This window comes from Lepus europaeus, chromosome 6 (assembly GCF_033115175.1).
Source record: "Lepus europaeus isolate LE1 chromosome 6, mLepTim1.pri, whole genome shotgun sequence".
Taxonomy (NCBI): domain Eukaryota; kingdom Metazoa; phylum Chordata; class Mammalia; order Lagomorpha; family Leporidae; genus Lepus; species Lepus europaeus.
In genome coordinates, this window is record NC_084832.1 from 33,741,226 (window position 1) to 33,885,404 (window position 144,179).

Sequence of the window (144,179 nt, forward strand, 5' to 3'; positions counted from 1 at the left end):
TTTTATGTTTAGGATTTACATTTATCAAAAAAAAAAAAGTTAGTGAAAGGAGTTGGTTAGAACAGAAATAATAAAAAGGTAGAAAGAACAAAGGGGCCACTCGGGTAATGGGAAACATTTTCTTAACTTACCTGGGACACTGGTCTGAGCTAGAAAGCAAGCATGATCATGAAAGAGACATAAAGAGTTTGTTGATTAGTTGAGAGAAAAGTGGGCTCTGGCACCAAGGCCAAGCAGAAGGCCAGGTAGTCTGGCACCAAGGCCAAGTAGAAGGCCAGGTAGCTGGAGTTGTCTATGATCAGTCTGGAATAGGGTGAAAACAAACAGCGCCCCCAATGGACAGGCCCTAAGATAGGACCTTTTCTCTGCCCTGTAAGAGTCACAACAAAATGGCAGAAATGGGAGATAAGAAGGCAGAAAAAGCTCAGCACATACACACACACAAAACAACATTTTTTTAAAGGATCTTGTACAAATTTGTCAATAGGTATAAAAGCTTGATTACTTCCTATCTGTGGCTTTTTCCTAAGGAAGAAGGCCCTGCTTTCCTGGGAGCTTTCCTTCAACTCTTTCAATGCCTCTGCTCTTCAATAAAATCCCTTTGCTAAAAATTGCCTTCTTGGTTTGTCCATGTGCCTCATAATTCAACACTGGTACAGTAAGCTCCCAGGGTTCATATCAGCTGTAACATTAGAAGACAGGATAATTAGGAAAGCATAAGGTATGCTTTATAACAAATGTGTAGTCTCTCTATGAATAGAATTTATATCTATATAAATTTATATATTTATATAAATTTATTTATAATAAATATATTTTCTAAAATCTACAGTAATATGAGAAAGGAATATGAATAACCAATTCAAAGAAGATGAATTTCATGTGTCTGAGAAACAGGAATAAAGCAATTCAACTAAGTCATTTAAAAATACTAATTGAAATGAAAATAAAGCATTTGCACATATCTAAATAGCAAAAACATTTTAAAGTAGTATTATCATCACAAGAAATCAGGAAAATATACATTCTGGTTCCAAAATGACAGAATAGTGACAGGACAGTCTGACTCATGAGGGGCAAAATTAATATTAAAAAGGGTAGAAGTCCCCTCGCAAGATAAAGTCATGGAAAACCCCCAGCAGGAGACCCAGAGAAAACAATAGAGATGGTCCAGGCCAGCGCAAAAAAAGAGCAAATACCCCCCAAAAAACAGCAAAAGCCTGGACCTGGGAAGAAGGACACCAGGCAGAACAGGTGAGAGGGGACTCCATGGGTCCATGGCACTGCTGATAATAGTGGGAGGGAGAACTTGGTAAACTGCTTTTGAAGTTCCATGTGAACCCCCTGGGACACAGAGGTGAGAAGAGAAAAAACAAATAAATAAATGAGATGGCATGCCTCTCTCCACCTCAGCAGAGACCTGCAGCTAGCTGGGAGAAGGGTTATGCCACTTTTTGCGGGGAGGGGATGCAGGCATGTGGCTGTTGCCCAGAGCTCCCAGGCGCATGCCCAGTGATAGCAGGGGTCATTCCCAACCCAAACAGCAAGGGACACAATAATTCAGAAGGATCCCTTCTCCCTCCATGTAAGCTATATGTGCCTGTTGCCTGGCAATGGGAGGGGAGAGGAGGGGAAGCTCTGTCTATGGGACTCTCCTACCTGCCCAGTATCATCTAGAATTTGGGAGGGCTGCAGTGGGTGGGGGCTCTGTACCCCCATGATCCACAGACCTAACCAGAGGAAAAAACCCACCCATCCACCCCTGATGCTGATGCTGGTTGGGAGGACCACACAAAGACAGCAGCTATGGGAACACCTTAGTTTCATTATAGACAGGACTTAGTAACAGGGCAGAGTGGCCCCACTGACAATCTATAACCCAGAGTGCCCAGGGAGCTGAGTCTGAGAAAACCATGGCTGCACAAGAGGAGACAGAGTGTGGCTAGGCCCTGAGCAACTAAAAAGTGCTTCTCCATACCCCATGAGCTCCTTGGTTACCTCTGGAAGTTCATAAGAGAGGGAACTGTGTTCACAGGAAAGATTCCACAGATCAAATGTGCAGCTCACTATGCAGTGCAGATGAGTGCTGAGCACACCAGAGACTAGTAGCACTGGGGCATCCCGCAGCTGTGAGAAGGGCAGATCACATCAACAAAGGTGACCGTTCCTCTCTATCCAGTTAACCCTAGTAGAGCTACCAAGCCCAATGGGAGTCTTACCTTGGATACTTGCCCTGCCTTGGAATAAAGATCAGAGACCCTGGCCATACCCAGTACACAAATCTTGGTTTTGACTGAAAATATAGATGCCCCACTAGGCCACAAAGACACAGACCAAACAAAAAAAAATCATCAAACAATAAAAAAAAATTACATAAATGCTGAAAAACAAAGGAAAAAATTTAAGAAATAAGAATAAGAGAGATACTGTGACCCCCTCAAAAAGAACAGTACAACATTTCAATATTAGAAGGTGAAGGTGAAGAGACTGAGGAAATGTCAGAAACGGAATTCAGAAAACTAATCATCAGAATACTTAGAAGTAATCAGAAGCAAATTGAAGAACTAAAAAAAAATTATACATGAAACGAATGGAAAATTTTTCTCATGAAATTGAAAGACTAAAGAAAAATCAGAATGAAATACTAGAAATGAAGAATTCAATAGATCAAATAAAAATGCAGTGGAAAGTCATAACAACACAGCAGGTGAGGCAGAAGAAAAAATATCTGAACTAGAGGAAAAACCTCATAAATTTTACAGTCAGACCAAAAAAAAAAGAAGAAATTAGAAAACTAAAAAACACTGTTGGAGATCTACAAGATACTATCAAATGATCCATACAAGTCCTAGTAGTTCCTGAAGGCATGGAAAGAGAGAAAGGATTAGAAGGCCTTTTTACGGGAGAGCAGGAGAAGCACCTGGCTCCTGCCTTCGGATCAGCGCGTTGCACCGGCCGCAGCGGCCTTTGGCTGGTGAACCAACGGCAAAGGAAGACCTTTCTCTCTGTCTCTCTCTCTCTCTCTCTCTCTCTCACTGTCCACTCTGCCTGTCAAAAATAAAATTAAAAAAAAAATAGAAAAAAAGAAGGCCTTTTTAGTGAAATAATAACAGAAATATCCCCAATTTGGAAAAAAGAAAGGAACATCCAGATACAGGAAGCACAAAGAACTCCCTATGGACAGGACCAGAACAGATCTTCACCATGACACATTGTAGTAAAACTCTCCACAGTAAAACATAAAAAAAAAAGATTCTAAAATGGACATGAGAGAAATGCCAGATTATATTCAGACGATCTCCTATTAGATTCACAATGGACATCTCATCAGAAATCCTACCAGCTAGGAAAAGAATGGTGAGATACATTGCAAGTCTTAAGAGAAAAAAACTGTCAACCCAGAATACTGTTCCCTGAATAGCTCTCATTTATGAGTGAAGGTGAAATAAAGATATTCCATAACAAACAGAAATTGAAAGAATTTGTCACTACCTGCACAGCCCTACAAAAGATGCTCAAGGATATGCTACAAACAGAAACAGAGGACATCACAACGAAAGCAGGTGAAGGCAGAAAATCACCTAGTAAAAATACAAAGGAAATCCAAAGTAAAAGTAGGGCTATTAGTGGAAATATGGCAAGTCAAAGTTGTTACTTATCAATAGTCACCCTGAATGGAAATGGCTTCAACTACCCAGTTAAAATACAGACTGGCTGAATGCATTAGAAAACAAAACCATCTATCTGCAGCCTACAAGAAACACATCTCACAAATGATACTCACAGATAGAAAGTGAAAGGATGGAAAAAAGATAATCCATGCTAACAGAAACCAAAAAAAGATTTGAAGTAACCATCCTAATAACAAACAAAATAGACTTCAACACAAAACTGTTAAGAGACAAAGAAGGGAACTATGTAATGAATAAAAAGCAATTTAACAGGAAGAGGTGACTATTATAAACATATATGCACATAACTAAAATGTACCTAGCTATTTAAAGGAAATGTCAATGGATTTAAGAGGAGACATAGACTCAAATACAATAGTAATAGAGGACACAAATACCCCCAATTTCACCAATGGACAGATCAACCAGACAGAAAATCAACAAGGAAAAAACAGAGTTAATCAACACCATATACCAAATGGATGTAATGGATATCTACAGAGCTTTCCATTCCTGTAGCCACAGAATACACATTCTTCTCACCAGTATATGGAACATTCTCTAGTTTTGACCCCATGCTAGATCATAAAGCAGGTCTTAGCAAATTCAAAAAATTCAAAATCATATCAAGCATCTTCTCTGATCACAATGGAATGAAGTTCATAATCAACAACTCAGGAATCCCCAGAACATATACAAACACATGGAGACTGAAAAACATGCTCCTGAATGAACAGTGAGTCATTGAAGAAATCAAAAAGGAAATCAAAAAATTTCTGGAAGCAAATGAAGATGACAATAAAACATATCAAAACTTATGGGATACAGAAAAAGCAGTGTAAAGTGAAAAGTTTATAGCAATTTGTACCTACATCAAAAAATTGGAAAGGCACCAAATAAATGAGCTATCAATGCATCTCAAGGACCTAGAGAAACAATATCAAAACAAACTCAAAACTAGTAGGAGAAAATAAATAATTAAAATTAGAGAAGAAATCAACAAAATTAAAACCAATAAAACAATTTAAAAAAAAAGATCAGCAGAATGAAGAGCTGGTTTTTCAAAAACAAATGAAATTAAACACCATTGGCCCAACTAACCAAAAAAAGGAAGAAGACCCAAATTAATAAAATTAGAGATGAAAAATGAAAGGTAACAACAGACACTACAGAAATAAAAGGAATCATCAAAAATTACTACAAAGAGCTGTATGAAATCAAAACAGGAAACCTTGAAGAAATTGATAGATTTCTGGACACATATAACACACACAGAATGAGCCATGAAGACACAGAAAACTTAAGGAGACCAATAACTGAGACAGAACTTGAATCAGTAATAAAGAACCTTTCAACAAAGAAAATTTCAAGACCAGATGGCTTCACTGCTGAACTCTACCAAACATTTAAAGAAGAACTAACTCCAATTTTTCTCAAGCTATTCAAAACAATCAAAAGGGAAGGAATTCTTCCAAATTCTTTCTATGAATCCAGCATCACCTTCATTCCTAAATCTGAAAAAGATACAACAGAGAAAGAGAACTACAGACCAATTTCCCTGATGAACATAAATGCAAAACTCTTTAACAAAATACAAGCTAATCAAATCCAACAACACTTCAGAAAGATCATTCACCTGGACCAAGTGGGATTTATTCCTGGTATGCAGGGATGGTTCAACATTCACAAACCAATCAATGTGATACATTACATTAACAAACTAAAGAACAAAAACAATATGATTTTTTCAATAGACGCAGAAAAAGATTTGACAGATTACAACACCCTTTCATGATGCAAACTTTAAGCAAACTGTGTATAGAAGGAACATTTCTCAAAACAATCGAGGCAATTTTTGACAAACTCATAGCCAATGTACTATTAAATGGGCAATAGTTGGAAGTTTTCTGACAGAGATCCAGAACCAGACAAAGATGGCCACTCTCACTGTTACTTTTCACTGTAGTCTTGGAAGTTTTATTCAGAGCCATAAAGCAAGAAAAAGAAATCAAAAGGATACAAATTGGGAAGGAAGAAGTCAAACTATCCCTATTTGCAGATGGCATGATCCTTTATATAGGGGCTCCAAAAGGCTCCACTAAGAGACTATTGGAACTCATAGAAAAGTGTGGAAATGTAGCAGGATATAAAATCAATACACAAAAATCAACAGCCCTTGTATACACGGACAATGCCAAGGCTGAGAAAGAACTTCTAAGATCAAACCCATTCCCAACAACTACCAAAAAAGTCAAATACCTTGGAATAAACTAAGCCAAAGATGTCAAAGATATTTGCGATATAACTAAAATATTAAAGAACACAATAGAAGATACAGAAAAATCTTCCATGTTCATGGATTGGAAGAATCAATATCATCAAAATGTCAATTCTTCCAAAAGCAATTTACAGATTCAATGCAATCCCAATCAAAATACCAAAGACATTCTTCTCAAATATAGAAAAAGTGATGCTGAAATTCATATGGAAACACAGGAGACCTGGAATAGCTAAAGCAATCTTATACAACAAAAACAAAGTCAAAGGTATCATAATACCAAATATCAAGAGATTCTATAGAGTACTTACAATCAAAACAGACTGGTACTGGTACACAAACAGATGGATAGACCAATGGAACAAAACAGCAACACCATAAATCAATCAAGTCATCTACAACCAACTTATATTTGACCAAAGAGCCAAAATCAATCCCTGGAGCAAGGACAATCTCTTCAACAAATTGTGTTGGGAAAACTGGATGCAGAAGTATGAAGCAAGACCCCTAATTAATACCTTTCATTAAAATCCACTCGAAATGAATTAAAAACCTAAGTTTATGACCCAGTATTATCAAATTATTACAGAACATTGGGGAAACCTTGTAAGACATTGGCACAGGCAGAGTTCTTGGAAAAGACCCCCAAGGTATATGCAGTCAAAGCCAGAATTAACAAATGGGATTACATCAAATTGAGAAGCTTCTGTACTTCAAAAGAAACACTCAGGAAAGTTAAGAGGCAAATGACAGAATGGGAGAAATTATTTGCAAATTATGCAACTGAAAAAGGATTAATAAACAGAATATGCAAAGAGATCAAGAAATTCCACCACAACAAAACAAACAACCCAGTTAAGAGATGGCCAAAGGATGTAAACAGACATTTTTCAAAAGAGGAAATCCAAATGACCAAAAGACACATGAAAAATGTTCAGAATCACTAGCCATGAGGGAAATGTAAATCAAAACTTCAATGAGGTTTCACCTCACCCCAGTTAGAATGGCTTACATACAGAAATCAACAAATAACAAATGCTGGCAAGGATTTGGGGTAAAAGGTACCCTAATCCTTTATTAGTGGGAATGTAAATTGGTACAGCCACCATGGAAGATGTTATGGGGATACCTCAAAAATCTGAATATAGGCCTACCACATGATCCAGCCCTTCCACTCCTTGGATTTGCCAAAGGAAATGAAATCAGTTAATAAAAGAGTTATCAGCACCCCCATGTTTACTGCAGCTCAATTCACAATAGCAAAGATATGGAGTCAATCTAAATGCCTGTCAACCAAAGACTGGATAAAGAAATTATGGGATATGTACACTATGGAATACCACACAGCATTAAAAAATAATTAAATCTGGTCATTTGCAACAAAATGGATAAATCTGGAAAACATACTCAGTGAAATAAGCCAGTCCTAAAGAGACTAAATACCATATGTTCTCCCTGATCTGTGAGAACTAATAGAGCATCTGAAACAAAATCTGTAAAAGTGAAATTGACACTTAGAAAAGGATGAATTGAGCTGCCTTTGTCTTGACTGGCAAGGAACAGTCTCTTTTTTTGTTTTGTTTTTTCATTTCTTTTCTTTATGCTATTTGTTGAACACTGTTCTTAACATAGAGTTAATCATATGTGTGTAAAGTCAATTGAGGATGTATTTCAGTAAGAAATAAGAGTAGGAATAAGAGAGGGAGAAGGAAATTTGTAACTGTAAATCTGTATAGTTCTGTGTACATTCCTATGGGCTTATTTCCCTTTTTAAAACTATTATTTTTATTTATTCGAAAGAGTTACAGAGAGGTAGAGCCAGAGAGAGAGAGAGAGAGAGGTCTTCCATTCCACTCATTCACTCCCCAAATGACTGGCAATGGCCAGAGCTGAATTGATTCGAAGCCAGGAGCCAGAAGCTTCTTCCAGGTCTCCCATGTGGGTGCAGGGGCCCGAAGACTTGGGCCATCTTCTACTGCTTTCCCAGGACATAGCAGAGAGCCGGATTGGAAGAGGAGTCTCTGGGATTCGAACTGGTGCCCATATGGGATAAGGGGCTTTAACCCACTGTGCCACAGCGCCAGCCCCTGGACTTACTTCTAAGGGTACAGTTTAAAAACTTGCATAACAAGAGCCTCAGGTGACTACTGACTTCATAAAAGAGTGTCAATTGTTAAATCAACAATGGGAGTCACTGTGCACCTACTCCCCATGTAGGACCTCTGTCCTTTACATGTTGTACTAGGTGAATTAACAGTAAAACTACTACCCAAACAGTACTCTATACATTGTGTTTCTTTGTGGGTGCAGTCTGTTGAAATCTTTACTTAGTATATACTAAGTTGATCTTCTGTATATAAAGATAATTGAAAATGAATCATGATGAAGAATGGGATGGGAGAGGGAGTGGGAGATGGGATGGTTGTGGGTGGGAGGGAGGTTATGGGGGGAAAAGCCACTATAATTCAAAAGTTGACTTTGGAAATGTATATTTATTAAATAAAAGTTAAAAAAAAGAAAAAAGCTAAAAAAAACTACTGTGTTTATAAACCTTTTGTACATAAAGGATCTTTCAACCTTTGAAAATAAGGTCATTTTCAGAAATGACAGAAAGCTAACTGAGCAATAATAAAAGAATTGTTGCTTATTTAAAAAAAAAGTAAAAACTTGTCATGAGACTCCAAATCCCCTTAAACTGGGTGATAAAAATGCCATCTTAAGTGTTAAGATGATCATATTAAGTGTTAAAATGAAAATATACATAGGATTAAGTGTTAACATGATCATATAAATAGAATCAAATGCCTAGTAATAATGATAGATAGAATTAAAAAGGAAAGAATGTACCAACATGGGAAGCATTCAACACAGCAGGCTTATAGAATGATGATTGCTTTCAGTAGCATTTTGACCGCAGAATCAGCCCTTAAGGCATTCTGGTCTGACTGAAAAGCCCATGAGAGCATTTCAAGCATGGAAAGCAAGGACACTGTGGCAAAAACTGTTCTACATGAAAGATCTCTGTGAGTGAGACCCCAGCCAAAACAAGGGGCCATCAAAGTAGGATGTACTTTTCTCTAAAGGGAGGAGAGAACTCCCACTTTGCATATTGCTTTGTCTAAATACTGAGAGTGTTTATATTCAAAAGGCTTCTGTAGTCTAGGCAGCTCATGTCAAGAGCTTCTGGTGGTCACTGACATCATATATAAGAGTGTTAATCATTAAATTAACAACAGGAGTCACTGAGAACAAACTCCCCATGCAGGACCCCTGTCTTCAATGAGTTGTATTATGAGAGTTAACTGTAAAACTAGTTCTCAAACAGATTTTGTGTATGTGTGTGTGCATGTGTGTGCAAATTGTGGAAATCTTTATTTAATATAGAGTTGGTCTTATGTGTACAAAGTTAATTGAAAATGAATCTTAATGGAGAATGGGACTGGGAAGGGGAGGAGGAGGAGGAAGAGTGGGTGTGTGGGTGGGAGGGTTGATATGGTAGGAAGAATAACTATATTCCTGAAGTTGTATATATGAAATTTGTATTTCTTAAAACATAAATTAATTTTTAAAAATAAATAAATTAAAATACAAAAAAAGGTAATTTAAACTCATTTGCCCAGGAAATCTTCATAAATTTCATCAACTTTTCTTTGTGAACTTTGTCCTTCATGATACATTCAATCCTACCCCATAGAGTTATGTTCCTGGTAATGATAGGACTCCACCTTCATTTTCCAAGAACCTTAATGCAAGGTTCTTTCTAGTTAGTGGCCTGGCAAATAGGACATCAGGAAACACCTGTGCAGACATTTTGAAAAGTAAAATGATATTTCCTTCCTTTAGGGTACTCACAGTAGCAAACCTCTTTTTCTTATTATAACTGGAATGTCTGACAAAAATAGTTATCCTTCCTCAGCTTGAGGACACAGCTATCAACTGACACTTACAGAGGCAGAAGAGAATTACATCTCAATTATGAGTTGGTAAGTTAATCAAATTCTAGGTCATAAGACACGATAAGATGTATTCTGTGATATTTTTATAAAATTAGCATTCTTTAATAAATAATCATACAAAATTATGGTTTTAATGTTTCCTCTACAAAGACTATGATGTAATTATATATATATACATATATATATATATTTCTACAACTATCATTTTTATAATATTGATATTTGGGATTGAATGGCTGTATATGGCTAAAGAGGGTCCAAAAATGGAATTCTCACTAATTTAATTACTTTGAAGTGTATAGCTACCATTTGTTTGCAGTTTTGTTCTGAAAGTTTTACAAATTATTCTGTTCAGGCATTTTATTATCCTTTTAACTTTAGTTTGCATGCATTTTCTTGTGTAGATTTGAAAACTGCATACCAATTTTTTTGAATACTCTAAGATAAACTGCACTTTTTTAAGAAAAAAATTAAAGATGAAAAAATACATATTGTTGGCCGGAGCCGTAGCTCACTTGGCTAATCCTCCACCTGCGGTGCCGGCACCCTGGGTTCTAGTACTGATTGGGGCACCGGATTCTGTTGCAGTTGCTCCTCTTCCAGTACAGCTCTCTGCTGTGGCCAGGGAAGGCAGTGGAGGATGGCCCAAGTGCTTGGGCCCTGCACCCGCGTGGGAGAAGGGAGGAAGCACCTGGCTCCTGGCTTCGGATTGGCGCAGCGCACTGGCCACAGCGTGTTGGCCATGGCGGCTATTTGGGGGGGTGAACCAATGGAAAAGGAAGATCTTTCTCTCTGTCTCTCTCTCTCACTGTCTAACTGCCTGTCAAAAAAAAGAAAAAATATATATTGTAAAGAAGGTTACAAAGAAACTTAGATAAGACCTTGAAAACCATGGGTATATGTTATTAGCAAAATGCCCTTATGTTAGGAGGCTGTAATGTGTTCTCTATTGAATAAGGACATCATTGAGTATTTTTCACAGATGTGCAGATGATATCCTATTTATTTATAGATAATTTGGAATTGAGAAGTAGATACATGGAATATTATTATTAGAATAGTCATTTATGTTAACAGTATTTCTGTCCTTTTATATAGAGGCTGATATATACAGTGGTAAAATAAATGTAAATTGCTAAAACTATATAGTGAAAAATGTCACTACATCTGCCTATTTAACGGTTTTCTGTATATCAAGTATAGACTTCTAGATCAAATCTTTGAATTTTGAAAATCAAAGAATCTGCCTTCAATAAATTCTTGCAAGTTAATAAAAAATAAATAAAATAAAGTAAAATGTATATGAAAAGACAGGAATGCTAGAACAGCCAATTCATTCTGTTAATTCTGGATCAAATCTTTGAATTTTGAAAATCAAATAAACTGTCTTAATAAATAAATTCTTGCAAATTAATAATAAATAAGTAAAATAAAATTTTTATGAAAAGACAGGGGTGCTAGAATAACCAATTCATTCTGTTAAAATAAGAATAAAATGGAAGTAATCATTCAGTTTGATACCATTCTGGTGGTTTATAGCCACCAAAATCGAGAGTGGTATTGGTGAAGGGACAGACACATAGAGAAAATGGAACAGAATATAGAACTCAGAAACAAAATCACATATATATGCCCAACTGACTTTTAATAAATATGCAAAAGCAATTCAATGGAGGAAAGAAAGACTTTTCAATAAATGGTGTTAGAACAATCCACAGACCAAAAAAAAAAAAAAAAAGCTAAAAAAAAAAAAAAAAAAAAACCTTAAATGTAACAAAACCTCATGTCTTAGGCAAAAAATTAACTCTAAATGAATCACACTTAATTACAGAAGGTAAAACCATAAAACTTCACAACAAAACACAGGATAAAATATTTGGGAATCCAAGGCTAGGCAACTTGACACAAATAAGTCCCTTAAAAATTAAAAAATTAAGTCTCATTAAAATTCAAGATTTTTGCTGTAAAAGACTCCATTTAGAAGATGAAAACGCAAACTGAAAACTGGGTAAAAATATTTGCAAAACAGAAATCCTACAAAGAACTAGGATCTAGAATACATAAAAAGCCATCAAAACTCACAGTAAAAAATCTAATTACAAAATGGGTAAAGGACATGAACAAACATTTAATCAAAGAGGACACATAATGACAAAAAGACACATGGAAAGAAGTTTGACATCATTTACATTTTGTTTAGTCCGTTAGAGAAGTACAAATGAAAACTAGAGGCACTGGCATTGTGACTTAGTGGATAAAGTCACCACCTGTGATGCTGGCATCCCATATGAATGCTGGTTCAAGTCCCAGCTGCTCCACTTCTGATTGAGTTCCCTGCTAGTGACCTGGGAAAAGCAGTACAAGATGGCCCAAATACTTGGGCCTCTGCACCCATGAGGGAAACCCAGATGAAGCTCCTGGTTCCTGGCCTGGGCCTGGCCTACCCCTGCCTGTTGCGGCCATCTGAGGAGCACCTGAACCAACAGATGGAAGATCTCTCTGTCTCTCTCTCTCTCTCTCTCTGTGTCTGTAACTTTGATTTTCAAAATAAGTAAACAAAGCTTAAAAAAATGTACTAAAAACTGTAAGTCATGGTCTGGAATTGCAGCAACAATACTATGATCACATGGTATAAACAAGTCTAAGTTTTAATAAAAGTATTATCTAAAAACAACTAAAAGTTGCCAATGAAAAATATGAGCCTGATAGTATCAGTAATTTCAAGGGTAGAAGTGAAATCTATCCATCAGATATAATTAAAGTTTCAGGAAATGGAACATTCCAGTATATTATTATCAGCAGTAATTTTGCTTGATACTTTGCTTATTCACATATTTGGGAGGTAATCTTTCCCCTAAAACATGGCACAGGATCTTAATGACTTGCTTTGATTATTAAATAGCACTGAATCATGAATAGAATTTAGATTTCCTAGCTCTTGGTGTAGTGGCCTGGCTCCAGACCAAAGAAATATACCTTGTCTTGAAGAAATATGTCTTTGCATTCAAGACTGCTTTAAATTATTTCATATGCCACCATTAGCTAACAACAGCTTAAAGAGCATTTCCCATTGTACTTACATCAAGCTAGCATCCTTTCTAAACAACATATGCTTAATCCTTGTTGCTTATTTCTCATTTGACTCAAAGGAGATTATTTAGTATTGAATTTTAAAACTAACTTTATACTCTTAAAATCTGAGCCATGAATTCAAAAGGAATAAATCAGCATATTATTTTTCAAAGAAAAAACTCAGAAGCTTATGTTTTAATATGTAAAATACAATAAAGCCATTCTCATATCATAATATCAGTATTGATTTATGGATTAGTTGTTGTAGGTAATCAGCCAAACAGCTCAGAGACCCCCAAATCATTCTAGAGGAGGCGAACTGTCGGTTTCTTAAGAATCCATTCGTTCGTGCCCAGCAGGAGAGCATGCCCTAAATAGGGACAGAAAGTTTGCTTTAATAAACTCAATATTTCATATAAGCCAAAGATGAGATTATTTAATTTAATAGGAAACAAATATTACAAGAATACAGGAAAGTAGCACAGCCTTCGATATTGAAAGTACTGCTGCTCATATTATTAAACAAAATTTTGATCCCCTGTAAACAGTGACAGCCTGATGAGCAATGGCACAATTTTGTTACTGGTATATCATGGAAGATGTCACTGCATGGGAAGTCTTTTTTGTTTAAGATTTGTTTGTTTATTTGAAAGGCAGAGATACACAGAGAGAAGGGGGGGAGAGAGAGATCAAGCTTCCATCTGCTGTTTCACTCCCCAAATAGTCACAATGGCCAGGACTTGGCTGATCAGAAGCCACGAGCTTCTTCCAGATCTCCCATCTGAGTTCAGGGGCCCATGTACGTGGGCCATCTTCTGCTGCTTTCCCAGGCATATTAGTAAGGAGCAGGATCAGAAGTGGATCAGCCGGGACTCAACCAGGGCCCACATAGAATGCTGGCACTGCCGATGAAGGTTTATCCTACTATGCCACAGCACTAATCCTGCACAGGAAGTCTCATCTAGGTTCATTTCATCTGTGCCAGAGGACGCTTGTTTTTCTTTCTAGTCTGTAAACACAGTAACTATTAGGAACTCGCATCTGGAAGTTGACTTCCTAGCATTTGTGAGAAATCCAAATGATATCAACCAAGTATGTAAACTCATCAAAGTTGTTTATATGGGTAATTTAGAAAGAAATCAAGGGGCAATAATTATACCAGAGTATCACTAGTGTTAATCTGAGTTAATTCAATACAATCCCATTTTCCCTTAAGACTGAATAATCCAGGCTGGTGTTGTAGTGTAGTGGGTAAAGCCACTGCCTGTGACACTGGCCTCCCATATGGGTTCCAGTTCAAGTCCCAGGAGCTCCACTTCTGATCCAGCTCCCTACTAATAGACCTGGGAAAGCATTGGAGGCTGATCCAAGTGTGGCCTCCACACCTAAGTGGGAGACCTGGAAGAAACTCCTGGCTCCTGGCTTTGGCCTGGCCCAGCCTCAGCCATTGCAGCCATTTCGGGAATGAACCAGCAGATGAAAGACCTCTCTCTCTCTCTCTTTCCCTCCCTGCCTCCCTTCCCTCTCTTCCTCTCTCTCTCTCTAACTCTGCCTTTTAAATAAATAAAATAAAAACAAAATAAAAAAAGAGTGAATAACCTGTTTATCACTGATTTTCTGCTTTAAGTCTAGGTTCATCAACTTACTATTGTATTCCTCTTAGTATTTTTGTTGTTGGTGGTGTTGTTGTTGTTCTGTTTGTTCTACATAAGACCACTGGCTGAACTCTGTAATCAATGCACAATCATTCTTAGGCATTTAAAATTAACAGAAAAGTGATCTCTGTTAAACATAGGAGTGGGAATAAGAGAGGGAGGAGATATATAGGTTGGCACATGCTCACTCGGACTTACCTCCAATGGTGGAACTAGAAATGTGCCAGGGGATTTCAAATCAATCTTACCAAGGAGGCAGGTACCAATGCCAGCACACTTGGTAAAGTGATAAGTATAAATACACAACTGATCAAAAAGATAGGGTATGTGTCGAAGAGATTTCACAAATAAGACCAGTGTAAGCAAATAATGAAGGATAGAATTAAAAGGGAGAGAATGATCCTGCGGGGGAAGCAGGACACACAGCAGACTCATAGAATGGCAAACGCCCAAAACAGCACTCCTACCTCAGAATCAACCCTTGGGACATTCGGATCTGGCTAAAAGGTCCATGAGAGTCTCACAGGCATGGAAAGCCATGACACGGTGGCAAAAAACAATCTAAATGAAAGACCCTGGTGAACAAGACCCCAGCAGAAGGAACAGGCCATCACGGAGAGAGCCGCCTTTCTCTGAAGGGAGGAAGGAACCTCCACTGTGACACGGCCTTGACTAAACAAGTTCAGAGTCGGTGAACTCAAGGGACTTCCATAGCTTAGACAGCTCATAGCAAGAGTCTCGGGTGATTGCTGACGTCATAAATAAGAGTGCCAATTGTTAAATCAACAACAGGAGTCACTGGGTACATGCTCCCCACGTAGGATCTCTGTCATTAATATGTTTTACTATGAAACTTAAAAACAACACTACTAGTCGAACAATACCCTATACCTTGTGCAGTTGTGTGAGTGCAGCCTGTTGAAATCCTTGCTTAGTATATACTAAGTGGATCTTCAGTATATGAAGGTAATTGAAAATGAAATTCAATAAAGGGCAGGATGGGAGAGGGAAAGGGAGAGGGGAGGGCCACGGGAGGGAGGGAGGTTGGGGGGGGAGAGCCACAACAATACAAAAGTTGTACTTTGTAAATTCACATTTATGAAATTAAAAATTAAAAAATAAAATAAAAAGTCTAAGTTCATAATGTTGTCATATAAATTGCAAAATATGGAAAGTATAGCAACTTCCAGAAATAGAAACTGTTTTTAATTTCAGGGAAATGAAGTTTCCAGGTAGTGGAGGGTGATGGGTATCCACACAAATAAGGTACATACAATGCTCTCTCAAAAAAGTCCTTCTTGATTAATTCAGACTCAGGTTAGCTCGTTCAACAATCTCATTTATATTTATCTGCTGGTCTGTAAATCTGTGATCACGGTAAAATGTCTAAATGTCTTTTCTAATGGAAAAGACAAAGAGATACAGAGAGACCTGAGTCTGAATCCTGGTTTGATCTCTAATAAACTGTGTGATCTCAAAAAACAGATTTTTTTCTTTAAAATTCAGTTTTCCCACTTGTAAACAAGGATAATAATGTCTGCTTATTTAGCACAACATGAAAATAACCTGGGGCCGGCACTGTGGCAAAGCAAGGTAACGCCAAGACCTGAAACGCCGGCATCCCATATGGGTGCCGGTTCGAGACCCGGCTGCTCCACTTCAGATCCAGCTCTCTGCTATGGCCTGGGAAAGCAGTAGAAGATGGCCCAAGGCCTTGGGACTCTGAATCCACGTAGGAGACTAGGAGGAAGATCCTGGCTCCCAGGTTTGGATCAGCACAGCACTGGTGGTTGCAGCCGATTGGGGAGTGGGCCATCGGTTGGAGGACCCCTCTCTCTCTCTCTGCATCTCCTCTCTCTGTGTAACTCTGCCTTTCAAATAAATAAATAAATATTTTTTAAAAAAAGGAAAGAACCTCTTGTGGTACAGTATAGAGAATCTACAAATGGTGATTTCTTCAATTTCCCTTTCAGGCTTCAATTTCCCTTACAACTTAAAGAATTCTACAAACAACATTCACTCAATAATTCTGACTGTTTACATCAAAATATTTTTACAAAACTGTGAATATGAAGGTTTTAATCACTGCTCTCTCCAAGTAAACTGTATTTCTATAACATTATTACAACTATAGATCCACAAGAATTAATGATTAAGTTCAGCAGTAGTTAGATATGTATGACTTATATTTAAATAAATGTCACAATAACTCCAGAATAAATATCTTTGAATTCTTTATATAAAGGTCAAGGGCTCGCCTTCGTCTTTTACATCTAGGTTAAACTTGTATGTCCAAACAAACAAGCATACTGTAAACTAGTAATATAATTAAATATTGATTTATTTGTCCAAAATATAGAAGAAGCTAGTCTTAGAGAGTTTTATGATGTTAATAGTCTGCCTAATCACATCGTTTGGAATACAACAGTTTTTTCTGAAAATGAGCATTAAAAAATCAATAGTCTTTTCCTACTATCTGTATGCTACAACCACACAATGCACTCACAGTATTCTGTTACTTCAAATCAAAATAGCATCAAAGTGCCACCTATACTGGCTTCATTCAAACCTGCCATGAGATTATTATTGCGACACAAATTATATTTGTATACATTAAAATACAGCAGAGAAAGTGGCCACTATATATGATAAATAGTTGCTTTTCCTTGATTTAAATGTCTCAGGTGGCTCCCTTTTATTCCCCAAGCCACTAAGGCATTTTTCTACATTAAGAATTGACTGCATGCAAGCAATTATTTGCAAAAACCCTAATCAACAATACTTTTACTTGTCTGTGATATTGTCTCTATTTTTCTAAGTTGCAAGTCTGCCTTGAAGGCTGAATCTTTACAAGTTCATGCGTTCCTGCTGTTCCTCTCACACCTGAATTCAGCATCCCCTATTGCAAAGGGCAGGTGCTAATGATCCAAGTCACAAGTGAGTGTATACAAGAAAAAAAAAATGAAAAGGCTAAAGTCACATTAATGAAACAATAATGAAATGAAGAAGGGAGGCTTTAGGCAGGAGTTCACAAAGCTTTGAGTAGTCGCCATCAATACTACCTCTCCTACCACCTAATGTATGCCAGTCTCTTACCTTCAGCCTAATTGACCCAGGACCACAAATGCTGTAAATGCTGCTAGCATGAAATACCACCAAAATCCAGGTGTAGAAATTGTTATTCATTAAATATACAGTTCTATTTTAAATCATACCTCTGACTACAGGCTGGTGTTTGCCTGAAGGTAGGTCATTGAGAGTCAATGCAAATGAGGGCAGTTCCCAGCAGCAAAAACAAGAAAACAAAAATTAACTTGGAGAATTTGGTGGGCATAGGTCTTTCTCAAACAGCACCCCTGATACTTTGCAGGCCACAGCTCCATCATCCAGCCACTGAACCAGGGCTGCCTATCTGATCACAGAGAGTGGAGCCTGCCCCAGTAGACCACTCAGATAGTGCCTTCCACAACTCTAGACTGCCATCACTGTAAATGAAAATAACAAGGGTTACAATGAGAGACACAGGATACACTCTACAAAATGGTAATTATATTGCTAGTCACTCTTCTCCCTTGAGTAACATTATCTAGAAAGTGTCAAACACAAATCATATTAGAGGAGATACTACCCCCTAACTTACCCTATCAAACAAGCACTATAAGTTGTTGAGAATACAGAATGGAATGTCTGTGTCTCTGGGGAACTGGAGACTTAAGCTCCATTATGAACTTTCTCTAGTCTTGCTCCAAACTCTTGCTCACAAAGTCCAACTTAAAACTGGAGATTTTAAAAAAGGGGAATCCTCTTTGTTGGTTTGTTAGCTGGCTCTAATCATTGATTCTTAAACTGCCCTGCACATTTGGAATTCTTTGGAGAATTTGCAAAAACACTGAGGGGGTAGGCATTTGATCTGTGCTTACCTTGGAACACCCACATCCTGTGGTGGAATGCTTGGGTTTGAGTCCTAGCTCTACTTCTGATTCCAGCTTTCTGCTAATGTGAATGCTGAGAGGCAGCAGTAATGGTTCAAGCTATTGGATCTCTGCCACTTATGGGAGAGATCCTGACAGGATTCCAGACTACTAGCTTCAGCCTGAACCAGACCTGGCTTTTGCAGACATCTAGAGAGTGATGGTATTTATCCATTTTGTCAGAATGCCTTTCAAGTAAGACAGAAAACCCCTTTATCTGAAAGGAGGTTGGAAGACAGCCTGATCACTCCTCTATTCTACCCCTTACTCAGTAGCACAGGTTTTGTAATTTCCAGAATTCCAAGGAATGGTTCTTCTAGCAGAAGTGTTCCTTTTTGAGATAATCAAATAACTTACCTGACCATAGGATCTTGTGGGTTTTTTTTTTTTTTGGTAAGATTTATTTGTTTGAAAAACAGGGTGAGAGAGAGAGAGAGAGAGAGAGAGAGAGAGAGAGAGAATCTTCCATCTACTGGTTCACTCCCCAGATGGCCGCAACAGCCAGAGCTGGGCCAGGCCAAAGCCAGGAGCCAGAAGCTTCATCTGCGTCCCGCATGTTGTGGGATGCCAGCATCACAGGTGGCAATTTTACCTACTACACCACAACGCTGGCCCCAGCATTTCTATGTGATCCATATTGGCAGTCCCCAAGTAGACTGAATAAAGAGAAGAGAGGCCTTGGACACTGAGAAGCAGGATGCTGGGAACAAGTGCTCAGAGAGATTACTAATCCGAGGAAAGCAGAAGTGTTTGACTCTCGGGAGTGATGCTTTAGTGAAATGATGAAATTTCAACAGCTGAGTCTGAATTGATTTTGAGGTCTCAGTGTACTGCTAAAGAGTACAAAAATACCAAAGAGAAACTCCAGGGACAGGCACTGTGGCACAGCGTGTTAAAGCCCCGACCTGTAGTGCTGACATACCATATGGGCGCTTGTTAAAGCTGATTTCTTCCTGAGAGGATTCGTTCTGAAAGGAGGAGTGTGGTGGGGGCAAGAGGTGCGGAGTCACCACACAGACCCTGGGAGTCGAGTGAACGCAAGCCTGAGGCAAGCAGCATGCAGACTCGTTTATTTCAGGTGCTACAGCTGCTTATATAACCAAGGCAGCCAATCCGGTCAAGGGCAGTCTATGCCCTAACCAATCACAGCCTGTTGCCAGGCAGTTTCCAAAACCATCCAATCACAGCCTGTTGCCAGTCAGGCTCTTGTTGCCAAGCAGTTTCTGAAACCATCCAATCATGGCCTGCTGTCTGTCAGGCTCTGTTGTCATGTGGTTTCCGAAGCCATCCAATCACGGCCTGTTGCCAGGCAGTTTCTGTTGTCAGCGGCCATCTTGGCATGATCTTTTCACCTCAGCAGCCATCTTGGCATGACCTTTTCACCTCCTCATTCCACCACAGGCCCTGGTTAGAGTCCCAGCTGCTCTACATAGCTGATATGTGGCATATGGGGTAGCAGTGCTGGCATTCCCTATGGGCGCTGGTTCATATTCCAGCTGCTCCTCTTTCAATTCAGCTTTCTGCTAATGACCTGGGAAATCAGTGGAAGATGGCCCAAGTCCCTGGACCCCTGCATCCATGTGGGAGACCCAGAAGAAGCTCCTGGCTTCAGATTGGCTCAGCTCCAGCCATTACGGCCTTCTGGGGAATGAACCAGCACATGCAAGACCTCTCTCAGTCTCTTTCTCTCTCTCTCTCTCTCTCTCTCTCTCTCTGCCTCTGCATCTCTGTAACTCTACCTTTCAAATAAATGCATAAATATATCTTTAAAACAAAAAGAAATTAGACTCTTGATAATTATAGAGATATTTATTGTCATTTTTAACTATTTAGCTATTTTTAACCATGTTTTGGAAATTTTTACTAACACAAAAAAAGAGGAGTAAGAAATAAGATCTGTTGCAAAGGAAAAGAATAAGAGAAACAATTATCCTTACTTGAAGATAATAAGATCAAAAAAATTCTTTAAGACTCAATAGAAAAGCTATTGAAACTCTTACAAAATTTCAGTAAATTAATAGTTAGCCAGTTAAAGATGTTAAATAGGTGTATGCTGCTTCACATTATAAAATTAAATGACAAATTAGGGGGAAATACATGTACACTATGGAATTTAGGTGATAATGCAGTGTCAATATAAGTCATTGTAACAAATGTACCCTTGTAGTGTGAATTAAGTAGAAGCAGGAGGCCTATGAGAACTTTCTGTACTCTATGCTAAGTTTTGCTATGAACCTCCAGCTACTCTAAAAAATAAAGTTTACTTTTAAAATGACAAAAACTTGGGGCTGGCTCTGTGGCATAGTAGTAAAGACACTGTCTGCAGTGCCGACATCCCATATGGGCACCGGTTCTAGTCCCGGCTTCTCCACTTCCAATCCAGCTCTCTGCTATGGCCTGGGAAAGCAGATGGCCTAAGTCCTTGGGCCCCTGCACCACGTGGGAGACCTGGAAGAGGCTCCTGGCTCCTGGGTTCAGATCTGCACAGCTCCGGCCATTGTGGCCAACTGAGGAATGAACCAGTGAATGGAAGACTTCTCTCTTTCTCTCTCTCTCTCTCTCTCTCTCTCTCTCTCCTTCTCTCTCTGTGTAACTCTGACTTTCACATAAATAAATAAATAAATCTTTAAAAATAAATAAATAAAATGACAAAAACACATACTGCTACTCGAAAGTAATTTGGCATAAAGAATTCTGAAGATATTAATACTAAGACCCTGTGATTTTGCTTCTAGTAATTTTTAAGAATTTCTTAAAAGTCTAGCAAAAGTTTATGAATGAAGATGTTTGGTTCTACTTTGTAATGGCAAAAATCAAACAAAACAAAATGAAGCAAAACTTAATGTCAATTATCATTCCAGACTAACGAAATACAAAATTGCTGGAAAAAAAAGCATGCTTGGAATATTTAATAATTTAAAATGCTCAGGAAAAACATCATATAAACAAAAGGTAGATTTTATATATATGGTTTTAATGCCTACCCTAAATACATAAATGCTTCTTTAAAAACCATCTGGAAGTTCATCAACATATTCACAAGATTATTGTTTTATGTTGAGATGTTGGGTGATTTTTTTTCTTAGAGTTTTTTTTTTCTCTTTTCTGAATGAAAATGAGTGCATATTACATACAATGTTTAAACAAAGTAAACATTGTTTGAAAAATTATTACTCAAGTATGGCCAATATTTTGAAATCAATCAATGTAATTACCATTTTAACAGTCATTAAAAAATCACTTATTTATATCAATTCATGCAGAAAATGTATTAACAAAATTAAGTATCTTTTCATGATACTGTCACATGATAAAAGGCATTTATAAGAACATTACAGCCACCACAAACTTCATGATGAAAGATTGAATATTTCTCCCTGGAATTCAGGAAGAAGGAAATTTAAGACTTCCACCGTACTTGTGTACTATATCTCAGATACAGAGATTTTACTGCTCAAAGTGTGGTTCAGGAATCCACACCTAGAAGCATATTAGAATAACAGGACTTCAAGATATATTTCAGACACACTGAAGTGAGCTCTGCAACTTAACAAGGTGTCCAGGATTTCCATATGCACATACCAGTTAGGGAAGCTCCTCTGTAGAGGACCAGAACAAGCTATGGGATCAGGCAGCCCTGGGTTTCAATTCCATCTCCCTACTGTGTGGCTTTGGGCAATTTACCTAACCTTCATGGGTCTGGTTCTTCATATAAAGAATGGAGAAATATCTCTCTCTAAGTTTCCATAAGGATAAAGATAAGTTACATGGTGAAATGATGCTCCAAAAACTGCTAGTGCTATTTAAGGTGTTTTCCAAGAAGCCTAGAGAATGTTTTCTATCTCTTGTATAATAACCACAGCTTGCTACCAGATAATAAAGTGCAAATGTGAAAGTATGTAGAGAGAAATTTAACATTCCCCAAACCATTGTTACTGAAAAAAGCAAAGACAAGAACCCAGGTCTCCTGAGTGCCAGAGTATCACATACTGTTTGGCTTTGCTGGTCCCTTGTCATAATCTCATGCTCACCTCTAACCCCAAGCCATTTCCTGAATTGCTGAGTTACATATTCTTTGACACAACATCACATTCACAGGTGGATTACTATTAGCCCATGTATTTATAAACATAGTATTGCTGTCATTTCTAAAGGCAAAATGGAGGCCTAGTTAGGACATTTACCTCTCCAATATACTATATTTGTCTTCCCAAACTTTAAAATGGAAAGATCTTTATTTCAGTCTTATGGGTAGCTCTGAAAAAAAAATATTAAAAGTATCTTCTCAGACTGAAAATTACAAGGTGGCAAGTGAAAAAGACCTGTCCTAGACTCAGCTTCAGCTCTAAATAGCAATGAGAGAATCAGAAAAATTAATTCCATCATTCATATTGGTCAACAGCAAGGAATTAATGAAGCTAAGAAGTCAGAATGAAACTTGTTACCCTGGATTCCAATATTTCAGAAGCCGTACAGTCATCGTGTGCTCCTTAAATCTGATTTATTACCTTCCTGCTTCTATTTTAGCCAATGTCCCCTTTTTTTACTTAATGAGGATGTAGGACATTTGGTCACCAGTCATCTCTGCAAAAAGTTCTCATGTCCTTATTCAATCATCCCTCACCTTTCCCTCATTAACTTTGCTAAATTTTATCTTATGAACAAACCATTTTTCTTGTTGCCTTTCACTTCAACAAGATACCAGATTCACTCCTTTATTTTCCTTAAATCTCTTTCATGTCTTGTTGAGACTTCACTCTGGGATTCTGAAAAATGATATTTCTAGAAAGAGAAGTATTGTTCTCATCTATGTGCGAACTTGAGTCTCTCTTCATCACACTAGGGGATGGCCTCTTGAAGGGACTGATACAAGTTCCCAACAAATGCCAATAGACAAGAGGGTCCTCCACCACTAAATGTCCTTTCCTCATTTATTCTGCCTCTTGAATTATCCAAGGGCATCCCAATATGACCCCATATAACAAGCATTATGTTTCCAATGAACTGTTAGTGTAAAACTTCCTTCATGGCAGTTGTTTTTTGATATGTTGGCCTCATCATACCTGATTAAAACAAATTCCAAGCCGGCGCCGTGGCTCAACAGGCTAATCCTCCGCCTTGCGGCGCCGGCACCCTAGGTTCTAGTCCCGGTCAGGGCACTGATCCTGTCCCGGTTGCCCCTCTTCCAGGCCAGCTCTCTGCTGTGGCCAGGGAGTGCAGTGGAGGATGGCCCAAGTTCTTGGGTCCTGCACCCCATGGGAGACCAGGAGAAGCACCTGGCTCCTGCCATCGGAACAGCGCGATGCGTCGGCCACAGCGCGCCTACCGCGGTGGCCATTGGAGGGTGAACCAATGGCAAAAAGGAAGACCTTTCTCTCTGTCTCCCTCTACTGTCCACTCTGCCTGTCAAAAATTTAAAAAAAAAAAAATTCCAGCGCCCTTTAACCAGCAAATCACATCTATCTAATATTATATTTTCTGTCTGAATATTCCCTTAAATTTACATCAACCATAGATGTGACCACCAGAGTGTAAACGTATTATTAATGATAAAACCTCTCCACTTTCAATTCAAATCCACTTTGTACTAGATATAATTACAGGGCCGCAGCCGTGGCTCACTTGGTTAATCCTCTGCCTGAGGTGCTGGCATCTCCTATGAGCACCCGGTTCTAGTGCCAGTTGCTCCTTTTCCAGTCTACCTCTCTGCTGTGGCCTGGGAAGGCAGTGGAAGATGGCCCAAGTGCTTGGGCCCCTGCACCCACATGGGAGACCAGAAGGAAGCACCTGGCTCCTTGCCTCTGATCGGCGCAGCGCACCAGCCATAGCGGTCATTTGGGGAGTGAACCAATGGAAGGAAGACCTTTCTCTCTGTCTCTCTCTCACTGTCTAACTCTGTGTGTCAAAAAAAAAAAAAAAATGGCCCCGTTCTTTCCACTGGGATCTCACTCACAGAGATCTTTCATTTAGGTCTTTTTTTTTTTTTCCCATGATATCTTGGCTTTCCATGCCTACTATACTCTCATGGGCTCTTCAGCCAGATCCGAATGCCTTGAGGGTTGATTCTGAGGCCAGAGTGCTGCTTAGGACATCTGCCATTCTACAAGTCTGCTGTGTATCCCGCTTCCCATGTTGGATCTTTCTCTCCCTTTTTCATTCTATCAGTTAGTATTAGCAGACATTTGTCTTGTTTGTGTGATCCCTTTGACTCTTAGACCTATCAGAGCCATCAATTGTGAGCTGAAATTGATCACTTGGACTAGTGCGATGGCATTGGTACATGCCACCTTGATGGGATTGTGTTGGAATCCCCTGGCACATTTCTAACTCCACCATTTGCGGCAAGTCAGATTGAGCATCTTCCAAATTGTACATCTCCTCCCTCTCTTTTTCCACTCTTAAATTTAACAGGGATCACTTTTCCGGGGCCATCAAAGAAGGAGGTACCTTTCTCTGAAGGGAGGAGAGAACTTCCACTTTGACTATGACCCTATCGGAATAAGATTGAAGTCAGCGAACTCTAAAGGCTTCCATAGCCCTGGCAACTCATGACTAGAGCCTAGGGAGATTACTGACGCCATGAACAGGAGTGTCAAATTGTTAAGTCAGCAACAGGAGTCACTGTGTACTTACACCCCATGTGGGATCTGTCCTTAATGTGTTGTCTAATGTGAAGTGATGCTATAACTAGTACTGAAACAGTATTTTTATACTTTGTGTTTCTGTGTGGGTACAAACTGATGAGGTCTTCACTAATTATACACTGAATTGATCTTCTGTATATAAAGAGAATTGGAAATGAAAAAAAACAACCTGGTGTTAAATTGGAAATGGCATAGAAAATTAATTAATTTTTTTAAAAAAACTATTATGTAGTATCTCTGTCTTCAATGTGCTGTACATTGTTATTTAATGCTATAATTAGTACTCCAATGGTAGTTTTTTCACTTTGTGTTGCTATATGGGCAAACTGTTGAAATCTTTACCTAATATGTACTAAACTGATCTTCTGTATATAAAGAGAATTGAAAATGAATCTTTATGTGAATGGAAGGGGAAAGGGAGCGGGAGGGGGGAGGGTTGCGGGTAGGAGGGAAGTTATGGGAGGGGGGAAGCCATTGTAACCCATAAGCTGTACTTTGGAAATTTATATTCATTAAATAAAAGTTTAAAAAAAAAAAAAAAGACGTAACAGTAGTTTCCTCTTGTCTACAGGTGATGTTCCAAGACCCCCAGTGTTAGTCAAAATCTGCAGACAATACCAGATCCTATATATACTATATTTTTGTCCATATATACCAAGTTTAATTTATAAATTAGATATAGTAAGAGATTCTTGATAATAATTAATAAAAAAAAATATTAGAATATACTGGAAGAAAAGTTATGTGAAGATAGTCTCTCTCTCCCTGCCTCTCTCTCTCTCTCTCAGTGAGACAACTATTAATAGTTTTTAAACCATAGTTGACCATAGGCAACTGATATGGCAGAAAGTGAACCTGCATCCACAACAAATAAAGAATTAACTTGCTTCCCAAGGATAACTTCTAGGTTGAATGTCATCCTCATGGAAAGGTGGGCTATATTTAAGTATAGTGATACACTGAAGTATAGAGATAGGTGTTATCTTCAGAGGATTTTTGAAACTAGGCATCTTACAAGCATCTCTTCATTTTCTGAGTCAATGGCAATGCAAAACAAACAGAATACCAAGAATTCAGAACTGGCTCACTTTTATAAATACAACAAAGAAAAAAAAAACAGAGGAAAAAAACACTTGTTTTGCTCCTTTCCTGGGTGGAAATTCATGTATTAATTTTTTTCTATGTTTAGATGATAAAGATCCATTTCAGTTGTGATGCTAAATGATTATGTGACTACTAACATCACTTTATTTTCTCATCACTTTTGAAAGAGCTTGCAAAGATCCTATTAGGAATTAATCACTACTGAGTACAGACGAGACTGAGCAAATAATATGCACTTGTGGGGCTGGTGCTGTGGTATAATGGGTAAAGCCGTAGCCTGTAGTGCTGGCATCCCATATGGGCACCGGTTCAAGTCCTGGCTGCTCTACTTCCAATTCGGCTCTCTGCTACGGCCTTGGAAAGCAGCAGAAGACGGCCCAAATCCTTGAGACCCTGCAACCATGTGGGAGACCCAGAGGAAGCTCCTGGCTCCTAGTTTTGGATCGGCGCAGCTCCAGCTGTTGAAGCCAACTGGGGAGTGAACCAGTGGATGGAAGACCTCTCTCCCTCTCATTCTCTCTCTCTGTGTAACTCTGCCTTTGAAATAAATAATAAAATAAAATCTTTTAAAAAATATGCACTTGTTATATAGCAGAAATGACTTGTGAAATTCCAAAACTTAGAATTGTGTTACCTCCTATCTCACTGACTTCGCTTAGAAAAAGTCTTTTTGGCCAAAATAAGAGTTCCTTGTAATCAACTAAGAGATTGCTCCCCCTCCAGAAAGTCTGATTCCCTTACCTTCCATAGCCATAGGATGGTAAAATGGAGCACACAATTTTAGTGTTTCTGAATTCCTCATTTTCTGCAGCATTCCGGTCATTGGCCCAAGTAATCTGCTGGAAGACACCAATAAAAAGGTTGCCTTTAAGAACACTTTACTTTCTCTACATTTACGATTGAGGTTGAGCTTGTCCATAAAGCTTTCCAAAGGCCACTCACCACAATACCCTTAGACAAATATTTATATTTTTTCTCCTTTCCTATCAACTGCAAGGTTATTTTTGTTACCTAAATAAATGAATAGTAGTAGCAAATGATTGTAAATAAGCCTTAGTTTTTCTGTCCTTGTATGGTTGTAAAAGATGCCCACCTTAACATAAATATATCATGGGCAGTAAGAACCTGTCTCATTTTCTTCTCCTGCTATAGCTTGTGTGATGTGATCTAAAGGTATTCCTGAAATGAGATCCTGAATTCATACTCCTTCTTTCTTCACTCAATATGGTTATTCTATTGGGCCATTTTTTAATTTTTAAAATTTAAAAATTTAAATTTTAAAAAATATTTTGTAATAAATGAAATGAGGAATTACTGGACTTGGACCCAGTATTTTCCTTCTCCTAACTCTTAATGTCCACTTTTCTAATTTGGTTCATATGGTTGTGTTCACATTCATGAAAATGATCCTTTGTGTACATCTATTAAAAAATGTGAAGTAAAACATCAACACTAATAAGCTTATTCCTTATCTTCATCTTTCAGTCATAACCACCCACTGCATGCACAGTCACCAAATACAGAAAGTGTCTCTTTTTTCTTATTTGTAATGTTTACTTTATTTTATCTCAAACTTATGCAAATAAAGATTAATTGTACACGGACTATGTAGATCATTTTTTAATTAACATAGTTCACTGTGCTTAGAGAATACGATGATTAAATAGGACAGCAAAATGGCTAATCCATCATAAAATTTATAAGTTCCTCTCCCCCAAAAAATTTCAACTTAAGATGCTTTTATTCATTTGAACAATTCAGCCTTGCAAGAAAAAACAAGAAGGCAACTAGTGTGAACTAAAGCCCCATATTTGCATTAGCATCCGTCAAATAGAAAACAACAACATAACCTATTTTTAATTACATACAAGGTATTCATCCTATTAATCTGAAAATGAACCATGCAAAAATGAATTCCACTGGTGAAATACTGCTTTCTCGTGTGTTAGGAAAAGAAGTATTGCCACCCTGGATATAAAGCAATGTGCAATGAACCCTTCTTACAAACTTGCATTGTGGTTCCCCAGGAAACCAAAACTCTGCATTTGTGCAAACTGAAATGCAGATGTGGGTATTTCAAAGAACTAAATCCAGTTTTCATTCCTAAGAGGCCAGTTCATTTTCTGACTTTTATGCAGAATACCATGCCCCTTGAAATTAAAATCGAGATTTGTAAGCATCAGCATTGATAGTCTGAAGATTAACATTTATTCATTCAAATTTTATTTTTAAACCCGTATAATATACGATCTCCATGGACTGGCAACTTGTGAACCACCAGGTAAACTTGGTGTTTGGTGTCTCTCCAGGGGCCCTGCAGAATCATTGCCTTACAAGTTCTGTGCCAACTCTGGAACAAACACAAACATGTATTTCCTCTCCAAATGCCCAATTTCTGCCAGGAAACTAACAGATGCACCAACAAATGTTGCAAGTCTGCCTATTAAACATTGAGCTCATTGAATTTCTACTGCATTTCTCCAGCACAAGTGCATTTGGAGCAAAGAAAGAAATTAAAATGAAGTCAGGTGTCATTCAAGAAAATTACAGTCCCACAGAGGATAGTTTTGAGTTGCAGCTTTGAGTTGCCATGCTGTGCCTTTCACAGCTGCCTACAGTTTTCATCATTAATAATCAGTAAATAAGATCTGCAGGTGGGCCCGAAAGGCACCCTGAGCCAAGAAGACGGTAGTTAGGGCTTCTGTCTCTAAGATGGGTGGCCAGGCTCATTTGCACAACCCAGCTTATGTTTCTACACAAAAGTGCAACCCTACTTAGCATAGCTTCAGGGATGCTGCCACAATATAGGGAATGCTAATTACTGTAACCAACTGGCAACGAGGCATCCAAAATTAAATGGCCTGTGACTGAGCAGATGAACAATTTTTATGGCCCAAAGATCAGGGAACAGGGATAGTTTGTTAAATTAACTGACAACCTCATTCATGTAAGTAGGTGAGTTGAAGTCATTTGAAAGCTAGGTTTGTGTGCAGTTACAAACCAGTCTCTCCTGAGTAAGTACGGTTCCCCCTGCAGTTTTATGTGAGCATATGGCTACATTTAGTACATAAAATTCACAAAGTTCCCTGGTTCAGTTCATAAATGACCAGGAGAAGCTATTCCAAATCCCCGTGGGATTGATTTTTTTACATACAAATATTTGATCATCTTAAATTCACCTGAAGCTAATTCATAGCATCGTGTAGCGAGGTTTTTAGTAAACCTATAGAACCCTGCATGAACAAAAGCTTTTAACTTCTAATTTCCAGCATCGATCATACTTAGAAGCCAAGCTGTCTCACCAGCACATCAAAAGTTGCTACTATTACAAGTTCATATCCAACTGTTAATACATATCTAAAACTCTTCCTGAAAAACAAATGAAAGATGTGAGCAGAGCCTATAAAATTTTCAAGGCATTTCTTCTAGCAAAACAACACTTTTTCGTATCACAATTCAAGACAGCACTTTCAGCCTCAGCACTGTTGGTATTTTGGACTGCTTAATTATTCCTTCCAGGAAGGGTTGTCTGGTGTACGGCAAGAAGTTTACGAACATCTTTGATCTCTATCAACAAACACCAGCAGCAACCCCTATCCCTTCCCAGTTGTGACAACCAAAAATATCCCAGGAATTACCAAATGAACCCTAGTGGCCAAAATCACTCCCTGGTTGAGAACCACATTTATTGAACATCCATATTTTACCAGTCTCTGCAAGATGGGTGATGGATAAAGTTTAGCTTGAAAAAATGCTTTTAGACCATGACGCAATTCTGACATGGAGGAGCATGTAGTTTAATAAGGGAGACATATACATGTACAGAACATTCCAACACTGTATAAGGGCTAAAATAGAAATCTGTACAGAGTACTCTGGAAAAAGTGGAGTAGCAACAACCCCTAAAGGTTCCAATAAGATTTCCTAGAGGAGGTGACTCTGAGGTAGGCCTTGAAGCATGAGTAAAAGCTGGCCAAGAAAGATGGAAAGAGTATTCCAGAGAAAGAAAACTGCATGAGCAAAGACATAGCACTTTGAGACAGCAGGTTATAAACGAGATACTACAGCTTTTAAAAATGTATCAGAAAAAGGAAAGAATTGTATGAAGTAGGAATGAAGGATGTCAGGTTTTCTGATGTCACAAGAAAATTCTTCCTAATCCTTAAGTCAACAATTACTAATTTATTGTCAAGTAGGAACACAAAGATATACAAGACTCTTTGCCATTGTAATCAAGGATATAAGCCTCAACCATTCTAGCTCCTTGCCTGAAAATAGTTAAATTCAGAATTTACCTCTTAGTTCTGCACTTTTTTTTTTTTTTTGACAGGCGGAGTGGACAATGAGAGAGAGAGAGAGATAGAGAGAAAGGTCTTCCTTTTGCCATTGGTTCAACCTCCAATGGCCACCAAGGCCGGCACACCGCACCTATCCAAAGGCAGGAGCCAGGTGCTTATCCTGATCCCCCATGGGGTGCAGAGCCCAAGCACTTGGGCCATCCTCCACTGCATTCTCGGGCCATAGCAGAGAGCTGGCCTGGAAGACGGGCAACCAGGACAGAACCCGGTGTGCCGGCGCCGCAAGTCGGAGGATTAGCCTATTGAGCCAAGGTGCCAGCTAGTTCTGCACCTTTTCAAGAGACCAGTTCAGTCTCATGCCCTGTATTGTTCCCCACCCCACTCCCTGAATTCTTTTCCAGGTTTGAAAACCTGTATGGAGAAACTCACCTTCAACTACTCTCTTCCACCCCACTCCCGACCCTTAGCCTACCATTAGGTATATAAGGCCCAGAGCCCACTGAGAGACTGGGCTCTCTACCACGTGCTCAGTCTGTGAACACGTTGACTGTTCGCCACCTCTGTGAATAAACTCACTTTGGCGGTGAAAAAATAAAAAATAAAAGAGTGTTAGGAAAGAGGAAAGCACAGGAACAGAGGCAGAGAATCTAAAATAGTATACTCACGAGAGCTTGTTTTACAGAAGATGTTCCAATAAGGCTTGTACTCACAGAGAGCCAGACTACCACAAATGAGGAAAGTGGCAAGACACCAGTATCAGTATGATTCTCTAATGAAGTTATATGTTGCTTGAACAGGAAGGGTCTTTCTGTTCACCATTTTCTGTATCCCAGACACTCCCCTAAACTTCGATATAAAAGCCTTGGCAAACTATTTCTCAGAGAAGCAATTTATTTAGGAAACTATACCTTCTCACTGTCTCCTTTACTTGTCACAAGCAAATAAAGTTTTCTTTTGAGTAACTATTGCTTGAAGCTAATTATCTGATGACACCCCCAAGTGAATGCACCCCTTGTGTTCCTAACACCATCCAGATGCTCACCATCTAGAGAGGTGACAGAAGTACAAGTATGACTTGGATATTTTTCTAAGTTGAATATTAGAATATAACTCTTTATGTATTGCTCCAGCCTCCAGAATCTTCTCTTCATATGTTAAATTTTCCCAGGAAAATTGGCATTGTTATACTTCTATACAGTCTCATAGGGGAATATGAAGACAAACAGTCTAAAATAAACTCATAGTTTAGTTGGAAAGGTAAAATTCATTAAAAGATAAAAAATCACACAAATTTTATGAAAAATGCCGAAGAGTTATAAGTACTTAATGAGTAGCAGAAGCGACGGGAATAATGGTGGACTTCCATGGTCAGGCAAGAACTTGAGAAAGACATGGCCTTTGTTCTGATCTTAAAATATAGGTCATTTAAAAATAACAGAAAAGGAAATATATTTTAAATAATGGGAAACAGTGATCAATATAATGAAATAAAGGTTGGACTGTGCCTGGCATTTTAAGAACAGTGAGAAGACATACTGGGTAAAGTAATGAATTCCTGAAGAAAGAAAGAATTGAAAATAGACAGTTACAAGACACAGAAAATCTTCAAGCTAGAGGATGGGGATAGAGAATGGTGGTGTGGTTAGACAGGTCATGGTATTTAAGTTTGTCCTTATATGGAATGTTGCTGAATTATGAGAAAATACATGGAAAATGGTGAGGAGATGGGAAAAAATAGTATAGTTCCAGCATGACTAGAAAGTTCTATTGGTATTGCATGGTCTTACACAATAGATGAAAGCATGTTTTACTAGCCTGCAGACTTTTGTATTTAATGAAAAATACCATTTCTTTTTCAGCATTGCGTTAACATACCAGTTACCATAAACAATTACAGGGAGTTTTTAATTTTGTTAGAAAAAATTAAAAAGCCATTCTTTAACATGTATTATAACCCCAGAGCCAAATGCTAAACTAGGAAATCTAGAAAATGACTTCTGTCATTCTTTTCCACTTCTTCTGACTTCAATAAAATGACATTCACTTTTCTCAGCCTCACAGAACGTGCACTAAATAATGCCTGCCAACCACGGATGCACAGGCCTTAGGGACTCTGTTGCCTGCAGCCAATAGACTTGGGTGCATTCTGCCTAGAGCAGGTAATAATCTAATCCAGCTAGTTAGCATCTTGCAAGTTAACTCCTTCTTTCCCAGAGTCAGTGTGGGAATCTCTTCCTGCTTTCCTTTCATTTACTTTACAGATATATAATGTTGTTCATGAAAGGATAAAATTGAATATAAATTTTGCCTTTGTATGACCTTTTTAGGCCACAGCACAGAAACCATCATCTATATTACATAACTTAACAAATATACAAGAAAAGACACTTCTGCCCATAGTTCTCAAATTTGGATGTTCATAACAATCACATGGAAACTCACAACCTAGAAATTCTGATTCAGTAAGCATGGAGTTGAAAACAAGTACCAGAGCCAATACTGTGGTGTAGCAGGTAAAGCCACTACCTGCAGTGCCAGCATCCCATATGGGCACCGGTGCGAGACCTGGCTGCTCCACTTATGATCCAGCTCTCTGCTATGGCCTGGGAAAGCAGTAGAAGATAACCCAAGTCCTTGGGGCCCTGAACCCGCGTGGGAGACCCAGAGGAAGCTCCTGGATTTGGATCGGTGCAACTACAGCCATTTCAATCATCTGGGGAGTGAACAAGCAGATGCAAGACCTCTCTCTCTCTCTGCCTCTGATTCTCTGTAACTCTGCCTTTCAAATAAATAAATAAATCTTTTTAAAAAGGATGTATTTTTACTTAGAAAATTCTTATATAGGCAATAATTTTTATAAAAAAAATTTTAGATGTGTTTTTAAGTGACATGACATATTCCTAGAAATTTAAGACTTACCTGGAGTTTCTCTCCAAATACATAAATTAAATAATTACTCAAAAAACAAGCTGAAACTTTTGGGTGATAATGCAAATGGATCTGAAGTGTTCAGTACTTTAATCTCACTCAAAGAATTTTTAATGGGATCAACTACCATGAGTTACACAGCTCAGACTCATCTCCATGGGCTTCCTTCCTAATTCACATTTTGCAAGGGATGCAAGGGGACCCAAGAAGACACTTGCAAAAGAATCTCCTTCCACTGAGTAGATTGAATGCCAGACTTGAATGAACTGATGACCTGGAGATTCTATCAAACTCCATCTTTCCTGTGGTTCTTCATTCTATGCCTCAATTCTTTGCCACAGAAACCAAACAGCCACAAAAATGAATGAAAGAGGAATGCCTGGACTAAAGTAGGGAATAATTAGATGTGACTTTGTTCAAACAGCAGCCTAACTGGAGTTAAAGAATCTGCCTCATTTCTAGACTTCAAAGAATCAGAGAGGTGAAGGAAGGAGAAAGTAAAAACTTTCTCAGAAGTAAATTAAACACTTTTGCTCTTCAAAATAGACTAATAAGAAAATGAAAAGACAAGCCACAAACTAAGAGAAACTTTGCAAAGTATATTTCTTTATTTTTAAAGATTTAATTTCTTTTACTTGAAAGTCAGAGTTACACAGAGAGGAGAGGTAGAGAAAGAGGTCCTCCATCTACTGGTTCACTCTCCAGATGGCTACAACGGCAGGAGCTGCGCCGATCAGAAACCAGGATCCAGGAGCTTCCTCCGGGTCTCCCCATGGGTGCAGGGGCCCAAGGAGTTGGGCCGTCTTCCACTGCTTTCCCAGGCCATAGCAGAGAGCTGGATTAGAAGTGGAGCAGCCGGATCTTGAACCGGCACCCATATGGGATGCCAGTGCCTCAGGCCAGGGTGTTAACCCGCTGTGCCACAGCACCGGCCCCACAAAGTATATTTCTTACAAATACTTGTATCTGTGAAGTCGGCGAACCCTAAAGGCTTCCATAGCCTTGGCAACTCATGAATAGAGCCTAGGGAGATTACTGACGCCATAAACAAGAGTGTCAAATTGTTAAGTCAACAACAGGAGTCACTGTGTACTTTCGTCTCATGTGGGATCTGTCCTTAATGTGTTGTCCAATGTGAAGTGATGCTATAACTAGTACTAAAACAGTATTTTACACTTTGTGTTTCTGTGTGGGTGCAAACTGATGAAATCTTTACTTAGTATATACTGAATCGATCTTCGGTATATAAAGATAATTGAAAATGAAAAAAAAAACTTGGTTTTAAATTGGAAATTGCATAGAAAATTAATCAATTTTTTAAAAATATCATGTAGGATCTCTGTCCTTAATGTGCTGTACATTATGATTTAATGCTACAACTAGTACTCCAACAGTACTTTTCACTTTGTGTTACTATGTGGAGGCAAACTGTTGAAATCTTTACTTAATATATACTAAACTGATCTTCTGTATATAAAGAGAATTGAAAGTGAATCTTGATGTGAATGGAAGGGGAGAGGGAGTGGGAAAGGGGAGGGTTGCGAATGGGAGGGAAGTTATGGGGGGCGGGGGGAAAGCCATTGTAATCCATAAGCTATACTTTGGAAATTTATATTCATTAAATAAATTTTTTTTAAAAAAACCAAATACTTGTATCTGAAATATGTAAAACTTATAATAAAAAAAGAAAAACATCCGATTTAATAAATGAGTCAAATATTTGAGCAGACACTTCACCAGAGAAGATATATGGGTGGCTCATAAACACAAGAAAAGATTCTGTAGGCAAGGAATGTAAATCAATACTGTAATCAATATTACCACACACCAATTTGAATGGCTGAACTTTCAAAAACATGACTGTGCTGATTGTTGGTGAGGGTGTGGAACAACTAGAATTCCCATTCACTGCTGATAGGAATGTAAAATCATAAACAACTTTAGACAAACACACTTAATAAACATACACAGAAACAACTAAAGCCTGTGAAATGCAGGAGGATTGCTGCATATGTAGCAACAGACAGTAAGATATAAGAAACTCGAAAATGGAGCCTCCCAATTTCCCTTTGAAAGGCAGAAAGGCAATCAGCCAGTATCTTTCCCTTGCTGGGTGAGTGAATCACCATAAACCAAATCCAAAAAGAAGTCTGCCTTAGTATGTCTGTCTTAGGCCTAACTCACAAGGGCTGATGTTTCAGTGCTTCATCTTGCAGATTTTGTGTCACTTCTCTGGGTACTGAGCATGCCAGTCGCTAACAGCAGCCAGCCAGCAGGGGCTGTCAGTTGCAGCTGTGTTCCAGCTGTTTACAGCAGAACTACATTGCTTCAGGCAGAGCTTCTTCTTTGTCCAGCCACCTGGTCTGATTTCTTCCGTCTATCCTCTGTGAAACTGTGATGATTGTTTCAATCCTATTGACAGTATCACTGGGTCTGATATTCTTCTCATAGTTGAGAAACATGTTAACGATTCCAGAGTTTTCCAAGAGCTCCCCTAAGCAACTTTGACCATTCTCCTAAACCCAGACCAAGCCAGTTCTGATTCAGGAAACCTTTCAATATTCTGGCCTATGGAGATCCATGTTGTATGCATCTCTTCTTTAGATCAGTTTTTTGGATGTGTATACTCTGTTGCTCAGAAATTTTCATTGGCTCCCAAGAAATTACAAAGCAAAGTCTAAAGTCCCAGGGACCTCTACCCCTGGCCTCAGCCTTTCTCCCTGCTCTCTCTCAACTGCTATCTTTCACCAAGTTTATTCTCCAACTAGACTGATCCTTGGACCGGCTCTTAATGATTTTATATTTCCATAGCTTAGCTTATTATAACACCTCCATCAAAATACCCTTTCCCCTACTGTGAATGTCTATATGAGGCTACTTCAAAAAGTTTATGCAAAAATGGAATTAAAATAAGTTTATTCTGCTGCAAAAAAAATTGAGGTCCACACATAGTTTTTTCACAGTATGTATTTTCCTTGAACTTTTTGAAGTACTCTAATAGTATATGGCCATACCACCCTGAACGTGCCTGATCTCATCTGAAATACTCTCATAAATGACCAATTCAGATGGTGTTTTTTCACGAAATGTTCTTTTTCGTGCACATTTAAAACAACCTTTCCACCTCTATATTCCTATTGCTACATGTTTCTCTTAAGACTCTGACAATCCTATTTCTTTTTGATGTTTCTGCATGGGTATTCATCCTACTGCTGAACTACAAGTACCACAGAGTAGGTCCATATTCCATCTACCTTAGTCATATGTAGAGTGTCTTAAATACCAGGGAAGCTTAATAAACAATTCTTTTTAAGACAAGCTCAGACTTGTCCTCCAAACAGAGACAGATGGGGTAGAATTTTTGAGGAGAGGAATGTGACTCCTTCCCCTGATATTTTTTTAGTTCTGCATCCCAGGGCAAACCACTTAAGGCTCTATGTCCTCACATGTCAAACTGAAGTAATAGCATCTTCCAGTCTGCCTCCTTGGTCATTATGATGAGATAATCAGATTCTGTATTGAAAGTTCTTTGAAAATTACAAACTCTTACACAAGCTTATATTCCCCCAAGTCAATAATTGTCACATACTTTTGGAATATGTCCATTTTTATATATTGCTATTATAATGTTAGTTACAGGAAACCATTGCTAAGCTAAAGTAACTCAGCGACATCAGGGAAGCTTGGTAACTTGCCCCTAAATATTCAAGTCAGAATCACAATGCCTGCCTCTCCATCTTGGGCTATTTCCATTAAGCCATTTATAGTAGACACTAGAAATATTTGTTGAAACAAATAGATTCTATGATATTTTGGAAGTTCAAAGGGCATTAGATTGAGACTCCTTTTAGAACTTACCTAACTGGAACAAATACTAGTGGTTAAGGGCACAGAGCTTTGCCCTATCACACTATATTCATACTATCTGGGCAAAGTCTCCAAACCTCTCTCAGCTTCTATCAGAACATGAAGTTCTTCCTAAAGGCTGTGGACTTTGTCTATTTTGTTCATGGCTATGTACCTAGATCAGTACTTGATGCATCATACATGTTCTGCGTAAGGAAGAATACTTCAGAAAGTTCATTAAAAAGTGAAATTCAAAGATAAGCTAATTTTGATGCAAAAATATTTTCTTAGAAATCCATGCATACTTTTCTCATTAAACACATTTTCTATGAACGTTTTGGAGACCCCGTTAAACATCCAAGGAAAAATTTTTACATCAAAATAAACTTATCTTTTAATTCCACTTTGCACAAGCTTTTTGAGGTGGCCTTGTATTTGCTGAATGAATCTCCGTCTTTTTTGTTTTTTTTTTTTGTTTTTAAATTTTATTTGTTATACAAGTTTCAAGTATTTCATATATACAGATTTATGAACATAGTGATATGTCCCCGCTACCCTCCTTTCCACCCAAGCTCTAACACTTCTTCCTTCTCCCTCTCACATTCCCACTCTTAATTTTTACAAAGATCTATTATCAGGTTACTTAATTATCATATAGTTAACCCTACACTAAGTAAAAGAGTTCAACAAATAGTATAGAGAATAGCAACAATAACAACAACAATAAAACTGTTCTTCAATAGAAGAGACAGCAGCTGAAAATAATCATCTAAACTCAAAATGTCCATTTCACTCCTAAACATTACATTTTAGGTACTCTATTAGACCTCTGATATGGGAAAACATATTACATGTGTCTTTTGGGGACTGGTTTATTTCACTAAGTATAATGGTTTCTAATTGTGTCATCTTGTTGCCAAAGACAGGATTTCATTTTTTTTACAGCTGGATAGTACTCCATAGTGCATATATAACATAATTTCTTTATTCAGTCAATAGTTGATGGACATCTGGGTTGATTCCATATTGTAGCCATTGTGAATTGAGCTGTAATAAAAATGAAGGTACAGAGAACTCATATGCTAATTTCTTTTGGTTTGGGTAAATTCCCAGGAGTGGGATGGCTGGATCATACAGTAGGTCTATATTCAGATTTCTGAGGTATCTCCTCCATGCTGTCTTCTAGAGTGGAAGCATTAGTTTGCATTTCCACCAACAGTGGATTAGAGTACCTTTCCCCCCACATCCTCACGAGCATTTTTTGTTTGTTGATTTCTATTAAGAGTCATTCTTACTGGAGTGAGGTGAAACTTCATTGTGGTTTTGATTTCCATTTCCCTGATGGCTAGTGATCCTGAGCATTTTTTCAAGTGTCTGTTGATGATTTGAATCTCCTCTCTTGAAAAGCTTGTTCAAGTCCCCTGTCCATTTCTTAACTGGATTATTTGCTCCGTTCTTGTTGAGTTTCTTGAGCTCTTTATATTCCAGATGTTAACACTTTTTCAGTTGTGTAGCTTGCAAATATTTCTTCCCATTCTTTCACTTGCCTCTTCACTTTGCTGAGTGTTTCTTTTGCAATACAGAAGCTTTTCAGCTTCATGTAATCCCATTTGTTAATTTTGGCATTGATTGCCTGTGCTTCTGGAGTCTTTTCCAAAAAGTTTTTGGCTATGCCAATGTCTTGCAGAGTTTCTCCAATGTTCTCTAATGAATTGATGGTTGAGTCATAGATTTAGGTCTTTGATCCATTTTGTGTGGATTTTTGTGTAAGGTGTAAGGTAGGGATCTAGTTTCATACTTCTGCACATGGAGATCCAGTTTTCCCAGTATCATTTGTTGAGGAGATTGTCCTTGCTCCAAAGATTGATTTTAGCACCTTTGTCAAAGATAAGTTGGTTATAGATGCATGGACTGATTTTTGAGGTTTGTATTCTGCTCCATTGATCTAAACACTATTTTTGTGCCAATACCAGGCTGTTTTGATTATAAATGCCCTGTAGTATGTCTTGAAACCAGGTATTGTGGTATCTCCAGCTTTGTTGTATAAGATTGCTTTAGCTATTCGGGGTCTCTTGTGTTTCTATATGAATTTTAACATCTTTTTTTCTAGACCTGAGAAGAATGTCATTGGTATTTTGATTGATATTGTGTTGAATTTGGAAATTTCTTTTGGTAGTATGGACATTTTGATTATGCTTCTTCCAATCCATGAACATAGAAGATTTTTCCAGTTTTTAATGTTTTCTTCAATTTCTTTCTTTAGTGTTTTGTAATTTTCATCATAGAGATCTTTGACATCCATGGTTAAATTTATTCTGATGTGTTTGATTCCTTTTGGAGCTATTTTGAATGGGACTAATCTTAGAAGTTCTTTTTCAGCCATGGCATTGTCTGAGTATACAAAGGCTATTAGTTTTTCTGTGTTGATTTTATATCTTGCCACTTCACCAAACTCTTCCATGAGTTCCAATATTCTCTCCTTGCAGTCTTTTGTATTTGCTATAAAAAGAAACATATCATCTGCAAATAGGGATATTTTGACTTCCTCATTTACAATTTGATTTGATTACTGATGAAAGTGGGGTGTTGAAGTTCCCCCATTACTATTCCATTGGAGTCTATTTCTCAATTTAGATTCATTAACATTTCTTTTAAATAGCCAGGTGCCTGGTAATTGGGTGTATGTACATTCATTATAGTCACATCTTCTTGTTGAATTGATCCTTTAATCACTACATGGAGCCTTTATCTGTAGCTTTTAACAGTTTTTTTTATTTATTTATTTTGCCCAATGACTTTCAAAAAAGAACCCAGGTTTCATTCTGGATGCTTCTTGCACATATCCATGGAAGAAGACACAGATGGTCTCCAGGGCTCCTAGAAGCAGCAGCTGGCTTCAGCTAATCAGTATTAATGGCATATCTCAAGAACAAATGGGTCACCCAAAGAGGAAAGTAGTAAGACATGGAAGCCCACAGGCCTGTAAAAAATTAACATGTGAGCAACTCACTTCAGCAGACAGTCTCTGATCACAGAGGAGACATTTTTTTCAATGTTATTTCTCTAAGATTCTCCATGGCCCAGGAAGTACGTCTCCAAGACTCTCCACTTCCCTTTTCTCCAAAGTAATGGTCACCACGTCAATATGCAGTTCTCAAAAGAAGAAATACAAATGGCCAACAAATGTATTTTTAAAATGTTGAACTCCATTAGCCATCAGGGAAATGTAGATCAAAACTATAATTAGATATCACCTCACCCCTGTCAGGATGGATAAAATCCAGAATACAAAGAGAAACATGCTGGCAAGGATGTGGAGAAAGAGAAATATTTATATACTGTTGGCAGGAACATAAATTAGTGCAGCCACTGTGGAAAACAGTGTAGATATTTATTTTAAAAAAAACTAGAAACAGACTTGCCATATGATCAAAAGACCCCAGAGGCAGAGACAGTCAAAGCCAAAATTAATAAATGGGATTACATCAGATTGAGAAGTTTCTGCACTGCAAAAGAAAAAGTCAGGAAAGTGAAGAGGCAACCGAAAGAATGGGGAAAATATTTGCAAATTATGCAACCGATAAAGGATTAATAACCAGAATCTACAAAGAGATCAAGAAACTCCACAACGACAAAACAAACTACCCACTTAAGAGATGGGCCAAGAACCTAAATATACATTTTTCAAAAGAGGAAATCCAAATGTCCAACAGACACACAAAAAAATGTTTAGGGTCACTAGCCATCATGGAAATGCAAATCAAAACCACAATGAGGTTTCACCTAACCCCAGTGAAATCAACTAACAACAGATGCTGGCAAGGATGTTGGGGAAAAGGCACACTAATCCACTGTTGGTGGGAATGCAAACTGGTTAAGCCACTATGGAAGTCACTTTGGAGATTCCTCAGAAACCTGAATATAGACCTAACCTAGAACCCAGCCATCCCACTCCTTGGAATTTACCCAAAAGAAATTAAATTGGCAAATAAAAGAGCTCTCCACAACTCAATGTTTATTGCAGCTCAATTCACAATAGCTAAGACATGGAATCAACCTCAATGCCCATCAACAGAAGACTGGATAAAGAAATTATGGGATATGTACTCTATATAATACTATACAGCAGTAAAAAAAAATGAAATCCAGTCATTTGCAACAAAATGGAAGAATCTGGAAAACATCATGCTGAGTGAATTAAGCCAATCCCAAAGGGACAAATATCATATGTTCTCCCTGATCGTTGACAACTTACTGAGCACCTAAAAGGAAACCTGTAGAAGTGAAACTGACACTATGAGAAACAATGACTTGAACAGCCCTTGTCCTGACTGTCAAGGAACAACTTACTATTTTATTCCTTTTAGTATTTTTTGTTCTACTTAATACCATTGGATGAACTTTTTAATTAACACGCAATTATTCTTAGGTGTTTAAATTTAACTGAAAAGTGATCTCCATTAAATATAAGAGTGGGAATAAGGGAGGGAGGAAATGTACAGTTCAGCACATGCTCAATCAGACTTACCCCTAATGGTAGTTAGAAACATGCCAGGAGAGTTCAATTCAATCCGATCAAGGTGGCATGTACCAATGCCATCTCACTAGTCACAGTGATCAGTTTCAGTTCATAATTTATCGTAATGATAGGATTGAGTCAAAGGGATCACATAAATAAGACTAGTGTCTGCTAATAATAACTGACAGAATTAAATAGGAGAGAACAATCCAACATGGGAAGCAGGATACATAGCAGACTCATAGAATCGCAGATGTCCTAAACAGCACTGAAGGCATTTGGATCAGAATCAGCCCTGAAGGCATTTGGATCCCGCTAAAAAGCCCATGAGAGAATTTCAGGCTTGGAAAGCCAAGATCCTCTGGCAAAAAAATAAATAAATTAATTAATTAAATAAAATAAAAAAACAACAACAACCAACCTAAATGAAAGATCTCTGTGAGTGAGATCCCAGTGGAAAGAACGGGCCATCAAAGAAGGAGGTACCTTTCTCTGAAGGGAGGAGAGAACTTTCACTTTAACTATGGCCTTGTCTAAATAACATTGCAGTTTGTGAACTCAAGAGGCTTCCATAACCTTGGCAACTCATGACAAGGGCCTAGGGTGATTACTGACCCCATAAATAAGAATGTCAATTGTTAAATCAACAACAGGAGTCATTGTGCCACTATTCCCCATGTAGGATCTCTGTCCTTAATGTGTTGTACTATGCAAATTAACAGAACTAGTACTCAAACAGTACTTTAAACTGTGTATATCTGTGTGGGTGCAGTCTGTTGAAATCTTTACTTAGTATATACTAAATTGATCTTCTGTATATAAAGATAACTGAAAATGAATCTTGATGAAGAATGTGATGGGAGAGGGAGTGGGAGATGGGATGGTTGTGGGTGGGAGGGAGGTTATGGGGGGAAAAGTCACTATAATCCCGAAGTTGTACTTTGGAAATTTATATTTATTAAATATAAGTTAAAAATTTTAACTGAAAAGTGACCCCTGTTAAATATGAGAGTAGGAGTAAGAGAGAGAGGAGATGTACAGTTTGGCACATGCTCACTCTAACTTAGCCCTAATGGTAGAGCTAGAAACGTGCCAGGGGATTCCAAATCAATCCCATCAAGGTGGCATATACGAATGCCATCTTACTAGTCAGAGTGATCAGTTTCAGTTCATTATTGATCATAATGATAGGATAATGATAGGATTAAGTGTCAAAAAGATCATAAACAAGACTAGTGTCTGCTAATAATAACTGACAGAATTAAATAGGAGAGAACAATCCAACATGGAAAGCAGGATACACAGCAGACTCATAGAATCGCAGATGTCCTAAACAGCACTGAAGGCATTTGGATCAGAATCAGCCCTGAAGGCATTTGGATCCGGCTAAAAAACCCATGAGAGTATTTCAGGCTTGGAAAGCCAAGACCCTCTGGCGAAAAAAAAAAAAAAAAAAACTAAATGAAAGATATCTGTGAGTGAGATCCCAGTGGAAAGAACAGGCCATCAAAGAAGGAGGTACCTTTCTCTGAAGGGAGGAGAGAACTTTCATTTTAACTATGGCCTTGTCTAAATAACATTGGAGTTTGTGAACTCAAGAGGCTTCCATAACTTTGGCAGCTCATGACAAGAGCCTCAGGTGATTACTGATGCCATGAATAAGAGTGTCAATTGTTAAATCAACAACAGGAGTCATTGTGCCACTATTCCCCATGTAGGATCTCTGTCCTTAATGTGTTGTACTATGCAAATTAACTAGTACTCAAACAGCACTTTATACTTTGTGTATCTGTATAGGTGCAAACTGTTGAAATTTTTACTTACTATATGCTAAATTGATATTCTGTATATAAATATAATTGAAGATGAATCTTTATGAAGAATGGGATGGGAAAGGAAGTGAGAGATGGGATAATTGCAGATGAGAGGGAGGTAAAGGGGGGAAAAGCCATTATAATCCAAAAGTTGTACTTTGGAAATGTATATTTATTAAATAAAAGTTGAAAAGAAAAAGAAATAGACTTGCCATATGATCAAGCAATCCCACTATTGGATATATGCCCAAAAGGCTTGAACACAATTAATCAGAGAGGTACTTGCACCACCATACTTATACTAGCACTGTTCACAATACTCAAAATTTGGAGCCAACCAAGGTGTCCACCATCAGATGAATGTATCAAGAAAATGTGGTATATATACACAATGGAATATTGTTCAGGTACAAAAAGGAATGAAATTCTACCATCTGCAGGAAAATAGACACAACTGAAGGACATCATGTTACATGAAATAAGCTAGACTCAGAAAGACAAATACCACATGTTCTCCTTTATATGTGGGAGCTAAATTTTTTTTAAAAAAGAAAAGAAAGAAAAAAGAAATGTCTGTGTGTATCAGTATTGCTGCAAATATAGTTCTGTAAAACTTTGTTTTATATCTTTGTGAGACCAATAGACAAAAATGTTATACAACTATAGTATTAATGATCTGTGATTACTTTAAAATTTACTGTATATGTGTGAAATGGTCATTCTTCCATTCAGTTAATGTTTAAAACTGTTTTCTGTATCCCTACTAAACTACGGTCTTTTGCTTTTTACTTGGTAAACTTCTTATTCACTGAATTATTTTAATTTTACTGTAAATGTAAATTTAAAATATGTGATCTAAAAAAACTAAAAAAAAAACATGGAGAAGGAAGAAAAGTGAGGAGAGGGGAAGAGAGGGAAGATGGACTATCATTATGTTCTTAGAATTATATCTACTAATCACATTGAATCTGTTAAAAACTAATTTAAATTAAAATTTAAAAAACTGAAAAAGAAGAGGATCATAGATTTTTCTGATAATAGGCTATGAATTCCAGTTCACACAGTGAAAGAGTGTCAGGATTTGAAGAAGATAGGCGAACAGGAGAGATGGTTCAGGTTCATTTGTGTATAGAGGGACATATGGTAGAGACTTGTGAGTCAGGGAATTTTTTTGGTGACAACATAAGCAAGATCAAGGACACAGTGAGATTTGTTCCAGTGGTGAGAAGACTGTTACTGTTGGAATGGGAGAAGTGGGTTCCTGTGTGAGGACTTTCTTCACCCCTGATGAGGATATAATTTTCTGTAAAAAAAAAAATTACAAATTTTCTTTAAAAATCATGAAAAATGTTTTAAAATCATGAAAAATTTTAAAAATAACAAAGTAATGGTCACCAAATAAAAGATGGAAGACACTGGAAAGTGGTTTTCTTCTTTGTAAGTTGATGAATTTGAATTCTCCTTTTTGTATGGTGAGTTTTATTAAGGTTAATTTTGTAAGTGTTTACTGAACTGTTATATTCCAATTTCTGGATTTTTTAGGCCAAGAGCAAAATATGAAGCAAGCCAATGTCACCTGTTAAACGTTATGGCATTTTTTGCAACGCTCCTTTGGTGCTTCTATCCATTTCACAGATCTCTTGGGCATCCCATTGGTCCTTTGGAATTCCTCTGCCACTCATATCCTCTCTAGAACCAGGTGACGAATTTCTGTGTTTGATAGTTGTTCTCCTGTTATAACTAGATTTAGCAATTATATCCAAACTCTTTGACTCAAGACTAAAACGATGAAGTTTATTTTTCCCAGTCACACTGATTTGCAGCTGAGAAAACCAAGACCCACAGAGGGTGCAGTGACTAGCCCTCTCTCATGAAGGCAGGTAATGTACAATGCTGCAATTACCTTCTATCTGAACTCCCAGGATAATTGTCTCTGAGATTATTGAGAGTCAAATATGCAAGCAACTATTCACAGTATAATGCATTTAGGTCATTCCTGTGGGGACCAGAGAGAAAATGTATAAAGAAAGATAGGAAAGTTAAATGGAAATAGTGATAGGAGGGAAAAATCCAGGGTCACATATATCTGTTAGAATCTGGGACAAAGGCAGAGGAAAGAATTTCAGGTTGGAAACGCCTCTCAGTTCTCTCCCTTTCTCTCTCCTTACTTCTTAACTTCCTATCTCTCTCACTACTTTCTTCCTTCTTGTTTTTGTTTCTTAAGTCTGTTTCTTCATAGAATATTATAGGATGCCCATGAAGTCATAAATACACAGATAATTAAACATATATATGTAAACATGAGAACATGCATGCCCACATACATACAACCATATTTATATACCTCATATACCAAGTTCAAGATATGTTGTCACAGCTTGATCTCTGGGAAACAGAAAGAGTTGGGCATGTAAGAGGTTTGTGAGGAATTGTCCTTTGAGGAACACCTATGGAAGCAGAGTGGGGAGGAAGTAACATGAGATAAAGGAAGAAACCAAGGAGATTCAGGTTCATCAACACCTCACCAGATTCCTTAGCAAACTCTAGAGCTAAAATGGCCCATCTGAGTATTCTTGCCTGGTCCCCAAATAGCCAGGACTTTATATCTCTGCCTCAGTGTGTTATCAGATGTGAGCCACCCCTGACTGGCACAGAGACAGAGACAGTTCTCTGTAGTTGAAGCAAATCCTGAAGACACTGAGAGATCAAATATGTCAGCTAACAGTACACTCAAAGACTGGAACAAAACCCCCTTGAAAAAAACCTGAGTGGTTTATCTCTGTGTCCATCATACATTTATTTCAAACAAAGGGCTGGTCTGTACTATACAAAAAGACAAATGATGCACACACACACACAAAGTCTCATACCACATGAGCACTAAGAGGGCAGAGTGGTTGCTATCAGTGAAGATGGGCTAGAATTTGCATGTATCAGAGAAAACACTCCAAAACCTCACTGACTTATAATAATATAGGCTTATTTCCTGTTTATATTGCAAGACTCTTGCACATGGCCTGAGCCTCTGCTGTATGTGGTCTCCACTATAAGACCCAGACTTACAAAACAGCCTCTAGTGACATACCTTGCATGAAGAAACAAGCACACAGGGCTGGTGTTGTGGCATTACAGGTTAAGGTGCCACCTACAATGCTGGCATCCCACATTGGCACCAGTTCAAATCCCAGTTGCCCCTCTTCCAATCCAGCTCCCTGCTAATGTGCTTGGAAAAGCAGTTGAATATGACCAAAGTACTTGGGCTCCTGCACCCATGTCAGAGACCCAAATGAAGCTCCTGGCTCTTGGCTTTGGCCCAGCCCTGTCCTGGTTGTGTGGCCAAATCATTTGGGGACTTAACAAGCTGACAGAAGATCTCTCTCTCTCTCTCTAACTCTGCTTTTCAAACAAATATAAATTAAATCTTTAGAAAAAGAAAAAGAAGCAAGCATCTTCTCTTGACCATGGAATCTATGGTACTTCTACGGTACTTCTGCTCATATTTCACAAGCCAAACAAACTTGCCAGAACAAGCCCGACTTCAATATATAATTGTTTCCAAGGAAAGTGAGGAGAAGCAGATTTTCATGACCTGAAATACATTTTCACTGCTAAATCAATTTCAAGGAACACTCTAAGGAAACTAAAAACAATTCTGCAAGTCACCATTTAAGTTTACGAAGGGCAGAAATGGTTTATGTTATAACTGCAGAAAGAAGTTTAGGAGATTTTGTAAAGCCTGCTAAGTACAGCACCTATGAGAGCTTTGGGTGGGTACAGCAGATCTTCGTAGGAGAGAAGTGGAGTGAAAAGTTCCTTCACTGATCTTAATGGCTGACTGCCAACTCCTCTATAACAAAAAATAGGCCAGTTGGGGCCAGCATTGTGGTGTGGTGGGTAAAGCTTCCATCTGCAACACTGACATCCCTTATGGGCACTGGTTCAAGACCTGGCTGCTTCACTTCTGATCCAACCCCCTGTTAATACTCCTTGGAAAACAGCAGAAGATGGCCCAAGTATTTAGATCCTGCATCCACATGGGAGACCAGAGAAAGCTCCTGGTTTTGGCCTCTCCTAGCACTGAGCATTGTGGCCATTTGGGGAGTGAACCAGAAGATAAAAGAATACTCTCTCTGTCTCTCCCTCTCTCTCTGTAACTCTGCCTTTCAAAAATAAAAGTGAATCTTAAAAAAAGGCCAGCAAGGGAAAAGTCTAATAAATTCATTGGATCATAATTTTACCTGACATTAAATGCTTTAAGAGACTCATGACCCAGGGTGAGCATCCATTTAAAAAAAAAGATTTATTTATTTATTTGAATGAAGAAAACTAAAAAAAAGCTACAAAGAGGCAAAGGCAGAGAGAGAGAGAGAGAGAGAGAGAGAGAGAGAGAGAGAGAGAGACGTCCTCCAAGCGCTGGTTCATTCCCCAGATGGCCACAGTGGCCGGAGTTGCGCCGATCCAAAGCCAGGAGCTTATTCCGGTTCCCCGACATGGGTGCAGGGGCCCAAAGACTTGGGCTGTCTTCCACTGCTCTCCCAGGCCACAGCAGAGGCCTGGATTGGTAGTGGAGCAGCCAGGAGTTGAACTGGCGCCCATATGGGATGCTAGCACTGCAGGCAGCAGCTTTACCCACTATGCCACAGTGCCAGCCCCAAGCATCCATTTTTATGCCTGGGTTTCATGAAGCAGGGCAGCCATGTAGAAATATGATTGGACAAAAAAGTATGATCTGATAGTAATATACAGGGGACGAAATCCAGCACAGCTTTCCTGTTCAGATGCTTCTTGGCCTCTCTAAGTAGCATTTCCTCCTTTTGGGTATAGAGGGTATGGGGCAGGAATGTTTCTGGAACAAGAGTTTATGAACTACAAACAAAGAAGAACAGAGAATTTCTTTATGGCCTGCTGCTTCACAGAAAGATGATGGGAGAGGGGTTAGAATGATAGGAAGGTACTTTAAAAAGTTGATGAAAAATGGAATTAAAAGATGTTAAATTTAGGGGTTGGCATTGTGGCACAGTAGGTTAAAAGCTACCTTCGGTGATACCAGCATCCCATATCAGATTACTGGTTCGCACTCTGGCTGCTCTGCTTCTAATCTAGCTCTTTGCTAATGCACTTAGGAAAGCAGCAGATGATTGCCCAGGTGCCTGAGCTCCAGCATCTCAGATAGGAGACCCAGAGGTTTTGGCCTGGCCCAGACCTTGCTGTTGCAGCTATTTATGGAGTGAATCAGTGAATAAAAGAACTCTTTCTCTCTGTTTCTCCCTCTCTCTTTGTCATCTTGTCTTTCAGATAAATGAATGAAATAAATCTTTAAAAAAAAGATGAATGGGGGCTGGCACTGTGGCATAGCAGGTAAAGCTGCCGTCCACAGTGCTGGTATGCCATATGGGTGCTGGTTCAAGCCCCAGATGCTCCACTTCTGAGCCAGCTCCCTGCTAATGTGCCTAGGAAAACAGCTAAGTATGGTCCAAATACTTGGGCCCATGCACCCACGTGAGAGACTTGGAAGAAGCTCCTGGCTCCCGACTTCAGATGGGCTTAGCTCCGACCATTGAAGCCATTTGGGAAGTGAACCAGCGCATGGAAGATCTCTCTCTGCCTCTGCCTCTCTGTAACTCTGACTTTCAAATGAATAAATATGCCTTTAAAATGGTTATTTTCATGTAAAAATTTTTAAGAAACATTTTTCCCATTTTATTGTGTCTTCTATTTCTTTAATGTTTTCTAATTTCCACTTCACCAAACTCTTATGAGTTGCAATAGTCTTTTAATGGAGCCTTTGATTCCCCCTATATATAGAAATATGTTATCTGCAAATAGGGATAATTTGACTTCCTCCTTTCCAATTTGTATCCCTTTGATTTCTTTTTCTTGATTATTGGCTCTGACTAAAACTTTCAAGACCACATTACATAGCCATGGTGAGAGTGGGCATCTTTGCCTGGTTCTGTATGTCAGTGGAAATGATTCCAACTTTTTCCCATTCAATAGGATGCTGGCTGTGGGTTTGCCTTAAATTGCCTTGAATGTGTTGAGGAATATTCCTTCTATACCCAATTTGATTAAGATTTTCAACATGAAAAGATGTTCTATTTTATCAAATGCTTTCTCTACATCTATTGAGATAACCCTACAATCTTTGTTCTTCAGTTTGTTAATGTGATGTTAAATTTAGGGGTTTGCATTGTTATCTATTGACATAACCATACAAACTTTGTTCTTCAGTTTGTTAATGTGATGTATCACATGGATTGATTTGCGAATGTTGAACCATCCCTGCATACCAGCAATAAATCCCACTTGGTCCAGGTAAATGTTCTTTATGATGGGTTGTTGGATTTGACTAGCCAGTATTTTGTTTAGGATTTTTGCATCTGTGTTCATCAGGGATATTGGGTTATAGTTTTCTCTGTGTGTTGTATCTTTTTCAGTTTTAGGAATTAAGGAGATACTGGAATCATAAAAGGAGTTTAGGAGGATTCCTTCCCTTCAATTATTTTTTAAAAGCTTGAGAAGAATTGGAATTAGTTCCTTTTTAAAAGTCTGGTAGAAGGCCGGCGCCACAGCTCACTAGGCTAATCCTCCGCCTGCGGCACCAGCACCCCAGGTTCTAGTCCCAGTTGGGGCGCCAGATTCTGTCCCAGTTGCTCTTCTTCCCGTCTAGCTCTCTGCTGTGGCCCAGGAAAGCAGTGGAGGATGGCCCAAGTGCTTGGGCCCTGCACCCACATGGGAGACCAGGATCGGTACAGCGCGCCGGCCGTAGCAGCCATTTGGGGGGGGGGGGTGAACCTACGGAAAGAAGACCCTTCTCTCTGTCTCTCTCTCTCACTAACTCTGCCTGTCAAAAAAAAAAAGTCCGGTAGATTTCAGCAGTTAAGCCCATGCAGTCCTGGACTTTTCTTCTTTGAGAGGGTCTTTATTACTGATTCAATTTCCTTCTTGGTTATTGGTCTGTTTAGGTTTTCTGTGTCTTCCTGACTCAATTTTGGTAGATTGTATGTGTCCTAGAATCTATCCATTTCTTCTACATTTTCCAACTTGTTGACATACAGCTGTTAGGTAGTAATTCCTGATGATTATCTTTATTTCTGTGGTATCCATTGTTACTTCTCCTTTTTCATCTCTAATTTTATTGTTTATTATTAATTTTTATTTATTTATTTATTTTTGTTAGTTGATCCAATCCTATCTTCTGCAACAAAATGGATGCAACTGGAAACCATTATGATTACTGAAATAAGCCAGTCGCTAAAAGACAAATATCATATGTTTTTCCTGGTCTATAGTACCTAATAGAGTAACAAAAATGTAGTGTTTATGAGTGAAATTGACATTTTGAGATTCCATGATTGTTTATAGCCCATTTCTCTCTACTGCTGAGGAACAGATTTTTTTCCCTTACTATTTGTTGAACTCTTTACTTAGTTTATGGCTGATCTTATGAGTATAAAATGAACTGAAAGTAGATTATTGTAAAAGTTAATAGAGGGAATAGAGAAAAAAGGAGGATAAAGTGTAGGAGTGTGGGCAGGAGGGAGTATAGGTTGGGAAGTATCGCTGTGTTCTTATTTCTTTATATTTAAAATATAAGAATTTTATTTACCTTAAATAAAATAAAATAAAAACCTGTAAAGTAAAACAAGGTTTTTGAGGGCCAGACATCATGGCATAGCCAGTAAAGTCACCACTTGGGAAGCCTGAATCCCATATCAGAGTGCATTGATCTGATCTCAGTTACTCTACTTCCAATCCAGCTTCCGGCTATTGCACCTGGAAAGCAGACGTTGGCCCAAGTCCTGGGATTCCTGCCATTTATACAGGAGACCTGGATGGAATTTCTGACTCCTGGCTTTGGCCTGGCCCAGCCCTAGTTGTTGTGGACATTTAGTAAGTGAAGCAGCAGGTGGAAGATCTCTCTCTTTCTGTTTCTCCTCCTCTCTCTGTTACTCTGCTTTCAAACAAATAAATCTTTAAAAGATTTAACTTTAAAAACAATTTTTGAAACCCATGCATGGTTTTTCCATAATACACATTGTACATGGAACTTTTTGAAAACCTCTCATATTTGTAGTATTCATGGATGGCTTTAGGGATAGAAGGTTCTGGTTTCTATGACTTGCCATAAAAGAGAGGAATTCTAGTTTCTGTGGCTCATTTTGGAGGAGAAAGAGAGGCAGGAGACAGAAGGGCACTAGATAAGAGAGAAATTTTGCTCCTGAGACCTTAATCTTTGTTTTCTTAATCTTTAATTTTTGTTTTCTGAGACCCATACATAAATTGAATTTAGTTTTTCATACGGGTTAAATTCTAATTTAGCTCACTATAAAGATAATATTGGTAGCACACTCACTAAAATACATGATTGTGCTTTTAAAGTTGAGTTTTCAAATGTTAAAACTTATATAATGGACCAGCTTCATGCTGTAACAGGTAAAACTGCTGCCTGAAATGCCAGCATCCCACACAGTCACCAGCTCGCACCGCAACTGCTCCATTTCTGATCCATCTTCTCACTAATAGACTGGGAAAAGCAGCGGGATATGGCCCAAGTTTTTGGACCCCTGTCACCCACATGGCAGAGTCATATGAAGCTCCTGGTTCCTGGTTCCTAGCTTTGGCCTGGCCCACCCCTGGCCATTGTGGCCATCTAGGGAGTGAACCAGCAGACATAAGATCTCTCTCTCTCTTTTTCTCCATCTCTCTATAACTCTTTCAAATAAATACATAAATCCTTAAAAACAAACAAAGGAAACACTCAGCAAAGTAAAGAGACAACTGAATGGGAGAAAATATTTGCAAACTGTGCAATTGATAAAGGGATAACATCCAGAATACATAAAGAGCTCAAGAAATTTAACAACAACAAACAATCCAGTGAAGAAATGGGTAAAAGACTTAAATAGGCATTTTTCAAGAGAGGGAATTCAAATGGCCTACAGACACTTGCGAAAATGCTCGGGATCACTGGCCATCAGGGAAATGCAAATCAAAACCACAATGTTTCACCTCACTCCAGTTAGAATGGCTTGCATACAGAAATCATCAAATGACAAATGCTGGCGAGGATGTTGGGGAAAGGTACTCTAATCCACTGCTGGTGGGAATGTAAACTGATGTAACCACTGTGGAAGATAGTATGGAGATAACCTCAGAAATCTGAATATGGACCTACCATATGAACACTCTTGGGAATTTATCCAAGCCAAAAGAAATCATATATGTAAGAGTTATCTGTACCCCCATGTTCATTGCAGCACATGTCACAATAGTGAAAATATGAAAACAACCCAGATGTTCATCAACTGTTGAACAGATGAAAAAAATTATGATATATATACACTATGGAGTATTACTCAGCTGTAAAACAAAAATGAAATCCGGTCTTTTGCAACAAGATGGTCACAACTAGAATCCATTATACTTAGTAAAATAAGTCAACCCTAAAAAGAGAGATACTGCTGGCACCGCGGCTCACTAGGCTAATCCTCCACCTGCAGCCCCGGCACCCCGGGTTCTAATCCTGGATGGGGTCCCAGATTCTGTCCCGGTTGCTCTTCTTCCAGTCCAGCTCTCTGCTGTGGCCCAGGAAGGCAGTGGAGGATGGTCCAAGTGCTTGGGCCCTGCATCCACATGGGAGACCAGGAGGAAGCACTGGGCTCATGGCTTCGGATAGGCTCAGCATGCCAGCCGCCAGCCGTAGCAGCCATTTGGGGGGGTGAACCAACGGAAAGAAGACCCTTCTCTCTGTCTCTCTCTCACTGTCTAACTCTGCCTCTCAAAAAATAAAAATAAAAAAGAGAGATATCATATGTTTCCCCTGATCTGATACAACTAATAGAATACCTGAAATGTAATGTATTGGTCTGAAACATACATCTTGAGATTTGATGACTGTTTATAGCCTGTGTTTCTTCCATAGAGGAACAGTGTTTAGCTTTGTTCTGTTTTGTTTTCTTTTTCTTCATAATATTTGTGAGCTCAATTACCTAAATTAGGGTTAACTATATGATCATTAAGTATACTGAAAGTAGATTATGGTAAAGGTTAAGAGTGAGAATCCCAGAGGGAGGGAGAAAAGGGGGGGAACCCTACTATGTTCCTGAATCTGTATATGTGAAATATATGAAATTTGTGTAACTTAAATACAACTTTAAAAAACAAACAAAAATCCCAAACTTTTTGGTTATAAAAGTAATACTTTTTAAAACTTCAAACATCAGAAAACATAAGGTCAGCATTGTGGCACAGCAGGTAAGCTCCTGCTTGCAATGCTAGCATCACATATCAGAGCACTGGTTGAAGTACTGGCTGCTCTGCTTTCTATCCAGCTCTCTGCTAATACAATAAAAAATGGTTCAAGTGCTGGGCCCCTGCCACCCATGAGGGAGACAAAATGAAGTTCCTGACTCCTGCCTTTGGCCTGGCCCACTCCTGGCCATTGCAACCATTTTGGAGAGTGGACAAGTGGATGGAAGATCTCTTTCTTTCTCTGTCTCTTCCTCTCTCTCTGTTATTCTGCCTTTCAAATAGCTAAAGTAAATCTGTAAAAAGAAAAGTCATAAAAGCATAAAAAAGAATAAATAAATTAGTATGAGTAAGAAAAAATAAATCAATATAAATAAGAAAAAAAGTCTCTTAGCTCAGGCTGCCATGACAAAATACTGTAAACTGGGTGGCTTAAATAACAACTAATTTTCTCAGTTTCTGGAGGCTGGAATTCCAAAGTCAGAGTCCTGTTTGGTTGGTTTCTGATGAGGACTCTGTTTCTTATCTTGAAGAGAGTCACCTTCTTGCTATGCTCTCACATGGTATGTGTGTGTGTGTGTGTGTGTGTGTGAGAGAGAGAGAGAGAATGAGAGACTATGCTTTGGTCTTTGTTTTCCATTTTTAATATTTATTTGAAAGATGATGAAGTGACAGAGAGAGAGAGAGAGATCTTCCATCTGCTGGCTCACTTCCCAAAGAGCCAAAACAGTCAGGTGTGGGCCAAGCAGAAGCCAGTTGCCAGGAACTCCGTCCAGGTCTCCCACATGAGTGGCAGGGCCCAAGCACTTGAAAATAGAGACACATACTCTTGAGGATCAGTAGTTTTTCTACTTACTATTTGTTGAATTCTTTATTCAGTACAGGGTTAAGTTTGTTATTGTAAAGAAAATGAAAGTATGTCATTGTGAAAATTAAAAGAAAAATAAGAAAAGGAGGTGGGATGGTGGGAGTGAGGGGGGAAGGAGAGGAAGATGGGAAGTATCATTATGCTCTTAAAACTGTACATATGAAATACATGAAATTTGTTCCCTTTATATAAATAAAAGAAAAAATAAAAAATAGAGACAGAAAGAGTCAGAGACATAGCACTAGAGAGGAGAATCAGTTAGTCATTATTTGCAGAGACCCACTCTCTTCTCAGCACTGTGCACTGCATGAATAATTTTGGGTTCCCAATGCTCAAAGATCTTCAGGCTAGTTAGGGAGAGAGTTTTCAAAAATATAAACTGGGGCTGGCGCTGTGGCATAGCAGGTAAAGCCGCTTCCTGCAGTGCCCATCCCATATCAGTACTGGTTCAAGTCCCCGCTGCTCCACTTCCTATCCAGCTCTCTGCTATGGCCTAGGAAAGCAGTAAAAGATGGCCCAAGTCCTTGAGCCCCTGCACCCATGTGGGAGACCTGGAAGAATCTCCTGGCTCCTGGTTTCGGATCAGCGCAGCCCCGGCAGTTGCGGCCATCTGGGGAGTGAACCAGTTAATGGAAGACCTCTCTCTCTCTCTCTCTCTCTCTGTTTCTCCTTCTCTCTCTGTGTAACTCTGACTTTCAAGTAAAAATAATAAATATTTTAAATAAATATATATATATTTATATAAACCAACATAAGTGTATATGTCTCTGTGCATGGCTGATTAGGTGTGTGCTCTCTCTATTCCTGCACAAATTCATTTACTACATAATTTGCATCTGACTAATATATTTGCATTCCTGCATTTAGACTGTAACCTTCACCAGGTCAGGTCTATATCTACCTATCAATTTTTTAGCTTTAGCTTTTTTCATAGTGCTTTCCCATGGTAGATGTTAAATAAACTCACTTAGGAAAAATACATAAAGTACAAAATTGTTGGTTACAGATTATCAGTGATAAAGGATTTGAAAGATAAGGGGTGGGGCTGGCACTGTGGCGCAGCAGGTTAAAGCCCTGGCCTGAAACACCGGCATCCCACATGGGCGCCGGTTCTAGTCTCGACTGCTCCTCTTCCCATCCAGCTCTCTGTTACGGCCTGGGATAGCAGTAGAAGATGGCCCAAGTCCTTGGACCCCTGCACTTACGTGGGAGACCCAGAAGAAGCTCCTGGCTCCTGGCTTTGGATCGGAACAGCTCCAGCCATTGCAGCCACCTGCGGAGTGAACCAGAGAATGGAAGACCTCTCTGTGTGTCTCTACCTCTCTCTGTAACTCTTTCAAATAAATAAAATAAATCTTTAAAAAAAAGAAAAAAAAAAGAAAGAAAGACCAGGGGTTTATGAAGAGGCTGGGCAGAGAGGAAAAGCATCATGAAAAACATGAAATCAGAGATTTGGTCATCATGAATGGTGTGAAGGGGAAAGAAAATAAAACCATAGGTCAAAGAGTTGAGGACCAAGAAATAAAGCCAAACTTTTAATAACATTTGCAATAAATGATTCAGTTGCTAAAACAGTAACTGGAAACACTAAGTGTATAAAAGAGGTATTGAGCTCTCTTTCCAGGAAAAGCAACCTGGCGAGAGCCTAGCCAGTGGCTGGGGGTTTTCATGCCTCTGTGGGACAGTTGCCCTCAAACAGTTTATACTCATCTGCAAATCTGCAGCAAATAATAGGAAAACATTAGCTTTAATTAAAGGGGCCTGGCATTGGATTTCTATGGAGAGTGTCAACTTCAGCTCACATCTAAAATAAGGGCAAGAAGAAAATGAAATGTGGTCTGATAGGCAACTTAAAGAAAAAGCAATGGAAGCTATGTTCCCTAATCTGCTACTGTGGCAGTCCTAAAACTTTTCCACCTTGGAGAGTCTTGTTACAGTTTTCTCAGAAATATTTTTTTTAATTTATTATTTAGCATTCAACAAACATTTATGAAACGCCATGTAGCCTTAGGTGAGACTAAAATATTCTCTTAAAAGTGCCCTAATTTAAAACAATCACCCAATTTGCAACATTTTAAAATTATAACTTGCTGTATCTCAATTGCCAGGGGCTAACGAACCAATAAGGACATCCAGAAGAGAAATAACTAGTGAAATAGGCATTTTTATGAAAGGATAGAAGAGCTGGGCTCAGTTGTTCTGTTTACAGAGTGGCTCATTAATAGTACATTGGTTGGCACATCATTTGTAGTCAATAAAATATTTGTTGAATGAATAAATGAAAGCAGAGATCTTGTTAGATTCACAGCTGCTTATATAGCCCTTAGAACAGTGCCTGGCTTGCAAAAAAAAAAAAAAATTAACTATTGGTGGAATGAACAAATAGCTATTTATTTATTCTGTAGTCACTATATTGTGGTTACATATAAACTTGATGTGTGAATCAGTATTAAAACCTCAACTGCTGCTACTCAAAAGGCCAAGCTTAGTTTCAAGTTAGTGTGGCATAACTTCCTCACTAGAATGCAAGCTCTATAGACTGAACTTTGTCTGAGTTAGTTGTTCCTTAACGTTTAAAAGAAAATGCATTAAATGAATGAATGCTAACCTCTGTTTTGCAGTGAAAGAAGACAACATGCATTAAACTATTCTAAGGCCGGCGCCGCGGCTCACTAGGCTAATCCTCCGCCTTGCGGCGCCGGCACAGCAGGTTCTAGTCCCGGTCGGGGCACTGGATTCTGTCCCGGTTGCCCCTCTTCCAGGCCAGCTCTCTGCTGTGGCCAGGGAGTGCAGTGGAGGATGGCCCAAGTGCTTGGGCCCTGCACCCCATGGGAGACCAGGAGAAGCACCTGGCTCCTGCCATTGGAACAGCGCGGTGCGCCAGCCGCAGCGCGCTACCGCGGCGGCCATTGGAGGGTGAACCAACGGCAAAAGGAAGACCTTTCTCTCTGTCTCTCTCTCACTGTCCACTCTACCTGTCAAAAAAAAAAAAAAAACAAAACTATTCTAAAACAAAAACAAACAAAAAAAAAAAGAGTAAGAGGATCCCAAGCTTCTCTGCTGCATTTATAAGCATCTTTAATGCCATCTTCTTGAGACATCTTAGCTCAGAAGTCCCAGTCTCTGACAGGACGGTACCATGCCTGTCGCCTGTGCAATTGGGCCAACACCCTTGATTAATTTTTTAACACAATTTTTATGAATTTTCTCAGTTTTAACCACAATCTGGGTGTGGGTGAATGAATTTAAAACAAACAAAAAATTGTCTTTCAGGAATGAAAAATAAATGTAATCTGAAATCAATATTTATGAAGTTGTGATTAATTGACTGATGACCAAATGATTATAAAACGTCTGTCTGAAACATCTACTCAAATTTATTAGCTTTGAACAAAAAAATTAAAAAACAATCTGAACTGGGTCAATGAAAGAATAATGCATTCCTAATCAATTTTTAATAGCACTTAAGATTTTATATTTTTTTAAACTTGCTTTTAAATAATTTATCATAAAAATGAATCTGATTTAAACAAGGGGTAAAAGGTGTTCCATAGCTATTTGATGGTTTTCTTAGCAAAGAAATTCAATTATGACTGACTTTTTATTACTGAACTACTTTATTAATAATAATACAACTTGCACTTACATGAAGGCATTGGGCCAACAATCCGAGAGAGTCCATCAAGTATGAGCTGGGATTCAGCTTCAATTCTACTCTTATCTACTGGTTTACCTTATCCAGGAAATGCCTGTATAACAACTCCTTAGAGCCTTTCCACTTCAAAAAGTCTATAATTCCAAGGATTTAGGACACATTTATTAACCTATTCCAAGTGTCATATGTTATAGAACTTTTCAGATCCCCAATTAGCTAAGAATTTGAGACAGAAATTAAATAGTAAGTCAATGATCTGTGTAATCTATGTTTTTCTGGTAGAGTAATGACAGCATCATTTAACAATTTGTGACAAAGAATACCTCTTTACAACGTGAGCAGTCAAAAAAAAAAAAAGAACAAAGAAAATAAATGCCCTTTTTATAGAAGACAGAGGGGATAGTTTTTTTTTGGTTTTTTTTTTTTTTTTTTTTTTTTGACAGGCAGAGTTAGACAATGAGAGAGTGAGAGAGAGAGAGAAAGGTCTTCCTTTTTCCATTGGTTCACCCCTCAAGTGGCCACTGGCCGGCATGTTGCAGCTGGCACACTGCACTGATCCAAAGCCAGCATCCAGGTACTTCCTCCTGGTCTCCCATGCAGGTACAGGGCCATCCTCCACTGCACTCCCAGGCCACAGCAGAGAGCTGGACTGGAAGAGGAGCAACCGGGACAGAATCCAGCACCCCGACTGGGACTAGAACCCGGGTGCCAGTGTCTCAGGGGGAGGATTAGCCTAGTGAGCCGCGGCGCAGGCCCAAGGGATAGTTTTTGACCTTAGACCACTTGCATTGTTAAAAACAAAGTCTAGGAACTGGCCAAAATCAATTGGGACTCAGGGAGAATCCTAAGCCACCTGTATGGCTAATAATATTATTTGAATGTGTTCATGTGTGTCTCCACAAAGCATTAAGTGAAAAAAGTAAATATGATATGGTATGCCTTGATCCTACGTGTGTTTATGCATATAGTAATATACGAACTAAGCTGTCTGTAACTCTATGTTGTAGAATGTTAATAGAGAACAAAAGTATACACAGATTTTGCTTATCATTCTCTATTTTTAAGAGCTTCATTTTTTTAAAATGAACATTTACTATGTTTAAAATTCTCAAAAAACACAGTCTTCTATTTTGAGGTAAAATAAAAAAGCAAGTAAAGACATTGTTTAAAATGAAACAGCCTGATGGAAAGCCAAGACACTCTGTCAAAAAAAAAAGAAGACCTAAATGAAAGATCTCTGTGAGTGAGATCCCAGTGGAAAGAACGGGGCCATCAAAGAAGGAGGTACCTTTCTCTGAAGGGAGGAGAGAACTTCCACTTTGACTACGACCTTGTCTAAATATGATCAGAGTCAGTGAACTCAAAAGGCTTCCATAGCTTTGGCAACTCATGACAAGAGCCTAGAGTGATTACTGATGCCATAAACAACAGTGTCAAATTGTTAAGTCAACAACAGGAATCACTGTGCACTTACTCCTCATGTAGGATCTCTGTCCTTAATGTGCTGTACATTGTGATTTAATGCTATAACTAGTACTCAAACAGTATTTTTCACTTTGTGTTTCTATGTGAGTGCAAACTGTTGAAATCTTTACTTAATATATACTAAACTGATCTTCTATATATAAAGAGAATTGAAAATGAATCTTGATGTGAATGGAAGGGGAGAGGGAGCAGGAAAGGGGAGGGTTGCAGATGGGAGGGAAGTTATGGGGGGGAAAGCCACTGTAATCCATAAGCTGTACTTTGGAAATTTATAATATTAAATAAAAGTTAAAAAAAAAAAAAAGAAACGTAGTCTGTTGTGAGGGAAGACAAAAACAAGTATAATACAAAAGATCAGTTCAGAAATAGCAACAAATTGAACATTTCCAACCTCAAAATCTGAAATTCAAAATGCCCCGGGGCCAGCACTGTGGTGCAGCGGGTTAACGCCCTGGCCTGAAGCGCCGGCATCCCATATGGGCGCCAGTTCTAGTCCCAGCTGCTCTACTTCCTATCCAACTCTCTGCTATTGCTTGGGAAAGCAGTAGAAGATGGCCCAATTCCTTGGGCCCCTGCACCCATGTGGGAGACCCGGAAGAAAGTCCTGGCTTGGATCAGCTCAGCTCCAGCCGTTGCGGCCAACTGGGGAGTGAAGCATTGAATGGAAGACCTCTCTCTCTCTCTGCCTCCCCTCTCTCTGTGTAACTCTGACTTTCAAATAAAAATAAATAAATCTTTTTTAAAAAATGTGCCCAAATCCAAAATTCTCTGTAATCTGAACCTTTTCTAGTGCTGAAATGATGCTGAACGTGTTTTTGAGTTGTAGAGCATTTAGTACTTCTGATTTTCAAGTTGGGAATTCTCAGCCAGTAAAACCTATGCAAGTATTCTAAAAATATGAAAAAGTCTGGAATCTGAAACATTTTTGCTCCCAAGCATTTCAGAATGAGGATACTCAGCTTGTACAAGGACAGTGCACTTAAACAGCACTGAGATGCTACAACAATAATGTAAATATGGAAAGAGATACTGGAGGGAGACAACGCAATAGCATAGCGGGTAAAGCTGCGGCCTGCAGTGCTGGCATCTCATATGGGCACAAGTTCAAGACCTGGCTGTTCCACTTCCAATCCAGCTCTCTGCTATGGCCTGGGAAAGCAGTGGAAGATGGCCCAAGTCCTTGGGCCCCTGCACTGGCGTGGGAGACCCGGAATAAGCTCCTGGCTCCTGGCTTCGGATTGGCATAACTCCAGCTATCGCGGCAGACTGGGGAGTGAAGCAGAGGATGGAAGATCTCTCTCTCTCTCTGCCTCTCCTTCTCTTTGTGTGTAACTTTGACTTTCAAATAAATAAATTAATCTTAAAAAAAGAGATACTGGAAATTATATAGATTTTAGTATCCCCTTAACAAACAGATCATGACTTTTAAAATTTCTTTGTGACCAGGTACTAACCAATAATCAGGATGATTTGTGAAAAAGGAATCTCTCAGTAAGGGCTGGAAAAGTCTTTTTAGATAAGAAGTTGTGGGGCTTGCATTGTGAAACAATAGTTTAAGCAGCCACCTGCAACACTGGCAACCCATATCAGAGTCCCAGAGTTCTGGCTACTCTGCTTCCAATCCAGTTTCCTGTTAACCTGTCTTGGAAGTAGCGGAAGGTGGCCAAATCATGTGGCGAGACCTAAAGGGAGGGCTTAGAGGTGGCAGCTATTTCAGGGGTAAACCATTGGATGGATGATCTTTTTTCTCCGCATCTCCCTCTCCCTCTATATCTCTGCCTGGCAAATAAATAATTTTTAAAGTGCATTCAATGTGTCTTCCTATTTCAGTGTTTCCAGGGACGTATGTCAGAGGCAGTATATGCTCAGTCATACACCTCACTCATAGAGTGTAGAAGGCAGCCCTAAAATACCATGTAAGGTATCAGCCTGGGCAAGGAAGAGGATAGGGAAGAAAACAGTAGTATGGGGTAAAAGGCAACACCAGAATTACAGCGGGTGATGACTGGGAGCTTTGTCATCCTGACAAAGCTGGGGTTTATAGCTAGGAATGTGAAGGATTGCATTAGCAAAGTATGAGAATTCAGGAACTCAAATAAAAAATGACTTTGCTTTTAAAAAACTAAGAATAATCAAACCAGATGATTCTTAGTCAGGTATTCTGAAAAAAAGTGGTCATTAATTAAAGAATCAATATAATTATTTTGCCTGTTCTCCAATTCCTAGCATATGATGGTTTCCAATTCCTAGGAAATGAAGTTGCTGAGCTGTTTGGAAGAATTCTTACTGTCATCTGTGAGCCAATTTTGTACTGGATTTGGGTTTTTTTTTTTTTTAAGTGAACTATTACCTGCTCCAATCACATTACTGCCTGTTTTTTTTTTTTTTTTTTTTTTTTTTTTTTTTTTTTTTTGACAGGCAGAGTAGACAGAGAGAGACAGAAAGGTCTTCCTTTGCCGTTGGTTCACCCTCCAATGGCCGCCGCGGTTGGCGCGCTGCGGCCAGCGCACCGCACTGATCCGATGGCAGGAGCCAGGGGCTTCTCCTGGTCTCCCATGGGGTGCAGGGCCCAAGCACTTGTGCCATCCTCCACTGCACTCCCTGGCCACAGCAGGGAGCTGGCCTGGAAGAGGGGCAACCGGGACAGAATCCGGCACCCTGACTGGGACTAGAATCGGATGTGCCGGCGGCGCAAGGCAGAGGATTAGCCTATTGAGCCGTGGCGCCGGCCACTGCCTGTACTTTTAAAAAAAAATATTGATTTATTTATTTGAATGGCAGAGAAACACAGAGGGAGACAGACACACACACACACACACACATGCATGGGGTGGGGGTGGGGGTCTTTATCTACTAGTTCATTCCCCAAATTTCCACAACAGCCATATTTTGGCAAGGCCAAAGCCAGGAGCCAGGAGCCAGGAGTCAGGAACTCCAATCTATTCTCCCACATGGGTGGCAGGAGTCCAAATAGCTGGGCCATCTTCCCCTACCTCACAGGTTGTTATTAGCAAGAAGCTGTATCAGAACCAGAGAACTTGGACTGAAACCTGCACTCCCATAGGGGATGCCAGCCTCCCACGTGGTGACTTAACTGGGTATACCACAACACTGGTCCCTACCTATTCCTTCAGACTTGACAGTAAGCATATGTTAACCTCATGTGATACAAACACAAACAAACACACACACAATGAAGAAACTAGTACCGAGAAACGTTAGATAAGTTGCTTGAGGCCGTAGATCTAGGAAGCTGTTGAGGCAGGGCTTTGCTTTCCACAGCAGCAGTCCTGTTCCACTCTTGGCTTCTGGAGATCACACTGCTTCTTTTTCATAAAGATTGTGATAGTTGTTACATTGCTCTTGCTTCTATGTCTCCCAACTCACAGACTGTATTTGCATGTTATCACATCAGTTCTTCCTCACTTAAAGTGAGATACAGCTAAATCTCAAATCTCTTACATGAGATTCATTTAGATTTTTGCTTTTTCATGGTTAGGAAATGCTAATTTATAACTTCACGAATTCTCCTTTTGGAGTTCACCGACACAGCAGTACATTTCCTATCCAATCATGCACTTGAAACGAAGGCATTAAAAAGCACTGTGCAGACTGCCACACTTGACCTAGTGGTGAAGACACTCGGGATCTTACCACAGGGCCTGGGTTCAAGGGCTCCACCTCATGATTCCCGCTTCCTGCTAACACAGACCAGGGGAGGCAGCAGGTGATGATTCAAGTGGACTTGTCCCTGGCACCCACGTGGGAGGACTGGCTTGCCTTCCCTGCCCCTTTGCAGGCACTTGGGTAATAAACCAGTGAATAGGAGCTCACTTTGTCTTAAATAAGTAAGTAAATAAATAAATAATAATCGCATTTGTGATTGTGCAAGCTGCTAGCCAGCACTATTAGCAGAATTCTCAGAGCTGGAACACTATAATCCTTAAATCTTCTTGAAGTGGATTCCACAGAAAGGCCAAAAGTGAAAGAGAGTCCTCAAGGCAGGCTGCGATTAAACACAACTAGATTGCTCCCGTAATACGCTAAGATAAGGAGACAATCACCGCTTTTCCAGTGAATTGTCGGGTCCTCTGAAGCACACCCTGTGGTTTGAGGGAAAGCGAGCTGAGAAAGGTGGAAAGTTGTTTTGAGAAATCAAAATGTAAAGTTAAGTTTCTTCACGTCTTCACTGTATTGTGTGGTTGTTGTGTGGAGTTTTATCTTGAGGGAGAAAACTACCTCACATCCAACCTTCCGGGGAAAAAACACAGCGCTTCAAGTCGTCTTCCCGCGTCGTTCCCCCGTCCCGACACTATTACGCTTTTCCTTAAATTTTCAGGACTGCCGATGCCTGGAGCAAACCATCTTCCTGTCCATTTTCAGGAACCCTACAGCTTCCTGGTGAGAGAAAGCAGTTTAGTTTAGTTTTAGTTTAACTAACACGAAAAGCCCGAGTGACGGCGCATTTCCAGAGCGCGTTTTAGTTTCCTCTCCCTGGCGGACTATGGCCCGGCCCGGCCGCCGTAGCCGGCCTCTCGCGTCCCCAGCCGTGGCGAGGAGCCGCCGTCGGCGGGACTTCCGTGTTGGCGGGATTCTGAACGCTGCCATGGCTCAGACCGTGCAGAACGTTACATTGTCGCTCACTCTGCCCATCACATGCCACATATGCTTGGGGAAGGTAATGGGTGTTTCTAGGCACAGCTACGAACCGGGGTTGGGTATGAAGCTGCTCGCTAGAGCCGAGGGCGGACTCCATGCCGGGCTGGGAAGGGGCGTGAGGCGCCGAGACCGGAGAGGACGCGAACCCGCGTTCTCCTAGGCGAGGGGGTCCGCAACCTGGGCGACGGAGGGAGCGCGCCGTGATGAATGGGTTCATCTGGGCGCCTTTGGGAGGAGGATGACAGCGGCCCGGGTTCTACGGGGAGGCCTCACACGGGCCGACGCCGGCCGCGGAGGAGGCCCGGGGAGAAACGCATCGCAGTCACGTTTTAGCCCTGTGCAACCTCGTGCGCTGTGTGTCCCTGAAGCTCATTTTCTAGGTACCCCGCCTAAGGTTCCTTAGCCCTCTGTGCAACCAAAGTACCTGATTTCGGGCCTGCTGTGCTAATTGGGGACCCTTTTCTTATTCTGGCCTTGAGGATGGCCTCTGCTCTGGGTTCAGAATTTTGGAAGCAAATAGTACGTGTCCCTGGAAGGTATTTAGAAACGAGGGGTCAATCACGAGATAGAAACCCTCTCTTTGTGATGCGAAGGTGCCTAATGTGTGGAACAAGGAGAAGAAAGTAGTTCCGAATTAGAAAGGGAGTTGTGAGTGTTCTAATGCGTCCCTTAGGATTCCTCTCTTTCGTTTAAATTTGTGCCTCCCGTTCGGTTTTTTAAAGAGCGTTTCTTGACGGTATAGATCAAGAAGGGAGCAGATACTGTGCACAATCAGGTTTTTGCCAGCCAGAATTGTTTTTAAGTTTTTGGTGTATGTTCACCCCCAGGTGCAGACTGAGACTGCTGCTTCAGGCTTAGAATTGAGAAATGCATATTTAATAGAGCAAGCGTTTTGAGTCAGCCAGAATCATCATCTATCTGCCTTAGGTGGCTGAGGGTCTGTGGGAACTGGGAGGAAGTCAAAATGGGAAGCAACCGTTAACTCTTGATACCAGTCAGAAAGAAATGCTAACGAAATAGCCAATGTCTGCGAGAGCGGCTAGGCGTCAGCTTGATCCTTCTGACTGGAGAGATCAAGGATGGCCTCCTCAAGAGTGGTATTTGAGCTGGCATTTGCTACCATGCCTGCATGCATGGGTGGGAGCAGAAGTGATGTTTCTATTTGCTACAATCCTGCACAATTGGCTCCTGACGTAAGGATCCCAAAAGTATATGATAAATTCTGAATTTCCACAAACCCTGGCATTAAATTAAGCTGATAAAAATATTCTTATGAGATATCTTAGTTGTATATAGTATATATACTTTCCATTAGTTTATAGTCTTTTGCAATTATGTTGAAAATGTGTTCTGCCTGTTTTACTTATCAAGCCTGTGCTTTTTGTAGTTAACAAAAGTGCTGCCTAATAAAATACAGGTAGAGCATCAAAATCTGAAATCCAAGATGTCCCAAAGCCCAAAAGTCTGAGTCCTGACACAGCCACAAGTAGAAAATTCCACATCTGACCTCATCTGATGGGTCATAGTCAAAATACAGTTGGACTAAAAATATTGTATAAAATTACTTCAAGTTTTATGTGGATAAGATATATAAGAAACATAAATTAATTTTGTGCTTATGCTTGTATCCCATCCCCATGGTATATGCAGATACTCCAAAGTCTGGAAAAAAAAAAAATCCAAAATTTTAAGTATCTGCTCCCAGCATTTCAGATAAGATATAAATCTTTTTTAGTGCTTTACATATTACAAAATGCTTTTGTGTGTAGTTATGTTGTTTATTTCTCACACCAATGCTATGAGACAGTACCAGTTTTCTCATTTATGCAATAAAGCAACTACAGCTTAGAGATACTGGTGATCAAACTTCTGTTATTATCATTAATGTCTTCAGTAGAATACTTTCCGAAACACTCACCTGGGTTCATCCATGACAGTAGTCATGTTTAGTATCTTTTCCCTCTGTGCTTAGTTTTGTTTAGGTAGCTTTATTCTAAAATAAAATCAGATAAAATTGAAAAGATTGACAGTTTGTAAACAGACTCTTTCTGCCTGCTGTGGAAGTAGAATGGTGTGTTGGCCGAGTTGTACATTCAGACTACTTTGGGTTCCACTCTAGTTTCTACCACATACTAGTTATATGACCTTATGCAAGTTACTTAACCTCTCTGAACCTCAGTTTCCTTATCTGTAAAGTGGCAATAACAGTAGTATCAATTCTTGTGGCTGAATTTGGGGCAGGATTAAATGAAGCATATACAATGCTTAGCAATAAAGTCTGGCACATAATAATATCCAAAAACTGTTAGCTCTTACTGTGAGCACCGAAGCAGGCCCTTCGACTAGATTAAAAAAAAAAATCCTTTTCTAGTAACTGTTCTTGTACCCAGTTGCTTTGTGAGTCTAGTGCACTTCTAAATGAAGGTTCACATTCTCAACTAAGGATCTATTGGTTTTGGAAATTGTCATAGTATATCCATGGTTTTTAGCAAGTTCCATATTTCTTTTGCCTTTAGTATGGTTAAAGCAAATCCAATCTGCTGTGCTACTTGGTTTCCCACACATATCGTATTTGTCATGTACTAGAAATGGCCTATCCCTGATACGAATTCCATCTGTATGATATAAAGCATCTCTATCCATATCTGAGATCTTAAGGACTTTCCTGCTTAGCCATCTTCCACTGTAATGATTTTTGTGCCATCCTTGTAAATTGTCCCCAAATATCAGTTATCAGTGTCCTTTCTTCCTCATTCCACAATTAGGGGTCATTATCCCTGAACAGTCACTTAAAAAAAAAAAAAAAGTACATTGTCTTGAAGGAGATAGGAAGGAGCTTAAATTTGAAGATATTAAATGCCAGTGGTAGAGGGGAGAGAAGGAGAAAGAGCCTGAGTATCCACTGGTTGGTTCTTTTGTCTTTTGAATGTAAATGTACTTAAAATTGGAAAGTTTAGATATTTTTCATTTACTACCTCTGCCTCTACCTCAATCTTAAAAGGTAGATTTTTTTTTAAGATTTATTTGAGAGGCAGTTACAGACAGGTAGAAGCTGAGAGAAAAGTCTTTCATCTGCTGGTTCACTCCCAGATGGCCACTATGGCCAGAGATGGGCCAATCTGAAGCCTGGATCCAGGAGCTTCTAGGTTTCCTATGTGTGTGCGGGGGCCCAAGCACTCTGGCCATCTTAACACTGCTTTCCCAGGTCATAAGCAGAGAGTTGGATTGAAGAGAAGCAGCGAGCATATGAACCAGCGCCTGTATGGGATGCCGGCGCCACAGGTGGAGGCTTAACCTACTACACCACAGTTGCTGGCTCCAAAAGATGGATTCTCTTTGCCTAATGTTTAGCAACTTTGCCAATATTTTAAGTAAGATCTCTGCGTGGACTGAAGAAGTTAGATATCCATCCTATGGGGTGGTTTATGTGTAACATATTTTCTTGCCTAATTCTTCTTAATTTTTTCCATGCCTTGGACTACTAGGCCAGCAAGCAGAAATGTGGGAATGGGCTTGCTCAGAGTATCTGTTAATTAACATTTTCAGTACTGCCACCTGAATGATATAAACCAGTTTGTCTCTAGATAATCCCAGGGGTTTATTAGGATCAAACTTGTGAAACCAAATTGTTGTGGCATGTAGTACTTTTATTGGCTATGTTTGCATTTTGCCTTGAGTAACAGCCAGATGTGGTCCACGGTCGATCTTATGAATGATGGAGTTTCTCAAAAGAAGTACCAAACCACAAGACTGCTAATGCTCTTCAACATTAGTATATCATATTTAGTTATTCCTGATTTGAGTGTGAGTCACATTTGGGGTATCACACTTTTATATAAATAAACCAGAGTATTTTGAAAACAACTGAAATTGAGCTTTAGAACATGGGTAGTTTTAGAATGAATAGGCATGCTAGCAAACCTTTAAATAATTAAAGTATTTTTAATTTGAAAGGGAATCAAGCTTTGTGTAGCTCTACAGAATTAGGATCTCTGCTTAATATTAAAGGCAAACTTTCTGTCTAAAGTAACCTGAATTGAAATCAGCTTTCTTACAATGTAAGAGTGCCTGTCTCTTGAAGTGTCCACTAGGAATACTATTAAAAGGATCCCTTCTTTCAATGAGGACTGCCTGCTTTACTTTTCACCCATATTGTTGATTTAAAATGTTGAAAGGTAGGGCTAGTGACAGAGTCCTGTGCAATTTAACATCCTCAGTCTAGGTTGACGATAATCATTAATTAATGTTAGTGGGAGAGGGATGTCAATCTGTTTATTGAGCAGCAAGTCATCCACTTCAGTATATTGGGCCCACATTTGAGTCCTAACTGCATCACTGATCCAAAAAGTAGATTTAAGGATGAGACTTGTGCATAATTTTAACAAATAATTTTCTATGAAAAAACAATAAAGTACAAGCTCTGCATTTTTCTCTGTTTTCTAGATTCAAATAAATTTGAAGAATGGAATAACTATCAGAAAAGTATAAAATACTTTGTTTTCCATACTTACAGTATGACAAAAACAAAGTATAGATAAATTCAAATAATGATCAGGATTGCTATGTAATAGTTGACTTGTGTATTTCACAAATAAGGTTCTAGGCCCGCACCTCAGCTCACTAGGCTAATCCTCTGCCTGCGGCGCCAGCACACCGGGTTCTAGTCCCAGTCGGGGCACCAGATTCTGTCCCGGTCGCTCCTCTTCCAGTCCAGCTCTCTGCTGTGGCCCGAGAGTGCAGTGGAGGATGGCCCAAGTGCTTGGGCCCTGCACCCACATTGGAGACAAGGAGAAGCACCTGGCTCCTGGCTTCAGATCAGCGCGGTGCACCAGCTGCAGCGCGCCGGCAGCAGTGGCCATTGGAGGGTGAACCAACGGAAAAAGGAAGACCTTTCTCTCTGTCTCTCACTGTCCACTCTGCCTGTCTAAAAAAATAATAATAATAAGTTTCTAGTTTAATCTTAAAACATTCCTGGTAGGGATGTAGAAAGGGGAGGTATATTTTCTCTCTTCACCTATGTAGGAGTAGGGACCCAGATCAGTAGGCACTAATTGAATAATTTCTAACAGTTTTTACGTTCTAAGAACTAAATTCTGGCCTAGAGCCATATATTTCATAAAGTGTTGCAAGAACAACCTAGAACTTTGTCTTGAAAAGTTTCCAAATTTCCAAGATGGAAGCATTGGGGCCTCCTACTACAGTTTTTCTATACTGCAACCTAATTCTTTTTCGCAGTCTTTCTAGGTCTTCCCTAGGGAAACTCGGAAAGTTTTGATAAAATGCAAGAAAGAATAATTTTTCTTTCAAGGAAGAGAGTTGGCTTTTATTTATATCAAGGGTACCAAAAGGGCAGTGGAGTTTATTTTAAGTTTAATTATCAAGTTGTTGGCAAAGATAATCTATAGCTTCTTGCCAGTATCACCCCTGTTAGTGCTATATAATAACTTTGTTACTATAATGAAATACCTAAGGCACTATCTTTAAAAAAAAAAAAAGATTTATTTGTTTGAAAGAAAGAGAGAGTTACAGAGAGGCAGAGAGAGGGCTTCCATCCACTGGTTCACTCCCCAAATGGCTGCAATGGCCAGAGTTGCACTGATCTGAAGCCAGGAGCTTCTTCTGGGTCTCCCAACTGGGTGCAGGGGCCATCTTCTGCTGCTTTCCCAGGCCATAGCAGAGAGCCTGATCAGAAGTGGAGCCGCCAGGTCTTGAACAGTCATCTATGTGGGATGCCGGCATGGCTGGTGGCTGCTTTACAGCGTTAGCCCTAAGATACTTATAGAGAGAACTTATAGAGATATCTTATAGAGAGAAAAAATAGGTTTACTTAGCTCACAGTTCTAGAGACTCACAGTCCAAGATTGAGTGGCTCTCCCTTTGGTTCAGCACCTGGTGATAACATTCTGGTGGGTAGAGTCCAAAAATAACATAGAGCATCATGAGGCAAGAGACTGGGAGTTAGTATGTGTGACTACTTATTTTCGTGTTGTCTCTTATAAAGCTTCCAGGATTTAATCATGGAGCCTCCACGCTGGTGGCCCAGTCTGATCTAATCACTTCAAACACTGATTGAAATGATTTTCCAACCTCCTAATATCAGTAACATAAGACTTTGAAGACCAAACCCCTGAATTTGAGAGGGAAGATATTCAGTATCCTACTGCCCATTTATTTCAGGCATGTGTCCATATTTGTTCCTCATAGATTGTTTTTTTTATTAAATGCCCCAAGAAAAGAATTGTTTCCTAGTTGAAAGAGTACTGCAAGATTTAAAGCAGTGTTCCACCACATTGAATACAAATGCTGGCTCTACCACGTGTAACTGGTAGTATCATTTCCTGAATCCAAATTTCCGAAGTTGAAAATGGATTTGTTATTACCAACTTTATTAGCCTAGTAGAAAGATTAATGTGAATATCTGCCATAATTTGAATGCCTCCTCCAAAATTTCTATTGAAACTTAATCCCCAGTGCAACAGTGTTGAGAGGTGGGGCATACTGGGAAGTGGTCAAGTCATGAGGCCACATGAATGAATTAATGTTGTTATTGAAAGACAAGGTTAGTTATCATAAGAGGGGGTTGTTAGAAAGTGAGCTCAGCCCTCTGTGTATATTTCTTGTGCACATATTCACTTGGTCTCTACCTCTGCACAATGAGATTTCACAGCCCAAAGGCCCTCACCAGGTGCTGGCACCTTGGTATTAGATATCCCAGCCTCCAGAACTGTAATAAATACTTTTCATTTCTTTATAAATTACCCAGTATATGGCATTTTATTATAGTAGCAGAAATTGAATTAAACTATCCTAGACTGGTGGTTCTCAATAGGGTAGATGTGGATTTTGCCTCCCAGGGACTTTGGCAGTGACTGGAGGCATTTCTGATTGTCTGTAAAGAGGCAGGGAGGACTAGAGCTCATGGGTATAGCTTGATAAACATCCTGCAATATACAGGACAGACCTCTACAACAAAAAATTCTTTCTTGAATTTTACTATTAGTGAATCTGAAAAATCCTGCCCTAAACTGATATATAACTTCTAATTGGTAAGTCTATGATGATAAAAATACTAATGGACAACAGCATTAGGCATGATGCCTCCAAAGTGTATTTTCTTTTTAAGAAACTGGCTTCGGTAGTGGAGTTTTTCAAGACTGAAACATTTCCAGGTAAAAAATGAAATGACATAGTAGAATAACAGATTATAGGATTAATCTTTCTGCTCCAAGGACTTCCCTTTAGGCCTATTCTAGTAAGAAGAGCCTACTTTTTACACCTCTTTCCTCTTCCTTCTTCTCACCTGCCTCAGGGTACATTACCTTAGTATATCACTTTAACATCTGTAATTCAAGTGATTTTGATGATGTACATGTCACATACTCTTGATATTGTTTGCATTGTTTTTCATAGGAGTTACATTTTATTGCCACAGATATCCCTTGAGAGTAAATTGGATAGAAAGTTTAATAGCTTGGGCAAATTATTGTCATTTTTGTGCCTTGGGAGGCTGTTATTAAAGACAGTTATGTGCGTGTTTGGGGATAGTATATAGCAGGATCTGGATAGAGGAAGTTGGTACACAGGAACTGAAGGAGAGCAAGATTCTTTGTGTTTAGCTACTACAGGTAGTAAATAAATAACAAGTAGCTTAGTTTAATAGTTCTTCCTCCTTTGTAAGTTTCTATTCTAAGCTAGATTTATACAGTTGTCTGCAAATTACTCTCTGATAAATACCTGGTCCAAAGAAATGAACTAGTCAACTGTTTCAGAAACTTAATACAATAACAGTGATAATATCAGGTATTCAGCAGTGAAAATGATTCTCCGGTGGTTGACATTTTTAATGTCCCTTAGCAGACAGAGCCAAGTAATCTGCCTATGATTGTTCTGTATCATTTTGGTGTATTGATTGGAGAATTCAAACATTTGTGTTTTCACAGCTTAGAAATAGTGATTGTCCTCTTGCTTCTTCAGGCATTTTTGGGAGCATTATTTCAACCTTTTTAGAATTCACTTGTTTTAAATCTTGGAGTCTGCAAGGCATGGTACTGGGTGCTGTAGGTAGATACAAAGAAAGCAAAATACAGACCCTGCCTCTCAGGAGCCTGCAATCTAATAGGAAAGGCAGGATATAAATCATTTTCCAAGCACAGCACAGAAGTGACCATTGAGTAAATGAATTATGTCCTATCAAGCAAAGATATCATTAATGCTAATAAAGGATTAGTGAAGGCTTTATAGAAAGGTAGCATTTTATTTGTATTTTAAAAAGTCAGGAGAGATTTTATATAGATTAGGAAATATGGAGAGGCCAGTAGGACATAGCAACCTAAAAATTGAAAATTTCATAACTAGGAAGTCCCTGCAACCCATCATTCTTTTGGTGAACAACTAGTAGATATGTGTGGTTGAAGTATAGGTTGAAATGGCAAATCAAAGGAAATGACTGTTTTAAGAACTAGATTATGTTCTTTGAATGCTGTGTATAAAGTTATAAACAGGAGGAAAATACTGTTGTTGGTTTGTTTGTTTGTTTGTTTGTTTTCAAAAGAGTGGTTAAAGCTGCTGATCCAGATTTTGGGAAGGTAGTTTGGCATTATTATGAAAGGTGGACAAATGTGAACATTTGGAAACTTGGGGAGAACTCATTGCAATAAATCAGGTGTAAAAGAATGAGAGCCTACATCCGTTAGTGGGTGATGATGGAAAGGAAAGGATGGGTGACAGATAATAGAATCCTTGGAGATAGATTTGCCATACTTTGGCTATTCTGGGGTGTATATCTTTCTCATAATGTCTGTGAAATCTGATTGTACTTCACAAGTGAAGGCATCTTACAATTATAATTGACAGTGGTTTTCCATTCTTTTTTCTGAAGGGTATGTAAAATATTGGTGATTCTTAAAATCAGTAGCTTCTTTGGCTTGATATATAAAATACCAGGGTTTGATGACAGGTTGGATATTGAAGATAACTAAAAAGGATGAATCAAATACCTGGATGCCAGGAACCCATGTCCAGGTTGGGAGAATGTGGGTGGCACGTGAGCCATCACCACTACCTCACATTTCAAAATAACTGTTTTAATCTCTATGCCCTACTTTCCTTTGCATTTTCAGCTAATATGAGAGTACTTCAGAAAGTTTGTGGCAAATGGAAGTAAAAGGTAGGTTTATTTTTGGTGCAAAAAACCTTTGGAAATCCACAAATGATTTTTTTTATAATACATATTTTCTTGAACTCTTTGAAAACCCCTATTGTGTGGATTTCAAAACTTTTGGCACCAAAATAAACGTGTCTTTTCTAGTAATTTTTGAATTACCTTTGTAACCTCACCATATTTTTAATGACAAAATATAAGCAGTTGGGACATTTTGAACATGAATTCCTCGTATTTTCATTAACATGCAGTAATCCTTTGTGTTTTTTTATACTCTGCTGAGTCCAGCATGGCAGAGTATTAGGTTAACCTGAAAAAGCAACAGAGGAATGGTGTCACATAGATTGAGGAAGCAGACTCAGATTAAAGATTTTAATGTCGGGAAACCAGGGGATACTATCTACTGCCAAAGGTGGAGGCAGAAGCAGAGGCCCAGATGTCTGATTACTCCAACTATTTATTATCAACAGTGACATGATTGATTAATTATAAAAAATGTGCAGTTTCGTGGAAACAAGATTTCATGGTGAAGGAGTTTAAACAGTGCAACAGAAAACAGTGAGGAGTTTCAGTGTTTACAGGAAGGACTTGTTTGCTCGGAAGCTGGGAGTAGGAGAGCATTCACAATGTGGAGGGGTCTTGAGGGAGACTAATTATTAACGGGTGAACATCCCACTTGCTGTTTACGAGGGCCCACAGCATTTCCTTAGCTGCCTCAGCATCATGTCAAATGACCTTTGCCATTGACATAAGTTGACCCATCACCTTTGCAATCTGGCCAATCATGCCTCCAGCAGAACTCAAGCTATGTGACGGTCTCTGAAATATAGGCTTTTGATAGAATTCAGGCCATGTGGTAGTCCCTCACAATACTCCTCTTACAAAAGGAAGATTCTCTTGTGCACAAGTCAATCTCCCCTTGTGCTTTGGATCTCATTCCCCTGTTGACTTCTTAGGAACTTTGTCATCTATGGCTCTAATACCTCCTTCTGTCTTCTTCCATCACTAATATCCCTTTACTGTATCATTCCCATTGGCATTCCCAACCATGATCTTGTTTTTATGCTTTCTTCTGCACCAAAACATGAAGGAATTGTCTACATTCTCTGTCTTCAGTTTTTTCATTGTTTCTCAACCTCCAGTCAGGTTTCTGTCCACACTATTTACTGAAGCAGGGCTTGTCAGTAACAGATCACAGTGACTTCTGTGCAGTTAAATCCCATAATCTCATCTCAGTTCACATCAAACTAAATCTTTCTTCAATATTTTATGTACTTGGCCACTATTTCACTCTTGTAAAACTTTCTTCTCTTTACTTCTGTGATACCATATTCTCCTTTCCAATATCACACACCCCTCCCTTCTCAGTTTCTTTTGCTGGCTGTTCCTGCTCTTCCTCTGTCTGATGGAACGCCTTCTTTTCTCCAGCTGTTTTGCCCATGCAGATGATCACCTACAACCCTGTGGCTTTTAAATATCATTATCTTTTATGCCAGTAACTCTCAAAACCTGCTTTGCTAGACTTGTTGACTTAAAAGTGAGTTGACTGGGGGGAAGGTTATGGATGGGGGAGGAGGGTCAGCATTGTGGCACTGTGGATTAAGCCATCACTTGGAACTCCTCTCATATTGGAGTGTCAGTTTGAGTGGAATACCAGTTTGAGTCCTGGCTACTGTGTTTTTCATCCAGCTCCCTGAAACAAAATGCCCTGCCATCCATGTGGGAGACCAGGATGGAGTTGCAGAGTCCTGACTTCAGCCTGTCACAGCCCTAACCATTGCAGCCATTTGGGTAGTGAACCAGTGGATGAAAGCGTTCTCACGTACACACTCTCTCTCCCACACACACACACACACACTCCTTTTTTATTAAGATTTATTTATTTATTTGAAAGCCAGAGTTACACAGAGAAAGGAGAGGCAGAGAGAGAGAGGTCCTCCCTCCAATGGTTCACTCCCCAACTGGTTGCAGTGGCTGGAGCTGTGCCAGTCCGAAGCCAGGAGCCAGGAGCTTCTTCTGGGTCTCCCACGTGGGTGCAGGAACCCATGGAGTTGGGCCATCTTCCATGGCTTTCCCAGGCCATAGCAGAGAGCTGGATCGGAAGTGGAGCAGCCAGGTCTCAAACCGGAGCCCATATGGGATACCAGGGCTTCAGTCCAGGGTGTCAACCCACTGTGCCACAGCACCAGCCCCTATACACATACTCTTAAATAAATCAGTCAGTCAATCTGTTTGTCCTTTTGCAAAAAGTGGGCTTGGATCACAAACTTACCATGGCCACAATAGAACTGATTTTTGCCACATGTGAAACCTGCTCCTCCTGTCTTTGCCATTTTAGTAAATGATAGTGCCAGCCACTGAATTGCTCAAAATAGATTTTTAGATTGGGAACATAGTTAACCTTTTTATGGGAACAAATACATAGAAAACACAAATTACTTTAAATGTGTTTTTTAATGGCAAGAGTCTATGAGAGAGGGAGGAGCATCTTGGAGTCCCCTATGATGTGCACAAATTTATGTCTTGAGCACTGGCCTTCCTCTATTTCAGATGACTTCATGACATGTAAGAATAAATTGTCATTGGTATAAAAGTAAGAGCCATTTGAAAGATAGGTATTCCTTCTTTAGCTGATTTTTCTTTTTTTAATTTTTAATTTTTAATTCTTTTCTTAATTTGAGAACATAAGGTACTTCTAGTAATATTACAGGGGTGTGTGTGTGTGTGTGTATGTACCCAGACATGTGTTTGAGGGAATCTACAGAATATACATGTAAGTTTGAGACTTTTGTGGTGTAAAAGGATCTCGTGACGTAAAGCCGAAAATTTTTTTAAACATTTATTTGGTTTTTTATTATTATTTTTTATTTATTTATTTTTTATTTATTTTTATTTTTAATTTCATAAATGTGAATTTACAAAGTGCAACTTTTGTATTGTTGTGGCTTCCCCCCCCAACCTCCCTCCCTCTCGTGGCCCTCCCCTCTCCCTCTCCCATCCCACCCTTTATCGAGTTTCATTTTTAATTACCTTCATATACTGGAGATCAACTTAGTATATACTAAGCAAGGATTTCAACAGGCTGCACTCACACAACCGCACAAGGTATAGGGTATTGTTCGACTAGTAGTGTTGTTTTTAAGTTTCATAGTAAAACACATTAAGGACAGAGATCCTATGTAGAGAGCATGTACCCAGTGACTCCCGTTGTTGATTTAACAATTGGCACTCTTATTTATGACGTCAGCAATCACCCGAGACTCTTGCTATGAGCTGTCTAGGCTATGGAAGTCCCTTGAGTTCACCAACTCTGAACTTGTTTAGTCAAGGCCATGTCACAGTGGAGGTTCCTTCCTCCCTTCAGAGAAAGGCGGCTCTCTCCGCGATGGCCTGTTCCTTCTGCTGGGGTCTTGTTCACCAGGGTCTTTCATTTAGATTGTTTTTTGCCACCGTGTCATGGCTTTCCATGCCTGTGAGACTCTCATGGGCCTTTTAGCCAGATCCGAATGTCCCAAGGGTTGATTCTGAGGTAGGAGTGCTGTTTTGGGCATTTGCCATTCTATGAGTCTGCTGTGTGTCCTGCTTCCCCCGCAGGATCATTCTCTCCCTTTTAATTCTATCCTTCATTATTTGCTTACACTGGTCTTATTTGTGAAATCTCTTCGACACATACCCTATCTTTTTGATCGGTTGTGTATTTATACTTATCACTTTACCAAGTGTGCTGGCATTGGTACCTGCCTCCTTGGTAAGATTGATTTGAAATCCCCTGGCACATTTCTAGTTCCACCATTGGAGGTAAGTCCGAGTGAGCATGTGCCAACCTATATATCTCCTCCCTCTCTTATTCCCACTCCTATGATGTATAGTTCCAAACTGTTTAAAAAAAAAAAAAAGCTGTTTTTGTCTCTCTGCAACTCAAATAAGTAAAAATAAATAATCAAAATTTAAAAAATAAAGTCAAACCTGTTGAACTGAATGAATTAGAATTAGGTTCCTCCAAGAAGAAGTTTAAATTCATCTTTAGTTACGCTCTCTGTTCAGTTTTCTTAGGTGTGTTCATAAACACGGGAATACCAAAATATTTGGAAAAGCAGGTTGAGACCAGAGAACTCTTTACAATGTGTGGGACTCAAATGATTGTCTTTTTCATGAATAGCAATGCATCTGTGACTGCTTTTTTAAAATAAAGTTTTTTTATTTATTTGAAAGGCAGAGTTCCAGAAAGGGAGAGACAGAAAGAGAGAGATCGTCCATCTTGGTTCACTCTTGAAATGGCTGCAACGGCCAAGGCTGGGCCAGACTGAAGCCAGGAGACAGGAGCTGGATCTTCCATGAGGGTGCAAGGACCCAAGAACTTGGGCCATCTTCCTTTGCTTTCCCAAGCACATTATCAGGGAGCTGGATGGGAAACAGCAGTGGATCTCAAACCAGCATCTACATGGGATGTCAGCATCACAGGCAGTGGCTTTACTCGCCACGCCACAATGCTGGCCCCTATGACTTTAAGGATATGAACTGCTTTCACTCTTAATATCTATCTGAAGCAGGTATAGAGCAACACAAGCATTTTCTCTGCGGAAGGTGGTTTGTGTTGGTTCTGTCTCTTAATTTTCTCTCTGCTTATTGTACTTTCCCTTGATTTTTTTTTCATCCCAAGTGCAGAATGGCTCTACGTTGGTATTGTTCTATTATTAGATTGGAAAAAATATTGAAAATGACTTCAAAATGTTTTGAGTCTCATAAGGAAAATACTGTGTAAATCAAATGAAAGCCTAATCCTTTTTTTTTATTAAAAACTTTTATTTAATGAATATAAATTTACAAAGTACAGCTTATGAATTACATTGGCTTCCCCCCCTCCCATAACTTCCCTCCCACCCGCAACCCTCCCCTTTCCCACTCCCTCTTCCCTTCCATTCACATCAAGATTCATTTTCAATTCTCTTTATATACAGAAGTATATATTAAGTATATATTAAGTAAAGCCTAATCCTTTTTGTGCTGTTTTTGTTTCCATTGTTATATCATGTTATTTGAAAAATATTAAGTTATTATTCCCCCTGGCAAGTTCCTCCCATTCATTGAATGTTAAGTAGTATCTAATAGCAATTAATTAATTCAGCAGATCTTTGTTGAACACCTGTTAAGTAGTATGTTGCCTTCTAGGCACCAGGTATTTAGAAATGATACTATTAAAGAAAAATCTGAGATGAGTTAAATTTAACAAGGTTTATTTGAGTAAGAAAAAGATTCTAGAACCAGGCAGCATTCTGAACCAAAGTTGATTCAGAATGCCTACCCCACCATCTATGCAAGTTGTATGTGTAGCTAGATAAAAGGAAGTGACCTACAGAAACAGCCTGAATGGCTAGTGAGCATTTGCCTCATATGGTCTGATCACATTATACCCTGTGATTGACACTGCTGTCTGTTACAAGATTATGCTCTTAAGTAAGTTTGCAGTTTGTTTAAATACTAGGTTGCAGTTTACTACATATAGAGCTTGCTTGGGGCCAAATTTTGTCACCCAAGAACATAAACAGGCTTAGGCCAAACTTACCAGTGTAATAAAAAAGTGCTTGTTCTCTAATAAGGAAGATACACAGTAAATATGTAAACAAGCAAAGGTACAATACCAGATATTATAAATATCATGAACAAAGCAGCTTTTCTGTTTTTTGTTTCTTCCTGATATAACTACACACAGTTAAACACACAGGTGTGTTGTCCCAGTAAGTTACTAAATTTCTTCATGCACTGGTTTCCTTGTTTATAATATATATTTTACCTTGTTTACCTCACAGGGTTGTGTCATTTGAAAAGAAAGAGAGAAAGCATTTGAAAGTCTTTTGTAAAATACGACTGTATAAATGTAAGGTATTATTATTTATGCTTGTTTAAATGGAGTCAAACATTTGTGTATTCATATTTGGTGTATGTCAGTATTTCTGTCAACCTTGTTTGCTGTTTAGATTATAAACCACTTGAGTTTGGGATACATGCTATTTGGCTTGTTTTCATTTTCATCCCTCTAGTTTTTGAGAATTTATGTAAGATATTTAGTCCATTTTGTGTTGCTATAAGAAAATACTGGACAATGGATTAGAATATTTAAAGAAGTTTATTTGGCTTACAGTTCTGGTGGCTGAAAAGTCCAAAAGGCATAATGCCAGCAAGGGCCTCCTGGCTGCATTGCACGGTGGATGACATCACATAGCAGGAGTGCATGTGAGAGAGGTCATTTGGTGAGATGGGAAACGAGTCCAAGGAGGGGCCAAGCTCATTCTATCATAACAACCTCCTCTCACAGGGACTAATTCACCCTTGTGAAACCTAACCCATTCTGTGCCATCAGCATTAATCTGTTTTAAAAACCTAATCACCCCCTCTTAAAGCCCTCACTATTGCAATACATTGGGGAATTAAGGCTCAACATGAGTTTTGACAGAGACAAACCATGATCAAACTACAGCAGATGTCAATGCTTTGTTATTGTGATCAAGCATAAGATAGATGCTTGGGCTAAATGATCTTTGAAGAACTCTGTTGCTGCCATTTTATAATTTTAAAATTCAGTAGTTTGAGGTGTGTTGTCCCAGCCTTAGTGAAATAAATAGCATTTTCTTTTTAGTCCAGATGTGTGGTTAGGATACAGAATAAAACATTCCAATTGCTGCTTAGCCTTTTGGCTAAGATCAAGTGCAGAATAAAGCATTTTATAATATGTTAAAAGTTTCCATCTCTGTGATCAGCTATCAACTACCTAGCTAGTATCTCAATTATACATATATGAGTATACTTCAAAATATTTATGGAAAATGAGGGTAGGTGCTGTGCACAATGGTTAAAAGGCTATTTGGGATGCCTGCCATATCGGAGTATCTGATTCAGGTCTTGGCTCTGCTCCTGAATCCAGCTTCCTGATGATGCTCCGCTTTAGAGGCAGCAGATGATACTGGCTCAAGTCAAGTAGTTGGGTTCCTGCCACTCACTTGGGAGACTAAGATTGAGTTCCTAGCTCCTGCCTATGACCTAGTGCAGACTGGGTGTTGCTGACATTTGGAGAGTGAACCAATATATGGGAAATCAATCGATCTCTCTCTTTCTGTCTTTCAAGTAAATAAACAAAAAATTTTTGGAGCTCATGGAAAAGGAAATCAAAATTAAGTTTATTTTGGTACAAAAATTTTTAGTTTTTTTTTTAATTTATTTTTTAAAAGATTTAGTTATTTGAAAAGGGAGAGTTACTGAGAGAGAGGAAAAGAAACAGAGATCTTCCATGTGCTGGCCCCCTCCCCAAGTGGCTGCAATAGGCAGGGCTGGGCCAGGACAAAGCTAGGAGCCTGTAACCCCATCTAGGTCCTGAAGTGTGTGTCAGGGGCCCAATTATTTGGGACATCTTCCTCTGTTTTCCTAGGCTCATTAGCAGGAAACTATCAGAAGTGGAGTCTCTAGGACTCAACCAATACTCATATGGGATGCTTGTGTCACAGGTGGTGGCTTAACCCATTGCACCACAATGCTGGCCCCAGTAGAAAAAACTTTTGAAATCTATGCCTGTAAGAGGTCATCAGAAAATTCATAAAGGGGGCCAGTGTTGTGGCTCAGCAGGTTAAGCTGCTACCTGTAATGCTGGCATCCCATATGGGCTCTTGAGTCCTGGCCACTCCACTTCCAATCTAGCTCCCTTCCTATGTGCCTGGAAAAGCAGCAGAAGGTGGCCCAAGTGCTTGGATCCCTGCCACGACGCAAGATGGAGTTCTAGGCTCCTGGCTTTAGCCTGGCCCAGTCCTGTCTGTTGTAGCCATTTGAGGAGTGAAACAGCAGATGGAAGATCTGTCTCCCTGTCTTATTCTATAAGTCTACCTTTAAACATAATAAAATATAAATAATTTTTTAAAAAAATTTATTGAGGGGCTGACATATGTCGCATTGGTTTAAACCTGCCAACTACAATGCTGGCATCCCATATAGGCAGCATTTCAAGTTCTGGATAGCTCCATTTTAGATCTAGCTCCCTGCTAATGTGCCTAAGAAAGCAGTGGAAGATGGTCCAAATTCTTGGGTTCCTGCCACCCCTGTAGAAGGCCTGAAAGTAAAGCTCCTGGCTGCTGGCTTTGGTCTGATACCGCCCCAGATGTTGTGGCAATTTGAGGAATGAACCAGGGTATGGAAGTTGTCTCTCTTGCTCCCCCTCCCCCCCCTCCCCCTCCCTGCCTTTCAAATAAATGATTAAATAATTTAAAAAATGAATTTATTGTACAAAAAATGCATGGATTTCAAAATTTTTGTACAAAAATAAACTTACATTTTTTCTCCATTCTTCTTGAACTTTTTGAAACACCTTCATATAAGAAAAAATATGATCAACAAAAAGAGCATTTTTATGACTTCTGGATATTCCCTCTTAACCACTTGTTCTGCTATACTCTAGAGGACCAGTTTGTTTTAAACTAAAGTATATTGGGATTCTACTTGTGACTGTTGTCCTGTACTAAAAGTAATGTTTCTCTTTTTTTTTTTTTTTCAAAGGTACGCCAGCCTGTCATATGCATCAACAACCATGTATTTTGTTCAGTTTGTATTGATTTGTGGTTGAAGAATAATAGCCAGTGTCCAGCATGCAGAGTCCCCATCACTCCTGAAAATCCTTGCAAAGAAATTATTGGTAAGTGCCTATTTTATACATATGTAAGAACAGATTGAAACCAATCTCTAAATAATATATATTTGGGGGAATACTGAACTGCATAGTTTTCAGTGGTGTTATCTGATCAACAACATACTGAATGGGTTAGGAATTTTGTATAATATGTATGTGGAACAATCAAGAACAAGGCAGTTTGTAGAGATGCTTAGGGAAATAATCCTTTGAGCCTCACTAAATGTACATTCTAATATTTACTGTGTATATTAGCCAAAGCTTTAGTGGTTCAAAATAGCAGATACTAAGGGCAAAACAAAAAGAACATTGAAAAAAGCTTTATGAAGTAGGTGGCAGACATTTAAGAATCAGTAAAATTTCAACTTGTAAGATTAGAAAGCACTGTCAAGAATAGCAAGAACTGGAGCCAGCACTGTGGCATAGCGGACAAAGCTGCCATCTGCAGTGCCAGCATCCCCTATGGGTGCCAATTCGAGTCTTGGCTGCTCCGCTTCCCATCCAGCTCTCTGCTATAGCCTGGGAAAGCAAAAGATGGCCCAAGTCCTTGGGCCCTTGCACCTGCATGGGGGATCTGGAAGAAGCTCCCGGCTCCTGACTTTGGATCAGCACAGCTCTGACCATTGCTCCCCATTGGCCCTCTGGGGAGCAAACCAGCTGGTGGAAGACCTTCTCTGCCTCTGCCTCTACCTCTGCCTCTGCCTCTACCTCTCTGTAGCTCTGCCTTTCAAATAAATAAGTATTAAAAAAAAGAACAGTGTGAACTAAAGTTTAGATGTTAGGAAACACACAGCATGTTTTTCAAAGTTATTAATAGTCTGGTTTGGGTCTGACTACTGAAATAGAAATGAAAAGATAAGTTGAGGCATTAGCATTGAGAACGTTGAATGAGAGGCATTAGCACTGAGAACCTTGAGTGAGAACTAATTCAAGAATTTACCGTATATCACAGAAAAAAGAGTGAAGTGGGTGTGATAGTTTTGAGCAAAGCAGTAAAATGAGCCAGAATGTGCTTTGTAATATTACTTGGACTGTAGGGAACAGACAACATGTGAGTGGGTCATGGAGTGGGTTCTGGCTCAGGTAAGGGAGAATGTGAGTCCAGATTAATGGTTAAAAAAAAAAAATCAGTGCCACACTAATGCAGATGAGAGGGGGTGAAAACCTGAATTAGAGGATCCTTTTAAAAGAAAAGAGCCTTTTTAGTGTCTGGTTTTATTCTACTCATTTAAGTCACTTTGTTTAGATTATAAAACTTAAGAAGTCATTTTATTACTCCCAATTTAGGGAAAATTGACCTAAGATTTTTTACAGTGGAAAAGGAAGGTAACATGCTAGAAAACAAAAGAACTAGTGGGGATTTTAAAATAAGCAATCCAAAGGAGGAATTAGAGTTTACTCTGCGATTTCTCTCTCAAGTTCTTAGGGGAAATCTGATGGAGAACTAATTCTCTGCTGTGTTGCATGCTGTAGTGTTAATCTGTCTCTAGTTTCTTACCTAATGAATAAGAAACTCACCAGAGAGGTCTTTTCTTACAGAGTATAAGGTTTGATGATTGAGGTTTTCTTCACAACTTTCTCCTGCTTTTAGTCATTCATGTCTAAGTAATAGTTTATAAATTCTCTCAAGTAAAGTAGTTCATCTATGCTTGCATTTGTATTGAACCTCCTAAAAAAAGATCATCTGTAAAATAAATTTGCCATCATTATGCTAAAAAATACAAAGAAGGTAACCACAGAATAAGTGACTAGCTCTCCGGAAGAACTCAATTTTGGTGTATTTGTAACACGTCATGTCATGCAATTAATGCTGTGACTAACAGTCATTGTAACTGAGTTGTTGGAGTCCTTGAAGAGACACATTAATCTTTTAAATTGTGTTTCCAGTAACCAGGCATATTTGGATCCCTTCATTATAATTATTATATATTATCATGGTTTCTGATATATATCCTTTATATAAGCAGTTGGTTAACTATAATAATTGGTTTTATCATTATTTAACAGTTGTCTAATTTTCATAATTTGCAGTAATATAAATGTGATAACTGATTATATGTAACCATTTCTTCCACTGAGTTTGCCATAATGCCATATGTAAGTAAGTAAACACGACATGATATTTTACTGAGGATATTTCTTATGATGTTTAATATTGTTTTTTCTCACGATTAGGATAAAGGCCCAAGTGGCAGCCTAAAATGAGTATAGAACAGAAAACGTAGATATTAAGCAAAGGAGCTATATGAAACAATAAGAAAAAGGTTCATTTTTGTTCCATCCAGATCAGATTGAAAAATTAGGAATTTTTTTTCCCTATAGGAGGAACAAGTGAAAGTGAACCTATGCTAAGCCATACAGTCAGGAAGCACCTTCGGAAAACTAGACTTGAGTTACTCCACAAAGAATATGAGGTAAATAATAATTAACATTTAAAATGATGTCAGCATTGAATTCAAGGTAAAATTGAGCCTCCTTAGTTCCTGGACTTCTGTAAGCAAACATCCAATGAAACCTTTAAGTATTGGGTAAAAAATACTTTATTAGATACCTAATAAGTCCTTTTTCTTTTTTCCTTTCCTATTATACAAAAGGGATTTTTCCTTTTCTTTAAATACTCATATTGAAGAATGAATGAATAAGATTCCAGAGAAAAGGAACAGATGAAAGCATTTCCTTTTTCTTCTTTTTAATTTAAAATTTGTATTTGTGTCCACTTGTCATTTTTTATATGCTTCTTCAAAAAGTTAGGAGATAATGGAAAGAAACCCTCTTTGTGAAAGTCACTCTGACTCCCACAAAATCATCATTTGTTTCTACCACTAAGTTCACTGATTTTTAGAAGCCTGATCCATTCTGTTCAGTGATTATCCTTGTGAGCTACCAGCACAGGGAAAGGTGAATGAACAGGCTGATTTGACATGGGGATGTAGTTTTTCTGAGTAAATCCATGATAATGGAATATAGTAGTTCTCCTTTATCTGCATTGGTTATGTTCCAGGACCCCCTATGGATGCCTGAAACCACAGATAGTACTGAACCCTATGTATATGTTTTTTCCTATACATACTTATCTATCATATAGTTTAGTTTATAAACCAGACACAGTAAGAGACTAGCAATAATGATAGTAGAATAATTATTATACTATACTATAATAAAAGTTACTTAAAACTTATGAACTATTTCTGGTAAGGGTTCACGACTATATATATACTTGTTGAAAGGTAGACAGTAAACCCAGTTATTTTGTGTTGACTAAATAGGGGATTTTTTAAAATAATTTTTAGAATAGTTTTAAATTTACAAAACATATTATTGATCTCCTGTTTTGACACAAATATCTTTAAGTTAAACTATAAAAACAGCGCTGTGGCTCACTTGGTTAGTCCTCCTCCACTTGCAGCGCCAGCATCCCAAATGGGTGCTGGGTTCTATTTCCAGTTGCTCCTCTTCCAGTTCAGCTCTCTGCTGTGGCCCGGGAGGGCAGTGGAGGATGGCCCAAGTGTTTGGGCTCCTGTACCCGCATGGGAGACCAGGAAGAAGCAGCTGGCTCCTGGCTTCAGATCGGCATAGCACCAGCCATGGCGGCCATTTGGGGAGTGAACCAACGGAAGGAAGACCTTTCTCTCTGTCTCACTGTCTATGACTCTACCTGTCCAAAAAAAAAAAAAAAAACTATAAAAACTGCCTCAGCTGCCTTAAAAAATTTTTGAAATACAGTGCAGCATAAATGATTAAAAATGCTCATTCATATGTGTGTTTTCCAGAGATAAGATTATATAAACAAATATTTTGTATTTGTTCATTCATATATTAAAAGAATAATTTTCTTATGAATTTAACTTGAAATATAATTTAAGATAGTAAATAGTGCTGTCTATGTTAACTCTAAAATATGATATTATATACTTAAAGAATACCTAAAATACTTAGATACTAATCAGATTAATTTTGGGGAGATCTGTTTTCTGATACTATAATAATATTCCTGAGACTGAGTAATTTATAATGAACAGAAATCTGGCTCATGGTTCTGGAGGCTGGACAGTCCAGCTGTATGGCACTGGCATCTGGCTAGGCCTTCATGCTGTGTCATCTATGGTAGTAGGCTGAAGGGCAAACTAAGATGAGCTAGCAAGAGAGGGAAGGAGGCCTGAACTAATCCTTTTTATCAGGAACCCATTCCCTCTATAATAAACACACTCCCTCAATGGTAGCATTAACCTTTTTATGAGGGTGAAGCTCTTGCAGGCTGATCACTCATGAGGGTCCCACCTCTTAATACCATCACAATGTCAATTAAATTCCATCTTGAGTTTTGGAGAGGATTTTTTTTTAATTTTATTTATTTGAGAGGTAGAGTTACAGACAGTGAGAGGGAGAGACAGAGAGAAAGGTCTTCCATCACTGCTTCACTCCCCAAATGACCAAATGACTGCAACAGCCAGAGTTGCACTGATCTGAAGCCAGGAGCCAGGTGCTTCTTCCTGGTTTCCCATGTGGGTGCAAGGGCCCAAGGACTTGGGCCATCTTCCACTGCTTTTCCAGGCTATAGCAGAGAGCTGGAATAGAAGAGGAGCAGCCAGGACTAGAACTGCTGCCCATATGGGATGCTGGCGCAGCCGGCAGAGGATTAACCTACTGTGCCATGTCGCCAGCCCCTGGAGAGGATATTTAAACCATAGCACTGACATATTGAGTTTCTTGGAGTTTACTTTTTAGCCATATACTTTTTTTTAAGTTTTATTTTTTCACTTGAAAGGCAGAGGTGCAGATAGAGAGACAAAGTGAAAGATCTTCTGTCTGCTGATTCCCTACCCAAATGGCTGCAGCAGCTAGTGCTGGGTCAGGCTGAAACTAGGATCTGGAACTCCATCTGTGTCTGTCACATGGGTGGTGTGGGCCCAAGCACTTGGGCCATCTTTTGTTGCTTTCCCAAGCATATTAGCAGGGAACTGGATTGCATGTGGAACAGCTGGGACTCGGATTTAACCTGCTGGGCCACGACACCAGCCCCTAGCCATAAAATTTTTAACAACCTTGGTTTAAGATGCCTAATTTACGCATGAATAAATAACATCTCAGAAAAGACTTGCAACCCAAATGTTTAGTTATTGTATTAAAGATAATAAGCTGGGGTGGGCATTGTGGTTCTTTAGGTTAAACCACCACTTGGGAAGCCCACATCCCATGTAGGAGTAGCTGGGATAGATTCCCACCTCTGCATCTGGTTCACTTACCTGCTAATGTACTGTGAGGCAGCAGATAACAGTCATAGAGTGCTTGGGTTCCTGCTACCCATATGGGAGACCTAGACAAAGTTCTTGGCTCCTGACTTCAGCCTGGCCCAACCCTGGTTGTGAACTAGAGGATGGAAGATCTCTCTGTCACTCTTCTTTCAGATAGAGGGATCAGTTAATAGATAGATAGATAAATAGAAAGATAGATAGATAGATAGATCAGTCCTTATTTAAAAAAAAAATTAAGACAAGCAGTTCTAGAGTGGGAAAACTAATATATAGAATAGTTACTATAGTACTTGAAGAACCAGAATCCAATAAACATTAAAAAAAAGAGCTATAGATTTATTCTTAAATAGAGAGTAGAAGGAAGTGAGGTATGGTTTCACTCCTTTTCAAATACAGATGCCAAAATATAAACATCAAACAAGACCTTAATAAATCAGCCTGATTGGTACTGTACTTTTTTTCTTAATTTTTATTTTTTTATTTATTTTTTGACAGGCAGAGTGGATAGTGAGAGAGAGAGAGACAGAGAAAGGTCTTCCTTTTTCCATTGGTTCACCCCCCAATGGCTGCTGTGGCCGGCGCACCGCGCTGATCCGAAGCCAGGAGCCAGGTGCTTCTCCTGGTCTCCCATGTGGGTGCAGGGCCCGAGCACTTGGGCCATCCTCCACTGCATTCCTGGGCCACAGCAGACAGCTGGACTGGAAGAGGAGCAACCGGGACAGAATTTGGCACCCCGACCGGGACTAGAACCCGTTGTGCTGGCACCGCAGGCGGGGGATTAGCCTACTGAGCTATGGCGGCGCCAGTGGTGCTGTACTTTTTAATTCCCCTCAGTAAAGAAGTTAAACTTGCCTCAGAATTTTCTTCCAAAATAGAATCTACTTCCCAGTTAAAGTTCACTTGTCTTCTTGTTTCCTGGTTATCTTAAAGAGAATCAGGATTGTGACATTTTTCTTATTTTTAAACCATAGAATATAATTGAAAACAACATAAAGCCAGTTTTTATCAAAGTCAGAATACCTCTGGAGAATTTAAACTGAATGTGACTTTTTCCCTCCAAAATTATTCTGATATGTAAACATCTTTTTATGCACAGAATTCTGAGTATAATATTCAGAAACATGTTGGTCTCAGCTTAAAAAATGTATGTGTGTAGTGTCTGTCTACCTAGTGACTATGTAATGCTTTTTCAGGATGAAATAGATTGTTTACAGAAGGAAGTGGAAGAGCTTAAGAGTAAAAATTTGAGCTTGGAATCACAGATCAAGACTATACTGGATCCTTTAACCTTGATGCAGGGCAACCAAAATGAAGACAAACATCCAGTTGCAGATAATCCAAATACAGTTGACCCAGAAACTATAGCAGAGTGGAAAAAAAAACTCAGAACAGCTAATGAAATCTATGAAAAAGTAAAAGATGATGTGGATAAGTTAAAGGAGGTAAGTTGTAATGTCTTTAAGAAATCTATTATGGTTGTTTTAAAAATTCTGTATTTTAAGCACCTTTAAAATTATAAATAGGGGCACACATTTGTTATCATTATTAAGATACTGGCATCCCATATCAGAGTCTGGGTTCAATATCCTGTCCTGACTCTGGCTTCCTGCTAATGCAGATCCTGGAAGGCAGTGGTGATGGCTCAAATAGTTGGATTCCTCACCTGGATCTGTTGTGAGCATTTGGGGAGTAAACCAACAGATGAAGGTTGGCACACTCTCTTTCTGTCTCTCTCCTTCCTTTTCACTCTCTGCTGCTCAAAATTTAAAAAAAAAAAAAAAGAAAGAAAAAGAAAAAAAATCCTTTTGAATTCAAGAAGCATTTATTTACAACAGGAAAACTTTTTCTCATTAAATATCATTGGGAGACCAGCATTGTGGCATAATGGGTAAAGTTGCTGCCTGGGGGTCTTGGAACATCTCCTGTAGACAAGAGGAAACTACTGTAATTATATATATATATATATATATATATTTTTTTTTTTTTTTTGACAGGCAAAGTTAGACAGAGAGAGAGACAGAGAGAAAGGTCTTCCTTCCGTTGGTTCACCCCCCAAATGGCTGCTACGGCCAGCGTGCTGCACCGATCTAAAGCCAGGAGCCAGGTGCTTCCTCCTGGTATCCCATGAGGATGCAGGGGCCCAAGCACTTGGGCCATCCTCCACTGCCTTCCCGAGCCACAGCAGAGAGCTGGACTGGAAGAAGAGCGGCCAGGACTAGAACCGGCACCCATATGGGATGCTGGCGCCGCAGGCAGAGGATTAACCAAGTGAGCCACAGTGCCGGCCCTATTTTTATTTCAAGGGACAATCCATGGAATTTATTGGGAAATATTGACCCAATTTTGAGGATCCCAGAATTTGGGAGCAAGGGCTTTGGGAAAGCCTTTTCAAGAAAGATGCAAGTGGTTGAAGCATATTATTGCTGTTATCACTAGAAAAAATACTTTTAAACAACCAAAAAAAATCAATCTCATAACTCCAGGATTAACTCTTCAGCTTTAGTTTGCAAATAATTGCATGTGGTGTAATGCTTAGTGTGTTCAGTTATATGAAAAAAAAAAAACCTGCATTTACCACTAGTATGGTTCCTTAGTCACTTTCAGCTAACTCACATAGCTTCATTTATTTCCCTGGATAGATTTGCAAAGTGCTCAGGGAATATGCATTAAAAATGCTTAGTCATGTTCATAAATTTCACAAGTATTTCTCATTTTAAGTTTCTGACGACCGTGTTCTAATACTTAATTTTCTGATATTACACCTTTAAAAATATAGATGGCTCATTTCATACTTTTTACATGTACTTTTGTTTTATCTTGTGCTTAATTAAAACTTTTGTTTGTTTTAAGGCAAATAAAAAATTGAAATTGGAAAACGGTGGCCTGGTGAGGGAAAACTTACGACTGAAGGCTGAAGTTGATAACAGATCACCTCAGAAGTGCGTATTTTGCAAATTAAGGAATGTTTCATATTGTGTCAGAGTTGTAGACTAGGCTACTATGATAGTATATGGTTTTCATTTGGCTCTTCATTTAATCATGTAAGTTTAAATATAACGTCTTGCCTCTAAAAGTCAAGTATGTACTTTGTGTTATTGATAAAATCTTAGTCTCAGTTAAGGCTAACCTTTTTAAAAAACGGTTTCACTCTTATTCTTTCTCCTTATTTGATAATGATAAGATGGTTTTATTTGACCCAACAGGTGAGCACTAGGTCTTAAATTAAAGTAATGCCTTCTAAATATTTTCCAAGATGGTCTCAGTAATGGTTAATGTTCATATAGTTCTTTTTCTTTGCCATGAAGAACATGTCTTGTAATACAGTAATCATTCTCTTATTTCTACTGAGAACAAAGGCATAAAAATATTACTTTATCTTAATCTGCACATCTAATAAGTTGTTGAAATGGCATTTGAACTTAATCTAACCCCAGAGTCTGTTTTCTTAACCAATAAACTAAAATGCCTATGTGAAATAGAATTTATGGCATTGTTCTTTGAATTTTGGGTTGATTTAGAACAAAAAAATTAAACAAATGTTTTGTGATGAAATGTTCATTATTTTTCATAAAATATTAGATAACAAATGTTGACAATTTGTTTGGAATTATAAGAAAAAGTTAGGTGTTGAAGATGAAGAAAAGATTGCAGCGAATACTTGAGATTCTTTTTCAAGGAAAAAGAAATGACAAATGAGAGAACAATATGCCCTCCAAGGTTGGCAACCTTTCTAAGGGATGGCATATCAGAAGCACCCCTTTTAGTCCAAGAAATGTCTGGATTCCAATTGTTTTTGTTGCGAAAAGGTAAAACAGGAATGAGTAAACAATGGAAATTTATCCTACCAGAAATAGCTTTCTGCTTGTCATTTGTGAAGGAGGAGATACTGCTTTCACTAAAGCCAAATGTGGTTATCAGGAAATGGTAGACATACACCATAATTGCTTTGAGCAGAGATAACTAACCAATAGAGAAAAAAGCATAGCTTTTACTTTTAAATAGTTCCTTCCCCTGTGTTCTCCAACCCTAATTTTCTTTCACTTTAGATAATGTCCTACTTTGACAAATTAGTGAAGTAAACTTCGGAAGTGTTGCTGTTATGTGGTGGCTTGAATCTCTGCTCTTATCATTTATTGGCAGCTCGCCTTGCCAGTCATAATAATGTTTGTCCATTAGCCATTTCCCACAGCATACTGAATGGAACTAAAGCTATTTTGCTTATAGCTTTTATTTCTTGAAAAGTTGCCCACCAGATTTCAAATTTAATATCAGCACGAGATGTCTGTTTTTAAATATGGACGGGTCCAACTAGATAAATAACTGAAGAATCTCACCTGAAGAAACGTGGGCTTTGCTCAGAAACAATCAGCAACACATCTAAATCCAATGTAACTATAATTTTCCATCTTTAACTTCCATTCCTTCCCTTCAGGGGAAGGGAACAGTTTCACTTGAAAAGCGATTTCAGCTGACCCCTACTCTAGATCAATTTGCAATGCATTTGATTTATAGCCTTGTTTACTCTGCATCCCCAAATTCTAGTGGGATTCAGAGAAGCTGACCGCAGCTGAAAACATCAAGATATGGTTCACCTGAGGAGAGCTCTTACTAAAAGTAAATGCCAACATACAAATCACCCATTTTATTCCCTCAGTCTAGGCAGTGCCTTGACTAATTACTTTTCCCTTGTCTACTTGGCTAGGTGTCAAGGTATATCTTTTTAAACCTGTGGTCTCAATCTGTGATGTATCTGACAAGTCAGGCAAACATATTCTACAACTCATACAGGAGAGCTTCAAAATTTAAACACTTAAGAAGAAAGCACATTAGGAAAGCCTATTAGCTCAGGCTGTCACAACAGAATACTATAAAGTGATTGGCTTAACAAGCAGAGATTTATTTTCTCACAGTTCAAGGGACTGAAAGTCCCAGATGCAGATTTAGTAGGGTTTGTTGTTGATGCAGGCTCTGGAAATCACATAGTACCCAATAAACAATCTAGTTACACATGTATACATTGTGTAATGTCCAATCAAGGTAAATATCTTTATCCTTTCAAGCATTTAACATTATAGCAAAAACATCCAAACATTTTGTCTTCTAGGTTTTTTTAATAATGAAATATACATTATCTGTGTTTACTGTACAATAGAACCCAATAATTTCTTACCCCTATTTGGCTATAACCTCATATCCATCAATCAACCTTTTCTCCCCTCCTCCTTTCCCCACTTTATTATATTATTCTCTCTACTGTGAATGTCTAAAAATTTTTATAATGAAAGATTAAAACCAAGACATAATTACTGCTTCCAGAAAACTCAATGTAATGAAAGCAAGAAACAAAAATACAAGAAACATACTGAACAGATACTAAGTCATGTAACAGAGATGGTAATACGGGTACAGAGAATGTCAAGTAGATTGCAGTTACAAGGGAAAGTCTACCAGAAAATCAAGTTTTGAGCCCAGCTTAAAGAGATGGAAATTTCAGTGAGAAAGAAGTCATTCTCAGAAGCAGCAGCTTGAGCTAATAGAGTGCCAAGTGGTCACTTCAGCTCTAGTCCCTTTTCTATACACATGTAGTGGCCACACATCATGTCGCTGCCCAGGAAACACAGTGGCTTCCTTCTCAGATTCATTGAAACAAAAATTTTTCTACCCGATTTTTTCTTTCTTTTTTTTTTTTTAAGGAAAGGGTTTATTGGGGAACAGCAAGAGGCTTGAGATAAGATGGAAGATATTGCAGTGGAGGTGGGGGTAGAGGTTGACCTCGCTCCCTGGAATTCAATGGGAGGGGGAGGTGAGGACACAGCCAAGGCCGAAGCTGCTGCGTGGGAGATAATGGCGCTGGAACTTCAGCCGCCGAGGACTCAGGAGAAGGCTGAGCCGGTGCCTGCAGGTTGGAGCTGTAAGGGGGGTTTCATCTGCAGGATCAAAGGAGGTTGTGGTAGTGGCAGGAACAGGATCGGGGCAGAAGAAAGGATTTTTTGCTCAGGCTTCTGCCCCCTAGTACGAATCTTGGATACCAGAAGGACTTGAGCGGGACAGCAAGAAGTACACAGGGAAGGTTTAGTTCGAAGATAGGAAAAGGCTTGAAGGTATGGAATCTCCTTCCATTCCCCCCCCCCCCCCCCCAATGCTCATGGAAGTGATAAAGACGTTATCAGGGTCAAACTACTCCTACTTCCGATCCCTCAGGGCCAAATGCGCCACCATGGAGGGGCAGCTTTTTGAGGGCTGGGGCCAATTTGAGAGGGACCATATTACTTAAAAGGCAACCAAGAGGAGAATCAGATGGAACGCGGGAGGAAGAATTTCCCATGGCGACTCAGTAGGTCAGATCAGTGGACAGCAAGCGTCCTTGAAGTCCTGGCCATCTGACTAAGAGAGGAATGGGAGAAGGCGGGGTCGTCACCCAAGCGCCCGCTGGAGCCCAGGGCCTCGCCTGTAAAGAGGCGAACAGAGATGGAGTCGTCACTCACACCCACTGTTGCCTGGACACAGTGTCCATAGAGGCTAAAGGCCTTAAGTAGAAGTGGTGGCTAGAGTTCAGTGCTACGACCTTTACGAGAGTAGTCAGGCGAGTATCCGACAGTAGACCACCACTCAAATAGCAGTCGCCGTGAGGAATTTTCGTTCCGCGTCTTACCTCAAAATTTGGAAGGCCGATGTGTGGATGGAGATCGCAGAGCGTTCGGTGGCTTGGAAAGAGTTCCAGTGGTGTGCTTCATGACCAGCAAAAATCCAGGACCCCAGAGCACTGGAGGATGCTGGATTACCAATATGAGGCTATCCGAGTCACGGCACCAATGTTATATCTTAATGTTGGCCATCGCAAAGCACAACAGACACCAGAGTAAGGGAAAGGGTTTATTGGGGAACACCCAACAGACCGTAGTGAAGGGGCGGCAAAGGAAAAAGAGGAGACTGTAAGAGAGACAGAGAGGAGGGAGAAGAGAGACGAGAGGAGGAGAGAAGCCAAGAGAGGCCAAGAGAGCAGGGAGCAGAGCCAAGAGCCCGATTTTTTCCTTTATGCATTTTAACCATCAACAGTACTTGGGCAATTGATTAGCAGGAGTCTGCTATATCTACCACCCTTTGCTATAAGGAAAAAAGCCTGCTAGTCTGAGAGTTTCATGGGGAATGACCAGGCCTCTGCATGGTAAGAAACATGAAGAATGGGAAAAAGTTGAAGGGAACACTTTAGTAATGGATTTTTGTTTTATTCCTAAATCTCCTTGAATTCAGCTACTACTAAATTGTGCCATAACATGTGGATATGTTGTCCTTGATTGAGTTAGGAGTTCCTTAGTGATTTTTTTTTAACTTGAAGAAATATTAACAATTGACTTAAAAAGCATTTAAAATTTCTGTTCTTTGCCAAGCCTTTCTGTTCTGTTTGTATGTGTTTTTTGGTTTGGTTTGGTTTGGTTTTTTGGTTTGGTGGGTTTTTTTGTTTGTTTGTTTGTTTTTGTTTTGTTTTTTCTTTTGCTTCAGCACTCTAGAAAGGGATCATAGCATGTCACCAGCTATTATGAGGCATTAACAGACCAGCAATCCTTGCTGTCAGCTACTAATTCATTTTATAGTACGGAATACAAAGCTCCATGTACAAGACTTTGCAGATCATTTCTATCAGACTTGGTTATAATTGGATTAATAACCTTCCTTTCTATAAAAATATATGTTCAAGAATGTTGTATGTTCTGTAATTGTGTCTTTAGTGAGTTAGATCTGTGAGTTTGATAATGTCTGCCTGTATACAGCTCATTTTACTGCACAGGATCCCCAAGGCTTGTGATTATGGACCAGTCTTCACCCATGGCCCAGCTCCTTTGGGGAAAAGATGAAAGCTCTGCTTACTAACTTGACAGTCAGCAGTATTTCATGTTAGTAGAATATAAAAGAAGTGCTCCAAAGAGGCAAGAATAGACTTAATAGATTAGGACCTGGACTCTCTTCTCTTTTTGCTGTATTTATGTTTGGCTTGCATAATAATCTTCCTGTAGGCCCAAGATTGTAAAACAAAATCTAAATCTTTTTCTTTATCCTCTTTCCTGAACTGCAGATTCATATTTCCACCTGTCTATTTTGTACTCTCAGTAAAGGTCCTATACATTACATTCACCACAAAGCATGGTGGCTAAGAAGAGCTTAGCTCTTGAGACAGACTAACTGAATTCAAATTTCCCTTCTACTCTGTCCCCCATTCCCATGCCCAGTTCATTTTTCATCATACTAAAAATTGCATTTTAGTAAAACATAAATCAAATTATTTAGATCTCTTTCCTAAAACTGCCCAGTGTTTCCTAAACTGAAATCCGGGGGCCGGCACTGTGGCGCATCAGCTAAAAACCCTGGCCTGCAGTGCTGGCATCCCTTATGGGTGCCAGTTCAAGTACTGGCTGCTCCACTTCCTATCCAGCTCCCTGCTAATGTGCCTGGGAAAGCAGCGGAAGATGGCTGAAATGCTTGGGCCCCTGCATTCACATGGGAGAACTGGAGGAAACTCCTGTCCCCTGGCTTTGGATCAGTTCAACTCCAGCTATTGCAGCCATTTGGGGAGTGAACCTATGGGTTCACTCTCTACCCCTGTCTCTAACTCTGTCTTTCAAGTAAATAAATCTTTTTTTTTTTTTTTTTTTTTTTTGACAGGCAGAGTGGATAGTGAGAGAGACAGAGAGAAAGGTCTTCCTTTTTGCCGCTGGTTCACCCTCCAATGGCCGCTGCGGCTGGCACACCGCGCTGCTCCGAAGCCAGGAGCCAGGTGCTTCTCCTGGTCTCCCATGCAGGTGCAGGGCCCAAGCACTTGGGCCATCCTCCACTGCCTTCCCGGGCCATAGCAGAGAGCTGGCCTGGAAGAGGGGCAACCGGGATAGAATCCGGCGCCCCAACCGGGACTAGAACCTAGTGTGCCAGCGCCACAGGCAGAGGATTAGCCTGTTAAGCCACGGCGCCAGCCTCAAGTAATTAAATCTTAAAAAAAAAAAAAAAAAAGAAAGAAAGAAATACGAACTCTTCACTAGCTAGTCCACATATGCCTCTTGTACTTAATCTCATTAGCACTCCCCTGGCTCATCGTAGTCCAGCTCCCCTGTCATTCTTCTAAAACGTGCTGGACTTAGTTTCTTCTGCTGAGAATATTCTGCTTCCAGATCTTTGCTTAGATATCTCCTTTGGTCATCATGTTCAGAGAGGCCTTTTCTGATAAATCAATCTAAGGCATCTCTCTCTCCCTCAGATCTGTCTACTTATTTTGTTGTATGAGACAATGCTATATTAAAGCAATAGGACTTGGTGGTTACGAACAAAGGTTGTTCTCCAGGACACTGAACACTGACCCTGTATATTTAATGTCTGTGTAATTTGGAGAAAGACTTTTAACCACTGTGTATCTCAGTTTTGGCCATCTGTGAATGGGCTGGTGATTCTGCCTATCTTGTAGATTGTAGTCAAGATTAAATGAATTAAAATTTGAAATGTATTGATGACAGAGTCCATAGTTAAAACCAACAAGTGTTACAGTATTTATCCCATATTACCATCTTCACTCCTGTTCCTTTAATTTCTTGCTCCGTTTGTTGTCTCCTCTACTAAACTCTAAGTTCCCACATGGATGCCTGTCTTTCTCTTCTAAAGCCCCAATGCTTTAGATGTTTGATAGATATTTGTTAAATAATTAAATGAGTAAATAACATTGGCTAAATTACTTAATCTCTTGGGACCACCATTTTCTTTAAGTAAAATGTGGATAATGTATCATTATGAGGATTAAAGGAAATAATCTTTACAAAATCATCCTCACAAAATATATGACATAAATAAGAGATACAGGTAGAGTAGGACAATGTGTGTGTGTGTGTGTGTATGTCTAAATGTATCCATTCTCCTCATCCCTAGTCCCACACAGAAAATTATTTATCCTCTTGCTTCATTCTTACCCTTTTTATGATTTTACTACTTTATTTATATTTATCTAGTTGCCTAAAGTAAAAATAGCAAAATGTTACAGTCTCTGTCCTTTCAATTGAACCCTATACCTGGTTGTTTTTTCTAACCCACCTATTTTCAATGGCTTTGTGATCCATTTTCTTATTCCTACTAGTTTGGATCCACATTATTTTTAGCTTAGCCTAGTATAAAAACCCTCTGACTGTTTACCCTTTTGCAAGCTAAACCCTCAAGTATTTTATATCATTGCCTCAATTCTGAGATATAGGTTTGATCATTTTGCTCCCGTTTAACTTTTGGTGATTCCCCATTGCCTGCATGTTAAGCCCAAGCTTTTTAATATTGTATAGTATACAAGGTTCTTTACTATATAACTTCAACTTAGCTTTTCTTGCCTCTTGTCAAGCATCTGCCTTTTTGGACTCTTCTCTGACCATACTGAAAATTTCTCAGTGGGTCCCAAAGAATTTCTCATTGGCCCATGTCCACTATGTTGTCTCATGCTTTTGAAGTTTCACTTAATGCCTTTTTTCTTGCCTTTCCTGTTCTTCCTACTAGCCTCTTTCTAATTCTTTCTGATTCATTCTACCCATCCTTTGAGATCTTGCCCAGTTGTCACTTGTGTCCATTTTTCCCCAGATGGAGGGACTTTCCATGATTTCCCCAGATAGAAGGATCATTTTCTTTGTGTTGTGATATCCTATTTTAAACATCATATTATATGCTAACCATTTGCATGACTGTCACGCCCAGTTTATCTGCCAGCTGATTAGCATTAAGACTTTTTAAAAATGTATGCATATGTATATTTATGCAGAACACACATATTCATACTTGTGTATGCATCTTCTTTGTCTGGGGCATAGCAGAAGGAAAGAGTTCTTACTTTTTTTTTTTTTTAACTTTTATTTAATGAATATAAATTTCCAGTGTACAGCTTATGGATTACAATGGCTTCCCCCTCCCATAACTTCCCTCCCACCCACAACCCTCCCCTCTCCCGCTCCCTCTCCCCTTCTACTTGCATCAAGATTCATTTTCAATTCTCTTTATATATAGAACATCAATTTAGTATAAAGATTTCAACAGTTTGCACCCACATAGAAACACAAAGTGAAACATACTGTTTGAGTACTAGTTATAGCATCAAATCAAAATGTACAGCACATTAAGGACAGAGATCCCACCTGAGGAGCAAGTACACAGTGGCTCCTGTTGTTGACCCAACAAATTGACACTCTAGTTTATGGTGCCAGTAACCACCCTAGGCTGTCGTCATGAGTTGCCAAGGCTATGGAAGCCTTCCAAGTTTGCCAACTCTGATCATATTTAGACAAGGTCATAAAAGACAGAGTGAGGATAGTAACCAGTGATCCTAAGAGTGGCATTTACCAGGTTTGAACAATTATACAGCATTAAGTGGGGAAGAGGACCATCAGTATACACAGGTTGGGAGTAGAGCCATTGGTGGTAGAGTAGAGGTTATGATTACAAAGGAATGAGGCCCAAGTGCACTAGACAGGGTCTAGAACAAAGGACAGAGTCATTATTAGAGGAGCTAAGAAAGGTGCTGTCTAAGCTACAATTAAGTTTTCTGATTGAGAGGCAAATAGAACCTGATAGAAGGGGCTTGATAATAATCTGGTGGGCTTTAGGCCTTGTAAGTTAAGAGGCCCAGACCTATCTATCTCTTCACATGGGGTATATCCTAAGGGAGGTGTGAACCTCCTAGGGGAAGGCACCCTGTTGACTTTCATTACTTGGCTGGCCTGGGAGGAGAGCTGGCCAGGTAAAGGCAGGGGGCATCTCTAACAAGAAATTTACAGTTCTGCCTGCAATGTTGCTGACCCTACTTGACCATACCTTCAGCTGCAGTGGTCACTTTGGAAGTTGGGCTGAGTGAAGGGCTTTTCAGCTTAGAGCCAATAAGATTTGTGGGTCTGACCTGGGTGTCCTTCGACTCCAGGGCAGGTCCATGTCCAGTGATCCAACTCTTGGCAGAGCTGCCAGGGCTCTTCACAAGCTGACTTCTGCTGAAGCCCAGGCTTACCACATTGAAAGCCACTGCAGTGGACTGGCCTGTTGGGTCTCCTTGAGGGCAGATCACTGTACAGATCAGCCATTAATAGGCCTGCCACCCATTGCTTCTGATGCCTAGCTTTCTTTTCCTCCTGGTTTGTGTTAAAGCAGACCAGAGGATGCAAGTCAAGGGAGTGCCCATGTCCCATCTCTAATCTTCGGTGGCCTGAACTACAAGTCTATAATCACAGGCATGTTCTGTAGTAGTTTTTCTAAGGTAGACAATGCCCATGAGGAAAATTATTTTTTATATTTTGGATTTTGAGCCTTCTTGGCATTCTTGACAGGCATTCAAAAAATCAAAGTTTCAAACAATCTGGTCTCTAAAATTTCCAGTAAATCCTGGACTTTGGTTTTTCCAGTTTGGGCCCAACTGAAAAAATCAAAGGACCTATGTCTCTCATCTTATAGAGACACCAACTAATCAGTCTATTTGGAGTATATTAGAAGGACTGTCAAGATGTGATGTGGTACCAGACTTTAAGTTTCTATAATGGAAAATGCTATTAATACAAATGTTTGAGAATTAAAAAGTCTAATGATCTTGTGTTACTAGACATGATAGTTATCTTAATGAGAAAGCCCCAGAGGCCTAAAGGGTTAAATACTTGTAAAATCCTACAGGTGCTTTCAAAAATACTGTGAAGTAAGCAAGTGCCTCTTGTTGGTTGATGAGTTTATAATTTTAAACATGGCAACTTAAAGTCTTTTGTCATCCACAGTTATATATGATTTGCTGCTCATAAAACTAAAGCGTTGTTGGTTCTGGGTTTAGCTCTCCTCCTATAGGTTCCTATGGACTTTTTCCAGCCACTTCTATTGTATTCAGTACTTTGGGATGGCTCTGCAAACAGATGAAGCCAATAATGTATTAACAGTACCAACTGAAAGAAAGTATGGTTAACTGAGGTTACTAAAAAGAAAAAGCAATTCAAATCAATTGGCAATCTACAAAAAGAGTTAAAGATTTTAAAAGCTATTATTAAAATTGCTATATTGGTCTATTATGCTATATTATATGTGTGTACATATTGTATGTCCACATGGGGAAATTTTATTAAGAGTTTTATTTTAAATGGCTTATAGATAAGATTGTCCATAAATTTAAGCTGCTAAAATCAATCAAAGATACATTTTAATTTGTGTGACCTGAATCTGTGTATCATATGTTTTAAACTTGTTGGTAGAAAGAAACTAAAAACATTTTATATGGTTGTGCTTAAGTTTACTGGTTAAACAAACTACACCATCTTAGATATTTAAGAGGTGTTTTCAAATACATGATTCTTAAAATTTATAGAAGGCATTGGACCTTCTGGTAAATGTTTTCTTAAGTTGTTATCTAAAGGTTGAAACTGTTTGCTAAGTATTCATGTGATATTGCTATTGTCAGCAAGCGATCTAGGACTTGCTCCCTCATTTCTCTATTCGAAGCCCAACTTGTTCTTTCATTTCTCTATTCTCTTCAAGGTAGGAAACTAATTCTATTATGAAGGAATCTGTGGGATGCACAATTTAATCTTTAGACCTTTTAAAAGAGATGGCTAACATTTTTCTGTAATAGCATAGCCAAAATAAGAACTTGAATAATAATCTCATAGCTAGATTCACTTCGCCATCAGCGAAGTATACAGTAAGTAGAAAAAAACCTCCCTTTCAGACCAAAGGGAAAGAAAGTTTTAAAGTGAGAATATAATTTTCCTCAGAGTTCTTACATGTTAACATTGCCAGTGCCACTGAAATGGAACTGTCCAGGAGGTTAAGATTTTGAGCTTCATTGAAGCTTAAACTATGAAGGCTTGAAGTGATCAGGAAATCAAGACTTTGTTGGCACTTCCCTCACAGAGGAGAGCAAGGAATATCCTGTATTCCTGTCTAAATTGCTGTAAGCTTGGGAGTTAGAAACAGAGGAGACAATATTAGTGTTTCCCTAGCTCTGGTACTGGTTTTTTGCCTGAATCTCTTGAACCAAATTTTTGTGCTTTTACCTACTCCTATGCTGACTCTGGGCTGTGGCCCAGTTCAGATTCTCAAGTCTGTTCTTTGTAAACCATGTCTTAAAATATGCCAGTGCCATTGTACCTTTGGCTTCCACATCAGCACTTCTGGTCAGGCTGGGTTTGGCAGTTGTCCCTTCTTGACCTATTCTGACCTTTTTGTTTCTCATGAGTTTGCTCTGACAAATGCCGTTATTCCTAGTATTTGACCCCAGCCTGATCTGATGACTGATTCTGCTGTGCCCTTTGGTTTTCCCGGAAGGGGAACTTGTAGACTGTCGGGAAACCTGATGATACCCTGAGGCCAGGCTGTGACAGCCAGTTGTGCTCAGGCCCTCAGCTGCCTGAGGGGGCCCTTCTATGATATTCAGCTAATTGGGGATAGACTACAATTTTCTGTCAGCTTGTCTTTATTGTATTGATAAGATATTTTGGGAGCCTGCAATGCATGCTAATAACTAAGCAATAATGTTGTCAAAGATGTTATAAAATGTGAGAACAGGGATAGTGACTTCTACATCTCTTGATTTCTTCCCTCATAGCCCCTCAGCACACATTTGTCCTCAGTAACTGTCATCAGAGTAATAATTATGAAGTACCTGGATCACGGTTTTTTGAAGGAGAGAGAGAGGGAGGTGGAGAGGAGAGGGATGGGGAGGAGGAGGGAGGGAGAGACTTTGCTAAACTGAAAATGTAGACAGATGCTAGACCAGAAGGTTTTCTTGTTATTAAGAATTTTGTTTATTTATTTGAGAAGTAGAGTTACAGACAAAGAGACAAAGGTCTTCTATCTACTAGTTTACTTCCCAATTGGCTGCAATGGCCAGAGCTGAGCCAATCCGGAGTTAGGAGCCAGGAGTTTCTTCCAGGTCTCCCACATGGGTGCAGGAGCCTAAGCACTTGGGCCATCTTCCACTGCTTTTCCAGGCCATTAACAGAGAGTTAGGTCAGGAGAGGAGCAGCTGGGACATGAATCAGCGCCCATATGGAATGCTGGCACCACAGGTGGAGGCTTAGCCTACTACGCCACAGCTCCAGCACCAGACCAGAAGTTTTAAACTGTGATTTTATTACTGAACTATAGTTGTGCTCTTTTCTATTACTAAAATTGTGTTGTTAAAGTTATTATATTTTAGGAAAAGAAGAAAGTTCTTTATTACTCTAAGAGTTGTAAAAATATGTGAAATAACAGGTCTCAATGTTCTGTCCCACGAAAGATTAGAATTCCAAGCAAACTTCAAGGTTGATTTTTTTTTTTTTTTTTTGGACAGGCAGAGTGACAGTGAGAGAGAGAGACAGAAAGGTCTTCCTTTGTCCATTGGTTCACTCCCCAATGGCCGCTGTGGCCAACGCACTGCGGCCGGCGCACTACAGCCGGCGCACCGCGCTGATCCGAAACCAGGAACCAGGTGCTTCTCCTGGTCTCCCATGCGGGTGCAGGGTCCAAGGACCTGGGCCATCCTCCACTGCACTCCTGGGCCATAGCAGAGAGCTGGACAGGAAGAGGAGCGACCAGGACTAGAACTCGGTGTGCCGGTGCCACAAGCGGAGGATTAGCCTGTTGAACCACGGCGCCGGCCAAGGTTGATCTTTTTGGAAAAGGAGAAACAGAAAATTAGGGCATTTCTGCATGGAATCAGAATGAAATATATTTATTCAATAGAATTAAATTTATTCCACAATAAAAAGAGTAGTCTATCTTCACATGCATTATAGGAAAAGTAGAGTGATATCCTATTTTGAGCAATTTTCCCCAATATACTATCCAAACAGAAGGAAGGAAACCTTGAAAATGAAAACTGACTGTCATTTCCAAATAAAGGGTCAGAAACCAAGTCCCAGTAGCCATGGAAGACAAGGAGAGAAAGTAGCTAATATGAAACATAGTTTAGTTCTGAGTTCCCACTTGTGACTCCTGCTAATATGGGTCCGCCCTTATTTACCACAAAAGGAACTAATTTGTTCCTTCTCAATTTACATATGCTGCCCAACACTCAGTTCATTGTTGTTAAGAATATCTGGGGTTCGCGGAACCATGGCTCACTTGGTTAATCCTCTACCTGCGGCACCAGCTTCCCCTATGGGTGCCGGGTTCTAGTCTCGGTTGCTCCTCTTCCAGTCCAGCTCTCTGCTGTGGCCCGGAAGGGCAGTAGATGATGGCCCAAGTGCTTGGGCCCTGCAACTGCATGGGAGACCAGGAGGAAGCACCTGGCTCTTGGCTTCAGATCGGCACAGCTCCAGCCTTAGCAGCCACTGGGGAGTGAACCAATGGAAGGAAAACCTTTCTCTGTCTCTCTCTCTCTCTCACTGTCTATAACTCTAGCTGTCAAATAAAAAAAAAAAATTAAAGGAATATCTGGGTATCTCAGCATGAATTTTCAATATCACACTTTTAACCACCATTGCACACTCCATTTAATAAAATAAAAACAACAACAAAGTATCCTTAAAATTGTGTGAATAATATGAGGTATTATTTTTAAAACCTGCTATGTTGTTGAAAGCTTGCAAGACCAACTTTACCTTACTTTTTTGTTTTGTTTTGTTTTGGGTTTTTGTTTTTTGCTTTTTGTTTTTTTTTTTTTTTTTTTTTCGGACAGGCAGAGTGGACAGTGAGAGAGAGAAAGGTCTTCCTTTTCCGTTGGTTCACCCCTCAATGGCCACTGCTGCCAGCGCGCTGTGGCTGGCGCACCATGCTGATCTGAAGCCAGGAGCCAGGTGCTTCTCCTGGTCTCCCATGCGGATGCAGGGCCCAGGGACTTGGGCCATCCTCCACTGCCTTCCTGGGCCACAGCAGAGAGCTGGACTGGAAGAGGAACAACCAGGACAGAATCCGGCGCCCCCACCAGGACTAGAACCTGGTGCCCCAACCAGGACTAGAACCCAGTGTGACGGCGCCACAGGCAGAGGATTAGCCTGTTGAGCCACGGCGCCGGCCTACCTTGCTTTTTTTTTTTTTTTTTTTTTTTTTGACAGGCAGAGTGGACAGTGAGAGAGAGAGACAGAGAGAAAGGTCTTCCTTTTGCCGTTGGTTCACCCTCCAATGGCCGCCGCGGTAAGGGCGCTGCGGCCGGTGCACCGTGCTGATCCGATGGCAGGAGTCAGGTGTTTATCCTGGTCTCCCATGGGGTGCAGGGCCCAAGGACTTTGGGCCTTCCTCCACTGCACTCCCTGGCCACAGCAGAGAGCTGGCCTGGAAGAGGGGCAACCGGGACAGGATCGGTGCCCCGACCGGGACTAGAACCTGGTGTGCCGGCACCGCAAGGCGGAGGATTAGCCTAGTGAGCCGCGGCACCGGCCCCTACCTTGCTTTTTAAATAGTACTTTTAGAAGATGGAGAGTAGTTCTCGTGTCATGCCAGCTTAATCTTTAGTGGGGAGATTGTGGCATTTTTCTGTTCTGGAAAATACTGAAGCACTTTCTGTTTTGTGATAAAACTAGGAGAAAACATAGCATAACTTGTATTTTTTTTATATATAGAAAGCTTTTATTTAATAAATATAATTTTCATAAGTACAACTTTTGTATTATAGCGATTCTTCCCCCATACTCACCCTCACACCCCCAAACCATCAGACCGCCTACTCCCTCTCCCATCCCATTCTTCATTAAGATTCATTTTTAATTATATTTATATACAGAAGATAAACTCTATACTAAGTAAAGATTTCAACAGTTTGCACCCACACAGACACACAAAGTATAAAGTACTGTTTGAAGACTAGTTTTACTGTTAATTCTCGTAGTAAAACACATTAAAGACAGAGTTCCTATATGGGGAGTAAGTGCACAGTGACTCCTGTTGTTGATTTAATGATTGACACTCTTATTTATGACGTCAGTGTTCACCTGAGGCTCTTGTCATGAGCTGCCAAGGCTATGGAAGCATCTTGAGTCCACAAACTCTAACATTATTTAGACCAGGCCATAATCAAAGTGGACATTCTCTCCTCCCTTCAGAGAAAGGTACCTCCTTTCTTTTTTTAAGATTTTTATTGACCTATTTGATAGTCAAGTTAAACAGAGAGAAGAGAAGCAGAGAGAGAGAGAGAGAGAGAGAGGTCTTCCATTTAATTGTTCACTCCCCAATTAGCCGTAATAGCTGGAGCTACACCGATCCAAAGCCAGGAGCCAGGAGCTTCTTCCAGGTCTGCCACATGGGTGCAGGGGCCCAAGAACTTAGGCCATCTTCTACTGCTTTCCCAGGTTATAGCAGAGAGCTGGATCAGAAGTGGAGCAGCTGGGTCTCAAAACGGAGCTCATATGGGATACTGGTGCTTCAGACCAGGGCGTTAACCCACTGCACAAGCCCCGGTGGCCCCTTCTTTCCACTGGGATCTCATTCACAGAGATCTTTCATGTAAGTCATTTTTTGCCACAGTGTCTTGGCTTTCCTTGCCTGAAAAGCTCACATGGGCTTTTTAGCCAGATCCGAATGCCTCAAGGGCTAAATGCTGTTTATGGCATTGGTCATTCTGAGTCTGCTGTATGTCCTGCTTTTTTTCTTTTTTTTTTTTTTTTTTTTTTTGAGTCCTCAAAATTAGATCCCAAGACAAGCAAAACCTAGGAATATTAAGGCCCTAAAATTTTCTGTGTAGTTTTGTACCATTTCAAATAAGAAATATCTTTTTTTCTGGTTGGAAGATTACTGCTGATTATGCCATGAGACAAATTGATCTTGTATGCTTTGTACACTTCACACACTTAAATATGGTTGTTTAAGTTCATGGTTCTGGTTCAGACTTAGTCATCATATGTCTGGTAAAAATAGTTGATTTAGAATTCACCAGGACTATCTGTCAATTCTGTACTTTCCTTTAATGAATTATCTTTGGAAGTTTCAAAATATTCCTGAACTTGTGCCTAAAACAGAGTAAATCATAAACTTTATTGACTGTGATACACACTTTCCTACAGTTGTTTTCTTCTTTCCTTGCCAGGTTTCCATTAGTAAATGTATGTATTAATATATAGATAGTACAACAAAGCTAGTCAGTCAACTGTGTGTTGTTTCCTTGTGACAGTAAATCTAGTTTATGATTTGATAGGAATTATGAACAGGTGCTGATAATACTTGAGAAAAGACCTCATGTTCAGGTAGTTAATATGATTTTAATCATGGTATTTAGAATCAAGGACTCTCTCTCTTTGTAACTCTGACTTTCAATAAATCTTTATTTAAAAAAAAAAAACAGATTCCTGAAGAGGTCATGTTACATGCTACTGACTAAAGATATGTGTAGTCAAAACAAAGATTTTGCAAACTGAAGGAATCTACCTGCTAAATTGTGCTTTCGGGGAATGTACTTAGGAAAGAGAAATGAACAATGGAAAGCTCTTCCCTCTAAAACTTGACCTTTCTCCATGTTTAAAATAAAGAAGACTAGATTGAGGTCAGCGAGTTAAAGTGCCACTTGGAACACTAACATAATCAGAGTGCCTAGGATCAAGTCCTGCCTATGCTCTGGTCAGCTTCCTGCTAACATGTACCCTTGGAGGCAGTAAATGAAGGATCATGTGCTTGGGCCTCTGCCACCCATATCAGAGATCCAGATGAAAGCGCTGACTCCTAGCTTCAGTCTGGTGCAGTCATGGTGCTTGTGGTTACTTGGGGAGTGGACCAGCAGATAGAAGACCTCTTTCTCTCTCTCTCTCTGTTACTCTGCCTTAAATAAAGAAAAAAAATGTTTTTCAAAAATCATAAAGATTGTTTTCTAAGATCTGAAATTAAGGGATGAGAATATACACAATTACAGCTGTGTAAACATTCTTTTGGTAAAAGTGGCAGTTCTTAAAATGATTTGAGATTGACATAAATTAATTTGGCTTTCTCTTGAATCAACCATTGCTTTAATATAGATAATTCTCAATTTACACAGTGTACAGGGCCATAAAAATGACTTTGCATGCTAAAATCTCACCAAGAAATCTTAATGGGAAAAGAAACACAATTTTTCTATGACCTTAACTATTCTGTCAAAACACTGGCTCTGTACTGTCAGTTATAAATGTATGTGGATATGAAAAAAAGTAAAAATAATATTTTTGTGTACTAATATTTCTGCAGCATAGTTTGAAACATGAGAAACACTAAGAAATTGTTCTTTCTTGGTAAGACACTTAGAGAAAATAGTTTGAATAGTGTTTACTTTTTTATAATATAAACAATGATATAAAGCTATTATATTTTCTAATACTTTGATGAATTTTTACACTCCTAAGTTTACATCAATTTCTAGTATTTGATTGTCTGCTTTCAATGGCATGAAGTATCCTCATTGATTTAATGTGAAGTTTTTTTTTTTTTCCTCAACTAGTCATTCCTGTAGGCATCTTCATCTTTTTTATTGCCACAGCTGCTTCTCATATATGCTGTTAGTTTGTGTCTACTAAATTCCTCTGTCGTACATAGAGTATCTTGAATGGACTGGCATTGTTATGATATTCAAATGGTCTGCTATTTTTTTCCATAAATACATTTGCCTTTGATTCTAATTTCACTTCCATCATCATAACTTTTATATTTCTATGCTATCCCTTCATCTTTGTTTCCAAATCTATCTTTTCTTTGCTTTTCTGAAATATCACATAAGCTGTTCACTGGGCGACAAGGAGCCAGCACAACTACTGCCTATGTGATAACTGAGTAACAGGTGCACAGTGGCTAATCACTGACAGACTTTGAGAGAAGTGACCTATTGATAACTGTAAACTGCAAACTCTAAGTGAAGATTTTACTTTGTCCATACTCACAGTTAATATAATATGGGAACTAAAATTAAAACGTTGTTGGTGGCCAGTATTATTTAGCTAAAACATAGTGTACTAGTCAGCTTTTTGACTCTATAACAGATACTGAAAGAAACTACTGGTGAAAAAAAGAAAATTACTTTGGCTCACGGTTTTGGAGATTCATAGTCCATCTCTGGATGGGAATTAAATGTCAGCATGAGTTTGGGAGCCAAAATTTTTTCAAACCATAGCACATGGTAACTGAAATTTGTGTGGCAAGGAAATCAACATTGAAAACCACAAAAGCTGGTCTGGATCCAAATATTGCTGTTAGTTTTCAGTGTTACCTCAGCTAACAAGTAGAGAAAATATGTAAAACTAAAGAATCATTAGGAAGAAAGCGGGCTCACTTCTATGGTATCCTCCTCATTCTTCATGAAGGCCTTTCTGAAGTTTGGTTGTCTTGGCAACCACTGACCACTATATTTATCCCTTTAGTTGAGATTGTTGTGAACTAGAGAGGCAAAGTAGATTGCCTAAATCTTTATAACAAGTTAGTAGTATAGAGCACTAGAGCTTAGTTGTTTTTTTTTTTTTAAGATTGATTGATTGATTTGGAAAGCAGAAAGACAGAGATCTTCCATCTCCTGGTTTACTCCCCAAATGACTACAACAGCTGGAGCTGGTCCAGACCAAAACAAGTAGCCAAGAGCTCCGCCCAGGTCTCCTGCATGGGTGAGGAGCCCTTGTGCTTAGGCCATTATCTACTGCTTTCCCAGGCACATTATCAGAGAACCGGGTAGGAAGCAGAGCAGCTGGGACTTGAACTGGCACTCTGATGCAGGTCGCAGTTTAGCTCATTGTGCCACAATTCTGACCCCTAATTTAGTTCTTTTGATCATTGATGTTGGCATTTATTCTTTACCACATTTGTGCCTTCTTTCTGATCACTTTCAACCACATCCTGTTTCTTCCAGTAATGGCCTGTGAGAGCATATGGTCTTGAGAACTTCTTGTTGTCAGAGATGTTCTTACTCTACTTACAGTACCTCAAAGGTCGAATTTATTTCTTCTAATTCTAGTATGGTCAAGAATAATCTTGTACCTACCCCAGTGGCTGTTTGGATAAGGGGAACCCTCATCCTTTTCTTTCATCCAGAATGGATGCATGAGTTCACACTGCAAGCTGAAAAATCCTTTCAGCTTCTACTGCATTCTTGCAGAATACATTTTCAGTATCAGTCGCAGCTCCCAAACTGCGCTACAATGTTTTCTCTGGCATAATGAAGCCTTTGGCCATCGTTGCTACTTTGAAATCAAAGCGTTTTGGTCTCTAATGGAATGTTTATAAAATACTCCCATTTTGAAATTTTCTCAGGAAAAGGAAGTATGGTAAATGATATTAGAAATCCCTCTGGCTTGCCCCAGCATTGCTTCATTTAATGCTGTATACTCTGGAAATATCTTGAATTAGTGTGAAAAGAAAGTATTAACATGCAACGATAAGTAAGCTTTTATCCTCCTTGTCTTCTTCCATTGAAGTAAAGTATCAGATATGTATCTTTAATCATAATTATCTGTATGATAAAATAAATTGTCCTTTGCCAGATTTAATAAAAGTATCTTGGGTAAGCGAAAAAATCCCCTAATACCTATGTTAAATGTCTCATCTATTTGTAGTCTTTTATGAAGGTAAAAAATGAAGTATTTTGGATGGAGCAGTATTAAGTTTCAAACCTGTAGTTTAAAAACTGTACTGTGTATATATCAATCTCTGTAGCTTTCATTAGTATCAATGAAATAAAGAAGGTGAATGGCTGAATGTGTGAAACATAGCACTGGCCCCAGCAGTCTTAGTCTTTTAAAGCCTTTTCTGATCCTGAGATTTTCTGCTTCTGTATTTATTTACCTTTGCTTCTGTGTTTTTTCCCCTTGGTGACAGAGAACAGGAATTACATCAGGTCTGAACTGGAAAGTGAACTTGATTAGGGGGGTATAGTTGGTGATGGATATTAAATGAAAGGCTAGAACATACTGTAGGATAAGGCATTTGGCTCAGCCTGTTCCCCATGTTGGAGTGCCTGGGTCCTATTCCCCGAGCTTATTCTGAGCCAGCTTTCTGTTAATGTGCAGCCTGGGAGGCAGCAGGCGATGGCCCAGGTAGTTGGGTCTCTGTCTAGATGGAGTTCTAGACTCCTGACTTTGTTATGGCCTAGCCCTGGTTATTACAGGCATTTGGGGAGTGAACCAGCAGATGCAATATCTCATCTTGTCTCTTTTTCTATCACTCTGTTTTTCAAGTGAACAAAAATAAATTAAGAAATGATATATTGTGGTTAATTCTAACATGTGCGATTACTGTTGGCTGCTGCTCCTTTGTAATGTTTTTATACTCAATTGTGATTATTTTTTTCTTAGATTGTTTTACAAGATTTATTTATTTATTTGAAAGGCAGAGTTAAAGAGGGGTGGGGGTGGGGGTGGAGAGAGACAAAGAGAGCGAGATCTTCCATCCAATGGTTCACTCCCCAGATGGCCGCAACAGCCAGAGCTGCACTGATCTGAAGCCAGGAGCCAGGAGCTTCTTGCAGGTCTCCCATGCAGGTGCAGGAGCCCAAGGACTTGAGCCATCTTGTACTGCCTTCCCAGGCCATAGCAGAGAGCACTCGAACCGGCGCCCATATGGGATACTGGCACTGCAGGCAGTAGCTTTACCTGCTATGCCACAGTGCTGGCCCCATGATTATTTTTATAATTAAGGGAAAAAAAAGAAGGTAAATCCAGATATAGATACTTTTTAATAGTAGTTCTCAAGCACCTTCCTACAAACAATTCTTGAATTCTTTTTTTTTTAATACTTTATTTATTTATTTATTTATTTTTTGACAGGCAGAGTGGACAGTGAGAGAGAGACAGAGAGAAAGGTCTTCCTTTTGCCGTTGGTTCACCCTCCAATGGCCGCCGCGGTAAGGGCGCTGCGGCCGGCGCACCGCGCTGATCCGATGGCAGGAGTCAGGTGTTTATCCTGGTCTCCCATGGGGTGCAGGGCCCAAGCACTTGGGCCATTCTCCACTGCACTCCCTGGCCACAGCAGAGAGCTGGCCTGGAAGAGGGACAACCGGGTCAGAATCCGGCACCCCGACCGGGACTAGAACCCGGTGTGCCGGCGCCGCAAGGTGGAGGATTAGCCTAGTGAGCCGCGGCACCGGCTTCTTGAATTCTTTAAAAAAAAAAAAATTAATTATCAGGCCGGCGCTGTGGCTCAATAGGCTAATCCTCTGCCTGTGGCGCCGGCACACCGAGTTCTAGTCCCAGTCAGGGCACTGGATTCTGTCCCGGTTGCCCCTCTTCCAGTCCAGCTCTCTGCTGTGGCCCAGGAGGGCAGTGGAGGATGGCCCAAGTCCTTGGGCCCTGCACCTGCATGGGAGACCAGGAGAAGCACCTGGCTCCTGGGTTTGGATCAGTGCAGTGTGCCGGCCACAGCACGCCTATTACAGCGGCCATTGGGGGTGAACCAACGGTAAAGGAAGACCTTTCTCTCTGTCTCTCTCTCACTGTCCACTCTGCCTGTCAAAAAAAAATTTTTTTAAAACTAATTATCAAAAAGATGATTAGCACTTTTGGTAAGAACTTTAGGGGAGAGATATTTTTCATGGAGTTAGAATGTAAGGTTTATGTTTATTTGGTTATAAGAAGCAGTTTCCTGAAAGTTAGAATTTTCTTTTGTGATAAGGTAGAATTTAACCTAGATATTTTATGTCCTTTGGATCTGAAACTGTCTTACTCCTCAGCTCCAACCAAATATACCTATACTAGGTATATATACTATACTAGGTCCTCAAAAATTACTTTCTGAATTGAACCTGGTACCTATTATTGACATAATAATGGAAAAAAGATAATGCTAGGTTAAAAGACTGAATTTTTGATGTATTCTTTTTGTCACTCTCCAAAATATTCCCTTTAAGAAAATGTAAAAATGTTTTTATTCATAGTATATTGGAAGCACAGGCACTGACTCTATTTTTCAAAGTTGAAAGAAATGAGATTGATGTCCCATACAGTTATAAAATGCTAAAAATAAGTAGAGCTGAAATAAATTAAAGCCCAGTGCTTAGAAAGGCCAAGGAAAACCTTCAGATCAAGGGAGACTATAATTGAAAGGGTCCAAATAAGTATTTAAAACCACTCTTCCTGGGACTACTAAGATTTCTGAATTTCAAATTGGCATTTTATGTTTGACAAGGTGACATTGTGTAAGAAATGTGTTGTAAAGCACTGCTGTATGATAGGAAAATGATTGAATGTAAATATTTCAAGATGTGGACCACTGTTCAAATGTTATCATAAATCTTTGCCATTGTTTTAGGGGATAACTCTTCATGCATATTTGAACTAACACGACAGAGCTAGCCCTTGGAAGAGAAATCATCAGCAAATTTGTTCCTCTTTGCTAAAACTGCACTGATTGAGCCACAGAAATATAAGATCTTTGCAGTTATTATCATGTATTTACTATATTACATCAGGAGGGAGACCATTTTATGAAGATACTACATCTGCCATAGCTTTTGTTCTACTCATTAAGTGTTCTGACTTCTCACTTCCATGTGTAGTTAAAAAGTTCCTGGGCAATTTGCATTCTTAAACTTTTAAAAAGAAAAGAAAAACAGTTGATCTGTAAGATTAACTCTGCTTCCATTCTTTATAGGTTTGGAAGGTTTACAGTTGCTGCTCTTCAGTCCAAAGTTGAACAGTATGAACGTGAAACTAATCGGCTCAAGAAAGCCCTGGAGCGAAGTGATAAGTATATAGAGGAACTAGAATCTCAAGTCACACAACTAAAACATTCAAGTGAAGAGAAGGAAGCTATGGATTCCATTTGCCAGAGAGTACTTTCTTCAGATGGCAAGAGGATCAAGGATAGTGAAGAGGATATGGTGTCAAAGAATCAATGTGACAATGCCAGAACGCAGCCTGGCTCATCCACCTCAAGTTCTCACCTGACAAAGCCTTCCAGCAGCAGACTGTCTGACACCAGTTCTGCCAGACAAGAAAGTACCAGCAAAACAGAGCCTAATTCTTCTAAGAACAAAGACCTATATCAAAAACGGGTAGAAGTAATGTTAGATGTGACAGATGCAAACATGGATGCTTATTTGGAAAGAGAATGGGGTAATAAACCAAGTGATTGTGTACCCTACAAAGATGAAGAACTTTATGATCTTCCAGCCCCTTGTACTCCTTTGTCTCTTAGTTGCCTTCAGCTTAATACTCCAGAAAATAGGGAGAGCTCTGTAGTCAAAGCAGGAAGTTCCAGAAAGCACTCAAACCATCTAAGAAAATTGGTATTTGATGATTTTTGTGATTCTGCAAATGTTTGTAATAAAGATTCTTCAGAAGATGATATAAGTAGAAGTGAAAATGAAAAGAAATCAGAATGTTTTACTTCCCCAAAGACAGGATTTTGGGATTGTTGCTCTACAAGCTATGCCCAAAGCTTGGATTTTGAGAGTTCAGAAGGGAATAACATGGCAAATTCTGTTGGAGAAATATCTTCAAAACTGAGTGAGAAATCAGGCTCATGTTTATCCAAGAAATTAAATTCTATTCGCTCTTTTGAAATGAACCGGACACGGACATCCAGTGAAGCATCAATGGATGCTGCTTATCTTGACAAAATCTCTGAATTGGATTCAATGATGTCAGAGTCGGACAACAGCAAGAGCCCTTGTAATAACGGTTTTAAGTCAGTGGATTTGGATGGGTTGTCAAAGTCATCTCAAGGCAGTGAATTTCTTGAGGAACCTGAAAAGTTGGAAGAAAGAACTAAACTAAACCTTTCCAAAGGTTCTCTAACTTCTGATCAGTTAGCAAATGGAAATGAATGGAAACCTGCTTCTTTTTTTCTCCTCTCTCCATCTGACCAAGAAATGAATGAAGATTTTTCACTCCATCCCACTTCTAATCCAGGAACTAATGAAATTAAACCACCCAGTTGTTTGTTTCAGACAGAGTTTTCCCAGAGTGTTTTGTTAAGCAGTTCACATCGACTTTTTGAAGATCAAAGGTTTGGATCATCTTTGTTTAAGATGTCCTCAGAGATGCATGGTCTTGGTAACCACCTTCAGTCTCCTTGGTCTACTTCCTTTGTGCCTGAAAAGAGGAATAAAAATATGAATCAGTCAACAAAAAGAAAAATCCAGAGCAGCCTTTCCAATGCCAGCCCATCTAAAGCAACTAAAAGTTGACTCATTAGAAAGCTGTCCTTCGTGTTTTTGTTCCGAGAGAAATATGAAAGTTTTTAAAAGTTGTTTTTTTCCCTTGTAAAAGCTCTATACAGTATTGAATTATCTTAAGTGAGAATGGTGGATTAATTTGTACCAGAATACTTTTGTTCATTTTGAAAAGACTTTGGTTTTTATTCTTATTTAGGAAGCTTTAGCTCAGAGAAAGTTGAGGGTTTTTTTTTTTTTTTTTGAAGTGAACATTATATATATCTGGGTTGGGTATATTTTTCTTTACTGTAATCTTATTTAACAGATACAGTGAGCCTCAGTTGTCTTCAGAACTTGGCTTTCTTGAAGCTTTTAGTATTGTCTCTACACTGCTCATAAAGAGAATTGGATTCCTTTAGAGCTTTTCCTAGTATGGAAATCATTTTGTCTGCCCCTTTTTATTTATGTTAATGTTGGCCTAATTTTATGAAAGACCATGATGGAAAAATAGCACTCTGACCTTAGCCCAATGTTCATTTACTGTTTTTAAGGTTATATGTATATGTTTGCATTTTTTTTTAACATTCTGCTTTGTATAGTTTTTGTGAAAACCTTCTGCTAGTATAAAAGAATACATTTTTGTATGAAAATACTCATTTTATGTCAGCCTATATTTGCTCATCTTTTATGTGTATGGAGCAGTTGGTTTTGGAGGAATTTAAATATACCCTCTCATTGTTGCAGTTGTATAGGTATGAAAGCACTCATTGCAATTATTAATTCACTTGTATCCCAGGGGAGGTTTTTTTTCTTTTAATTTGTGCGTGTATGTGTGCGTGTGTATGTGTCTTTGTCTGTGTTTGAGTGATAAAGGTCTTGCTTGCATGTTACTGTTCTTTGTAGAAACTGTGTGCATGGTAGCATTTTTGCTTGCTATTTTCCATACTTAAAGAAAAAGAAGTTTCGGTTGGCTAATAGAATAGCTTTTATGTAGGACAAATTTTTTTGTTTTATGGAGAGAATTGATGGGGGGGAAGATAGGTAAGAGTTAAGCACAATTTTTAATTTAGGCTTTGAAAAACTATATTATTCTAAACATGTTTGGTGTGTTTAAAAATGGGTTTGTATGCTAATGACTTGTTTATCTAATGTGCACTGAACATTTTACATTAATACCATATTGTTTTCATTAATACTGCATGTTTTTCTATGTGAATTGAATAAAGAATGTCATAAGTGTCATATTTCTTGATGTCTCAGATATTGAATTAACCTATACATACCAGGAAAACATAATTTTATTTGATCTTATATTACATGGGTTGACAAACTATGACCCATACACCAAAAATGGCCTGCAGCTGACTTTGAAAGACCTGTGAGCAAAAAAAAATATTTTTACACTTTTTAATGGTTTTTACAAATCCAAAGTATATAGTTCCATGACATGGGAGAATTATTTGAAATTCAAGCTTCAGTGTTTCTGAATAAAGTCTTACTGAAATGCATTTATACTCATTTGTTTATGTATTATATATGGCTGGTTTTGTACTGCAACAGCAGAGTTTAATAGTTACAAAAGACTATGTGGCTCACAGAGCCTAAAATATTTACTATCTAGCTTGTAATAGAAGATTTTGCTCACCCTTGTTAAATAGACTCAGGATTCAATGAAACTATACAAAGTGAGACAAATCTCTTTTATGATTTGGAGAGACATGCCCTTCATTTTATAAGTAACAGTAGCCAGAGAAAGTTAATGTAAAGCATAACTTGTTATATATACTTTCCAATAATTGTTCATTTTATCTTTCTTTTTAAAGATTTATGTATTTATTTAAAAAGTCAGAGTTACACAGAGAAGGAGAAGCAGACAGAGAGAGGTCTTCCATCCACTGGTTCACTCCCTAATTGACTGCAGCTGCCGGAGCTGAGCCTATCCGAAGCCAGGAGGCCAGGAGCTTCTTCCGGGTCTCCCACGAGGGTGCAGGGGCCCAAGACTGCTTTCTCAGGCCATAGCAGAGAGCTGGATTGGAAGTAGAGCAGCCGGGACTAGAACTGGCACCCATATGGGATGTTGGCACTGCAGGCGGCAGCTTTACCTGCTACACCACAGTGATGGCCCCCATCATTTTATCTTTCTGATATGTCAAAGCTATTGGATCCTTTCAGAGATATTAACAGCTTAAATGCTTTTGTTAATATACTTATACATTGGTATACATGTATACTTATACATATGCAGTGCCAGCATCCCTCATGGATGCCGGTTCAAGTCCCAGCTGCTCCACTTCCAATCCAGTTCTCTGCCATGGCCTGGGAAAGCAGTAGAAGATGGCTCAAGTCCTTGGACCCCTGAACCCGCCTGGGAGACCCAAAAGAGGCTCCTGGCTCCTGGCATCGGATCAGCACAGCTCCAGCTGTTGCGACCAATTGGGGAGTGAACCAGCAGATGGAAGACCTCTCTATCTCTGCCTCTCCTCTCTGTGTAACTCTGACTTTCAAATAAATAAATCCTTTTAAAAATATACATTAAAAACTGAAATGTAGACATTAAAACTGTTCTGTCACAGGGTAAATTTAAGGATATTGTGTACATTCTGCAGGTCCCCCAAGATTCACATGCTGAAAGCCTATCCCCAAGGTGGTTGTATTAAAAGTTGGGGCCTTCAGGCCTTGATTAGGTTATGAGGACTCTGCCCTCAGGAGTGGAATTAGTGCCTTTAGAAAGGAGGCCTCAGAGACTTCCCTTACTCTGTCTTCCATCCTAAGGCACCATGTTGAAACAGAGTGAGCCATCACCAGACACCAAATTTGTTGGCACCTTGATTCTCTACTTCCTAGCCTTCAGAAATGAGAAATGTACTTATGTCACTCAGTATAAGATGTTTTATTATAGCAGCCCAAACAGACTCAAACAAGGGTTGAGCCTCACTAATTCTGTCTATAAGCAAGAATGTGTCCATTTTTAGTCCAAATACTTACTGACACTGTGATGGAAATGTGGAGTGTATACCTGATTCACCCATGACTAACCTGAAAGAGCACCTACCAGAATATTTTCTAGCTGCCTACATTCAGAAATCATCCCTCCTTCCTCCCTAAAGCAGTTGTTTGATTTATTCATTAAACCCATGCCGTGTGCAGGTTTTTATTTTAATCACATTCTTGTTTATATCCTCCATTATCAAAATCTGATGTCATGACAAATAGGATGTTCTTACAGATTTTCTTTTTTTTTTTTTTTTTCATTTTGGCATTGATTTCTGTTCTTTTTTTTTTTTTATTAAACTTTTATTTAATGAATATAAATTTCCAAAGTACAGCTCATGGGTTACAATGGCTTCCCCCTCCCATAACTTCCCTCCCACCCACAACCCTCCCCTTTCCCGCTCCCTCTCCCCTTCCAATCACATCATGATTCATTTTCAATTCTCTTTATATACAAAAGATCAGTTTAGTATAAATTAGGTAACGCTTTCAACAGTTTGCCCCCATATAGCAACACAAAGTGAAAAAAAAATACTGTTGGAGTACTAGTTATAGCATTAAATAAGAGTGTACAGCACATTAAAGGCAGAGATCCTACATAATATTTTTTTAAAAATTAATTTTCTATGCCATTTCCAATTTAACACCAGGTTTGTTTTTTTTTCATTTCCAATTATCTTTATATACAGGAGATCGATTCAGTATATAATTAGTAAAGATCTCATCAGAGTTTGTACCCACGCAGAAACACAAAGTGTAAAAATACTGTTTCAGTACTAGTTATAGCATCACTGCATATTAGACAACACATTAAGGACAGATCCCACATGGGATGTAAGTACACAGTGACTCCTGTTGCTGACTTAACAATTTGGCACTCCTGTTCATGGCGTCAGTAATCTCCCTAGGCTCTAGTCATGAGTTGCCAGGGCTATGGAAGCCTTTAGGGTTCGCTGACTTTGATCTTATTCCGATAGGGTCACAGTCAAAGTGGAAGTTCTCTCCTCCCTTCAGAGAAAGGTACCTCCTTCTTTGATGGCCCCGTTCTTTCCACTGGGATCTCACTAACAGAGATCTTTCATTTAGGTCTTCTTCTTTTTTTCTTTTCCATGGTATCTTGGCTTTCCATGCCTAAAATACTCTTATGGGCTCTTCAGCCAGATCCGAAAGCCTTAAGGGCTGATTCTGAGGCCAGAGTGTTGTTTAGGACATCTGCCATTCTATGAGTCTGCTGTGTATCCCACTTCCCATGCTGGATCTTTCTCTCCCTTTTTGATTCTATCAGTTAGTATTAGCAGACACTTGTTTGTGTGATCCCTTTGTTTCTTAGACCTATCCAAGCCATCGAATGTGAACTGAAATTGATCACTTGGACTAGTGAGATGGCATTGGTACATGCCACCTTGATGGGATTGTATTGGAATCCCCTGGCACATTACTAACTCCATCATTTGGGGCAAGACTGATTGTGCATGTCCCAAAAATTTAAACACCTAAGAATAATTGTGTGTTAATTACAGAGTTCAACCACTAGTACTAGAACAACAACAACAACAACAAATACTAAAATGGATAAAGTATTAAATTGTACATCTAGAGTCAGGACAAAAGCTGATCAGGTCATTGTTTCTTATAGTGTCCATTTCACTTCAACAGGTTTCCCCTTTGGTGCTCAGTTGTCGCCGATCAGGGAAAACAAATGATATTTGTCTCTTTGGGACTGGCTTAATTCACTCAGCATGATGCTTTCCAGATCCCTCCATCTTGTTGCAAATGACTGGGTTTCATTGTTCCTTACTGCTGTATAGTATTCTATGGAGTACATGTCCCATAATTTCTTTATCCAGTATACTGTTGATGGGCATTTGGGTTGGTTCCAGGTCTTAGCTATTGTGAATTGAGCTGCAATAAACATTAAGGTGCACAATCTTTTTTATTAGCCAAATTAATTTCCTTTGGGTAAATTCCAAGGAGTGGGATGGCTGGGTTGTATGGTAGGGTTATGTTCAGGTTTCTGAGGAATCTCCAGACTGACTTCCATAGTGGCCTAACCAGTTTGCATTCCCACCAACAGTGGGTTAGTGTCCCTTTTTCCCCACATCCTCTCCAGCATCTATTGTTGGTAGATTTCTGAATGTGAGCCATTCTCACCGGGGTGAGGTGAAACCTCATTGTGGTTTTGATTTGCATTTCTCTGATTGCTAGTGATCTTGAACATTTTTTCATGTGTCTGTTGGCCATTTGGATTTCCTCTTTCGAAAAATGTCTATTGAGGTCCTTGGCCCATCTCTTCAGTGGGTTGTTTGTTCTGTTGTTGTGGATTTTCTTGATTTCTTTGTAGATTCTGGTTATCAACCCTTTATCTGTAGTATAGTTTGCAAATATTTTTTCCCATTCTGTCGGTTGCCTCTTCACTTTCCTGACTGTTTCTTTTGAAGTACAGAAACTTCTCAATTTGATGCAATCCCAAATGTTAATTTTGGTTTTGACTGCCTGTGCTCCTGGGGTCTTTTCCAAGAAATCTTTGCCAGTACCTATATCTTGCAGGGTTTCTCCAATGCTCTCTAATAATTTGATGGTTTCGGGTCGTAGATTTAAGTCTTTAATCCACGTTGAGTGAATTTTTGTGTAAGGTGAAAGGTATGGGTCTTGCTTCAAGCTTCTGCACATGGAAATCCAATTTTCCCAGCACCATTTATTGAATAGGCTGTCCTTATTCCAGGGATTAGTTTTGGATCTTTGGTCAAATATAAGTTGGCTGTAGATGTTTGGATTGATTTCTGGTGTTTCTATTCTGTTCCATTGGTCTATCCATCTGTTTCTGTACCAGTACCATGCTGTTTTGATGACAACTGCCCTGTAGTATGCCCTGAAATCTGGGATTGTGATGCCTCCAGCTTTGTTTTTGTTGTACAAGATTGCTTTGGCTATTCGAGGTCTTCTGTGTCTCCATATGAATTTCAGCATTATTTTTTCCAGATCTGAGAAGAATGTCTTCGGTATCTTGATTGGTATTGCATTGAATGTATAAATTGCTTTTGGGAGAATAGACATTTTGATGATATTGATTCTTCCAATCCATGAGCATGGAAGATTTTTCCATCTTTTGGTATCCTCTTCTATTTCTTTCTTTAAGGTTTTGTAGTTTTCATCGTAGAGATCTTTAACGACCTTGGTTAAGTTTATTCCAAGGTATTTGATTGTTTTTGTAGCTATTGTGAATGGGATTGATCTTAGAAGTTCTTCCTCAGCCGTGGCATTGCCTGTGTATACAAAGGCTCTTGATTTTTGTGCATTGATTTTATATCCTGCTACTTTGCCAAACTCTTCAATGAGTTCCAGTACTCTCTTAGTAGAGTTCTTTGGGTTCCCCTAAATAAAGAATCATATCATCTGCAAAGAGGGATAGTTTGAGTTCTTCCTTCCCGATTTGTATCCCTTTAGTTTCTTTTTCTTGCCTAATAGCTCTGGCTAAAACTTCCAGAACTATATTGAATAGCAGTGGTGAGAGTGGGCATCCCTGTCTGGTACCAGATCTCAGCGGAAATGCTTCCAACTTTTCCCCATTCAATAGGATGTTGGCCGTGGGTTTTTCATATATTGCTTTGATTGTATTGAGGAATGTTCCTTCCATACCCAGTTTGCTTAGAGTTTTCATCATGAAAGGGTGTTGTATTTTATCAAATGCTTTCTCTGCGTCTATTGAGAGAATCATATGGTTTTTCTTCTGCAGTCTGTTAATGTAGTGTATTACGTTGATTGTTTTGCGGACGTTGAACCATCCTTGCATACCAGGGATAAATCCTACTTGGTCTGGGTGGATGATCTTTCTGATGTGTTGTTGTTGCATTCTATTGGCCAGAATTTTATTGAGGATTTTTGCGTCTATGTTCATCAGGGATATTGGTCTGTAATTCTCTATCAATGCTGCATCTTTTTCCGGCTTAGGAATTAAGGTGATGCTGGCTTCATAGAAAGAATTTGGGAGGATTCCCTCTTTTTCGATTGTTCTGAATAGTTTGAGAAGAATTGGAGTTAGTTCTTCTCTAAATGTCTGGTAGAACTCAGCAGTGAATCCATCTGGTCCTGGGCTTTTCTTTGTTGGGAGGGCCTTTATTACTGTTTCAATTTCTGTGTCAGTTATGGGTCTGTTTAGGTTTTCTATGTCTTCCTGGCTCAATTTAGGTAGGTTGTATGTGTCCAAGAATCTGTCCATTTCTGATAGATTTCCCTGTTTGCTGGCATGCAAGTCCTTGTAGTAATTTCTGATGATTCTTTTTATTTCTGTGGTGTCTGTTGTTATGTTTCCTTTTTCATCTCTGATCCTATTGATTTGGGTCTTTTCTCTTCTTTTTTTAGTTAGTTGGGCCAATGGGGTGTCAATTTTGTTTATTTTTTCAAAAAACCAGCTCCTCGTTTGGCTGATTTTTTGTAATGTTTTTTTGGATTCAATCCTGTTCATTTCTTCTTTGATTTTAATTATTTCCCTTCTTCTACTGGGTTTGGGTTTGGTTTGCTGCAGATTTTCTAGATCCTTGAGATGACTTGAAAGCTCATCTATTTGGTGCCTCTCCAATTTCTTGATGTAGGCACCTATTGATATAAACTTTCCTCTTAACACTGCTTTTGTTGTATCCCAGAGGTTTTGGTATGTTGTGCTGTTATCCTCATTTACTTCCAGAAAATTTTTGATTTCTCTTTTAATTTCTTCTATGACCCATTGTTCATTCAGGAGCATGTTGTTCAATCTCCATGTGTTTGAACGTGCTCTGGGGATTCCCGAGTTGCTAATTTCCAATTTCATTCCTTTGTGGTCTGAGAAGTTGCATGGTATGATTCTAATTCTCTTGAATTTGCTGAGACTTGCTTTATGGCCTAGTATGTGGTCAATCCTAGAGAAGGTTCCATGTACTGCTGAGAAGAATGTAAAGTCCTTAGATGTAGGATGAAATGTTCTGTAGATATCTGTTAGATCCATTTGGGCTATAGTGTCATTTAAATCTGCTGTCTCCTTGTTGATCTTCTGTCCTGTTGATCTGTCTATCTCTGAGAGTGGAGTATTGAAGTCCCCCAGTACTATTGTATTGGGGTCTAAGTCTCCCTTTAAGTCCCTTAACAAGTCTTTTAAATAAGCTGGTGCCCTGTGATTAGGTGCATATGCATTGATAATCGTTATATCTTCCTGTTGAATGGATCCCTTAATCATTAAATAGTGCCCCTCTTTGTCTCTCCTGACAGTTTTTGTGGTAAAGTTTATGTTGTCCGATATTAAGATGGCTACGCCCGCTCTTTTTTCATTTCTGTTGGCATGGTATATCTTTTTCCAGCCTTTCACTTTCAGTCTGTATGGATCATTGTTGGAAAGATGAGTTTCTTGTAAGCAGCAAAAAGATGGGTTTTGTTCCTTAACCCAATCAGCCAATCAGTGTCTTTTAACTGGACAGTTCAAGCCATTAACATTCAATGTGACTATTGAGAAGGAGTAACTTTGCCCTGCCATTAGCCAAAGATATTTTCTAATATCTGGTTTGAGATTCCTGTGATCTTTTGCTGTGAGGTTTCCTTCCTTTACCTTCTTTCATATTGGTGACCGTGTTTCTGTGTTTCTGTATGTAATACATCTTTAAGCATCTTTTGCAGGGCTGGACGAGTGGCGACAAATTCTTTCAGTTTCTGTTTGCTGTGAAAGTTCTTTATTTCGCCTTCATTCACAAATGAGAGCTTTGCAGGATATAATGTTCTGGGCTGGCAGTTTTTCTCTCTTAGTACCTGGGCCATATCTCGCCATTCTCTCCTGGCTTGTAGGGTTTCTGATGAGAAGTCAGCTGTAAGTCTAATTGGAGATCCTCTGAGAGTAATCTGGCGTTTCTCTCTTGCACATTTTAGGATCTTTTCTTTATGTTTCACTGTGGTGAGTTTGATTACAACGTGTCGTGGTGAGGATCTCTTTTGATCATGTTTATTAGGGGTTCTATGAACTTCCTGTACTAGGATGTCTCTGTCCTTCTCCAAACCTGGGAAATTTTCTGCTAGTATCTCACTAAAAAGGCCTTCTAATCCTTTCTCCCTTTCCATGCCTTCAGGAACTCCTAGAACCCGAATGTTGGGTTTTTTAAGAGTATCCTGTAGATTCCTGACAGTATTTTTTAGATTTCTGATTTCTTCTTCTTTTCTTTGATTTGACTGTTTCCTTTCCTGTTCTCTGTCTTCTAATTCCAATATTCTCTCTTCTGCTTCACCCATTCTGTTTTTAAGGCTCTCTAATGTGTTTGCCATTTGATCTATTGAGTTCTTCATTTCATTGTGGTTTTTTGTCACTATCTCAGTTTCCTGTTCTACTAGTTGTTTCATTTCATTTTGATTCCTCCTTAATATTTCATTTTCACGGGAGAGATTTTCTATCTTGTCCATTAAGGATTTCTGTAGTTCAAGAATTTGTTTTTGAGAACTTCTTAATGTTCTTATCAATTTTTTGAGATCTGCTTCTTGCATTCCCTCTATCTCTTCATCTTCATAATCTTGCATTGGCGTGCCTTGTTCACTTGGGGGCGTCATAGTGTCTTCCTTGCTCTTGTTACCTCGGCTTCTATGTTTGTTGTTTGGCATGTTGGAGATAATTTATGGTGTTTTTGTTTTTCTGGTTTTTTTTTGTTTTGTTTTTTTTTGTTTTGTTTTTTTTGCTGTGGTGTTTTTTTTCTCGTTATACTATTCCTCTAAGTGAGCTGTCTGCTTTGTTGGAGCCTTAGGGGCTGTGATGGGTGTGGCCAGAGAGCTATGCTTCAGGTAAACTCTTCAGGTTTAAGGCTGTGCAAAGAGCGTCCCAGATTGCTCACTCCCTTGCTCCTTGCTGGCTCGCTTTCTCTTTTTTTTTTTTTTTTTGACTCAGTTGGGAGTGGAGTTGAGGGTAGTTGAAATCTGGCCTCTGTGAGTATTCGTTTGATCTACCCCTGGGACCACACACAGAGTTTATGCAGCCCTCAATGTGTTCTCCAGTTTCGCTAAAGTTACTGAGTTTGGCTGCGCTTTACATATGTAAAATCGCGGTGCTCTTTGTTTTGCTTGGTGAGTGAAGGGAGAGGCCTCTGTCCCCCCCCCCCCCCCCCCCGCCCCAGTGTCTCGGGTTTCTGAGGTCTTTGTCTTACCCTCCTCAGTTCCCGCGCTGGCGAGATTCTGTGGCTCTAGCTCGTCTCCCGCCGCTCGGCTCGTCTTGGTTGGTTTTCCACGTGGTGAGCTCCCTGTAAGTCCTCTGTGTCACATCCACAAGATCCGGAAGCGTTTCCTCTGCAGTTTTTTTCTTGAGTCTTTTCCTGAGGCTACAGTAATTCCACTTTTATGAAACTTTATTTTCCCAAACTAAGGTGCACGTCTTCACTATCCGCCATCTTGGCTCCGCCCCACAGATTTTCAAATGTCTGTATAAGCACTAACCAAAACAAAACCTATTGAGACCAAGTATTTTGCTAACTCATCAAATCTCCCTCTTTTTTTAAAAAAAATACTTATTTATTGTATTTGAAAGAGTTAGAGAAAGAGAGAGAGCTTTCATCTGCTGCTTCACTCCCCCAAATGGCTGCAATGGCCAGGGCTGGGCCAAGCTGAAGCCAGGAGCCACTTCATCTGGGTCTCCCACATGGATGCAGGGGCACAAATACTTGGACCATCTGCTGCTGCTTTCCCAGGAGCATTAGCAGGGCAGCTGGATCAGAAATGGAGCAGCCAGGGCACAAACTGGCAACCATATTTGACGCCACCATGACAGGCAGCAGCTTAACCTGCTACACCACAACACCGGCCCCCAAATTCGTTTTCAAACACTGAGCCAAGTACTATTATTATCCCCAATTTACAGAAAAGTAATTGAGCATTGTTGATCTCACAGGTGGAATGGGGTAGAACCACATCTTGGAACAGGGTTTCTGACTCCAGAGTTCATGCTCTTCCTCTCCCACTCCCATATAGGGTAGTTTGTATTTGTAGACCAAAAGATGATAGATTTGAAATTTTTCAAAGTTTCTTTTAAAATATTTTGAAGGGCTGGTGCTGTGGTGCAGTGGGTTAAAGCCAAGGCCTGAAACACCGGCATTGCATATGGGTGCTGATTCAAGTCCCAGCTGCTCCAGTTCCCTGCTAATGCTCCTAGGAAAGCAGTATAGAATGGCTCAAGTCCTTTGGCACCTGCACCCTTGTGGGAGACATGGAAGAAGCTCCTGGCTCCTGGCTTTGGACTGGCCCAGCTCTGGCCACTGCAGCCATTTGGGAAGTGAACTGGCAGATGGAAGATCTATTCCGCCCTCTGTCTCTAAATTCTGCCTTTCAAATAAACCTTTTTTAAAAAAAATAAAATATATATATATATAGGGACTATTAGCTATTATTTTGTTTATACCCAAGTAGCATCTGATTCTTGCCTGTTTCTGAACTAAACCAAAGTTCAGTGATGAGAGTTGTGTGTGTGCCATTTTAAAGATTCACATTAACTGATGTTTAGGTGGATTTAACCTTTCCCTGTTGGTTAATTTCACTATAGAAAAGATGCACTAGTGATAATATATCATTCAATTTTGTTTTTTCTTCTAAAACTTGGAAGGCAGAAGAAGACAGAAACACCTCCCATCTGCTGGTTCACTCCCTAAATGCCTGCAATGGCTAGGACTGGGCTGGCAACCAAACCCAGGTCTCCCATGTGTATGGCAGGAACTCAATTATTTGAGCCATCACTGTTTCTTCCCAGATTCTAGGAAGCTGGAATCAGGAGTTGGAGCTGGGAATCAAAGCAAGGTTCTGTAAAGTGGGATGTGGGTATCTTAATGCTAAGCCAATCGCTTGCTTCAACAATTCACGTTTCTATGGGAACATATTTTGACTGTTAAAATGCTTTGGATATGGAACCGTGACAGGAAGTGAGGCTTTGGCTATGGCTTTCAGCATTCATCTTTTAATTTTAAAATCTTCATTCCACTCAAAAAAAAAAAAGTGTACTTTTTTTTCTGTTTTATTGAGTCAGCTGACACAAAAACTAAAAATGGTGGACTAGGATTTCCATTCCCGTAGTTTCAAATCTGCTTTGTTTTCTTGTCATTTCTTTGGTATCTACCACTAAAGATGCCATGAAACAAAGGGCTACATGGTGTTTCAGACACTTGTTTCTATGTACTTCAATGGTTTTCAATTATTCAAAGTGTAATACAGAAACTAGATTTTCCACCCCTCACTTCTGTACCTGCGGATGATATTTGTAGAGATGATCAAATTGAAATTAAGGGCTTATGCTGTGGGGCCTAGTTGATTAGAAGTTTCCCAAATCCTCATAAGAATATCTTTCATTCCTATTTGTGGGAGTCCTTCTACACAGCCTTTGCCTATCACGATGTAACCCGATCCCTCTAATAACACTTGGCAAGGAGAAAACCTTTTAAGCGAGGATCTCAGAGTGCACAGTGAACATTTATTGCCTAATTCTCGGAACCCCACTCTGAGCGAGGAAGCATCTATTAAGATGCAGATTTCTTTTAAGAACCCATCTGGAGCTCACATGACCTTCAATTTTCTGTGACTGAAGAAGCCCAGAATACCTTGAGATAAAGCTCCCCTTTTGAAACCAGGTGGATTCCGAGGTCCTGCTGAATCTTACTAGCAAGCAACTCCTCCCTAAGAAATGTTGGTTGGATTAACAAATGTATGGATGTGTGGGCTTGATACGTTGATAACTGGGGGGTGTAGAGGTCCTCTCCCTGGAGCAAGGATTTCCCTTAGGCATTTACTGAGGCTTACTGTGGGGAGGGAGGATGGTTCTCACAACAAGAGTCCGTGTTGGGAATAACGTGATGCCTGAGGAAATCTGACAGCTATTTCCACCGGGTCTTGAAGGATGAGTAAGAGTTCAGCACGGTAGGGGGCGTCCCTTCTGTGGGTACAGGTGTTCTGGGAAGGGCGCCTGTTTAGCGACGGGCTTCGAAGAGGCGCTGGAGGAACTGTCTCAGACTGAAAAAAAGAGAGAGATTTCCCGGACTGCTGCAGCCTGAGCTTGCAAGTTTGGCTCTGCTCGGCCACCTCCGAATCTCCCGAGGCTCCGGGGCTCGCCCTTAACCGCCTGTGCCGGCGGCCCGATGGCGAGACACTGGACTCCCTGGGCGCTGAGAGGCATAGAAGGTGGCGGGGCTGGCCTTTCATCTGTCCATTAGGCGAGGCTTGGCCCTAGGAGGGCCAGAAGGGGCAACCTCGCTTCAACCACAGAGTCAGATTTGTGTTTGGAATGGATGGGGAGGTAGGGAGGTGGGACCCGGCCCGTCAGCCTCCGTCCTGCGCCCCTCCTCAGAGGCAGAGAACTCTGCGCTCCAGGATCCCCGCCGCCAGTGCCCGCCCTACCGTCCCCTCCTCCCAGGCTCCCCGATGGCGGACCTCCGGGGAGGACGGGGGTGGGGGGTCGGGCTCGGCCCTGCAGCCCCACTCCCGGCGTCCCCGGGGGCGCTCTTTGCGGTTCCCGCCCGGGCCCCACCCGAACGGCAGACTGCGGTTTTCTTTCATTTTATCACTCGAGAAACCTGGCGATTAAGACGCGAAACCAACAAAGAGTTTTCTTTCCACCTTAACCTTGCACACAATCCTTTAACAAATTAATTAATCCTAATGAATTAACACTTCATTTATTTAAACGCGCTACAGTCCATGAATTAAATTTTCATGCAGTGATTAAAGGCTGTTAAAATATGCATGATTTCGTTAAAATTTTATAATAAATCAGGGCAATGTGTTACATGACAAGGCAACTATTTCCCAGTCCCTCGCAAGGGGCTTTGATTTGTGCGGGCAGCGGGGAGGAGGGGCGACTGGCGGCGGCGTCGGCGAGCCACGGAGCCGGGCGGCGGGACCCAGCTCCTCCCTGCCGGGTTTGGACTCACGGCCTTGCGGCTTCCTCCGCGGCTTCCAGACCCTCTGGGGGATCGTGCTCCCTGAGGTAGAGTGTGAGGAGGAAGACCGGCGCCCGCCCGCCTCTCGGTCCTCGGAACCACGCTCGTGGGCCCCTGGTGGGGGGGGGGGTCTCCTGCCGTCTGTCTGTCCACACCCGGAGAACTCGGTGCAACTAGGGCGTGCGTGGTCCGGGTCGCAGCGGCCGGCAGGAGGCTAGGAGGGGCGAGGGAAGGGGACAGAACTTCCATCTGGTTGGGCAGTTTTGCTTGTTTGTTCTTGGTGCTTTAACTCGAGAGGGAACTGGAAACCCCCTGCTCCGCCCAGAGCGCTCGCCCAGCTCTGAGCTGGCCGGGGCAGAGCCCGGCGGGTCCGGGGGCGCCTCTGCTCCCCGAGGGACCTGACTCACAGGGGCCCAAGGTACAGCGGTACCTCGCGTCTGGCAAACAGGAGCGGGAGACCGAGCCCCCGTCAGGGCGAGACCGAGCTGTCACGAAGGCCCCGCAGGGCGTTCACTGGGTAGGTGGGTTTTATGTCCACGGAGAGATGGGGGCCGAGGGACGGACACGAGTGTGGCTCTGCGTACGGCGCGCCAACAGTGAGGGTGCCGGGCAGCGAACTTCGCTGGGACGCATCATCCGGGACGCCAGGTCCTCAGCCACGTCTCGGGGCGGGGTGGTCCAGATCCGGGAAAGTTGCCGAAAGAAAGAAGAAAGTGCATTTCTACCGGTTTACTTGGGAACCTCCTCTGCCGGTCCCAATCTGAATGCCAAACAGGGAGCCCCAGAAGAGGAGTTTCGGACGGCCTTACTACCCCGGACCCCTTCCCATCCCCACTCCTGGCCTTGGGGACCCAGGTGGGCGAGCGGCTGCGGATGCTGGGCAGTGGCTGGCCGGGAGGGAGGACTGTGGCCTCCAGGCAATCTCCCAGCCCTAGCGAGAGGTATCGCGGCCCGGCTGGGGACTAAGTCCTCGGGGACTGCACTGGGCCCCGCGGGCCGCCGTCCAGGACGGGCGGAGTGGGCTCTGAAGAACAGGAGCTGGGAAGCAGGTGCTGGAACCCTGAAGGAGCTTCGTCGCTATCGCCGGGGAACAACGTGGCCGAGATGCGAGGAGTGGATGAGAGACTGGGGACCAAAGTAGTGCGCCGTTCTCTCCTCCGCTGCACCTCCGCGCTGTCCCCAGACCTGTAAGCCCTGCTCTGGACCTGCAGTTCCCATACCTGTCCCTTCACGACCTGAGCGGCCCCCTACAGCCAGACTCCTCTGGGCCCTGGAGGTTTCCGGTACCCGCTGGGCGCTGGCTGCGCGGTGAAATGGGCCTCATTGCAAACTGACCAGCTGCCTAAGAGAAACAGAGAGCCAGGAGCCTGCGAGGAGCCGAGCTTTGCCTTCAGCCGCTAGGACCCAAAGTGTCCGGGCTCTGCAGGTGCGGCCACATTCCCGGGTTCCAGCAAGAGCAGGGGACCCGGCCTCCTCCCCATGTACACGAAACATAAACTCTACGCTCTCGTCGACAATTCCCAGGGACCACCCCAAGTACCTATATTCGGACACATGAACCCGGTTCAATCCCATAGGTGGGAGGAGGGGAGGTAGTGACTGCGGAGTCAAAGGCGAACTTTCCAGGCTCCCCGGTTGGAAAAAGAGAGGCGGCACCTAAGTAGGCAGCCGCTGTCAGCTGCGCGCTCCAGAGAGGGGTGGGGCTGGGGACGCGTCCGAGGTGAGAATTCACCGGAGATGGCACGGGCCCTTGCACAGCGCCTCTGCCGCCGGTCCTCTCTCCAACCAAGGAAGGGCTGCTCCCTGAGCTCGGGAAGGGGACGACGCCAAAGAAAATGTGAAGCGAGGCTTGCCAAAGGAGGAGGAGAAAATTAATTAATGAGGGAAAGAAATGTGTTTCTGATTCAGAAGATAGACTCCCTGTCCCTGGGGGCGGAAATTCCTTGGAAATCAATAGCTTTGCATTCATTATCCCTCTCTTGATAAAATGCACAGCTCTGGGACGGGGTGGGGAGGGGAGCGATCTGTGTTGGTCATTAAACAAGAAGGAGAGGGGGAAGAATGTCCAGGAATCTCTGCCAAAGCTCAGTCCCCATGTGGGCATCATCTGTGCGGGCAGGGACCAACTAGTTACAGCAGTTGCCAAACCAGGAAACCGAAGCAGTGACATATGGATGAGTTGAGCCCAGATCCCACGGTACGTGGAGAAAGACTTGCTGCGGTCACAGGAGCTGACTACAGACCCACCTCGGGGTCTGAGGCCCGCCCCTCAGCCCCTCAGGAAAGTGCCAGGACACCTGCCAGCACTGCTGTCACCCTACCTCATATTTGTATACAACTCCCTCTCTTCACACCTGTTATATTGCATCGTAATCACCTTTCACCTGTGGCTTCCCCAGCTCACAGACTGGCAGCTTCTGGAGGGCAAGTAGACAGATTGTCTAACTCATTGTATCTCCACTGGCTTGCACTGGGGTAGGCCAGTGCTACCCAAGCATTTGAGGAAGGAAAACACAGTAGCAAGTAAATGAGGCAGAGGCTTAAAAAAAAAAAAAAGGCTTCTGAAAAAAGAACAAGCTAGATTCAAGATGCACTACCCTATGCACAGCCAGTCCTTTCCCCAGAATTCATGTTCTTTTTAAGGAGACTTCCTCCACGATCCGATTGCAATCTCAACCAGTCCTCGCTGGTGAAACCCCTCTTTTTCCTACTGGCCCCTTCCAACCGACTGCTCTTCCTTTCTATACCCACGTATTGTATGACGGGGAACTTTTATTTCTACAAACACAATGGTGGAAAATAGTTGTGGCCTAGATGGGCTTCCACTCTACTTGGGTGGAGGGGAGGAAAAGGAAAGATTTTGCCTGCAGCCCTCATATTTCCAGCCTCAGCAAAAAGAAGATATTCTGGGGGAAAGATCTGACCTCCCAGCCAGGTGGACAAGTATTCTCACACTGCCCTAAGACAGGTGATCCAGGAAGAGAGTCCATGACAAATGGTGGACTCTTGACCTCGGGCCAGGCCATGCCTCCAGGCTGGGGTGACTGAAGGCCTCCCAAAGGCTGACGGGTAAACCAGAGTCTGCTTGAGATATTTAGGGGGCTCCTCTCCCTCTCAGCAGGGCCACCTTGGGCACAAACCTGCAGCATTTGTGTTTCCATCTGCCCTGTACCCTTCAGGGTCTCTAAAGGCCAGAGATTCCCGGGAGGTGGAGTGCCAGACTCCAGGCACCAGCCCTCGCCAGGGGCCCTTCCAACTGCCATCCTCTTGCCCCATGGGAGAGCACCAGCGAATGGCTGCCCTGGGTGTCAGGAAGGATTAAGTTAAGCCTGGACACCTGGTGTGAGGACTACCACAGAACTCACTCTCTTCATCCAGCGACGTCCTGCTCCTGGTCCATTCCCTGCTGAGATAAAGTTGCATTTAGCGCTCCCGGAGGATCGTGTAATGAATGGAGAAGCGGCTCCCGATCGTGCCAGCAAGTGAACATCCTTCTCATTTCCCTCTTGGGCTGGAAGGAAGGGAGGGGGTGGGAGGACAGGAAAGAAGATAGAGCAGGCCCTGGTGACGCCTGTGGGCTCTTCTTGGAATCTGAGTAGGTGAGCGGGTATGCTAAATACAAACGTGTTCATGCAAAGGAAAGATAAAATCCAATGGGAACTGCAGATCTAGGTTTGCAGAAATGAGATCCGTACTCGGGTGGAAATGTAGACCTCCTTGGTGTGGGAGAGACCTGGGAGATTACTCATCTGATCTCTGCCTCCCATGAGCAGCCCCTTGCAACTCTGCAGCTCTCCTGTGTAGATGTGATAACATCTGGGCCGTTATTATCACCCAGAGTAAGCGCTGCATCCCTGGGGACTCGGGGCACCTGAACTATGGCTCCCCCGGGAAGTCCTTGATCTGCCTGCCACCTAAGAGCCCTATAGCAGGTTGGCTAATTGATTTACTCTTCTTCTTAGGTCTTGACTTCACAGTGATTACAAAACAAGACAAATCCAAACAGAACTAAGGCTGCACCAGAGCTCGTGTCTGTTCTTTCAACTTGGTTTGAATTATTTTCAATCACGCTTTCCTGTAAATTAGCTTGATCCTGTCTTAACTTTCAACGGAAAAATATAAACAAACAAAAGTCAGAGGCAAAGAGCCAAAATGATGGGAAGGGACAGAAAGTTATCTTTCTCTGAAGCGGTCTCCTGTTACTGGAGTTTCCAGCATTCGGAAGTGTGTGTGTGTGTGTGCGCGCGCCCAAGCACTTGGAGGAAAGGGTCCAAGCTGCACCCTGTTCACTATTTTTTCCTTTTGATTACTAAAAGCCTCAGATCATGCGAAGCTCGTTTGAAACGTGGGCTTGTACACGGTTAAAGGAGACAAACAATACGAGAAACGCACGATTTCATTTCAACATCCCTTTCCGAGTAGAAAGCACACGCTCCTCTGGCTCCTAAGTGGCTGTCACTGGCGGCGCCTGACACAGCTATATCAACAACAACAACAACAACAGCAACAAAGTATGCGGAGGAAATTAGATTATATGGAAATCAATAGCGTCTGACTGCTTCAAACAAATGCCTGTCACCACGAGTATTCTCCAGGAATATATTTATACACCTTGAAAGGAGCTGGTCCTTGCAGCAAAAGACAGCACCTTCTCAATCTCTGGGTTGTTATTTTTCTCTGTATACAGAAGAATGCACGGGCATAATTTAACGTACAAACGCCCAGCTGTATACATTATATAACAGCTTGTTAGGCATCCCGGAGAGGTGTGCCTAAATAATGCGCATATATTCCGTGCGTGAGATGAGAGGGAAAACAACAACAACAACAACAAAACAACCCACAGAGAGGCGTGCTCGCATCCTGTCTTTCTCCCTCTAAAGGTGCCTTCCCTTAGACAATAGCTGGCCCTTCTGATCTTTGCAGACCCGCGGTGGGAAAGGTGAGGCGTTCAGTGCGCATGCCCCGGCAGCTACAGGTGCATCACCTGCGCTGTCCTTGCCGGTGGTCACTATAAGAGTGGCTCCCACGCGCCGGTCGCTGCCGGTGGAGCGCGCGCGCGCGCGCAGACGCACCGCGCCGCCGAAAGGGAGAGCGCGCGCCAGACAGACGGAGACAGCTGATGCCTGTCAGCGTGGTGGGGCCGTGAGCTCTCGCGAGAGCTCCCCGGGCCGGCCGCGAGAAGTGGGGCGCAGGTGTAAGAGGAGTGCATCCCGTCGGCGCGCGGGGCTAGAGCTCTCGGAGAAGCGGGAACGCGAGCCCGGCGCGCGGCGCTCTGCGCGGTCCAAGGGAGCATCGGGCGGCAGCAGGAGCAGCAGCCGCCCGCGGCGCAGTCGCCGCCAGCCGCCGCGGCCGCCGCCTCGGAAGGGAGGCCGGGGGAGCCGGCGTGCGCACTTTCCCGCGGACTTTCGGAGTGTTTTTGGATTTACATGCCAAGCCGTCAAGATGATGTCCATGAACAGCAAGCAGCCTCACTTTGCCATGCATCCCACCCTCCCTGAGCACAAGTACCCGTCGCTGCACTCCAGCTCCGAGGCCATCCGGCGGGCCTGCCTGCCCACGCCGCCGGTAAGCGCCCCCACGCCCGCGGCCCCGGCCCGCGCGCCCGCCCCTTCCCCCTGGCCGAGACGCTGCATGTCGGGAGCTGGTCGGTGCAGGTGCGGGTGCGGGGACTTGCTGGCAGGGGGTGTTGGCGGAGCCCCGCGGCGAGGCACGTTTTGTCCGGCGGCGCTTAGTGCGGTGTCCCCCGGCCGCCGCCGTGTCCGCGCCGGGCGCCCGCGCCCGGAGCCGGGAGCGCTGGGGCCGTGACTCTGGACTTCCCTCCACTTTCTCCGTTAATCTCGCGCCTCCGGAAGGCGGTGTGTGCGTGCTCGGGTCCCCAGCTGCGAGTTACATCTCCATTTCTCGTTCTTCTTCTCCCCTCCTTTTTCGTCTCCCACGCCCGTCCCCGGAATGTGTTCCTGTGGCCCCCTCTACACACCCCCGTGCCCCGGCCCCTCTGTGTCCCCCATCCCGCCCTCGGTGTTATTTTGGTTTGCTCTGTGTGTCTGCCCTCTGCTTGTTGTGCTTTCCGGCGTGTGTGTGTGTGTGTGTGCGTGTTGTGTTGCGTTTTGTTATTTTTTTTTTCCTGTTTGTGCTCTTTTTTTGTTTGTTTGGTTTTGTGGTTTTGTTTGGTTTGGTTTGTGTCGCCTGCAGCTGCAGAGCAACCTCTTCGCCAGCCTGGACGAGACGCTTCTGGCGCGGGCCGAGGCGCTGGCGGCCGTGGACATCGCCGTGTCCCAGGGCAAGAGCCACCCTTTCAAGCCGGACGCCACGTACCACACGATGAACAGCGTGCCCTGCACGTCCACGTCCACCGTGCCGCTAGCGCACCACCACCACCACCACCACCACCACCAGGCGCTCGAGCCCGGCGACCTGCTGGACCACATCTCCTCGCCGTCGCTCGCGCTCATGGCCGGCGCTGGCGGCGCGGGCGCGGCGGGGGCCGGCGGCGGCGCCCACGACGGCCCGGGGGGCGGCGGCGGCCCGGGCGGCGGCGGCGGCCCCGGCGGCGGCGGCCCGGGGGGCGGTGGCGGCGGCGGCGGCGGCCCCGGGGGCGGCGGCGGCGGCCCGGGCGGCGGGCTGCTGGGCGGCTCGGCGCACCCTCACCCGCACATGCACGGCCTGGGCCACCTGTCGCACCCGGCGGCGGCGGCCGCCATGAACATGCCGTCCGGGCTGCCGCACCCCGGCTTGGTGGCGGCCGCGGCGCACCACGGCGCGGCGGCAGCGGCGGCGGCGGCGGCGGCAGGGCAGGTGGCGGCCGCGTCGGCGGCGGCGGCCGTGGTGGGCGCGGCGGGCCTGGCGTCCATCTGCGACTCGGACACGGACCCGCGCGAGCTCGAGGCGTTCGCCGAGCGCTTCAAGCAGCGGCGCATCAAGCTGGGCGTGACGCAGGCCGACGTGGGCTCGGCGCTGGCCAACCTCAAGATCCCGGGCGTGGGCTCGCTCAGCCAGAGCACCATCTGCAGGTTCGAGTCGCTCACGCTCTCGCACAACAACATGATCGCGCTTAAGCCCATCCTGCAGGCGTGGCTCGAGGAGGCCGAGGGCGCGCAGCGGGAGAAAATGAACAAGCCCGAGCTCTTCAACGGCGGCGAGAAGAAGCGCAAGCGGACTTCTATCGCCGCGCCCGAGAAGCGCTCCCTCGAGGCCTACTTCGCAGTTCAGCCCCGGCCCTCGTCGGAGAAGATCGCCGCCATCGCCGAGAAACTGGACCTCAAAAAGAACGTGGTGCGGGTGTGGTTTTGCAACCAGAGACAGAAGCAGAAGCGGATGAAATTCTCTGCCACTTACTGAGGGCGGGGCAGAGCGAGGAGCCGCGGGGCACCTGGTGGTGGGAGGGGAGGGGGCTGCCCCTCGGTTCCTAGTGTCCGTTATCCTGCTTGCAACTGGGGAGGTCCTCTGCGCGCTCCTCTCTGCCCCCTGCCCTTCCTGTCCCCCAGCCTAGCGGCCAGGGACCCGGTGTGGAGACGAGAGAGGCTGTAGGGGCCGAAGGGGGGAGCCTTTGGTGAGTGGGAAGTTGGGGGAAGGAGAGTGGAAGATGGGCATGGGTTCTGAGGAGCAGGACGGTTCTGGGGGTAGGGTGGGGGGAGACCGGGAAGGGTAGGGAAATGGACTGTTTTTGACCAGAGACACTTATCAGAATCTCCTGGGACCAAGGAACTATGTACAAAAACAAAACAAAACCTACCAACCACCAAAAAAAGAAAAAAAAAATAAAGCTAGACAAAGTAAGACAAAGCAGAACAAAAGCGAAGAAAAATGCTTTAGAAATTTAACTCCGGGGAACCATAATCTGCAGCTTCATTTACCCCCAAGGAAGAGACGAGGCCCGGTGATGACCACTGCCCCAACCCTGCACACAGGAGCTGAGTTGAAAACCAAATGAATCGGAAGGTGAAATTCTGGGTAGCAAAGCTAGTTGTTCTGTCTGCGTGTTTGACTTAATTTTCCCCTCTAAGTCTCACCACCCCATTCATATCTTACTTGGTTTATTTTTTGCGTTCAAATGAAACCACAATGGCTGCTGTCCAGCACCGGAAGGAGGGTAGGGGCACAACTGAAGAAGGGGTTTGGAACTGGGAGACAGGCTGCAGGATTAGGTGGAGTCCACACTTTACAATGGCCCAGCCTACACCTCTGTGGCCTGGCTCCGTGTTGCTTGTGGGACATTAGGGAGAGTGAAGCAGTCTTGGAGCTGACAAGAAGGTGGAATGTAGGGCCTCCAAAATTATCCTAGGAAAATAAAACAATTTTAACAAGTTTTTTTTTTTTTTTGTATCTAAGATATAGAAAACAGATGGTTTCAAACTAAGCTTTTCCCCCCATAGAACTTCACCTTAGCTGCTCTTTATTTTACAGAGTGAGGTTTATTTTAAACGGATTTTCTCCCCTATTGATTCAAATAGGATGGTGGGGTGGGAGATATTTAGGAGAGAGACTCTGAGCCTCTCCTGGGCGTTTTCTCCACTGAACAAGACTCATCTTGCTCTTCTAGGTCCCCTTTCCTCCTCTCTTGGAGAAGATGGAGTCATTGAAATGTTGAGAAGTTTGTGCTTTCCATTGGGGCAGAACTTGGCTGTGAGAAAATCTTCTAAATCCCAGAAGAGAGGAAGACAGATTTAAAGCCTCCCACTCCCACCTTGTTTATTTCAAAGAGGTCTGCATGTAGGGAGGAGGGAAGCAAAACAACTATTTCCTTATTATTATTGTTATCATCATTATTGAAGGATCATTTATTACTGAGGATAAACGTTGGGTAGCAAAAACTTTAATTTGCACTATCAGTCTCCCAAATAGAAAATCATGTATAGTATTTCATAGTAATAATCAAGGTACTTAATAAGCTGCTGATGGTTTTTTTGTTTTTGTTTTTTAATGAGAAAGACAGTTGAAGGTGGTTAGGTAAAATGCCTGCTTCGTGTACAAGACACTCTGGATCTCATGTGGAGATGGTTTGTTACCATTCTTTAATTGTAACTAAAAAAAAAAAAAAAAAAAAAAGAACAAATGAGAAAGGAAAAAAAAACCTGCTGTTTAACAAGATTAAAATCATGCATGATCTGAAAGATGCAGAAAGAAAAACACAATTAGGTCTCACTCTGGTTAGGCATTATTTATTTATTTATTTATATTGTATATCATTGTTTGCAGCGCAAACATTCTATGCATTTGAAACTGAGCACTAAACTGGGCTAGCTTTCTGGTAGACCGTTTTGTGGATAGTGTGATTTCACAGTCTACTGCCTGTTTCCACTGAAAACACAGCATTCTTGTCATATTCTTGTATTTAGAGGAAAATGAAAAAAGGAAGATTATTGTAAATATTTTATTTAATACACTCACACAGTGGTTACAAACCGCCAGTGTTAATCCTGAAATATCTCACGAATTGATCTACCTGTCCATGTATGTCTGTTGAGCTTTCTCCTTGGTTATGTTTTTGCTCTATCACCTTCCTCCTGCCCCATTTCTATCAGAACCATTTCTGTGCGCCAAAATACAACAGGGGGATGTGTCCCAATACACTTACAAATAAAACATAACTGAAAGAAGAGTAGTTTTTTGATTTGGGTGCATTTTTGTGTTTATACTGGGCCAGGTCCTGGTAGAGCCGTTGAACAAATGAGACCTAATTCAAGAATAATAAAAAACTCAACCAATTTAACTCTGATTTTCAAATAAATAAATAAATCTTTTAAAAAAGAAAAAAAATAAACAAAAAAGGAAGAGGAATATGGTGAATAGTGAATTGAAAATGTAGCAAAGGGTAAGAATGATTTTTTTCCTGAATCAGAATCCACTTTCAAAAAACTTATGTGAACAGTGGTGCTTTGAATAAAATGAATTCTATATTAGTTGCCTGTGTTATCAAAGTTATTCTTATTTTTTTTTTTTAAACAGCACTCAATTCAGAGTGGTGGAAGGTAATAATAACCAGGCACCAGAGAAACTTTTAAATCAAGGGTTAGGAACAAAGGCATTTGGGGATTATTTGTGTTGTTTTAGGCTAAAAAGCGCTTCTAAAACTGTTGTAACCAAATGACTTTTCTTTGGAAGTCAAATTTCAAAACGATCCACCGATTTGCCCAGATACCTTGTCAAATGCTGTTTGGAACATTTCCTGTGCCACCTACTGCTCCAGAGTGACCAGGGATTCTTCATTTCTTGGTGACCTGGGACAAAAGCAGATGCCAAATGTACAAAGTTTCTTACTAGCTGGGACTATATCTTCTGAAGTCAACCTATTTTAGCCAAATCTTTAATTTTACCGGCAAATCTGTGAAAAACACTTGATGTTCAAAAAAGAATAGTACATTTTTAAAAAGCTGTGATTTTTAAACAGTTGTTAATGTTTAAAAGAGCACTAGAGGTATTTTTAAAAATAGATCTCTTCCATCAAAATTGATTTGTTTCTCTTGTTATTAACTTGATATATCATCAAAGTTTTAAATAAAGTGCATTTGTAAAAAGAATGTTATTTTATAGAAAAGTATGACCGGATTCATTGCTGAAGAACCAGGAATGAACAAGTGAAAAGATTTACGGAGGTTTTTTTTTTTTTTTTTTTTTAATCTGCCCCCAGAGTTGCAGGCAAATACATTTGTATTATGTCATAATGACCAATGTTTGTATTAAGAATTTAAGTGATTGTTTTGTATTAAGTAAAATCCTTACCGAGTAAAAAGAAAGCTATTATGTTAATAAAAACAGATCCTGAATATACCTGCTTTGCAGAGTTTCCTATTTCATGTAGTAGGAAACTGTGCAAAACAAACAAACAAAAAAAAATGTTTTGCTTTCTGCTGAGTGGACCTGTATATGGATGGAAAGTAAGACTACTCTAAGACGCCTTTAACTGTCAATCGATGCAGAAATACCCTCCAGAAGAGAGTGCACAGTCTTGCCACTCAGTGACAGCGTGACCTTTGAAAGTTTTCCGATTCTAAAGAGCAGGACCTCATTCTAAACGGACTGCCACCCCTATGAGTGGCTGGGAATAAAATGTGTGGCTCGGGTTCTTTTAAAGAAAATCTCAAAGTGAGTTTGAAAGAGTGGGAAAATCGGGCTCCGTTTGCATTTCAGCTTCTCAGGAAATCCAGGCGGTGGAGCAGGGAAGGCAAAAGAAAAATAAGCGTTAAATGCGTGTGTCACCTGTGGGCCAGCGTCTTCAGTTTGCTCCTTTCTGCCATCCCAGCTCGGGGTCCTGCTCCCTCTGTAGGTCTAAGAAACGACGTTCTGAAGACCCATCAACTACTTCCTGAATACGTTTTTGTTTAATGCGCGTTCTGACATTGCTCTCACACTCGATGACACTCATAAATAAACCGTAGGCACCCGCTGCCTTGATTGTATCGGTTTTTACTTTCTTGTGCCATGAGGACTTCGTTCCCACACGCGGCCGCGCAGAGAAGGGACCCGGCCCTCAGCCCCGGGACCCCTCCAGCCAGCCCCTGCTCCACTCCCCAACCTCAGCCCTGGGTCGCCACCCCAGGTTCCCAGGCGCTCCGGGCCGCACCTGCGTAATGCTCCCCTGCTCCATCGTTCACGCGCGTGGGCTTTCAACATTTTGGTCCTTGGAGTTGGAATTGGGGCTTTGGACCCCATCGAAAGCCAGCATTCCCTATCCCATTAGAATGGCCTGGGGCGCCAGCGGGACGCTGGAGGTGACGTCCACAAACACTGCCGGTTCGGTTCTGCCGCCTCAGCGTCAGCGCCACGATCCGAGCCGCGCGGTCCTGACGGGCCCTTTCAAAGGAGACCGCAAGCTTAATTGATTTTTTAAAAATAGCAGCCGAATTCTAATTCTCACGGGGGCCTCTTTTCCACCTGCGAGATAAGCCGTGTCGCTATAATTACGTTATTTAATATTTGATCAAACCTTCGCGGCGCCGCGGCTCCCAGGGCAGCGGGCTGGCGGCGCGGCCGGAGAGGGGCCGCGCACGTGGGGCGAGGGCGCGCGGCCGCCCCTCTCGGGTCGGCTCGCCCTTTGAATAATTCACGACCGCAGAGTTCTGGAAATTAATAAAAGGAATGATAACAAGACGCTAATTAAAAACTTTCGTAACTGTTGTCAAGTCCGCCTGACGGGAGACGGACGGCCCGTGACTCCCTCCCCGAAACGCGGTGCGCGGGACGCGCCGGACGCGGGTCTGGGAGTCGGCGGCCGAGCGCTCCCCCGACTCCGGGCGGCCTTTCTGAGGCGGCCTCAGGGGGGCTTCAGTGTCCTCTCCGGCGGCCGGTGGCTTTAGGACTTCGGGGCGGGCAGTGGCTTTTCCAACCACAGGCAGAGCTGATTGGGTCGAATTTGCAGCCAGGAGCGGACCCACCCACCCCTGACCCGCCGCGAGCTTCTCGCTCTCCCCAGCCCGGGGGGTTCAGCGCCCTCAAGCGCGCGAGCCGCGGCTCCCGCGTCCGCGGCGAACGACGGCGACGCGCCCGCTCTGCACTCCGCCTGCCCCGAGGCTTCCAGCTGCTGGGGGTCGCAGCGCCACTCGGACGGCGGGGCCTGACCGGGTGTCAGCCAGGACCCAGAGGGCCAGAGCCGGTTCACAGCCTGAGGCCTGGGCATCCGGCGCGCGTGCGCAGAGGTGGCCAGAGGGCGCCGGCTGCGGGGGTGGCGGGGCGCGCACCGAGCGTGCGGGGAGCGCGCCGAGCCCGCACATGCGCGTTGCGCGCCGAGTCCCTGAGGCGAGGAGAGTTGGCGTCCCTCGGCTCCAAGGTGGGCGCTCCCGGAGGTCCCCTCCCGTTCGTAAGTGTCTTTGAGGCTGTTCGGAGAGGAAAGGGAACGGACTCGTGTCTCCTAGAGGTTAAAGACGCTGCCCTTTGCCCCTCCGCCGTGCCGGCCAGTTTGCCTCAGTCACCTTGAGCGCCACAAAACTTTCAAAACTGGTTGATATGTTTTGAAGCAATTGAGAGGGATACGGCCTTGGCTTTTTTTTTTTTTTGGTGTGTGTGGCGGCGGTGGTGGTGGTGTTAAGGCGCACATTACAAAACCTTTTACCGAATGGACTTTATCAGACAAGGGTTTATACCTGGGCGCTAGGAAAGCTGGCTGCTGCTAGGTTTTCGTCCTGGGCACCTCAGTGGGATCTTAAATTTCAAAGCTGAGGTCAGAAATCCCGACCCCGAGAGAAGCCAGAGATCCCGGTCCCATTCCCTGGAACTGAGTAGTGGGGCAAAAAGTTGTGTCCCTGTCGGTGCCGGGCGCCCGCATCCGCAGGAGGTCGCTTCTTTCCGATTTAGGAAGTGATGAGGATAAAAAGAGGCGCAGGGAAACGGAAAGGGATCCAGGGGATCCTGGAAGGAAAACTGGCTAAGGGAAGGGTGGAGGGGCAAGAACGACCTCGAGCACTGAGTGGGGAAAACGAATTACCGACAGAAGTTGTTTGGATGTCTCTGACGCCTGGCCTCCGTGCAGCGTAACGTATACGTGGATCAGAGTGAAAGAAAGTGTTGACCATTTCCAGCGTGGAAATTCTCTTATACCAGCGTCTGTCCCCCCCCCCCCCCACCTCCCGCCCCGCGCCCCGCCAAGTGTTGACAATAAACATTTAATGAAGGCAGAGACCTGGCTGTCTCCAGACAGGGTCAGAATACTTTAAGCAGACCATTAGCGCGGCTTCTTCCACTTCAAACATCGCGCGGTACCCTCTAACATTATATACATACATACATATGTGTGTATATCTATCTCTCTATATAAATGCACGGTGTGAAGCAAATAATACGTTCACACGGATATCTTCCGTGGTCTGCAGTAGTTCTGATACCTCCTGTACTTACCAACAGAAACTAACTCATTGTAGATTACTCGCGCTTAAAAAATGTTAAATACAGTTAATGCAATATTAATCGCCCTTTGCTGATATAAAATGCAATATTTTCGGGCAGCTATTGAGCTTTTCTAGGGGAAGAGCTGATGAAAAGAGTCACAGCTGAATAGTGGAGAGAAAAAGCCCGGTATTTATTGCTTTTGTTTGGCTTTTGGCTACAGAGACAGGAACCTTCTAATGGGGTAAGGACATTTATTTTATCTGCAATCTATTGCTGTGAGAGCAGGGGCGGCAGATGGGGCTGGTGCGATATACACAATGTAATTTAGAGCAAATCCTAATAACTAATAATGATTTATGTTAATTTTGACCACTTATGCGACTTTGAGAGAGGGTTGCGATGAAAGAAAGAGAAGCTAGTTATGACAAGGAGCTCTGAGGTTGGCACTGGAGCTCTACCGCTCTGCACTTTGCGCAATTTTAAAACGTGTTTTATGAGTTAGCAATGGAAATTCATGCATTTGGAAAGGCAGGTAGGATCCACTGGACTCTGGGCAGAGGTATTTCCCGAGAGCTTGCATTTCTTCTGGAAATGGACCTAAATGAGACAGTGACGCCTTTGTTCAGTTTTAAATAAAACGGATACGTTTCAATTGCTTCCTGCGCCCGTATTAAACCAAGGTGTGGCGCGCGCGTGTGTGTGCGCGCGCACGCTTGTGTGCGCTCGCGGAGTGTGTGAGGATCAGGTGTATCTGAGGCACGCAGTTGAGCCGGAGTCTTTCCTCCAAGGTGTAATTTGAACCCGAGGTTTGAAATCCTCCCCAGCGCCTAAGAGCAGACTCGGGCACCACCGCCACGCTTCATGTAAAAGTTTTCTTGCTGCTGAAAGAAGTTGCAGAATCCGAATCTTTACCTTCTACTTCATAATTGTTTGTCTAGAATAAACTTTGGGAAAGCTTTTGGATCTCTACCTCCCGTCTTTCCCCTGCCCCAAGAGACTGGGCGTTTAAACTTAAAAGTGCCTGCTCTCTCCTCACCCCCTTGGTGGTGTGGCACCGGTTCAGAACCCCGGGGGCTGCCAACGGGACGCAGCTCTGCACAGGAACGGGGCGATATTTGGCCACCACGCAGCGCACCGCAGAGGTCAGAGCGGTTTTGAAAGGGGTGGGAGGTGCGCCTTGCTCGTGGCAATTTACTTTTCCTAGTTACCTTTTCGCGTTTTTAACGCCTCAGGGCCATAGTTTGAAAGTAAAACAGCTTCAAAGCACCTCCTTATTAGCTCTGTATTTGAGAAATCCGAAGATGAAACCACCTAAAAGGTTTAATAGGGCGGAACAGCATTTATTTGCCAAGCAAACAGCCCGAGTACAGTTCAAAAGGGGTACAGTGGTTTATCAGCGGGAGGCTGGAAGAAGAGCCTGGGCAAAGCGAATTTCAAGTTATGAGCTTAAAGTGAATTAAGTAAGCTTCAAGTGCCACGTATGCTTTGATTTTGAATACATCTCCTTCACCAAAAACAATTTTCAAAATGTAAACACATGTGCATCGTAGAGACTTTTAGCCACCCTTCAGAGTTGTTGTAAATACGTTTTTGTTTGTAAACTTTTAGATTTTGTACAATAAGATTGGTTGCCTCTATGGGGTTCTGATCTGCAAATGTTATTAAAATATGATCGCATCCATTCTTGTTTTATGGCTCACAGATTTTAAAGTGTTTCTACTAGGAAAGA

General features: G+C 40.9%; 2 protein-coding genes across 3 annotated transcripts; both read left to right on the forward strand.

Annotated features, from left to right (window-relative positions):
• The first annotated feature begins 64,567 nt into the window (after positions 1-64,567).
• Positions 64,568-116,199, forward strand: OBI1 (ORC ubiquitin ligase 1). Of its 2 annotated transcripts, XM_062194060.1 has the most exons (7): positions 64,604-64,693; positions 79,642-79,714; positions 82,370-82,505; positions 84,822-84,913; positions 88,945-89,193; positions 90,602-90,690; positions 113,225-116,199. In XM_062194060.1, exons 4-7 carry the CDS (start codon positions 84,845-84,847, stop codon positions 114,762-114,764), a joined length of 1,947 nt encoding a protein of 648 aa, XP_062050044.1. In that variant the 5' UTR covers positions 64,604-64,693; positions 79,642-79,714; positions 82,370-82,505; positions 84,822-84,844; the 3' UTR covers positions 114,765-116,199. The 2 variants fall into 2 exon arrangements, with proteins under 2 accessions (XP_062050043.1, XP_062050044.1); XM_062194059.1 differs by lacking the exon at positions 79,642-79,714 and having other exon boundaries at positions 64,568-64,693.
• A 17,875-nt stretch (positions 116,200-134,074) lies between these two features.
• POU4F1 (POU class 4 homeobox 1) lies at positions 134,075-135,970 on the forward strand. Its single transcript, XM_062195288.1, has 2 exons — positions 134,075-134,197; positions 134,825-135,970. The coding sequence occupies exons 1-2, from the start codon at positions 134,075-134,077 to the stop codon at positions 135,968-135,970; spliced, it is 1,269 nt and encodes a 422-aa protein (XP_062051272.1).
• The last annotated feature ends 8,209 nt before the right edge of the window (positions 135,971-144,179 follow it).

Coding starts and splice junctions, on each gene's coding strand:
- OBI1 (XM_062194059.1), top strand. CDS start 64,622: ATGGCTCAGACCGTGCAGAACGTTACATTGTCGCTCACTCTGCCCATC. Junction 64,694..82,369: donor GCCACATATGCTTGGGGAAG/GTAATGGGTGTT, acceptor TTTTTTTCAAAG/GTACGCCAGCCTGTCATATG. Junction 84,914..88,944: donor TACTCCACAAAGAATATGAG/GTAAATAATAAT, acceptor ATGCTTTTTCAG/GATGAAATAGATTGTTTACA.
- POU4F1 (XM_062195288.1), top strand. CDS start 134,075: ATGATGTCCATGAACAGCAAGCAGCCTCACTTTGCCATGCATCCCACC. Junction 134,198..134,824: donor CCTGCCTGCCCACGCCGCCG/GTAAGCGCCCCC, acceptor TGTCGCCTGCAG/CTGCAGAGCAACCTCTTCGC.